The sequence below is a fragment of the Temnothorax americanus genome, unplaced genomic scaffold (genome assembly GCF_048541705.1).
Source record: "Temnothorax americanus isolate GAGA-0224 unplaced genomic scaffold, ASM4854170v1 Scaffold1, whole genome shotgun sequence".
NCBI lineage: Eukaryota > Metazoa > Arthropoda > Insecta > Hymenoptera > Formicidae > Temnothorax > Temnothorax americanus.
The window spans coordinates 1,483,762-1,605,657 of record NW_027509230.1 but is presented as its reverse complement, the minus strand read 5'-3'; the positions used below and the strand labels follow the sequence as shown (position 1 = coordinate 1,605,657).

General features: G+C 38.0%; 11 protein-coding genes across 31 annotated transcripts in view; 7 read left to right on the top strand and 4 right to left on the bottom strand.

The window, feature by feature from the left end:
* The first annotated feature begins 2,199 nt into the window (after positions 1-2,199).
* LOC143898034 (43 kDa receptor-associated protein of the synapse homolog) lies at positions 2,200-20,362 on the top strand. 3 transcript variants are annotated; one of them, XR_013257088.1, is made up of 10 exons: positions 2,200-5,252; positions 10,515-10,734; positions 14,394-14,545; positions 15,223-15,369; positions 15,703-15,862; positions 16,313-16,513; positions 16,857-16,955; positions 18,297-18,503; positions 19,619-19,918; positions 19,996-20,192. XR_013257088.1 is itself a non-coding variant. In XM_077407078.1 (10 exons), exons 1-10 carry the CDS (start codon positions 5,215-5,217, stop codon positions 20,201-20,203), a joined length of 1,617 nt encoding a protein of 538 aa, XP_077263204.1. In that variant the 5' UTR covers positions 2,201-5,214; the 3' UTR covers positions 20,204-20,362. The 3 variants fall into 3 exon arrangements, 2 of the variants coding, with proteins under 2 accessions (XP_077263204.1, XP_077263194.1); XM_077407078.1 differs by having other exon boundaries at positions 2,201-5,252; positions 18,312-18,503; positions 19,619-19,818; positions 19,996-20,362; XM_077407068.1 differs by having other exon boundaries at positions 2,201-5,252; positions 19,619-19,818; positions 19,996-20,362.
* Positions 20,363-21,663: 1,301 nt separating this feature from the next.
* Positions 21,664-28,757, top strand: Patr-1 (Protein associated with topo II related - 1). The gene is made up of 9 exons (XM_077406931.1): positions 21,664-22,630; positions 23,255-23,446; positions 23,974-24,379; positions 24,715-24,812; positions 24,901-25,388; positions 25,714-25,927; positions 26,010-26,210; positions 26,299-26,565; positions 26,670-28,757. Exons 1-9 carry the CDS (start codon positions 22,592-22,594, stop codon positions 26,925-26,927), a joined length of 2,163 nt encoding a protein of 720 aa, XP_077263057.1. The 5' UTR covers positions 21,664-22,591; the 3' UTR covers positions 26,928-28,757.
* A 2,229-nt stretch (positions 28,758-30,986) lies between these two features.
* On the bottom strand, positions 30,987-34,367 carry LOC143897959 (nucleolar complex protein 2-like). Its single transcript, XM_077406969.1, has 12 exons — positions 34,217-34,367; positions 33,843-34,056; positions 33,530-33,759; positions 33,351-33,457; positions 33,171-33,277; positions 32,939-33,093; positions 32,622-32,849; positions 32,365-32,553; positions 32,180-32,293; positions 31,969-32,100; positions 31,679-31,891; positions 30,987-31,564 (listed from the first exon to the last, which is right to left on the bottom strand). The coding sequence occupies exons 2-12, from the start codon at positions 34,012-34,014 to the stop codon at positions 31,130-31,132; spliced, it is 2,082 nt and encodes a 693-aa protein (XP_077263095.1). The 5' UTR covers positions 34,015-34,056; positions 34,217-34,367; the 3' UTR covers positions 30,987-31,129.
* A 106-nt stretch (positions 34,368-34,473) lies between these two features.
* On the top strand, positions 34,474-81,129 carry LOC143898268 (RING-box protein 2-like). Of its 4 annotated transcripts, XM_077407625.1 has the most exons (4): positions 34,549-34,567; positions 34,707-34,822; positions 35,545-35,716; positions 80,653-81,129. In XM_077407625.1, exons 3-4 carry the CDS (start codon positions 35,563-35,565, stop codon positions 80,832-80,834), a joined length of 336 nt encoding a protein of 111 aa, XP_077263751.1. In that variant the 5' UTR covers positions 34,549-34,567; positions 34,707-34,822; positions 35,545-35,562; the 3' UTR covers positions 80,835-81,129. The 4 variants fall into 4 exon arrangements, with proteins under 4 accessions (XP_077263755.1, XP_077263751.1, XP_077263741.1 ...); XM_077407629.1 differs by lacking the exon at positions 34,707-34,822 and having other exon boundaries at positions 34,474-34,567; XM_077407615.1 differs by lacking the exon at positions 34,549-34,567 and having other exon boundaries at positions 34,596-34,822.
* On the bottom strand, positions 37,705-64,827 carry Tret1 (trehalose transporter 1). 3 transcript variants are annotated; one of them, XM_077407040.1, is made up of 7 exons: positions 63,354-64,827; positions 49,705-50,148; positions 44,766-44,891; positions 42,297-42,420; positions 41,876-42,049; positions 41,119-41,507; positions 37,705-40,949 (listed from the first exon to the last, which is right to left on the bottom strand). In XM_077407040.1, the coding sequence occupies exons 1-7, from the start codon at positions 63,423-63,425 to the stop codon at positions 40,368-40,370; spliced, it is 1,911 nt and encodes a 636-aa protein (XP_077263166.1). In that variant the 5' UTR covers positions 63,426-64,827; the 3' UTR covers positions 37,705-40,367. The 3 variants fall into 3 exon arrangements, with proteins under 3 accessions (XP_077263166.1, XP_077263174.1, XP_077263180.1); XM_077407048.1 differs by lacking the exon at positions 63,354-64,827 and adding an exon at positions 57,537-57,582; XM_077407054.1 differs by lacking the exons at positions 49,705-50,148; positions 63,354-64,827 and adding an exon at positions 46,007-46,655.
* An 11,736-nt stretch (positions 81,130-92,865) lies between the features above and the next one.
* Mrps17 (mitochondrial ribosomal protein S17) lies at positions 92,866-93,799 on the top strand. Its single transcript, XM_077407595.1, has 4 exons — positions 92,866-93,024; positions 93,123-93,239; positions 93,386-93,462; positions 93,565-93,799. The coding sequence occupies exons 1-4, from the start codon at positions 92,899-92,901 to the stop codon at positions 93,740-93,742; spliced, it is 498 nt and encodes a 165-aa protein (XP_077263721.1). The 5' UTR covers positions 92,866-92,898; the 3' UTR covers positions 93,743-93,799.
* A 14-nt stretch (positions 93,800-93,813) lies between these two features.
* Positions 93,814-98,490, bottom strand: Fcp1 (RNA polymerase II subunit A C-terminal domain phosphatase Fcp1). 4 transcript variants are annotated; one of them, XM_077406967.1, is made up of 7 exons: positions 97,999-98,436; positions 97,247-97,550; positions 96,896-97,140; positions 95,964-96,807; positions 95,725-95,892; positions 95,357-95,609; positions 93,814-94,751 (listed from the first exon to the last, which is right to left on the bottom strand). In XM_077406967.1, exons 1-7 carry the CDS (start codon positions 98,253-98,255, stop codon positions 94,432-94,434), a joined length of 2,391 nt encoding a protein of 796 aa, XP_077263093.1. In that variant the 5' UTR covers positions 98,256-98,436; the 3' UTR covers positions 93,814-94,431. The 4 variants fall into 4 exon arrangements, with proteins under 4 accessions (XP_077263093.1, XP_077263081.1, XP_077263089.1 ...); XM_077406955.1 differs by having other exon boundaries at positions 97,247-97,558; positions 97,999-98,146; XM_077406963.1 differs by having other exon boundaries at positions 97,247-97,566; positions 97,999-98,143.
* A 390-nt stretch (positions 98,491-98,880) lies between these two features.
* Positions 98,881-100,594, top strand: LOC143898242 (transmembrane emp24 domain-containing protein). Its single transcript, XM_077407563.1, has 3 exons — positions 98,881-99,148; positions 99,662-100,008; positions 100,108-100,594. Exons 1-3 carry the CDS (start codon positions 99,022-99,024, stop codon positions 100,255-100,257), a joined length of 624 nt encoding a protein of 207 aa, XP_077263689.1. The 5' UTR covers positions 98,881-99,021; the 3' UTR covers positions 100,258-100,594.
* Positions 100,595-102,592: 1,998 nt separating this feature from the next.
* On the top strand, positions 102,593-119,014 carry LOC143898133 (protein Wnt-5b). Of its 6 annotated transcripts, none has more exons than XM_077407376.1 (9): positions 102,593-105,038; positions 106,310-106,426; positions 111,672-111,772; positions 115,200-115,465; positions 115,583-115,763; positions 116,572-116,683; positions 116,846-116,948; positions 117,178-117,345; positions 117,485-119,014. In XM_077407376.1, exons 3-9 carry the CDS (start codon positions 111,687-111,689, stop codon positions 117,670-117,672), a joined length of 1,104 nt encoding a protein of 367 aa, XP_077263502.1. In that variant the 5' UTR covers positions 102,593-105,038; positions 106,310-106,426; positions 111,672-111,686; the 3' UTR covers positions 117,673-119,014. The 6 variants fall into 6 exon arrangements, with proteins under 6 accessions (XP_077263502.1, XP_077263512.1, XP_077263538.1 ...); XM_077407386.1 differs by having other exon boundaries at positions 106,310-109,782; XM_077407394.1 differs by lacking the exon at positions 106,310-106,426 and having other exon boundaries at positions 102,595-104,288; positions 104,597-105,038.
* Positions 117,469-120,206, bottom strand: Mrpl18 (mitochondrial ribosomal protein L18). 5 transcript variants are annotated; one of them, XR_013257156.1, is made up of 4 exons: positions 119,687-120,045; positions 119,454-119,567; positions 119,016-119,367; positions 117,469-117,635 (listed from the first exon to the last, which is right to left on the bottom strand). XR_013257156.1 is itself a non-coding variant. In XM_077407569.1 (4 exons), the coding sequence occupies exons 2-4, from the start codon at positions 119,878-119,880 to the stop codon at positions 119,136-119,138; spliced, it is 540 nt and encodes a 179-aa protein (XP_077263695.1). In that variant the 5' UTR covers positions 119,881-119,953; positions 120,073-120,206; the 3' UTR covers positions 118,885-119,135. The 5 variants fall into 5 exon arrangements, 2 of the variants coding, with proteins under 2 accessions (XP_077263695.1, XP_077263691.1); XR_013257155.1 differs by lacking the exon at positions 117,469-117,635 and adding an exon at positions 118,352-118,547; XR_013257154.1 differs by lacking the exon at positions 117,469-117,635 and adding an exon at positions 118,885-118,944.
* A 7-nt stretch (positions 120,207-120,213) lies between these two features.
* Positions 120,214-121,896, top strand: part of LOC143897987 (uncharacterized) — a 2,995-nt gene continuing 1,312 nt past the window's right edge. Inside the window, exons 1-4 of one of the 2 annotated variants that reach the window (XM_077407001.1) lie at positions 120,214-120,438; positions 120,591-120,790; positions 120,902-121,149; positions 121,351-121,896. The exon at positions 121,351-121,896 is cut by the window's right edge and continues 476 nt beyond it. In XM_077407001.1, coding sequence (XP_077263127.1) covers positions 120,391-120,438; positions 120,591-120,790; positions 120,902-121,149; positions 121,351-121,896 — 1,042 coding nt within the window. In that variant the 5' untranslated portion in view covers positions 120,214-120,390. Of the gene's footprint in view, positions 120,439-120,590; positions 120,791-120,901; positions 121,180-121,350 lie in introns of both variants that reach the window. The other variant, XM_077407000.1, reaches the window with a different exon arrangement.

The following is a 121,896-nucleotide window of genomic DNA, read 5'->3' as shown; positions in this document are numbered from 1 at the left end:
GTTATATTTGTTATTTATTTATGATCGATTTAGATATAACGTGCGGATACAACCTGCAAGATATTCAACGTACATTTCCTTATTTGTATACATTTCATCGCAGTTTCCTCGCTTCTGGTGTCACTCGCTCACTCATAGATGATGTAGGTATATCGGAAATCCTTACATATACAGATCATGCAGAGCAACTTTATAATTTATGAGTAACGAGAAAATTGCTTTCTCGGAAAAGCTATCCGAATCGTGGCAAACTACGACGATCCGTCTTGTTAGTCTCGTTTGCGTAAGGCGGCTGCATCATTTTCCGGCAGTCGGAAAGAGCTTTTATTGTCGCCTGTACTTAAATGCCGACATCGATATAGCGGTATTGCCGAACGTGTCCGCGTTCCATTAGGCTTTACAACTTTCGAGCCGTAAAACCGAGAGAAACGTTCCCGTCGGCTGAGAAAAGGGCGACAGCTGATCGGCGGAGTGCCGGGTGGGTGTACCCTCACCGTTCGGTCCCCTGAAATGCATCGCACGTCTTGGGCAGAACGCACGTTTAATCCTACTGGGGATATCCCAGGATATTGTCTCTGAGGGTCAGAGAAAAAATCTCTCTCTCACCCGTACGTGCCTCAGCGCCTGTACAATATTTCGTAAAACGGAAGACGTCCCATCCGGCGAGGAAAAGTTTGCATAAGGGCGGGCAACGAGAAGTCTAATAACAGATTAGAGATTTTTCTGGCTTGACACGCCGATCTTACGTAGGATTTTTATTTGTATCGCCACGAGGTCGCGCCTCCCTTCCAAGGGAGGAACTTAAGACTCAGATATCATCCCCTTCTATTAACATATATATTTATAGAACTCGTAGAGGGAGCAAAAATACAGCAGCAAAGACATTTTTCCAGCACAAAAATCAAGCGAATAAAACTTAAAATTAATCATAAATTAAATCATATTATAGATTTGTTTGACTTGATTTGTTTTAATCTGAAACATCGATCTCGAAAAACTTTCGTTTATATGACTATGAATAGCACTTTTTTGAAAGAATAAAAGCTAAATATCCTTTATTCTTAATTATAAAACTAATATGTGTAGGATATGAGAAAAGCGTGTTAAATAACAAACTGAAATAATAAAATCAGTTTTACTAACTATAAGTTCTATCATTACAATGCAAGAGAACAAAGCTAATAAATTGTATTATAATTAACCGAAGATTATGCACGATTGATATTATGCGGGTCTACATCTACTTTACTCTTCTATTAAAATAAAACACAATATTTTAAAATGCACGCGTACTTCTTTAAACTATAGATACCAAAAGATAAACACGTAACTAAATCACAGTGTAAAATTTTAATTAAAAGCTTACAATAAATTAAGCATCCTAAGATTGTTCTCTTTAACTAATTTCAAGAATCTTTCCTTGAGGAAATTTTAATCTAAAAAATTAATTGGCAAATATTTTAAGGTCAACTAATTTACTCGAACCCCACAGAAATTTATACTTAAAATGTAATGAGCTAAAATTATAGCATTCTCTACTTTAAAATACATATTTATTTTTATTATTATAATCGAAAGTGTTTGCAGACAACCGGACGCGTGTCGACACGTCGATACGTTTAAAGAGTTTGCTGTGACCGCTGTAAGTTTCGTTAACGAGATGAAACTTGGCTATCCACAACGTCTGACGTAAGGTTGAAGGCGCACAGGGATAACGATGGAAAGACAGACAGAGATCAAGAGTCGAGCGAAGCTGATGGGCGAAACAGGGTAAGAGCGGGAGCGAAAGGAAAAGGAAGAAGAGGGGGGAGAAACTTTCGTCGGAGGACGGTTTGCTCGCGATAAAGACCAGAGGAGCCTGCGATAGAGGACAAGAGGACGCGGCGGCGGATGAGAAAACGAGGGAGGAATAGGGTTGGAAACGCGGGAGAGAAGAATGGAGGCGAAGGTTGCGGGACGCGCAGCAGCGCGGCGCCGAGAGAGGAACGGATAATATAGAAGAAGAGAGAGAGATAGAAAAAGAAAGAGGTAGCGAGCGCGAGGGAGAGGAAAGAGTGAGACGGAGTGAAGGGTGGAGAACGGCGGCTGAACAGGGGTGGTACACGGGTGAGGAGAGAGAAAGCCCGAGGCGGGGGTTCGTGGGGGGTAGGATCGGTTGGGTCGTATGTTGCGGGCTGCTGCGGCTCGGGCGCGACAGTTCTGCTCCGGCCACCGGCGGTAGATTTTCGCGGGTGCCGCGCGGCGTACTTCCGCGAGAGGACCAACCCCATACGCGTGCCAGCGAGGGAGAGAGAAAAAGAGAGAGAGAGAGAGAGAGAGAGAGAGAGAGAGACCGAGGGGTGGAAGAAAGGAGGGTGCGCGAGCGCGCAGCGGGGCTCCTCTCTCGATCCGCATCGCGCGCCCGTAACCTTCCGCGGCCTCGGCTGTCCTCGTTGCCGATAACGAGCGGCCGCGGGGCGGTTTTCCGCGCGCGCGGCGGAGCGGCGGCCGAAGACGGAGCGCAGCGGTGGTGCCGGGGACGGCGAACGAGGGGAACGGGGACGACGGTGGCACAGGACGGAAGGGGGACAAGGCCGGAACGCGGCGGCCTGAAACCGAGACGGACGGGGAATCAATCGGCGACGGCATGAGGAGACGCCTCGGGGCGCCCACCACGGCTACTGTCTCATCGTCAACGAGCGAGAACGGCCGCGTTGCCATTGTCACTACGCGCCGCTGCTTGGCACACGAACGTACGCGAGCGCTCGGCGCGCGATGGGCGCCGGATACGAACGTTGACTGCCTGTCGGACGTGTCGCCGCGGCCACCTCGGAGGGGACTCCTGTCGTCCCCGATCTAAAAATCGCGATCTAAATCGCCCTCTCGCACGCGAAAAACTCCGGCTGTATCCCCGTGCGACGGATACGCGCGTATCTTCGAGAACAACGCGGGGAGGGAGAGACGCGCGACAGGATTCCAAGGGCTAAACGACACGCGCACCCTGCTGCTGCTGCTGCTGCTGCTGCTGCGCGAATACTCCGTTGTAAACGATATATAGAAAGATACGTAGCGACGAAGAGATCTTCGCACACACATGGCGTTAAATCTCTCGAGATAATCGCCGAAACGAAAGGGAAGAAACGGCGATATAGTTAATGGAATTAGAAGAACGCTCGATGGATCCGCCCGGAATTTCGCGAACGGGTATCCGCGTATCCCAGCACTTGCGCGAGCTCTCGCGAAGTTAGAGCGCTCCACGGTAGAGGGGTGGCTTCGGAGGGGGAGAAAAAGCGCGCCGGGGGTCATCGACGGTAACTGGGACACCGCGGGCCGACGCGATCCTAGTTTCGGGGACAGCGCGTCCCTTAAACTTCTCGGTGCTGAACACGCGTCAAAACTGAGATAGTCGGAAAGTTTTGTAAAGTAGGAGGAGAAGATTTGAAAGAAGGAAAAACGATCGTTCCGGGACTTCTCCCCGTCGACTAATCGTCACTACTACGCCCCGGATTTACGTAGACGTATTACTATAAAATGTGAGTGATATATCGCAATCGTGTGGAGTCTTTCCATCCCTGTCGTTAATCTCGAAGCAGCGAGAAGAGCGCATTTAAGCGCATTTAAGGCTAAACGCACGTTCAGCACCGTCCGACACGCCGGAATAATTTTGGGGCGACCGATTACTGTATACTTAGTACAGTGAAACATTAATGCGTTCGATAAAAAAAACAAGTGCGTATTATACACGCATGTATATACGGGTACTCACAGACACGCACACAAACGCGGAACACCGCACGAATCTATATTAGATACATGTATACACATACATGTTAAAAATTTATTTAAATACATCGTAGATAAATATATAAATATTATACGTGTGTTAAACCTTTTCATAGAGATCTAAATATAACGACGTTGACAAATTACATAGTATATCACGTTACGCGATTCTCGATAATCAAATATCGATAATTCGACCGCACGGAAAAAAAATAATACTCGCGAGAGAGGGAATAACTCCTAGAGAAAATTAAAAATCGTACAACCGAAAAGAGAAGCGCGAGCGGGGAAAAAACGAAGAAAAGTTACTCGCTCCTACGAGGCAGTTACGCGTTCTACGAGGACACGGAAGAAGAGCGAGAGGAAAGAGATATACTTAAATACTTGTACCGTGAGACTCGAGCGGTCGTATGCGTTACATGTGGTAACGAAAGTCGAATACCTGAAACAATCCTTATCGATCAGCCGATCGAAGAAACTGCCACGAAACATTTGCCAATTACGTTAACGGAAAGAAAAAAAGGAGAGAGAGAGAAACTTATACGGGACTCTCTATTCTTCGTCAATGCGCGCAAGTACTCGCGCGAGTCCACGGTGCTCAATTAGGCATATAAGTACAAAGACACGCAGGCGTGCAAATTATTTTTCTCGATCGAGATGTGCATCCCTATATATACGTTTAGCAAGTAAGCGCATCGAGTCTGTCCAAAAGAAATCCCCTGAGTGAGGAAACCAACTCAGACGATCCTCGATCTACCTCAACGACTGTCGGCTCAGCCTCGCTTCCTTCGAGCGTGTCCCTCGACAAGAAATCATTGAGGGAGTACCACTATTGCGAATCTCGTCCAACTGAAAGTCCTAGAACTTAAAATCTTCTATCGACCCTCGATTGTTGTCACTTCGCATTCTCGGAGCAAGATACCCTTACACGATCCACCGCATAAGTTATTGAAGTCAAGTTCTCGAACGAACTCGAGAGATTTTTCGACGGGCGCTTAATTCCGTTGCTCGCTACCGATACGAATATTTCGGCGCTATTTAAACATGAGAAACGCCGAATAAATTTGTAAAATGATCGATGTAAGCGGACGCGCAGCCCTCGTGTGTTTCGAGTCGCGCGAAATCTCGATCGTTGTTCGCTCAATCCTCGAGCTCGTCGGGCGATAGATAAGACTCGATAGTAATTGTTACATACAGCGAGCATCTGTCTTCGGGGTCGATTGAATGCTGACGATTAGGGTCTCAAGTCGACGCACGTTACATCGTGCGTGATCACGCGTTGTGCATTTCGCAAATCAAGAAAGTGATATGCTCCATCTCACGCGGATGAGCGGACATGATAATGCTGGCGGCGAGAGGTGAGATTAGAGCGCCGAGAAGAAGAGAAAGAGAGAAGAAACAGCTGCACCGCGGGACAAAGAGAAGGAGCCGCACTAAGAAAGACATACAGCCATGTCATGGGAGTCTATCTCGTCCAGGGATTACCTCGGGCAAGTATTGTTGCTTACAGCACGAAATAAATTAGCAAATTCCAATTACAAATTTCAAAATACGAAAATAGCTACATATAATCTAATACAATTTGATTATTAAAAATTGATTATTCGTTAGAAAATAATATTATTGCAAAAATGTACGTAATAATAAGAAATTTATATATAATTTTCACTTTCATATCGTTGTATTAATGTTAACGGACAATTGTTCGAGCATTTACTTTAAGACAGAATGAACAATTGTAATAATAATAATAATAAGCTGAGATTACTTATGTTGAAATACATAAATATATTTTGATTATCTCGTTATTTATTAGTTTCGAGTCAATAAATGGTAATACACTTTTACTCAGAATTGAACGTACTTTCTAATTGCGACATAAAAAATATAATATTCTATATAAAAAACAAAATTAACTTTTTTAAATCTCTGCAATCCTTTTACTTATAAAAAGAGGTATATACTATGTAATAACCCTCTTAAAATTATGCAACTTTTGTATGTAACAAGTTTTCAAAGCATAATTTGTAAATTATTGAAAGCAAATTAGATGCTTCATTCAATATATATGTATATTACATTATCGTTTTATGGCATTCTATTCAACATCTGGATTTGTCATTCATATGTAATTATTTATTAATAATTAATTATTATAAAAAACATTAAAAACATATTCTATCTAAATATTTTATTATAATTTCTATTTTTACTACAAGAATTATTTACTACATATAGCATATCAAAGTAATCATCAATTCTTTTATTGAAAGAAAAAAAAGTAAAATATATATTGGAATGCGTTTGTACACATATATACGTTTAAAAATCATACAGCAAATATACATGCTTGCTTGAAATATGAAATAAACGGTTACTACATCTTTCTGAAAGAAAAAAGAATATAAAAAAATACGCGTTTCTCGCGTTTATAAATCTAAAAGAAAAATTAGAAAAATAGGAAAATGTTAAGACCTGTCAGGATTACATATGATTATAATTCCTTGAATTTTTCACCCTTTTTTCCAGATTGTAACAGCCAATCTATGAGTTATCAAGATAATTTTGAACATTAACTTATTCTCTCTGCTCGACTTTACATTCATCGTTATTTATATACTAACATTACAATATCTTGATCCGAGTGATCTTATTAGCTACCCAGATTTTTTAAATCTTTTAAATCATTTTCGTTTGCTTTAACAAAGAAATTATTATCCAAAGTATAAAAAATAATAAATAATAAATGATTGGCGTCACTTAATTTACACGTTTGTTCTGCTCGTTTCCACCTGTGAACACATCTATTTATTGTATCGGTCATTTAGTATGACTTCGTCTGTCACGCGGTACGGATGTGTTCGCAGCTATGGCTTGCGACGTTTCTTCGTTCTGCGCTACCGTTCTCACTTTCCGTTTTGACGCACAGAATATGTAAGCCTTACATTTTACTTTGTACATTATTTATAACTTAACTATTTATAACTTAACTATTTTTAACTCAACAATTCAATTGTATTCTTACTTTTTATTTTATGACTTCTAAACGTTTTTATCTTTTTGACTATCGTGAGTTTATTTCACTTTTTTAGCTTTACGTGTGCATGATGTGGTTAGGGCACGATGTCAGCGACGTAATCGATATTTTGTACGCGGTTTTTGAAGATGCATAGCTGAATCACTTGAGAAGGACCGAAAATGCGGTTGAAACGTTGTGAATTTTGAATATATTTATTATTTGGCCAGTCGGGTCGAACAAACACGACTTTTTGTTTTGTATTTATTTACTGGCGAAGGAAGCTTCTTATTTTGATAAAAAATAATCTTTTATATAATACTAAAATTATGACATGTAATTACATTTTTTAAACATATATTAGATAAGCAAATGTAACGAAAAGCAGCATATATTTATTGTAACTAAAGTGTGTTTCAATATATAGCCTTTTAAAACGTCCTTAACTTAATATAAAATACTGTGCTTTGTAACATTATAAATCGATGCAAAAATGTATAAAAACAAGTTTCAATAAGGCAGAAATGATCTATCAAGGTCCAACGAAATAGGTCGCTCTTCATTTTGCTAATTAATATAATAAAAGAGTAATTATGCGTGTGTGTGTGTGTGTGTGTGTGTGTGTGAAAATTGCTTTCTTGTATAATAATAAAAAATCATATTTGATATTTAGAGAAATCACTAAAAGAGCAAATGGGAAATTACGTAAAAAAAATCGTTGCTAATAGCTATTATATTGAAAAAGTAATAATAACACACACAAAAGTAATATCGTAAAAAAAAAATCTTAATTTACCCTATTTTTTAAATACTTTTTCGGATTTTTTATTTGGATAACCTTTGTGACAAGCAGAACGCGTTGCAAGAATAAATTTTATTATACAGAAATAGAACTATTGTGAATCAGAAATCCTATGATTATAATCGGATACGTTAATTATGCAAACATTTTTCACGCTATTTAAAAAAGTGTCGTTGACTTCAAACGAGTTTCGCACAAAGTCATTGCGAGATCAAGTACGGACAGGATGCTTAAGGGAAGTGGAAGGCGATGGGGGACGACAGGGGCAGAGGCAGGTGCCTTGTATTTCGTTGATCGACCTCGACGCGTGGAAGAACCGGGGGATGGTTCGATTTTCCACTTAGAATCGCAACGCAACGCCGTACCGTATCTCGTAGCTCGCGAGTATAAATGGGTCAGCAAAAGAGGTCGCAGGTGCCTCGCCCACCTAAGCGAACGTAGTGGGAAAGCGATAGAGTGTCGTATACTCTTCGCTTTACACGATACGGGCTTGTATATACACACATACACACCGAGGGCACAAACGAGCGGGTATGCGCGCGCGCACAGGCACGCGACTGTTTTGGGAAGAACTTTAGCAGGAGTGGAAAGTAATTTGCGACGGGAGACGTGATTTTCACGGGGTTGTGCTATCGAGCGTTAGACACAAGATAGTTCTCTTTTGTTTTAATTAGTTTTCACGTCACATGATCACTAATTAATACTCCTTAGCAATATTTTCCGATAATATATACTATTATACAGTCGTTATTTAGCGATTTCCTTAATGCACTAAATGTAGCATAATATTTGTTTTAATTTAAAAAGTTTTGGGGAAAGTGTTGACAATTATAAAAATTAATGATACTTTAAAAATAATATGAAAAAAAAACACGAGATCTACTTTCATACACTTAATAAATAAATTATTAATACGAAATAAGATTAGAAATAGTTACTTATAAAAACCCTTTGAATATATGGGACTGTGAATGAGATATCCGGGAGGAAACAATAGTGCGTTGATTAATATTTCCATTAACGTTCAAATATACGTAAATATATACAACGTGAAACTAAAAAACGTAAAAAATATCATTTGTTATCCTAATACATAAAAGAAACGAAAGAAGAAAATGTAGTTGATAACTGTAATTTTGGGCGAGTATATATTCAGTATATTCTAGTGAAAAGTTTCGCTGTGCATCGGCACAGAATTGAAAGAAAAAGGATACAAATAAATTTCAGTTTTGTTTTGTGGGATATAGAGCAAATGTGCAATGGTCGCATTGCGGTAGAATAAGTAAGAACCGTGATTTTACACAGGGTGTCCCAGACATATCTCGCTATTACCTTTCACCTAGAGACGGTTCGATCAATATGGAGTCGTTTTTCTTTTTTTCACGAAAAGATAAAAAGATGGTAGTCTCTGATGGAGTTGTACAAAGCAATTAAACGTGATTGGCCTTTTGAAAAACTCAATTGCGCAGAGATGGTAATTATACCGTACCTTTTATTTAATTTTATGCGAATTATAACGTGCTTCGATTCAACATTTTAGATATATTAAGACAATTAATGCCCGAAATATAATAGAGCTCGCTTTAAAAACTGAGTTGCAGAATAAAATGAAATTTTCAGAGAGAGAGAGAAATTCGTTTGTGCGACTGAGAATTGATCCAGAAATTCATAAATGAAAAGCAATGCAGTAGCTACATATGGGATACCCTGTGTACCTTGTAACTTCCCTAACGCGCAGTTTGCAAACTCAACCTCTGGGACGACAGCCAAAAGCGGTTTATCTCTACGTGCTCCTTCCGTTCGTCCTAGAAATAAATTAAGAGTCTGCGCATGTAACCTATAGGAGGTCAGTTGCCCACATTCATCATCTAACGCAGACATTTGACACGCACTCGCACGTTATTGACTAAAGTGGAAAGAAGCTTTACATAAAAAAAATGATAGTTCAATTATATATTTTCAAACATTTTACGAATCGCTAATTGTAACGTATAAATAGAAAATTAATAGAAAATTTTTATGGTAATGTTCGTACATATATTATCGTACAAAACGTACGATGTAAATCGTATTATTTCTTAATTGAGCGTCAACATTTAAATTTTTTATTGCAAGTGAACCATAATAATTAATAATGTAATGACACGTCTATATAATAAGGTTATGTATGGGTATATAGGTACGTATACAATGTACATACGAGTAGAGAGAATATTTTTGCAAGAAATTTCTAACGAAATACATGATCCTAAAAAGAAATAATTGTAGGCGTATCAAATTAAAATACATGTATAGTTTCTTCCTATCGCGATAATATGTATTTAAATGTTCTTGTAATTTATTCTTATGAAATATTTTTATACATACTAATTTACTGTGTATAAATTTTATGTGTCGTCGATTTACGCAATTGTCGAGAAGAGAACACAGTTCTACTTTATTATATCGCAAGTAAAAATCACCCAAGCGCGAGAAAACAATTTCAGAATTCCTAACAGAACTTAAACGATCGATGTTGTGAAAATATCACAGAGCGCTCGGTTACGTCTTCTTTAAATTCCTTTCATCGGATTTTACGGAGAGTATGGAATTCCACGGCTGCTCTCTTTTGAGCCGACCTTTGCTATCTTTAAACAGTCAGCGATAGTGATCGTGGCCTAAGCAGATTTTCCGATAATATAACGTGATATTTGATAATAATACTTTTTAATAATTTCACGATACATTTGTCAAACAAATGATACTTTTGAGAATTTTATAGCAAAAAATATTTGGATGGTTTGAAAAACAACGGAATATTAAATTCATAACGGACATTAAGTGGTTAAAGTATAAAGTAATCGATAATTGTATCATTTATCTAAAGAGTTAATATTTGCGATATGCAATATCCATTCCATGGTACGTATCATTGAACGTTTGGAAAATTTACAGCGGATCGGCGAGTCATCAACTCTCTGCGACCGCGCTGCTGGGTAGCCCTGATGGATCGAGACACCCACTCGACGTCTGCGAGTTCACCGAAGAGGATTACCGGCATCAAAATGGCAACGGTAATAATGGTCATTACCAAAATGGCAGGTCGAGCGCTGGTATTTGGGAATGTCTTATAAGCTGCAGAAAACGACTCGATCAACAATTAGCACGAAGGAGGGTAAGTATCTCACATAATGCGTATCCATTCTTCTTAATTCTCATGGGACAAGTGGAAATAAACGTTAGATTTAGCAGACAAATGATCTTGAAAAAAAATTAGGTTAAATACATTAAATTAGTAATATATTAACACGTTTCATGCCACGTGGATCACCGATGATCCTCACTGGACATTCCGTTCAGACCATTTGATTTTGGCTTTTTTATTATTCATAAGTACTTTCGTATTAAATATATTAATATTAAATAAATGTCTAATAAAAATATTTTTGTTTTGCATTGCATTTTGTACATTAAATTTTTTTATGACAATTTTTTTAGTTTGGTAATTATTATGAAACACAATTTTTTTAACTATAAAATAAACGCATACTGAGTCATCGATGATCCATGCACGCGATGTAAAGGACAAATTACGTAAAATTAGTCGGGCTCGAAACGCGTTAACCAATCATTTCATAAATATATAAAAAGTTATAAAGATAAATATATACAAATTTAATAAACATAAACTTCCTATTAACCAAAGTAATATTTATCGGATTTTATTACACATAAATATCACATCTGGATATAATGTCGCCATTATTTGTCACGTTTTAATGCACGTTTCATTTCAAGTATCAATTTATTAATAAAGCTCTTACTTCGAAATGTGTGCCAAGTGTTTTATTTTGAAACGCGAGGGGCGATTATAATTTTAGACAAACGCGCTTAGAAGCGGAATTGGCTACACGCCACGATAACACTTACCGAATTATTAATGATCTTACAAATTAATTCAATTATAATTGATTCTTTAAACTATTACTTGACCATTAACCACTGAACTCGTCTAATGTGTCAAAGCGATTGGGGAGTATAATATGTCAAATGGGTATCCGTAACAGTATCCGAGGACCCTCTCAAGCAAACGACGGGGCATGACGGCTACATAACGAAGCGCATATTTCGCGGACGAGTATGCTTTATCGGTCACTGTCAAGTTCACGATGTGCATGCCGTAGCTGCGGTCACACGCTATCCTTTCGTAACCACTAAAACCGAAGTACCGGTCGTACTGTGTTTACCGTTCTTGATGCGTTTCACCCAGAGAAACTTATGATTTCGTGTCCCGCGTCTGACAGCTTATTCACGATGCCTGCTTCATGTAGTAACAGGCGTAATTTGCGTTTACGTTTTCATCAAAGCTATCCGATAACTCAATCGAATTGTAAGATTATGGAAAAGTATAAATATCATATATTGTTAAGTCACATTTATCGTTAAAAAATTATCATCAAAAAATTCATGGTTTCCCTTTTTTTATTTTCTATGCAAAGTAACTGCAAAAATTTAACGTTTTGTTACACATGCTACAATTTTAATAAACTTGATCGCTACAACTTTAATGAATTATTAATATTTTAACGTAGAGAAAGAAAGAGAGAGAAACAGAAAAAAAATTGTCTCAAAGATAATTGTTTAAAGATAAATTCTATTTCTTTGTTGTATTATGTTGATAATTATAAGCATTAAGATTTATTCATGCAACCTTGCATGCAATCTATTTGATTTTTCTGAATACTGGCCACTAATACCGCTGCTTACATACAATTAGTACTATTACTACTTTGTTCCTCAGATCACATTTCTCAAAGTTTGGCAAAATTGTCGAAATTATAACAAATAAACAGGTTCGCGTATCACTAAATCTTTGCTCCGTTATATACAATATATGTATAATTTTAATGAACATCAGGAATTACATCCCTCGGTCATGCACACGCACGAGATACATTTTTATGTGCCTTACGAGAAGCTATTTATATTTTATCGTAGGGTTTAATCTGCCAGGGACAAAGTTCATGGTTAAATCGATACGGCCTTCTACCTTTGCTCGTATTATCTACGCGAGAGCTATTGCTGCGTGATAAAGACCATAACACCTATCGTGACTTCTTCTTCCTGGATAGAGAAGCTCTATTACCTGAACCCCGTTTTACAAAACGTATAATTGAACGGTGTTACCAAAACATGAGTTTATTCACTAGATGGCACGTTGAGTAAACTTAATTTAAAATGCAATGCTATATTACTCTCTGTGTCCTAGTTACATATATGTACAATATATTTTCGCTTTTAACGTTAACGGATTAATTTATTTTTACATAATACTGTAATAGTAATTAAGCAATAAAATTAAATAGTAATTAAAAAAACAATTTTTCCAAAAAAATTTTCAAAAAATTAAGAAAAACATATAGGGGAAGTTCACGAAGTACCATCTCATTTATTATATAAGTCATTTTTCAAAAGTAAAAGTTGGTCAGTCATTAAAAAATCAAATTAAATAAAAAGATTTTATTGATAAAAAGTATCTACACATCTACTGTTTTTTTCTAAACGCTTTTTATATTAGCGCAGCTTTTTTATGCCTTTTGTATAGAATCCACCGTCTGGGAGTTCAACAAGTTCAACATCGCTGCTTTTTCCTCGCTCTCCTCGAATCGTTGAGAACCAAACCTCACTTCTTGAAATGAAAGAAAACGACATCAGGAATTGTTCTCTTCCACGACAGTATACGTGAACGCACCGTAACTCGCGTTGTGCAAAATATTTGGCAATTTAAATGAGGAATTTTCGAGCATCTTCCGTATATACCGCACCAAGTGATTTTCACATTTTCTTCCAGCTGAAAAAGTAGCTCAAGTTTCAACGGTTCGCGAGGAGAGATAGAAGTAGTTGAAAGTATAACGACGCCGAACTCCCAGGCGGCGAATTTCTATGCAGAGGGCATAAAAAAGTTTATGCCTCAATATAAAAAGTGCTTAGAAAAAAAACGGTAACAACCAAGTAAAAAAATAAGGTATGTAAATATTTTTTTATCAATAATAAATCTTTTTAGCTCAATTATTTCTTTTTACTAATTAAGCTACGCTTATTTTTACATGCGCTGTACAACGCTTCTTTTGTAAAGAGAAAATGTAAATCTTTTTATATTTCGTCCGGAGAGAGAGAGAGAGAGAGAGAGAGAGAGAGAGAGAGAGAGAGAGAGAGAGAGAGAGAAATATTATGTACGAATTATATAATATATAGAGAGAATTATATACAACTACGCGTCGTGCTTCATAAAATTACATTGTAAGTTGTAAGCCATAAAACAACGAGCTTTATAATCATTGTTTTATAATTATTATCTATTAATATTGCCTGTATTAATAGTGTGTGCAATTTCCTCTTTGACTTGCTTATATACGCTCTTGAACATTGCATCTCCGCTTAAGAGGGCCGTTATTAACTCAATGTCAATTTCATGAGCATCGATCTCAAGGTCTCATTGGGCGTGCGGGTCTGACTATAGTTGATATGAGGAAACTGGAGAGAGAAATGTGCTGGGATATTCGATAAATAGTCCAGGTGTACAAGGACGTGTGCGATCGGCAGAAATTCAAGGATTTATCGAGATAAGGTGTTAAATCGCGCGATGTGAATTTCATAGATGAGTGATTTAAAAAGGCGATAAATGATTAATAAAATTTTATTTTCTCTCCCGCGCGATGTCCGAGCTCGTTCTTTATAACGTCCTTTGCGAGGGATTTCGCGATAAATAAATCAGCACGTGCAGCAAATAGAGGACTACGTGAGGTGCTGAAATTCCATTATATTGTGACTCAGGTGGAGCAAGGATTGAAATTGTACCGGGCTCATAAACAACAAGCCGCGGTTAGAAAATGGAGGGGCGCCTTGAAGAGCATCAGACACCGCGAAGATAAGTTTGCTCTTCTCGGTTACTTGTATCAGGCGTACATGGATTGGGGCAAATACAGGTAGATCATAGTATTAGTATTCCAGTTCTATTTGTCACCTTTGCTTGCGCTATTTTCACATACACAAAGTGAAAAATCCGCATAGACGTATATAATAAACTAAGCATTCCCATTGGAGATCTTCCGGCAAGATCTGAAGGACAGACGATATGCTTGCAGCACTGATCTAGCTATATATAAGAGCACAAAAATTCCTTTGAACACACCATCCAATGTTATATAATAGAGATCAGTGGCTTGCACAGAGACGATTTCCTTTTCTAACATTTAGGTTAGGATCTATTGGAAAAGGAAATCGTCTCTGCAAGCTTCCTGCAAGCGTATCTTCTGTTCTTCAATTCTTGTAGGAAGCTCTCCAATGGGAATGCTCAGTTTATTATATACGTGAATACGCGTCTATGGTTATCCATATTATTAAAAATAATCTGGAGAAAGGGAGTAAACAAATCAAACCGGATATTAATTTTCATATGAAAAATATTATATATAAATATATTACGATATATCTTATTATTAAAAATTAATATATTAAAAATGTCCAACATTCCATTTAAAGATTAAAGTTGAGTTTTTCAGTTTTATGACTGTTTTACTCTTCTTTCCTCCTTACGAAAGTGTTGCCCTTTCCAATATTTTAATACTACGATTCTTCCATCGTGCAATTTTTCTCCTTTTAGAGACAGCATTGAATTTGGTAATAAGCAATTATGCATTTCGGAGGAGTTGGATTCGCCAAACATGCGGGCAGAAGCGTATTTGAACTTGGCCAGGGCTCACGAGAGATTGGGCGCCCTGGATAGAGCGTTAGATTACGCTCGGCACAGGTTTGAGCCTCTTTCATTCGTTATACGACCTATGTAAATAATGTAATGTCAACTTTCGAGAAATCTAAATTAGATGCGTAACGTACGCGGTATATCTGTATTTCTCTATTGTAATACACGGTTAATAGTTGTTGATAGAGCGTCGAAGTAGGTCGAAATGTATCTAATGTACCTCTGATTATGATCTTAGTGGTGATAATTTTTTGAGGAGAGAGATAATCGAGACCGTTCGTAATCAATAGGCGAATATGACGTCAATTGTCCAAGCAATGATTTTTACTGACTATCTACATGTGTATGTATGCTAATATCTATAATTTTGCATTCTCGCAGCTTGTATAACGAGTGCGATCAGTGCGCGACTGCTGGATTAGTTCACTTAACCGTAGGCAGAGTCCACTTAGAGCTAGCAGGATTCTGTAAAGCCTTGGAAGCGTTTCAAAGAGCCCACAAAATCGCCCACTCCATTCAAGATCCCTCCTTAGAACTGCAGGTAATTAGATCCCTTTGTTTGCTAGTTACCTCTTTCGCACGAGTATGTAAGCGCGCATTGTTGTTACGATGTTTGTTAATTAATGGACGGCGCAGGAACGATTAGAAAAGCAGCAGTTGTGACTTGCGAGATAAGCTGAATTTATTTTTCGTATCGCCTAATCTTTATTTCATTTCTCGATCAGTCGATTAGCTTCATCTTTATTTTCGATCAAGTATTTTTATTCCTTGTTTCGGAAATTTTATTTTTATAACATCAACATCTAATCTAATGAAGGAAGAAGATTAGGTCGCAATCAAAAGATGTTTTGGTAATATTTTCTTTTCTTTCTTTCATACAAGACATGTACTCGAGCTAAGGCTCATGTAGAAATTTTCCTTCGTTGATAATCTCTTAGTACGTTCGCCCATGATATTGACCTACTCTGATTACGTGGGATTCCTTTTCCAGGTGTACGTCGGTTTGTCGGAACTCTTCTGCAGATTACAAGACGCGGACAAGAGCGCGAGATACGCGGCAAGAGCTTACGATCTTTCCAGAAGTTTACAGCTGGGAGATCTGAATTCGCGTCATCACAGAGCGGCGTTATTACAAATGGCCGCGGCGCTTAGGAAAAAGGGCGAGCTAGGCGACGCTCATGATTACTGCTCGGTAAAGTTTCAACTTGAAATTTCTCAGAAAAGAGAAAAAGAGAGAAAAGAAATTTACGTCAAAGATAGAAATCAGCGTAAAATTGTATAACCGTTAAACGGTTTAAAATCAAAACGATAACGCGAATTTTTCCACCAACTTTAATTTTCAATCTCACAATTCTTTTTCCTCCATCACGCGATATATTCATGTTTTGTCAAAAACATAAATATTTCGAAGAAGCGTCGCGTAATTTATCGAGAATGTTTTATATAGGGAAGATTGTATATTGTATATTGATTAATCGAGACCATAATAATATTATTTAACGATGATATCAATTTCGTTTATGCATTATGCACAGGAGGCAACGCGACTGTCACTAGTTTCTGGCGACCAAGCCAGTTACGCTCGAAGCATCCGTATTATGGGAGACATTTATAGAAAAAAGTCAGATATAAATGTGAGTAATTCACACTAAGTTATCGGTGTGCCCTTTCTCTTAGCTTTTCACATTGAATCTTCTAACAATAATATCGCGGGTAATTTTCCTACCTCATTCTCTTTTACTCATATTAATTACAAATAGATGTTTTACGCGAGTCTCATGCATAAAGTTTACTCGAAAAGCGCAATAATAAATGACATTTGAGGATAAAGATCTTTCCTTTTTTCAAACATTCATATGTAAAGGCTGTTATCACACAATAGGAAATAACGTCAATATATTTATTTGCATATTGCATCAAAAACGTTTCTACAGATAGATTTTTTTTATCAGCATTCACGTCAAGTGCTACGATGCTATCAGAATCATTCACAGCCTCATTGTTCGTTCCAACATTGTTGCGGTACTGTCATCGGTGATAAAAAAAAAAACGCCATAACCGAAGCGTTCCTTTGCATGTCACGCATGTTACAAAAGCGATTGTATCACGCTTGCAACGCATACCGCTTTCGTTTTGCTTTTGTTGCTATAAAACCCTTTGAGTGTTGTTGAAGAGTAAATGACAAAAATTTGATGAAACATCCATGTTAAAGGAAGATAGAATATCGAAAGCGTGATATTTGTATGATTATTAAATTGCGCAGATTCTAAAAAAAAATATAAATAATATAAATAATATAAAGTTATCATATTTTTGATATTTTACGCGTTCGTTATTTATATTTACATGTGTATTTCTATTTAGACAAATAGGTATAAATTAACTAGGTAAATTTAATTTATAACTTACATTTACCAGATTCAACGTAAACTGGGGGTTTATGTTATATAACGATTAATATTATTATATAACAATAGTACCTAACAACAGAAATACATGAAAATTATAAGCCAGAGAAACAATCTGTAATTCTGAGATTATATGCATTCAATGCAATATGTGTTTGATTATAAACTTTAGCTAAAATTACAAACAGATCCCGAAAAACTGGACAATATCTGATCACTTTAGTAATTTATCAAATGTCATGTAATTTATTAAATTACTACGTTATCATGACGTATTAAATCATATATGTGTTAAACCTCTCTCTATATTCGAACAAATAAAGTCATATAATATTTACCTATATAGTAAAATAATATATATCATTATACGAATACTGATAGCGATTTTTGTTTCATTTGCTGCTTGCTCGAATGTCGGATATGATTGCGCTTTTGAGCGATAGAAGCTGCCTGTTGAATTTAATCTGTCTTTTAGTTGGCGATCGCGATGCATATACAATTAGCCTTTAGTTCACGCATCGCGTACGCCGGCCAGCTTGTCAGAACGATAACATCGGTGAGATAAAGATGGACGTTTTGCAGAAAGCGTTCCGACAGTATGAGAGCGCGATGGGCTCGGCGGCCGCGACTGGCGATCGACTATGCCAGATGGAAGCGATGGACGGCGCGGCGAGATGCCTGGAAGCTCTCAGGCTCCAGCACAAGATATGCAATTGCAGACCCCTCGAGTTCAATACTAGGCTTCTGGAAGTGGCGGGGTCGGTTGGCGCCAAGGTAAACTGCCAATACAGATCACGGATTGCGATGCATGTCGTTCATTCCATTTTCACAGAAACAGAGAGGGAGAGAGAGAGAGAGAGAGCCAGAGAGCATTGGCGATATACTGTGAAATCAATTTCCTTCCTTCTGCCAGACGTGAGAACTTCGGAATTTTTCTCCTTTTCTTTAGTCTTTGAGGATCAATGCAGCTCAAAACAAATGCAGTGAAGTTTTGCTGCTTTGCAACGAATCGAATATATGAAGGGAAAGTTAATTCTATTGATTTCAGAAATTAGTTTAGATATAACGTGAGACATACCTAGTTAACTCTTGCCTCGAGATTTTACTCAAATAAACAACATTTCATATCCCGTATCTTACAAATTTTGTGACATTACGATCGAAGGTGATTCTAACATCAAAATAAATTTATAGATTATATTATTTAGAGATAAGATTGTAGATATTTACCGCTGAGATTGTATAGATTATTTACAATGGAATTTATAATTGATAAATTTTAAATACAAAAGCATCACAGAGTAATAGAAAAAGTTTCGTCCGAGGCTAAAGATGCGTTGCATGCATTGTTTATCCACACACATCTAAAGACTATCGTGAGTTCCAATGAAATGCCGAGAGAGCTATCGACACTACAACGCCGCTGGTACGTCGCACAAGTATTCCCATGCATATATTACCACACTCACACACCACGCGCACCGAATCCTCCCGCTATTCGTGTCTACGAATCAATGGAGCCGCTTCTCCATTTTGACGCTGTATATACGCGCACACGCAACCAATAACGTAAAATGTGCAGCTTCGTCGGTGCTGCCCAACAGAGCTCAATAAAGATTATTGTTAGTCCGCGAATTAAAACGGTAGGATATTTATAACTTTATTACCGTATCGTATCTTTTCTGCATACAACGAACCAAGGGTTATTAACCGAAGAATATTAATGAAACTTAAAATTCTTGCTGAGAAAAAGAGAAAAGAAAAGAGACAGAGGTATCTCTAATAACATTCTAATGTCACTGTAATATCACTCGATATAATTTACAAACCCACATGATTCTCTGCGAGAAAAGTTCAAACTAAAATTATGAGAATCCGATTGCTTACAGCTTCTGGTGCGAACAGTAAGGTCCAGATTATCGAAAATTTACGGGTCTCTGGGAGACGAGGAGCAAAAGGGACATTATGAGAGATTGGCGATTGCGATGGAGGAAGATTTGGAGTTACGATGCGGAAGCTGCAATGAACCTTTCGGTCTGGAAGCTGATTCCCTGGAAGCATTACCTTGCTCTCACATATTACACGCTCGGTAAGACACGCGGAAAAACTTCAAGACTACTTTTCTGTTAAGAAACAGATGAGCTAAAGCAAGAATCAAGTATAACGTTGGAATCAAGTACAATAATAATGTTGAGTAAAATTCTAATTGCCAAGTCTTTCAAAAGAATATTTCTCCTTATTTTCTCGTGCAACATACATTTGGCAGATGCGCATACGACATCTTGAAAAGACGCGACAAGAAGAAGAAACGTTTATGCCCCGATTGCCACAAGTCTGTCAGTTCACGGCTGTACCTGCATTGCGAAGATCCTCATGGCATGAATACTCTAAATCATAGTTCCTTGAGCCTGGCGTCATTGAGGGCCAGCAGCCTAGCAACACTTGAGGATTGTCATGCGACGAGTAGCGTTTAAAAACAAAAAACACGCGACGAATTACGTTTATTTTAACGCGTCGGTATCCGCATGCGATTAGATAATTTTAAGGAATCATAATGTGGAAGATAAGAAAACCAAAGGAAAGTAGTACGATACAAAAAGATTTAATGGCAATAAAAAGTGCACGCCCCTCGATCCAGACTGTTGAATATTACTTCCCCTCTTTCCCAACAAATCTATACGATTTTATCAAAGCAACTAAACATTTCCTCGGTCTATTTTATATTTATATAATAAAGCCATTTTTTCTCATACTTATAGAAACGTAAAACAGCATAAAATCGCTCTTTCCAGCTATTGACTTGTACCGCAGATATAAGAATTTGTTTTAATCACGGCTCACGTTTTAAAAACCTTTGACCTGCAAATGGCCATCTTTCGCAATTTTTTAAGTAATCTTTTAAAGTCTGTGAACATATAGCTTCGTATGCATTCTTATATGCACAATAAATCGAATCGGATAATACATATACATATTCTAATTCTAAGTATCCTTAATCTTCATATTAAATAATGACGGCAATCTGTCTTTTTAAGCTGAGATACACACATACAATGGATTTATAATAAAGATATTACAAATTTCTTATATACGACAAAACAATTATAGGAATAAACGATGCAATCAAATATCGAAAATTTTACAAGCATAGCCAATACACAACTGCTGATATCATTGCAAATTTAAATTTTTACATACTAATAATCGTCAAGAAAAAACTTTTTAGTTCTCTATGATTTTAAAATAATATATCATATATTATATGTTTTATATTTGTGTGTTAATATCGTATACACACATACATATAAAATATATTAATATTGTACAATTTTTAATACAATTGTTATAAATCCATTATTTCAAAATTAAAATAAGAAATAATTAAACACTCACCACACTATGATGCGCAGCAGCGGAATTACACAGTATGGATCTGTAAGATATAAATATATCCAAATATTAAATCAATGTCAAATTAATTGCTGCACAAACTTTAATTTTCTAATTAATCTTGCAATTAAATATTTAATAAAAAAAATGATATAACGCAAAATGAAATTTTTATATAAATAATCCCAATAATTCCCATAGCTTCTGACTATATAATATTTAATATTTTGTACGTATATATATTGTATATATATATTATATATATATATTTTTTTTTAATTTTATTTCTCCGTTTGTATACGTTTTTTTTCCTCTGAGGCAAGTACGTAGGTCTATCACATTTGACATTACAACACAAGTAATAAATTATAGTAAGCAAATAATTGTAAATTATTCACCCCATGGTCATTCCGCCGTTGCTTGACGCTATGCCTGACTTGTTGCTCCTTTCTTGTCCTGACGTAGCTGCTTTTCACGGTACTCGTACACTCGCGACCACTCGCGAAACACGATTAATTCTACTCACGCAACTAAAACTGAACGTCAATCGTATGTGACGCGTGGTTGATTACGTTATTATTACTTACAAAAGCTCCGATCCGTTCGACACGATCCATGACGTCTCACGAATTAACGCGATGGCCGATGATTCTCGCACATCGCACAGCGGAGAGCGCGGAACGGAGTAAATTCGAAAGTCGCGCGGCAAACTTCGCGCGGTTGGAGCGCGCGCGTTTATCGTCGCGGCGGCCCCCGGCACTACACTTGTTGCTCCTAGCTGTGCGTCGTGCACCACCTTTTAATTCTCATTTAGTTCAAATCAAGCAAATTGCAAATAATTGCATGTTTAAATAAAGTTATATAATATTTATATAATATTGGATTAATGTTTAGTACGTAAATATAAAAATAATATACGTTTGCAATTATTATTATTAAGTCGACAAACGATGAGCTTCCGGTCGCGCATCACTAAATTATATGATTTTTCGTACATTAAAAACTCGTATCTCGTATGCGATCTAATAAATTGCTAAAAATGCATTACCATATATAGCATATGCAGCATTTGTAATAATTTACCACACGTCACATGTGAGCTAGCACGAAAAATCGCAACGTACCCTTGATTTGAAGCTTTTGCGACGCTTTATCTCAGAAACAACCATGAGCAGCATGAGCTAATCAACTTGCAACTTTTCTTCGAGCCCCATATGCCGCCGCGAGTGCCGAGCTGAGCAAGATTGTTATATGTTTCATAGGCGAATCGGATGGTCTAAAGAGTTCGCACAGGGGACGACGACCAGGAACTGCGCACTTCGTTCTTCGTTCGTTGCGCATCCGCCTTTCCCGTCTGACGTTAGCCGCGAGCCGCGCGAGTTACGGCATGGCCGCCATGGCAGCTGATGCCCCGCGTTGCAGCACTTGACGTTTAATCGGAACATGTCATTTTGCAGATTTCATTTTCACAAATGGCAGACACTTTTTTCGGTTTCGATACCACGCTCGAAGTAAGTACGGATAAACACATCGCTCGATTGCGCGCGGCATCGCGGACCGATTCGTCCGAGTTCCAACGGGGCACGCAACCGTGTGAATCTTCCGCCGATAAACAGCCGCGTTGCGGCACGTCTCCTGCCCTGGAGAAACAAAACTTTTCCATCCTCCGCCGTTACTCGGCGGGCCTGATCTGAAACGGCGACTCTCTCGCCGAACTTATCCTCAATTGCATCTCGTCGATACCGCTCTCCCCCCCCCCCTCTTCCCCGGAAAATGATAAAATCCGTTCGCCGAAGCGGTCGCAGGATTACATTACGTCGTCTAACCTCATTCTTGTTTTCCTCGCCCTAAAGGTCATTAACATCGAGCGTCGCAAAATCCCGGTTGAGTTTGTCGAGAAATTTGCGCGTGTCGTCTTAATTAGTAAAGTTCCATCAATTTGAATCTGATATTGCGTCGGAAGTATCATCGCTACAAAACATGGCTATGACCTTTGTAATTTTGTACAGCAGTTCTTTACTTTTTTTTTATCAAACATCCATGACATGGTTTCTTTTTTTTTTATCTGGTTTACGTTGTTATATTGAAATATTTTCACGTTTCCGGTAATAATTATTGTTTATTTGGTATATTAGGATAACAATCTCGAAGATGGACTGGATGGTCCATTGGAGGAAGATGAGCTTGAGGAGGAAGAGTACGATGCGCTGAATGATGAGACGTTTGGTCCCGATGCTGCTATCGGTGATTGGGAAGAAGATCATGAGAAACTTGCCGAAATTACTGAATCAAATCGCCTTCATAATCAGAGTGCAACAAATAAGAAGGTATATTGTTATCGATCAAGATTTTCTTTAATTATCTTAATAAATGGTCTTTCAAATGTGTGCTCTCTATTTCAAACTTGTTATATGTTGAGACTATATTGTGCAATTTGGATTTTTTAATATTAAAAATAGGTAAAGTTAGGACTTGCAATGACTCACGAAACTGTGTGATTAAATGTACCACACAACAATTATCTATGATTAACAAATTCAAAGAAGGCAATCAACAAAAACGTCTTTCAATATTAACAATATATGAACTTAATATATAAACAAATATGACTTTGCTACAGATATTTGTATTCACAAACTTTCAAGAATTTAAGAAAAATTCGTGACAATGCTACGATTTGATCAGTTTTGTGAGTCACTGAATAAATGTAATACTTGAAAAATAATCTTGTAAATGTAACACATTTAATTAAAATTATACTTTTCCTTATTTCCTATTCTACTGTCATTATACATTATCTGAATTTTTTAACAAATAGTTACACATATTACATCATGCTTTATATTTCTTACAGACTATTTCTAACATAAATATTGAGGATAATTTATCACATTTGGTATTGGATAAGGAAGGAATAGTTCCCCGACCTGGTGTGTGGGGTAGTCCTTTAAATTTATCTCCTCCGAAACCACGGTTATCTTTACCAAATGTATGTACAGTGGAAGAGTTGGAAAGAGGGCTTATTGCAAATAGGCCGCCACCGGGTCTCGGTAAACCACAAACGCAACAACAGAAAAAGTCTGAGGGTTCACTTCTCTTTGAGGCCCTCTCTTTGAAAGAGAAACTTCAAGTCAATGGCCTACCTCCACCACGTTTTCCGCCAGGATTGGGTCTACCTGGAGCACATCCTATAGTTTTGCCCAATATAAGAGCACCACATCCTCAGTTGATGCAACATCCTAGATTATTAGGCTTAATTAGTAAGTATGTTTATTATTATTAATTAAATATCCCATTAATATATGTACAGATTTGTATACATTCTCGGCAAATGTTGATCTCAGAATGTTTTGTTACTTAGATATTTTTCAATAAGGTCATGTTCTAAAGTCTCCAATCACAAGAATTATGTATTATTTCTGTATTTATATTTCTACTTATATATCTAATCTTATTTGTTGTAATATTAATACAAAATATAATTATCATTTATTTATTGTCATAATTAATTTGGAATTAAAAATGACTAAATTTTAAAATTAACTTTGCTGAAATATTTCTTCATATTGATATTGATTATCCTTTCATTTATCAGATCAACCTGGTAATATGTTACGTTATCCTCCTCCGCATTTAATGTTGCCACAACCAGTTCCAAGGCAAGCTCTTCATGGCTCTTATGGTTTTCCTCCTGTAAGTCTTTTTTACAGGTCATATATTATGATTGCTATATAATATAAAGTATTTTTACATTGTTAACACTTTTTTTATTACATTTCAGCAACTACACCCTAATCTAGGAGGCCCGCAGTTCCTTCGGCCAGATCACATGATGCCTGCATTTCCTAATAATCAAACCAATCACCAACAACACCAACCTTATTCACATTTAGGAAATCAGAGAAATCAGAACAGATCTTACTATCATAGCGAACAACAAACTGGACATCAACCATTTTTTAAAAATAATCAATATCCTCACCGCAATCATGACAGAAATAATCAAAGACCTTATCATCATCAACATTACTCGCACAGTGTTAACGGTAATGCTTCGGGAGAATACGAACACTCAGGAAAACTTGCTATAAAACCTCATGAGAAGCAATGGTTAATTAATATTCAATTATTACAACTTAATACAATTCAACCGTACGTTGATGACCATTATTATGTCGTATTCTGTGATAAACGGAATAAGCAACATGCAAATCAAGAACAAAAAGATAAGAAACACCATAATAACAATGGATATCATAGGGATCATAGGTATGTTTTTTTTTTTTATATTTAAAGCCTGTATTTCCTATAATAACTTAATTAATTTTTTACATTTCTACATATTTTGACACAAGCAAATCCTGTATTTTTTGTGATAACGTAGCATTACAAAATATACTTTGCACGAAATATGCGATAATCACTTGTTTTATTACAATTGTGGGGTTTAAGAAATTAATAACCAATGTTGATTAAAACTATTGTTTATTTATTCTGTATTGTAGACATAGATTGATCGTTACTTATTTCTTCAAGATTATTTATTTACATATTATTTATTACTATCCTTAATTTTTTTTTACTATTCCTTTAGAGATTGGGAACCATCACCTCAAGCCCCTTCGAGATCAGCATACACGCCAGCTCAATTTGAGAATTCATTAGGCAAACTTCATTGCAGCAGTGTGACAGCACCACGTAAACTTATCGATATGGATGTCGTATCAAATAGCGATTCTCAGTCTACTTCTCAGTCCCAACAGAAAGACACTAAAAAAACACGGCAATTACTCCTTGAAATTGAGAGAGTACTATCAATATTCTAATACAATTAATAAAATAACTAATTCGGTAATGTATTCTTTATTAATAAAATGTTATTCTCTTTAGCTGTATACACTGCAATTCAAACTCGAAGATCTGAGTAATTCTCTCGCTTCAATTCCGGAACCGCAACAACAACAGGAAAGGGAATCTGAAGTAAATACGACTAAAACTGAACCGGAGTTAATAAGCATGATTTTAATATGTATGCAACAATTAATACAAGATGATAAATTAGCTAGTATGCTAAGTATTCGAAAAGGAAAGGTAATTTGTGTGTGTGATGAATAAGAGATTTAAAGCTTATAATCATATTCTCAATGTCTTGTATTTATATATTTTTGTATATTTATAGACATTACTACTGCGTTTTTTACCTCACCTGAACGTGACAGAACATAGCAAGCAGTTGAGAGAATTGTGGACTGCGATATTTAAAGGATTAGCCGTAATAGGCCGTAGAGATTGTCATATATTGACAGACTTTTATTCCGAATTTCGAAGATGGCTTGATGCAGTGAAAGATTTTGATACTATATTGCGATTAGCGAGAGCATTATCCGACTCTGCTATTGTTCATCCTGTTAAAAATAATAGCTTAACTTTTGCCCTTCTGAATAAGGTTAGTTAAATGTATAATACTTACGAATCTTTCAATAAATTCATATATAGGAAGTATATTTGCAAAACACGATAATCTCTGTTATTTATCACTTGGTCTTTCAGTTTGGTGTGTCTGCAATAGCAGCGATGTTCGAGCATGCTGAACAATTGTGCGTCACAGATGATTCCCTGCCTTCTGAATGGTCAACTTTTGTAGTGACAATAGTTGAGCTAATTGGTGACTCGACACCCTGTGTTGCACCTTGTCAACCAATTACTGCAAACACGCTCAATAAACATCTGAACCGGATTTCCAGTTTAAAACTAGAAAGGTATACAGCGCTAGCGTGCTTGTTGACTGATGCCAATCCGTTACGATAGTCTAACGTTACACAAGTTAAATTTGAGTTTTTTTAAAGTTCGTCTTTTTTTAACGTGCGAAAACTAAATTATGCTAAAAAGGAATGATACATACAGACAAATATTTTAATATAATTACTAATGTTATTGAAACATCCATTGTGTATGATAATATTTCTAAATAGATGCCATGATTTTACAAAGTAGATTAAGTATCTGATACGGAAGATTAAAGAAAAAGAATTTATATATGTATATATATAGGTAGAAATATTGTGAACATCCTGATGCACAATGAGGTTTCTTACTCGTATACATATATAATATCATCTTTTATTGTATATTTTGTAAACATTAATCAGTTTAAGCTCATAATTGATAGCATGACGCAGCCACTACAATATCAGAAAAAATAAACATCAGATAAAGTAATAGAGTTACATGTCAATAATCCTTCATGGCTTTTTTTTTTACGGTATATTTTGATTTCTACTCTGTGTAAGATTGGTATCTAATGTTCAACGTAAGACGTTTGAAGTTATCACACATAGCACATTTCATTTCCATTTAAAAATATTGTGATTTATGTCTTTCTTTATAAAATATATCATGTAAAATGAAACAAGTGAAACAGATAATTTCAAATGCCTTACTTCGAATTAAACTGCACATCCTATCTTCCTATTTGCTATATATTTCATACTTCTTTTAATTAATGTATTTATATTTTTAATGTAATTTTTTAAAATTATAAGTTCTACTATTGGTATTTATATACTGTTGTATGGATGGATACTTAAATTATTTTGGCTATATATTATGTATCCATTTTTTATGGAGATTTCCTGTATAGAAATATAGTGATAATTTTATATGCATTAGGAAACTTTTCCTTTATTCCTTCACGAACTCAATTTTTTTTCAATAACATATTTTATTGTAAGTATAGAACGCATTAGCGTTTTTTACATTAGCAGTTTTTTTTTTAATTTATGCTGCTAACTGTATCTTTTAAAGTTTAGTTTTGCATATATTTTGCAATGTTACATGTATATGAATATAAATACATATGTATATGATGATATTCTTCATGAAAGGTAAGATAGGATGTGTATGTTCTTTTTTGTTCTTTTGTTTATATGAAAAGCAGATATCTACGTTATTATACATAAACATTATGCATTGTTGTAAATGAAATCAATAACGCTAGAAAAAGAAAAAACTCGCTATCAGTGTACAGATGACTTATATTTTGGAAATAACGACAGATAATCATTTACACCGCACTGTTAAGAGATAATTATGGAGATGAGAGTATACAACAATTGCATAAGTTAGTTATCAGCAGCAAAACTATAGTAGACTTTTTATAACGTTTGTATTATATATTAAGTACCAAAATTGAATTTCTATCAGTTCGAATATCAGAAGCATGTAACAACATGATCTTTAATCTAGTTATAAAAGATTACAGATTCATCAATTTAGGAAGGTGTGGTATCTCTTTCTTTTCTTATTTTTTAATATAAAATGGTTGTAGGTCAGACACAATCTTGTGATCGCGTAATAAAAGGAAGAGAGAAAAGAAGGAGATTCTATAATTGCAATGTGTGTTTGCAGTACCGTAAGAATTTTAAAGATAATCTAAAGTGTATGAGATGACATGGCCTTTAGAGTACTAAATAAGACGATTACTTTTTATCGCAGTTTAACTACAACCTTGTTTATGTACTTTTAGCTTGTATATAGAACGATATTGCGTGAATGATGGATGCATTTTGTAATCAAATGCAGAAATATTTCGGTTTCTGCCATGTCGCATGACGTAATAATACAATTTTGCAAAAACGATTTTCGAAGTTACGAGTTTCTTGTTGCTAGTTTGTAGTCTTAACACGTGTAATAATGATTATCGACTCGAGCGGTATTTTTTAGTTGCACCGGACATTTTGTAAAGGAGAAGTTTTTAAAAACCATGAAAGCATCGCACACGCAATTTTAATTTTGTAAATCCACAATCCGAATTTAGTTACAAATATTTTGTCGCGCTAGTTTTTTTATTTGTAAATCGCTTCACTATATCATTAGTTAAAGATATTGCAGCATTTCAGTTGATTATATTTATATAACTTAAGTTACGTTGTCACATATAAACATACGTTATTTCAGTGCGATTAGCTTATATGATTTAAATAATGCATATTACACAGTGTTATATGATTTTTCAATTTCTGCTATTAGATAACATTATAAATACAGCTTTGATGATTATTAATTTGATGAATTAAATGAATTACACAAAAGGCGAACCAAATGAGTACTCATCTATTAACGCTTGCGAATGATTTATTAATGTTCAGCTCAAAAGTTTTGCTAATTAGTGTTCTCATTATTATGTAACAAGCTGACAAAGAGAAATAAAATCTATGTTTTTACATAAGCAATGCTGAAAATCTAAGGGATACATAATCTATCCCTTATCTGTAGACAAGAATGCATGTCTGAGAAGCCCAAAAGTTACATTACATTCTTCTTATTACGTAACTGTGGGCTCGCACTTTTGTAGGGTAAACTTAATTATAGGCGCAGCGTATTTATGAATTGTTTCAAGTATATACTAAGAAGTATAGAATTTTTAATGATTTTATGTTTAAGGGAAAAAACATTTTAGAGCACTCTTCATTTTAAATGCTTAAACTCTGCCCTATCGATTTATATGTTGAGGGGCAGATTAGGCGACTATTAATGAGTATACTATTTTCTTTTAAGGGCTACTAAAAATATGTATGTATATATTTCACAAATATATACATATATTGATAAAGCAATATGCTCTTCTTGCTCGTTCATATTATGTAACAATAGAACTTAATTCACTCCCCCTTTTTTCCTTTTTTTACCACCGTCATTCACATTAGTCGCAATAGCTCATGTATGGTATTTGCAGTTTTTTCATTTATGTCCTAAATTAACTGTTGCGAAAGCAACGTTGTTTCGATGCTATATTGCTGTTGCTAATGCACTAGTTGTACCAAAAAATTCATCGTAGCACAGCAGAACGATATAAATTAAAATCTATTCAATTTGTACAGCGAATAAAGGGATTTTATTGTCGACGAGTATATCTGTATACTTTAAACTAACTAAGTATATATCTGTTCTAATACAGATATAAATTACACACAATATTGTATAATGAGTGATGTTTCATATTCTGTTTGTGTCATCGTCATGCAGATTAAAGCTTTTGCTAATGAAAAAAAGAGCATGCAACATGTCTTCTTGTAAAGTAGGTAAAGCGATTAGAGCAAAAATTGTGCGTTTGCTTTTTGTGATTAAAGATATATTTTTATAAAAACGCTACGTTCATTATGTTTAGAAACGAAACAGATGTAATGAAGTGCTACAAAAAAAAGAAACGAGATCGTTGAATTAACTTACGAATCTTTCATAGTTTATCGTCATTACGTCTATTATGTACTTGTCGGTGATATGCCTGTATATTAAAAGAAAATTGATTGTAAATTTATAACTCTGAGAATATAATTGTAGCTATGTTGTGTATGTACAGAATTGATCTAATTTGAAATCAAAGTCTTAAATAAATGTTTTGCATCCCACGTATCTTTTGTATTTCATTATAAAAAATTATCTACTGTATCGCACTATTATATATATCGCAAATTTTCATTACTTGAAAAACTTCTGATTTTATTTTCCATAAAACTAAAGTTGTGATCGCATTTAAAAAAAAAAATATGCACGCCTCGTAACAAAGCGTTTCCACAACAGGCGCTTAGTAACAAAATGTTTGACAGAAATAAAATACAGATTGTTTTTTTTAATGTATTTCTAATGTATAAACATTATTCAAATATTTCAAACGTATAATTTTTATTTTTTTCTAGAATTAATAAGTGAGATAAATAAGTTTTGAATTATATATTTTTTAATGCGTGTTTCTGTATTTTAATACTATTTCCAATATTAAGAGATTTATATATAATCCATAAATTATTGTGTGTAAGGGATTTTATAATTATCACATTACTAAATGTAAAAATAATGATAAAATTCATATTCAGATATAAAACAATATGTATTTGTCTATACATATAATTGTTAATTCCAGAGTAATCTTGCCCTTATTTTTAACTTCAATCATCAGTATTTACATCTTGAATAATCCATGTTTTTTCTCAACAAATTCTCATCATTGTTGACTATTTTTTCTTCTTGTTTTTATTCATCTTTTTCTTATTCAGTCGTCTTTCCGCTATTATTTCAGATTCCGTTTGTTTCATCTGAAATTCAAACTCGCTCTCTTCTTCGCTATCTTCTGCACTCTGCTCATCTAATTTATGTTTCATTGATTTTCTCTCAACTGGTACGTTGAACTCTTTTTCGTTCTTCGTAAGAAATTTAAGATTTTGGGATTCACGATGTTTAATGCAAGAGGCATAGAATTTAGCTATTGCTGTGCCGTCCGTTTTTATTCTATTTTCCCAATTTATAATCTTTGCCATATTTTGTAAATCTATTGCAGCTTTAGCACGCTCGGTCTCGATGTATTTTCTATTTTCTTCAATTACAGATAGAAGCTGTTTCATCTTCTTGCAATAAATTGTCACATGACATTTCTTCAGAAATTCTTTTAACTACGAAAGTATATCGATTTAATATATTTTGGACATAAAATAAAAATAAAATAATAAAACATCTAATAATATAAATTCTAAAAATTGTTTTAATTTAGTTTCTTTTGAAGATACCTGTATTATACAAGGTATGTAGAGCTCCGGGAAATATATTCTGTAACTTTCACTTGCTGCATGTTCCAATATAAGTTGATAAATAGTTTCAATAATACTATCTTTGAAGCCATTTTCTACCAATTGTGATTTCGATATCCTTAAAAGGCAATCAAGGGATATAGGTTGCATCATAGCTTTATGCCTTTTGTTAAAATCATAGGAATCCAGTATCTAAAAAAAAAAGTTTGACACAAGATAATTGTATATCCTACGATTACAAATTATTAAGATTTGAAAATAATTGATACCTCGAGAAAGAACGGCATAATAGGTATAAAAGTTCCGGTTTCCTTAGAAATGGTTATTAACATTTCCAAACAATGGAATCGCAATGGATAATATTGTACGGTTGGATTTATTTTTATTGTTCCAATAATAATCTGTTAAATAATTTAATGTTTTTTTTAACATAAATTGATACATTATTTTTATCGCTTGTTTGTTTAAAGTATCTAATACCTGGACTAACGGATATAACAGCGATTCCAACTTGTCTCTTGCTTTAGTTATCAATTCTGTCCAAAAGCCTAAGAAATTTATATACCGCCAATTATATACGGCCTGCAAGTTTTCCTGGAAACAAAAAAACTTGGATGTTAGTAATAAATTTTATGAAAAGTACATAATTGCTATTTAATGATTACCTTGTTCTTTAAGGTTACGGCGTTTTTTAAATCAATCGCTAATTGTCTGATATGCAAAAAGGCATGACTGTACGAAATATTGTGGTCAAGCAGATAAATTTCGACCAAAGAGTGCCTCATGAAATTTATTCTTGGTAATGTTTTGGGTGAAACAAATTTCGTATTCTGACCGTATTTCTCATACATAGTCTAAAAAAAAAGTTTTAATGATGCCATTGTCCGCAAATATTCTTTTCATCGTAACACGTGGATCTCACCTCTAATAGTTTCTCAAGTACAAAACCTTTGCTGGTTGCAATATGTAAGATATTCATAAAGGCTATAACACAAACAGTTTCTTCCGCAGTTGACCATAGCTTTAATAAGATTCTTAACAATGGTTTACTTAAGGACGAGAACGATCGGGTATAAGGCAACACTTGACGAAGATGCTTTAGAAGCACTATGAGAACAGCATTATTGGACGATGCTACAGTATGCAATAACTGTGAAACAGATGTACTTATTGATAGAATACATTATTCGAACTGCATTATATATGAAAGATAAATGAAGAATTTACATATATACATACTTTAATTAAATCTGACACGTATAACTTCAAAATTTCTTGTATTTTGTTAAATCTCTTAGATTTCTGTGCCTCCTGCGATTCTGGATCCAGTTTTAAAAACCGTCTAAGTGCATCAGGCAAGTGTGTTATACATAATTGCATCACGCCATTAAACGCTAAACACAATTTGGTAAAATTAAAATAGAATTATTTAAAAAATAATTAGTGACTTTTAATAGCAATTAAAACTAACTTGCACTTCCTTCTACTTTATATCGCGTGGTTATATCTCGTGATACTGCGATACTATTCAAAGCTGCATGGAAGGCCTCTACAGCACGTTTAACGGTAACGCTTGATCTAAAAATTCAGAATAACGCATAGTTACTACTTTGCTATTCATTCAATAAAAAGTAAACGAAAGAAAACTTACTTGTCTGTTTGAATTTCTTGTTGCCAAGTTTTCAGTAATTGCATAGTGATCTTTTCACAATTATCGTCAGCTTCTTCCAATTGAGAATCACTATTATCGCTAGCAACCTGAATATTTAATAATATTGTTGAAAAGGTATTTAAAACAAAGAGTTAAAATTACATTTATGAAAAAAATACCTTTAAATTTTTATTAGAAATGTGCCTATCATCCGAGTCCACTGAATAATTATCATCATCTCCGTCATCCGATACTTCCAAGTCTAAGAGATCTTGGTCATTTTCCTTCAGGTATTCATAAAAATCAGGATCAGTATCTTGTAATTGTATCAACGATCTTTCGTATTCTGCAGAATTTAAGTTGCTCTCGCTATCGCTGTCGCTATTAGGTTGTTCGCTGTTTTCATCATCTGCATAAAGGAATATAACAAAAGTTGGAATATGCGATCTAAAATAAAAAAAGAAATCCAATCAAATATTTGATATATCATACCTGTATTTTTATCTTTTTCATCACTATCGTATATATCACTTTCGAAATCTTGTTCAAGGAACTCTTTAGTAGTTACTTTGCTCAGATCTCTTATTTTCTTTTTCCCAGTAATTGCTAATTTCTGTACTTCTGGCGACTTGAGAGGCCTCTGGCTCATCTTCTTCACTTTCATTTTTAAGATAAGTTATATACTTTTGTAACCAATTCAAATAATCTAGAAGAAATTATATAGATTTGAATACATAATGTAACTAAACAAACGTGCAAATATGAGAAAGACAAGATTAGCACGCGTATAACCTTCTCATGCCTGAACTTTTTATTTTCAAATAGTAATTAATAATCATATATAATAGAAGTTTTGCTTCTCTTACCTGCAACCTTTACCGAATTAATCATATATATGTTACAAACGTACATAATACGTTCATAAATTTATTTTGCAATTTCCACGTGCATTTTAGGAATCTGTTTTCCACCGCAGAGAAGCCATAAGCCATTCGTGCCGACCGTGCACCGTGCCACGTGCCGCGTGCCGCGCTGGCGCAAACGGCTGAAACGGCGAGAGCGGCCGAACTGGGCCGAACGTGATTCGGCCGAATTCGGTCGGATTCGGGAGCAATCGGGGGCTCGACTCGCCGCACAGCGCGCAGCGCGCGCGCAAGCAATAAGTTTATACGTTGCGGTCGGTACGAATCGCGGGGCAGCGAGACGTTGTCGCTCGTGTAAGTATAATTTCTTTCTCGTGAACGAAAAGAAATCTTCTGGTTACAGAGTGTGTGTGTGTGTGTGTGTGTGTGTCGCAAGCTGAATGTAACGCCGAATATTCTGTATTCTGTTTCTTCTCGTGTCGACTGTAACGAGTGGGATGGCCGAAATGAACGTATCACCCTCCCGCTCCCGCTCCTCCCACCACCCAGACCCAGCTGTGATTTGACGGGTCTCCTGTCTCCCGCAACGTGCCGTGAATGCCGTGATCGGTAAGTAAATTGTGCATATGAGAGAGAAATGATTCGAAGCGCGATACATCCGAATCTTTAATAGAATTGTTGACCCACGTGTCGCGGTGAGACGATAACCTCGGAATTCGTGTCGCGTCTCTCGCCTCCGTTTCGACTTCTACTTCGAATGAAGTGAATCGCGTGGAAAGACGCTTCGGTGAATAGCTCGAACCTCTCATTGAGAGCACGGGAATTAATTATCTATTGAGTTATTAAAGAGAATGATCGCGCGTTTGGCGTTCTCAATTTGCTTGTCGCGATCGCGAACGAGCTGGAGCGAGCTTGCTCCAAAATGCGTACGAATGTCGAGAGTGCGAATTTAACAAGCTCAAACGTGATCAACGTGATCCGAGACCGAGGTAGATGCCGATGAATAACCAGGAGCCAGGAGAAACGTCGCCGGGTCGCCCCGAAGTGCGAGAAAAATACATTTGTCGAAATATAACAGTTAATTGTTTGTGACGCGAATGAAATAAATCGTGAAAGATGCAGACGCGAGACAGGCTTGGGTCTGTTTTTTTTTTTTTTTTTTTTTTTTTTTTTTTTTATCAAGTTGATCCGGAGATACGTGCAGAATATTGACACATCATCGAGTTATTAATATCTGCTGAACGCATAAGATGCTAATATATGTATATTTGAAAATATAAGAGCCGTTTTCCTATTGGTCTTTCTTACATTTTTGCTTCGTGTTCCGCTAGCGTTTCTAACCTCGAAACATGGGCGATTCCGAGCAAGACCCGGGTGACCGGATCGACGGCGATAACCAGAAAAACGATAAAATGTTTACTCTGAAGAAGTGGAACGCCGTGGCCATGTGGAGCTGGGACGTGGAGTGTGACACCTGTGCAATTTGCCGAGTCCAGGTTATGGGTGAGTCTTGGTTATGTTTTCATCAGCTTTCCGTGTCAGGATTCGCGAAAATTATTATTACAAAAAAAAAGAGAGAATTTTATTTATCACTTTACCTACAATAACACTTCAACTTGTGCTACAATCTACTTCAACTTATGATACCGGTGATTGACTGTGTTGTACGAATAGTGCGCTGATTGTGAGAGAACTTGAAGAACTGTTGTCGCAGTTCGAGAGATTTCCCCTTTATAAAACCAAAAATGACCAAAAATATCGTTTTTCTGGTCTATCCGGGTAACTGGATATATAATCTTATCCTAGTTATTATCTTAAGAACATATATTTCTAAAGTAAATATGTGGGCAATGATCACCTTCGCTACCGTATCCATCGTCACATAAATTTTTCATTATGTTGATCATAATCGTCACGCTGACGTTCGCGCAATAAAAATTATTTTATACCTATTTACTCCAAAATGCAACGTATCCGACGTTTTGTGTCCCAATAAGCAATCGGTACGCTAGCAACTGCCAGCAAATTCGAGCAGGATATCGCAGCAGATTGGCTGTGTTAGCGCATTAAGCTCTGTCTACTAGAGTCTGCCGACTCCCGACATGATCCGATAGTAAATTGTCAGTATAAACTAGCAGAATATGACATTTTATGGCCATTTAAATGGAATAAACGATTAGGATAAGATACTGCTGGATTTTTGTAGGCGACGTGCCATCATATTTCGTTAATAGATTGCGTTACATTTCTACTGGCATTCTATCGATGGAATTTACAGCAGACACTTTGCAAGATTTGTTTTTGGCAGATTAGACTCTACGGGACGTTGACTCCCAATCTCTATTTATTTACTCGTAATGCACAGTGTCTAGGCAATTTAAATTGTATTGTTTCTCATAAATTTAAATGTACGTGTCGTCAATATAAGGTACAAAAAGTCTCGTTATACTCACCGTTACTTATTTATTGCAACAATAAATTGAAACAGTAGATTGTTCACTTTTTGATTGAGAATCTTATCAGAGATTATGATTATTAAATGTCTTGCAGATTTTGTTAATTCGTGACTTTTAAAATGGGAATTGCCGAATATAAAAATGTCTTAATATCTAAAAAGATATTTCGCGTTGCAGAATGTTACAAAATTTGGATTAAGACACTGCTGTAGAAACTTTCATGAAAAATTATGTTAAAAAAGCCGTTGTGATTTTTTTTACTTCAAAAGATACTTTTCGAAATATATACTTACTACAGCATTGGCTAATTACGGGCTACGGTTAAACGATCATCTGGTCATGAATTGCTGCAGGTAGTGTTAATGATCATATATTGTCGTCAATATATGTACACAAATTCATAATCAATATTTTTACATATTTTTTCTATATATATTTCATAATGAATATTTTATATTTATTTATTTTTAATAGGTTGTATACATCGCTATATGAGGGGGTATGTTTTTATTACGCAATAATAGACAATGTATAATATGAACGCAATATCTTGTGCTTCGATAATTAACACGATCTGAAGATAGATCATAAGACATGGACTGTTTAATCGTTGCTTGTAATAGGCCGATCTTCATATTCTAAAAACTACTGCTTGAAACGAAAATTAACTTTTATTTAGATTTCGTTTTTCGAGAACTTCTCTATCGCATTTGGATTCGTGAATTTCATATATTCTATATATTATGTAGCATTTTTTATAATTTTCAAATCTTGTTCTTACTTAATTAGTGTTCGTAATTACGCGTAATTGTATAAAAATTGAATAGCGTTGTTAACGTTATTATGTAAAAATATCGCAAGGAGAGGGTAAAAAATTAAAGCAACAATTTTACATAAACTTATAATTTTATGTATATAGATAGTCTTAAAGTTGTACCACATAATAACTTACAGATTACTCGTAAACTTAACATGAGTATTAAATTATCAAAAATATTCCGCCATCTTCATTGTGCTTTGGCAAATAGCTTATGAATAAGCGGCAGGTGTTACTTATAATAGCAACAAATATATAAACAGTAAATATGAGAAACGAAGAAATGCCGTGATTGGTCGTTGTACTACGAAGGAGAGTAATAATGTACTCAATTCTCATATAAAACGAGGTATTGTGCACTTATTGCTTTATATATAATATTAGAGTCGTACATTTTGAACCTTGCGCAATCGCAAAGGAATGATTTTTTGTTCGAGCGGTATTTTATTCATAATGTCAAAATGAGATTCCGCGCGCTGTAAACAATGCCTACCGTGACACTGTTTAACACACGAGCGAGAAAAGAAACTACGCGAGAAACGTTCCGCATGACGTTATATATCGTTTTTACACTTCTATCTACACAAACAAAATTCGCTACTAACGGAATTCTTCGACTCGGACGAACGCAACTACACAAACACACTCTGACTTATAACAACGGATACTCACGTGTTTTAACGTGTTTTCTAACGCGTTCGTCAGTTATCGTTAAATTATGATATGCATTTAGTTTGTACTGTGCCAAACACACTGTGAGTGCACCCGGTCGCGCGTAGTAAATCCGAATAAATAACAAAAATATATAATTTACATATTAACATTGGATAAACATCACATTTCATACAGGCAATGCAAACGTTTAAAAGACATCAAAGTACTATGTCCTTTAAACGTCTAAAATCTCGTCTCAAATGTCGTCTAAAAATAAATTTCGTAAAATGAATTTTTATTTATTTCATTTTTTTAACTCTTTTGTTATAAAAACTGTCTAGAATTTTAATGTACATATAATTCTATTTATAATCTCATATGATAAATTGTTCATAAAAATATACAATAAATATGTATCAATAATTTTTTTTTAAGTAAAACGTACAAATAATTCCTTTGTATATAATAAATCTCTCATATATAACGATATGCCAACGAATTGTTCTTTCATTAAATCACTCGACAACTCGACCGAGAACACTCATCAGGTGCCCGACGCAGTTTTACCCTAACTTTCGAACATAGGCGATTCGACTATTTTCTACATTTGTCTGAGGCTTTCCTCCAGCGCTACTCTTACGTAACTTCCTAAGAACTTCATCTCAACTTCACGACTACGCTCCCACTTTTCTTAATCCCTCGCTTTAGACTCTTTAGAGAATAAAAATATATATATATCTGCCATATATCATAACGCTTAAATTATCTCTCTCTCTCGTTTGACTTGTACGTACATTTAAAATCACATCTCACATTGATACAGCCGTCCGATACCGAGCATCATTTGTTTAATACGAAGATTACGATAATACGCGATCATGGACTGCTGGAATCATATCGTCCCACTTACGCTCAATTTCTTCAACGCTTATTAACAACAATCGTAGTTCAATTGTCCCCCTCTGTCCCTTTCTAAATTTTGTCTGAAAAGAAGAAAGAGGCAATAGAAAAATAATTATATTCACGATTGAAATTAACAACGACGATCTTCGGACGTGGATACATAATATCACTGTAGCGCAAATCTTCGACTATTTACAATTTATAGTACAAACTAGACGAGAACGCGGTTAATCTTAAAATTTATTGTCGCGTGGGAAATTCGCCCCTGTTCGAAAGACCGGCTTCTTGGTCGGTGTATAATATATATAAGTACATAACATATTACGCGTGCTTCTTAAATTCAAAGTGCACGTGGCGGATTAATTGTATCGCACACAACTATATGCGATACCACAGCCCCACGCAAATTGCGTCGTTTCACATGCGTTATAAAAAAGAAGGAACGCGCGCTCGCGCGCGCGACTAGCGTTGACCTACGCGTATGCCGTATACGTATCTCTAACGATAGTATTATCCGCTATATTCTAATAGAGCAATGTCAACTTGAGGTAGGCCCTGAAGGACTGTCGGAAGTAATAAAAACAATTACAACTACACACCTAGTCAACAGCTGATAGTCACATATCGCGTCATTTCCACGGTGGGAAAGCGTAACACGTTTACATCCCACGAAGCTAATTAATTGCCTCGCAGATACTCGACAAGGTTAGCACTAACTCGCTAACTCTGATCCTCGCATCGGACATGAGTCAAGTCAAATCGAAATTTTACGAAGCTAATTGAAGAAGCGAATGAACGAGGATGATGTATTTTTTCATATCATAAACTTATCAGTGCTTTGGAAGTACAGTTGAGTTGGAATTATCTTGATCAACTTTTTTACAATTAATTTTTTCGAGCTTTTAAGAGATAGCTATTACGCTGAAATTTTCGATTCTTCCAATTGCCTCTTCAACTCGTTTTAAAGAGATGTGGATCTTGAGAGAAGGGCTTTTGTCCATGTATCTATTTCTACTATTCAGATCTACGATCTTCCATTCTTTATCGGTTATCTGCGAATCTCTCTCGCTCAAACTTCGTTATAACAAGCAGACTTTGCGAAATCGAGCCGAAGCTCGGAAATAAGAACAAGGAAAAGTCAAGAAGGAAGAACAGATGCGCTTCTCTTTACATAGAGAGAAGTATAACCTTCGAACTTGACTTCCCTTTAAGGGAAAGGATACCTATAAGGGAACCTATACCTTAGAGGAACACCGTAAGGAGTGCTATTCCTTACTCGAACGAGCTTCTTTGTCGACACGAATCGCGATCGAAAGTTCAGCAGCTAGCACGACATCGGCGTCGGTTTCATATTGGCGACCGCGCTCATTCGTCTAGTCGGACCTCTAAATCCCTTCTCGATTTCTTCGAGCGACCTGCCGCGGGTCTCCGGCACGCTGACGATCACGAAAACGAGACCTACCACGACGATAATGCCGAACAGCCAGAAGGTGCCATGCGCACCGATCACCGCTATGACGTCCTCGAAGGTTTTCGTCACGATGAAGGTGCACATCCAGTTGAAGCTAGTTGCGATACTTGCGGCGGAGCCGCGGATCTGGGCGGGTAGGATCTCGCCCATCATCAGCCAAGGAATGGGCCCGAAGCCCAGCGAGAAGCCTATTACGTACACGATCAGACTGACCAGCGGCAGCCAGCCGAAGGCCGTCACGTCTACGTCCAACGATTTCACGTAAAAGAATCCGCCGAGAGAGAAGAGAGTCAGGGCCATCATCACGGCGCTTATGTACAGCAGCATCTTTCTGCCCAGCTTGTCGATCACAGCCGCGGCGACGAAAGTGGATATAAAGTTCACTATGCCGATGATTATGGTCGAGAGATTCTTGTCGATTGTGCTACCAGCGTCCTGAAAAGAGAACGTTGTTCGTTGATTATTACACGCTGATCAATATCTCTCAAGATTTAGAGATTTATTTGATCGTCATTTCATTTTCATGATTTGATTGAAAGTTATATGTTTAAAAATTATTGAATTTTGAACTCGCGAATCAATAAAGAAAGTTGACGATACGTACCTGGAAGATCTGCACCGTATAGAATATCACCGCGTTGATACCGGACATTTGTTGGAACAACATCAACCCCAAAGAAATGAGGAGAGGATTGAGGTGCTTACTCTTCAACAACTCCGAGATCGTGCTTTGAGAACCGCTTTTCTCGCTATCGAGGTATTCCTGATGCATTTTCTCGATCAGAGACAATTCGTCCGTTATATCTGCATCTTTACCGCGCAGCCATTGAAGAGACTTGCGGGACATCTTTGTTTTCCCCTTAGAGATATACCATCTTGGCGTCTCCGGAATTACGAACATCAAAATCAAGAATGGTAGCGGTAAAATCGCTCCTACTAGCGCCAGATTTCTCCAATCCAGATACATGCCTGCTATGAAGCACAGTAATATTCCTGCGCATCGAATATAAAACTTTTATGAGTTTGTGAGACATAATTTATATAAAGAATAAAATATAAAATACATAAGAATAAGTATATAGAATATATGTTCTTGTTCTTATATTTAAATATAATGTTCAACAAGTTTTGAATATTAATTTCTTTATCAGACAAATTAGAAACAAATAGCATATTTACCTATATTGATATTTATTTTTAACATTAAAAAAAACGCGTATAAATAAATTGTGAAGCTTTCAATTCTATGAGAAAATAGATATCAAATTCAGGCATTATGAAGAAGTTTTAGGAACGTACATTTATAAATCGACGATAGAATTTTAAACTATAACTATATATAAAACTTGCGTTTTACTTACCGGTGTTACCAAAAGCGGTCGGCATTAAACCAAGAGTACCACGCACTTCTGCCTGTATCGTTTCGCCCAAATACACAGGCAACGCTAAAGATGCAATACCTACAGCGAAGCCGCTTATCGCGCGCCCAGCCAATACCATCGGGACATTCTCAGCCATCCCAATTAAGAGCCACGCTGTAATAAATATCACGTCATCGTATAACATGGTCTAACTACTTATGTATTACAATGCAAGAATTCGGAATATATAAGGGAAACTATAACCAATTTAAATAATTTGATGGAAGATGTGACAGAGCTTATACAATAACGTTACTTGTTACGATAGTTCGTTCATTATATCTTGCATATATATCTCAAAATACATTATATCTTATTACGTACAATGTTTCTTGCGCTGCGCATGCTTTGATGAACTTACCTCCAATAAATGGGAGCGCTGTGGCAAGTATCGTCTTTTTCCTTCCTATATATTCGATGAGCGGCCCTCCAGCAATGCCACCGACAAGCGCACTCAGTGGCATAAGTGACCCAATCCACATGCTCTGCAACATAACATTTAGATATTTAGAATATAATCATATATAATCTAAAAGCTCTAAACGAATTTTTAGAAAGAATTTGATAGGTGCTTACTGCAAGTCTCTAATTGTCAATTAATTAATTAATTAATCAACCGAATATCAAATTAAATATCTATTAAAGATTAGTTTATTTGAAATTAACTGCACAACATTCTACACATATGTTTATGTATGTAAGCGATGCAGAAGTTTAATAAATATATCAGCCCGAATATATTATATATATAACGCCTTAAACTTTTAATATAAATAAAATTTTGGGGGGATTTAAAATATTCTGTATACTCTGTAACTAGTAAAATTGCTACGGTTATGTACAGAAGCGACTCGGGATAGTAGGATTGAAAAAAATGTAGGTCGATTGTATATTATGCAGCGCGTTCGATTGTTTTAAATTCATCGTTCGAATAGCAAGTCCTATACTGAAGCAATACTGACGTAGTTTTACTCATCACAGGTCCTTCGAATACAAATAAGGTCGGGAAGCCGCAAAAATGTCAAGGAAAACAATTGCGAAGGGCGACCATCGATCATTTTCGTTGCTCATTCGTGGTCGTGCGTTTTAATTAAGTTACCGCAGCGCAAAAACGGGTTACGAAATGTTTGTCACGATTGATCGAGTCACTAAGCGCAAAATAATTACTGCAATAATTGCTGTTAGAAAATAATCGGTGCGTAATAGATAGCTGGCAGTGTTCTTAGTACGATGGCTTTTAACGAAACATTATTTTCTCAAACCTAATTAATTATTAGAATATCTTATATAGGTACTTGCATTATTTATTTATAGTTTAATAAAAAACAAAACATTTAGAAAAATATTTTAGGAGCGTTACGAAAATATATTTGCATAATCAGCAGCTATCCTATCCTGTCTCCATCGGCAGAGACAAAAGTACATTCTGTATTATTGAGGATTAAACTCAGATCTTATATAATATCTTTTGGAGTATATCGTAAAATATTATCGCATAGAGAATGCATTAATAAAAGCATTTTGCTCAGGATAATTTGAATGCAAAAGCATATAGTTTTTTATGATGAAAAAATGATCATTTTCAAATATAATAATATACATTATATAAACGATTTTATTTTATTATATTTTAGCATATTAAAAAACAAAAGGATATTGAACACGTAATAATTTTGTTCCCTTTTGCTCCGAAATATATTAACGCTAAGTTTCCTGAGATACGCATATGTCCTACATCGCGGCTCGTCGGAGGCTCGAACGCTCGTTTTTGCGGAAGCGTCTTATTCACACTCGCTTGCATATCTGGAATCAATTTCCGACATTGTCGTGATGTTGAGGCCTTACGACAGAGCCGACGTGTCCGGCAAAATGGCCAATCGTGTTCGCGGCCACTGGGGCACGACGGCTCCTTCGCCAATACGATCGCAATCAGGTCATCGTGCCCCTGACCAGTCACCAATGACGCACTTGAGGTTAAACCTTTTAATTATCCATTGACCCTTCGAATAACGAAGGTCGTACCTTTTCATACGCACGCGTAGCATCGCGATAATTTACAAAGTGACGCGCGTTACGTCGTTCGTCATCCGCGCTTAGCTTCGGACTTCCACTTTACATTGATCCACAACGTATCGCTCGTTAAACAATTCCGTCGGATTTTTCCTTGACATCGTGAATTTAATTTAATTTAATTTAATGTCTTTAAACGGGCGTATATATAGAAACGCGCGCTATCGTAATATCTGTTTGCGATCTAGACATAAACGAAAATGACGTCACGAATACTTGTTTGGCATTCTCTAGTAGCTTCAAACAATAAGATATAAGATGGTAAAATTATTTTTTTTATAAAACGTTCACGTAGATAGAGAGCATAGCTACTGATCAGAATACAAATAAATATCAAGTAATTTCGAGAAGAGACCTCTCTAGTTTGCAGAAAATACGAGTTATACGAATATGTAGGTATTACGCTAAACGAATAATGTGTATAATTGACGGTAGATGTTCAAGAAGCCGTGTCCGATTCCCACAATTGTCCACTTCCGACAAAATCGGATCCTTCGTATTCACTTCACGGTCGAGCGTTCGGAGCCTATAGAGATTGCGATTTTATTCTGAGCACTTTTAAACGTTTGTCGGAGATTGTTTTCTTACGTAGCTTTCGCAAACTTGGCGAATTTTACATACAATTCTAGATACATGAAACACAAAGTATGTGCCCGATAAGATGCGTGATTTGTCTTTCTGTACGATAAATTCTCAACACATTCGGACAGGAGTTAAGGACGGTTCGGATTATTAAAAAAATATCAATTGCTGTACTTACCATCTGTTTGGTGACTTCGAAGCCCGCCGTGGTGTTATCGCGCATGGATACCAGCGCTGGCGATGTGTAGGAAGACGCATAGCCGACCTGCATCGAGCCCAACGATACCGATAATGCAGCCAATATCTGTAAATAAATTATAAACAGCATGAAAAATGTATGAAAGCCTGAACGTGAGCTTTGACTCTTTAGGCGTACTTAGTATAAGATGAGAAACCTTTTTAAATTACTGGGGAATTACTAAATATAATCGGAATAAATTCAATCGGTAAGGCAGATTGTCAACAGATGACAGAATAAATACTATAGTCATGAATCATTCATGTGAAGAAAAAACAATCACATAATCGCTAATCAAAATTGTGAAGATTCACGTGCGTTTTTTTAATATATGGATTATATATATATCAAGTATATATTTTCTTTGTACATGCAATTTGTACATGTTTATGTAGAATCTATTGAGATACCAAAGAGAGATCAATGCAATAATTTAATTGATATTTGATCAATTGTCACGATTTGCGTCATAGAAATTATGTCGAAAACGATTGCGACATTCGCATGAAAAATATCCTGTTATTTTCGTAATTTTTATATGTATATTAACGTATATGGATCTTTATTTATGATTATTTGTAGTATATGGAATCTTAAGGATGACCAGTAAAAATTGCAGTGCAACCGCAGCAAATAAATAATTATAATTCTTCTTGGGAAAAAAAAAAAAAAATATTAATTAAATTTATTTGACTGTACAGTAGCACAGTTCTCGAGAAAAGTAATTTTCAATATAAAAGAAACGTGCGTTTTTATTATAATATTGTAGTTTTTAAATATAACAATTGCAGAGTAAAAATATTATCGCTACAAGTTCTAGAAGCATGACAATGGATTCAAGATTATTGTTATAATTTAGTTTCAAAAAATTTTTTTAACTAAAACGCTATTAATAAGGAATCTCACAATAGGTTCGTAAAGTTACATAAACAAATTTTAACATTACATATAACATTTGTCAATTTTAATCCGAGAATTCAATATTATTCTTGAAAATTATGCAGAATATTATTATGTGAATTGTACTTATTTTTACACGAGAAATCACTGTCTATTCCAGTTATCTACAGGACATTTTGTGCGAAATATCTCTTCTTGCTCTCCAAAGAAATTTAAAAGAAATATCCAGAGAAGTAAAAATTAAGACAAACGAAAAATTTCGGTCTAAATTAGCTTTTTACCTGAGTGATCGTGCATTTTGCTACCGGCGAATTTACCGGCAGCTCGATGTCTACATAAGTGTCCGCTCGCAGAAGAATCTTCATGATCACGGATAGATCGAATCTATTGTGATACTATCTCGTAATCTCGATTATGGACGCGATTTTTCGACAAAGGTGATTTCGGGACCAATTTAACGAATCGCTGTTCGAGAGAGATAACCAGCAATGTTCTCCAATTACAACGCGACGATCATCGTCGCGTTTCACGATGGAAACCGGAATCGGAGCGAAAAATCGGATTATTCCGAACACCCGCGATAGGATTAACTGACAATAAGCGGATTTATTCGGATCAGAAATCTATCCGATAGCAGGTCGATTTCGAAAGTCTTGGAAACTCCGCGTTCTCGTATCAGAGTTGTTAAGTAGTCTCGATAAACGCGTTGCAGAAAGAAAAAATCGGATAAACCGAACTTTGACCCTTCGAGGATCCCGACTCGAGATCGGGATGGAAGATGAGAAAACTCACTCTTGCGCGCGGGGACTATCTGTTATAGAGATCGATATTTCCGATCGGATTCCGATATTGATCTGGCTTAATCGACGATCAACGAACTGAGTATCGATCGCGCACTGACGCGAATGGAAGTTTTCGATGTCACAGTATAATACTGCTATTGACACTTGTGGAACGCGCCGGGTGAACTTATATAGAGAGCGATGCTGGGGGCCGGCCATCCCTTCCTCTCGTAAGTCACGTAGTTGAGAACCTCGTAGATCACTATACTCCCCGGAGCCGGAGTATGTCAGATGATCACAGTCAATTTGAAAAGGCGTCTTCGTTTTGCACTTTCGAAGCGACTCATCATGATTCTAATTCCGAGCGGGGGGGGGGAGGATGAACGTATTATGCCTTTACGTAACAGTATTTTCTAAAGCACTTTTGAAACTCGATAGGGGTATAACTCGTATGTTCGACGTGAAAACCATAACGTTTCCTAAAACAGTTCTCTTGTTTTGTAACAGTATAAAATTAGCCGCCAACGTTAAAAAATTAACTTTCTATAGCTCATTCGATTGTTCATCGTTTGCACGTTATTTGGTTTTGCGGCTGGTATTGCGAGTCATATATATAAATATTGGTGGATTACCAAGAATACCAAGATATTTATTGTCCTATTATTTAATGATTTAGAATATTTGACGAAAAGCAGTATAAAATAACTATTTAGAAAATCAATAGAATCTTTTATGCACATAACGAACTATATTCTCTATATTATATATATATGCGTATATTCTTTATTGATACATTATGTTTACTGTATTGATAAAGCAGCATGCGCATGTATACTGTATCATTAAAGAGTTAAGTATTTTATTATTCATTGTTTAACGCAATAACAAGAGCGTTATTTTAATGCTACTTATTCTATCGGCATGCTGTCAACTCATTAATCAATATTATATATATCAACTGAGTTACTCGTTGTTTTTCTATTTTCGTTATTTCTGTTATGATTCTTACTGTCTTATCAACTTCACAGTGAATTTGCTAGCAAAGAAAAAGTGATTAGACATTGCGTCAGTATTTCATTTAATTGTTGAAACGTCTTTCTTGAATCTATAATCGATATATGCAAGAAGTTCTTCATTAAGCGCATGATTTTTATCCAAATTCTTCAGCTATAACTTTTTGCACTAATAATGCGCTGTATGTAACAATTATTTCGTTCAATGCGTAAATTTTAGCGCGTGTTCGCGCAAACTCTATTAAAAATTGAAATTTAGGAATAGAATGTTTAACGAAATTGTCTATTGTCTGATTTTACCTAAATATCATTTTCGTTTGTCTATATACAAGAAATTATTTTTATTCTTGTAACTTGTCACATAACTCGTTTGACGTATCATAGTTCATTAAATTAACAAAAGAGCTTGACAAATACAGCTGCCACATCTGCTTTTAACATCTATATCGTGAATACGATTGTTCGTGTAATGAAGGTTTATTTTTTGCTTGATAAATGTTCATTGCTTCCATGCTTCATGGCGTAGAATACTGTTTCATCAAGCTAAATTTAATCTTTTTCACATAGTTTTTTGTTTGTGAGTATTGAATAAGTTATACCAGATACATAAATATAATATAAATATGTAAATAAATAAATTCTAAAAAACACATGCAAAAATATAAATAAAATTTTTAGCACGAATGATTTAAGGACATAAAAAGTTGCAAAGCTTGTATACTTTAAGTCTATTTTTCGCGGAAAATTACCGACGATAAGCTGAATAATTGAAATTGATTTAACAAGAGCTTTAATTATTAAAAAAATTACTATCTCTTTAATAGATGCCTCGAGATCCGATTATAGCTAAAGAATCATTATTATTACAACGTTTAATTTCGCATCTTTCTTTTACATATGAAGTTTGTTTCATCTATTTTTAATAACGTGTATAGTTCACGTAAATGGAGATAAATTTGTGTTTCGCATAATACGAAAATAACAACCGAGAAATTCTGGTGACGCCCATGATGCCATCGTCCATGAATGTCAATGACTATCGCAAGGAAAGTGTAATGTTAGCGTTATTCAAGGCTGCAATATATGTTTCAGGGTTGCGTCTGCTCTCCGTTCGTCTTCTCTTGTTCTCGTACAATTGTTGTCGATCATTTCGATCACGTAACAGACAGCGCGAATTAATTAACTTGTACGCATATATTACGATAGAGCAAAATGTTTAATGCGAAAACGTTCTAATTCGCGTATCAATATTTTAATAGTTTTACTACAACAGGAATTATTTCGGCTTTATACAAACATTTTTGAAAAAATGCTTTCGTTTACGAATATAAAAATTTAATATAAACCAAAACAGATATATAAAAAGAGAAAGTATATATATAGGTAATAAAATAATTTTCATACAGAGAAGCAACTTTCATAGAGATGTGAGTTTATCATTTTTAATTTATTAAAATTATGCTTTTCATATATACGAAGAATGCTATATATTTCTATAGACGCCATCCTATAACATTACAAATTTTGCGTGAATGAAGGGTACCTAACGCATCGATGCGACTTCTGACGGACCGCACGTGTGGTCATACTACTGTAGGCCTTAAATCTAGCAGTTTATTCTCGAGAGCGCGACTTTCAACAATAAAAAAGGGAAAAAATTTATCAGTCAGTAGACGTAATCCACACGATAATTGGATGTATTATATTCTATCCGCAACAACCGCATTCTAACCACACTAGACGACTTGTGAAATAAGTATTTGTAAAAAATATGCTCGTCTGCATATAGGCAACGTTGATATTATGCGCAAGAAACACGTGCGAAGTTTCTTCATAAATATTTGCAAATATTACTTGTGAGATGACTATTGATAATAATCGTTTAAAAAATGAAATGATTCACAATTTTTTATCAATGAAGTTATTCAATTGACAATATTGATGATAATGTTCTGCGTTGCCGATTAAAATTCATATTTCAAAACGGAACTTATAGCATTTTCAGAATAAGTAGTGCCATATCATCTGATTTAGCCGCTATTCCTTAACTTTATTTTTATTAATTTAGTAATAAAGGGAAATATCTCTCTTTGCACATTTTTAAATATAAATGATTTCAAATTGCTCGAAAAATTTAAAGATAAATCCCATATATATCCGTGAAAGAAATTTACGGAAACTCACCTGAGCGGCAAACCGCAGCCAGGACGGCTTAGGTTCCTTCTGAAATTGCGAGGACGGCAGTCGGGTGGGTTCTTGCAGGTCCTTCGGCAATTTTACGTCTTGGGGATCCATGAGGATGCTTAGACTTTCCTCGCTCGGTAGTAGTGGATCTAGCTGCTTGTAATCGACGTCTTGGTCTTTGTTGAGCGGATCGTAGATCCGCGACTTGGTTAGGGCCTTCTGATGATTGTTCCTCAAGTTCTCGGCATAGTAACGGTTGGATTTTTTGCCGGTGTCGCCGGAGAAGTACTTCTTCTCGGTGATGAGGGCGGTCTGGCTGTTGAAGGGACTGGTGTTCGTCACGAGGGTGGCGTTCGACGAACAGTCTAGGTTCGACCCAGAACTGGTCGGCGAAGAGCCGATGACCGGGGATACCCTCGGGTATTTTGCCAAAACGCTGCGCTCCTGAAATGCACAATTTTGAATCGTTATAACGATATATATCGGATGAATTCTACATTTTTAAAATCGCGACGAGATGGATGGATACTATATCAAAGTGATCGTTCAAACGAAAGAAAATATTAATATATGAACAGAATTTTTCTCAAACGAAAGTGCAGCAATAGAACTTTAGAGACAGGATATAAAATTTACCACCGTTTTTGTTGTATTGCGAAAAAACAATTTTAGCGACAGAGTCGTTATTGATCGCAAAATGCAAGAATTTTCTATTTATTTTCTAAATCTTAACACATCAAATATTTTAGAAATCTTCTATAAGAATGGATAAAAGTGTATATACAAGTTGAAACCGGAGATAACCGCGCAAAAGAGGAACTGGACATTACCAGACCTCTGCTGCTCCTCTTCGCGATAAAGTTCTACTCGTGGTAAACAGATTACATTAATAAATTCAGAACCGCATAAATTCAGAACATTGGTGCATAATTTTAAAAATAATAAAAAAGATTAGAATAATCGCCCGTTTCAGCTCGATGAAAAAGAGTTCTTTTCGCGCTTCTGAGAAGTTTCGTTTTTCACGACACATTTACTTATTTAACACAGAAATCACTTTTGAAAATTTTTAAAATCATGGATTACTTTCACGAGAAGATGTTAACAGACGTGAAATCCGCGTGAACGATAGAACGTATCCACGGATGAACTGTACATTAAGAAGAGATCACCGAAAGTATAATGATAAAAAGATAATTGAAAATTGTCAGAAAGATGCGAAGAGCAAGTAAAACGAACAAAATCGCGTTACCAATCGCCGAAGAACGACCGTTCGTTTATTCGCTTAGCAGTTCACTCAAAGGGATGAAACGTCAAAGCTGGACTATTTATACTGTTTTGAAGAATCGCTTTATCAAGAATCGCGGTGAAAATACGCTAGTAGAGAGGGAATTGATCATACAAGGGGAGAAAAAAAGCAGAATAACGTTTGCACAGGCAACCAGAGCGAGCGAGAACGAGAATGAAAAGAAGAAAAAAGTGTGATTATTGAACGAACCAATGATGAAAAGCCAGCGGTAGAGAACCGAGCAATGATGTTGCCCGGTCGGAGATTAGATGACATTTTTACCCCTGACTGATAACCCATGAACTCCACTACTAACAACGAGTGCGTAGCTTTCGCGAATGTTTCTTTATTTCGTGTTGACGCAAAGCGTTACATATGATAAGAAGATTGTCCAATTCGATTCTATAGCCAAAATCTCGTAATCACCACATTTCCGGAATAACTAGAACTTTGCTGCTGTAACAAACAGTCGGGCATCCTGTCGAGAACTGTCGACCGCAAAAATGAGTATAAATGAATTAATTCAATATTTTTGACATGTTCTCTATCTTATTTTTAACTTTCGTTTTTATATTCTTGTCTCTTTTCAATGATATGTTTATACGAAAATCACCTTCAATCCAGACAAAAGTAAACAATGGCGAAGTAACTACATGAATTTTTAATATCCAACATTGCAGTAGCCAAGTCATATTTGTGAAGGCAATTTGAATCTAGCATTTAAGCAATTCTGAGAAGACAGGCGTTAAGGTTTTTTTTTTAGATCCGAGGTACAGTAACTCCGATTCTGGATGATAATATTATTTGAGCAGTCATTTTAAATTTCAGATTTTATGATTTCTCAATTAAATATAAATCGAATTTTTTATTACTTTCGTAAATTGTCAATAAAATTTAATTATCTATTTTTCATCCGATACGGCAATATAATATGATACTGCAGTATTTGATGGATCCTTAATTCATGAAAATACTTACGTCAATTAAAATCATTTATGAAATAAGTTTAATATATTTTTAAAGAAATCACACGCAAAATTACATTGCAGGTATTCTCTGCACGGACTATATGCATCTTAAAAATATAAATATTTGATTATAATATAAAAATCAATTTTTTCCATGTTTTTTTCTTGCAATCTCTTTTCTGTTATTTCTACATTTATAATTGTATTCGTGTTGAGAGTAAAGGAGTACGTTCACTCACAAGTCGATCATATAGACTGCGGTCCACTTGACGCTACAAATGCTTTGGATCGTTCTTCTTCTCCTTCTTTCTTCATTGAAAGAAAAGAGAAAAGGAATGCTTCGAAGCATTTGTAGCGTCAAGTGGACCGCAGCTATATAATCACAGGTCTTTCTTGTCTTTCATCGGAATTTCAATATGTAATTTCTAATAAGATATCGCTTTAGGATGTTCTATCGGCGATGTGACACACACTGAGAATAGATCGCATTGGTGCGATATTGTTAAGTAGACACCTGATTTATGCCCGTCGATTGAAAAGAAGGCGTTATTAAATTTTACGGCGTTCTTCTTGAAGGCTGAACGTTAAAGTGGAACATTGCGTCGTACGAAATATAAAAGTAGTCCCACAGGCTAGCCCATCCAACGAAACCAGGATCGCCCTTTGTGTGGACGTGTGATATGATGTTTCACATTACATTGGCATAACTATTGTGTCGAAAAATCATCTGTTTATCCCGCGGTCATCACGTGCCTCTTACATGCGAGGTAAAGTTCACACATATATACGATATGAACTATGACGTCTCGGAAGAAAACCGGGCGTTTGACGTAAACTTATGTCAACTTATTCTTTGGAGTTCGATTCTGGTGTGCGCTTGTACACAAAGAAATTCTACGTTTCTCTTATCGATTTGCGGAAAATTGTGTGCGGGTCACATGTCGCCTGTCGATAATTTGCGATACCACATTCTTCAGAATATTTTTTAAAGAATTCATACAATCTCTCGCGACGAATACATGCATGGCGTCCCCGATACAAAACTATCGCAGTCCCAAATTGTTATTTTTTTAGTGAGAAATGTTTCTAGCGTAAAAATTTTAATCATCTAAAATATGATTTAAATTAAAACATTACTCTTCCAGTGGTCCATACGATGATGTTTTTTTCGTTAAGAAAAGATAATTATCTTAAATAGAATTCCAAAACCACATATACCATAAATCTGGAATCTAGGTTGCGTAATCAGTTATTACGTTAGAACACTATATCAAGTTTAATGAAGTGTTCCTGACCTTCGGCGCGGAATTAGGGTTCTCTAATTCAATTGACTATTAGATCGTTCATGTTATAGGACTTTTGTTATTATAAAGAATGGAAATAAATATATTAAAACGTCTATACTCTTATTCGAAGGTTATTAGTATCATAACAGCAATAATGAATTATATGAACAATTTAGTTTACTTATTAAATCTATTAAATTCTACGATAAATCTTAGATGGCAATCAAACACACACACACAATCATTACTTTGTTATCTAATAAATATATCCATATCCACTATATTCACAGTTAACATAGACATTTCTAAATAATAAACTTAAGAACAAATATAATGAATTATATACTAATGAAGAATATATAACGAGAGAAAATAAACAATTTGATGCATTTTATACTGTGAAATAAGATGCTAACGCATTGAAGAATTATATCTACATAAGTTATAAAATTGCATACGAAAAAATTTGCTGGCCATATTTGAGAAACAAAATTTCAAATTAATAAGACTTGATGCCGAAGTAAATTCTGTGAAATTAAATCTCCCTACATTAATTTTTTAAGAGGAACTATTTGAAATTTATATTATAGCGATACTTGATGTACCCATATTTCCGATTAATAAAAAACAATGAAATGTTTGGTTCAATAATAGAGAGTGCCTCCTTAAAAAAAAATTATTTTATTAACTTTGGATTCTAATCGTTACATTTATAAGTTGCGGAAAAATTGCGAGGAATCTCGTTAATCAAAAAGAAATGGAAAAACGATATTGGACTTTATACATGATTAACAACATTCGATCTGTCTTTCAAAGACGAAAGTAGTTTACTAAGGACAGTAATAATATGTATCACTCATTTGCTGTAACAATGACATAACATAAAAATTGTAATTTTCCAGCAGACACGATTTAAAGTTTTGAATTGTTATAACTTTCTATGAGAATTTTAAAATATCGTATTGACACGTCACTCTTTTTGCAAGTTTTACGGTGTTCTCACTACAACGACAAAATGACAACTATGCTGAGATAAGACTGAGATAAGACAGTATTGCAACCTACATAATTTATTAAATGACAATAGCACACTGTTCCCTCGGGTGAGTTCGTGAAGATTAAGCATTGTCGATTTAACTGTAAATAGTACATGTATAATAACCTTTTTCCCTTTATGAATAACTCAAAAAGGGCGATTTTTGAGTTATGTCATTGTTGCAGCAAATGAGCGATATGTAATCAATGTCCCATGCATTCGCGCGCAATTTCCGATATGGTCGATCGATTAAATTTACTACGGCACGGTCACTCGACTTTGACGACTGTTGACCAAGGGATAATTCCATCGTAAACCGCTTCCGTGTCAAATATTAACTAAGATTTCTTCGCGTAATTGTGATTTCGCCAAACGTAATACAGGCTTTTGAACTGATTGATATTTCTTTAAGAATGTTATGTCTTTTATAAATTTGCGTTTTGCTTAAAGAGAATTAAATAAACGAATTTTTCCTTTATTTGTATTAAAATCAAAGCATCATTATGAAATTATTTAACGTTATTAATTAAATATTGATCAATTAAACATCCGCATATGCCAAAATGTTTATAAATGCCTATACATTTTATTTATTTATATTTCCAGATTTAATATAAATTTTGCGAAAGACTTTGTGTAATGCTATCGTGATTTCATTTTTTCTAAAGATGATTCCAAAGAATCTCCGTTTTTTTTTTCTGGAAAAACAAACAAGGACTATGATTTGTTGATATTTACATATCACTCGAGGAGAGAGTCATTTTATTTGAATTTGCTATCGTACTCTTGGGAAATAAAAACTTAGGGGAAGATTACAAGACGCGAATTTATAATATTGAATGTAGGTTAATTAAATGTAATCATTTTACATCGATTATCTTATCTCAGTTGTCTTCTCCAATAGTTTTTTTTAAATAAAATGAAAAGCACACAAAGGATATGAAAATAAAAGATTTAAGATAAAAGAAATTTATGTCAAACGATATGTCAACATTTTTACGGACGAAAAAGTTAGATAATACTTGCACTTTGTATAGCGCGTACCCTCGCATTTGATTCTTAACAAATCCCCTCTTCTGCCGACCAATCATAAAAAATATGTTTCGTTCCGACTATATAACTATATCGTGTAATCTTCGTCACGCGATCAAAAGCTAATCAGCTTTACAAACTAGAGGGAACGTTTCGCAAAGTGAAGTATATGTTGTTACGTCATAGCCCTCATACGCAGTTCGTATATACTATAATTCAGCATCAAGTGATTACAGAAATCAATATTTGCTATATTATTCTATTCGGATTTGAAACATCGGGAACAGCAACAACATGCATAACTCAATTTCGCTATATTTGATCGATTATATACCGAGTGTTCGATAATACATGTTGCAAATTTCGTCTATGACGTCTTTGGTTAATTGATTTCTGTTTTGCAAAAAATTAATTATCCGCCGAAGTGCATTAGTCATGTAGACTATGAATTTTTTTTCTCCCTTTTTACTATAAGATGCTTTACGAGCGTCTCGTAAATTCTCGCTTCTTCTTTTAAAACGCCTTGTACATATGAACATGCATTTATCGCATTCAGTTTTCATTCAACTTCCATATATATGTTGCCACTTCCGTGATTGCTAATTAAAGGTTTTAAATTAAATTAATGCAGTATAACAAAAAATGGCTCCATCGAAATAATTAAAATTAAAAGGAGATTTGCCTTATCGATATTATATACATTAACGTGCCATTTGATGCGGTTGATGGAAAATTATTTGGACAACACAAATGTAAGAATAATGTTATTAAAGAATCTAAAGGGCAATCCCATCTTTGAAACTTTCTCTGTAGATGCCCTTTGAAGGTTGCGTTATTCGAATATTCGTCTTGGATGGTCTCCCTCAAGTCAACGATTTCCGGACGATAACGCGCGGCAACAAATTTTCCGGGTAACCTTGAATGCGAGTTTTCAATCACGTTACGCAAGTCTTTGGCCGATAGCTCGCGGAATGAGATCGTTGATTTCTTCTAAATCAGTCGCACAGCCCACGCGAAATATTTTTAGTGCTTCCCAACATGAAGTCTTTCGTATAAGCGATATGCTATTTCTGTATCTTATGAACGTCTGCCAAAGTGATACGTTTTGGTCCGAGTGGATGCTTCGTCATTTTGTTCGCGGTGTAAGCCTAGAGAATGTGCATTTCTCTTTGCGCTACCAATGTTGGTGTGACGCTTTTGCAACGCTATTTCATATCGGATCCAACAATATTAGAGTCGATCAGAATATATAATTATGGTAATAACATGTTAATTATGATAACAATATCTGTATGGTAGAACAATACTTTTCGAAGTGCAACATATAATAATAATTATAAAGTTATTTTATCACGTTTTCTCATCTTAAAATTATTAAAAGTTAGATAATAATTTACTACGTGGTTATATTTTATCATTTCTGGATCGAGAATCCAAGATTGATCAGAAATTAATATCGAACAATTTTTTGAAATTGAAATTTCTGTATGAAACAATTTGCAAAAATACATAAAGTTAATCAAAACATATATATTTAAATTTTCTTATTGTGGCAGTATCGATTCTCGATTTCGCGCGAAGCTCGTAAATTCATCTTCATCGTTTTTATGCTTCTCTCGTTGGCGCGACTTATAGTTAAGTATAACACTGGCAAATAAAAGATGATGTTTCGATCCGGCAATGTTCTCTTAAAATAGTTCGTTGAAGAAAGTACACAGAAGGAAAACGAATGCAGCGAGCAATAAGAATCAGGAGACATTCAACGCGCCGCGCGGACGAGATCTTTTATTTTCGTTTGTCGTGAATTCCTTCGTCGTCATCTGCATTTATATCGAAATGCATTTCAATTGACATTAATACTGGACTGAAACAGCATTTAACTAATTGACTTGGATGTTAAACAAGTCTTAAGATACTTATTCTATCAAATAGTATCGATTGTCTATCTTTAGCTGCATTCCGATATTCACTGTCAGTACTGAAACTCTATATTTTTCTATATTTTACGTCACGTATACTATACAGATTTTCAGTAGTGTGCAGTCGCTCACAGTAAACATCGGAATCCGTAGTTTATTTCTGTCATATACAAATTAGAAATCTCCTCGTTCGCGCGACGCGTGGCTACGAGTGGCTTCCCTCGATGCCCTTTCGCAGTGAGCTCGTCACTCTCTATGGGTTTGAAAAGGGTGTTTTTGGATATTTTAGAGCAATAGTGGACGTACCGGCTGCGTGGACACTTGCGTGGGTTGTTGCTGATGCATTTTAGCGCTGCGTCCGTGAGACAATTAACGTGAAGATAAGTCGACTGCATTTCTCACGTCGTGTCTCGATCGAAATATATTATTTTACACAAGGCGGGTGTATGACGGAGTGAGAAGAATTAGTAGCATGATAGTGACGATAGTGCATCGCGGTATCTCGCGGTAGTCGCTCGTGATTTATGGCATGTTGTCGGGAGACGTGCAAATTCTATTATTATTTCCTGTTTGCGAATAGATAGAAGTGCACGTAGAGTTGTGGCGCACGTGAAATCGTAGTGCGATTCATCTGTGCCGAGAGTGTCCCGCATGTAAGGCAACGTAAACGAGTGTATTTTCAAACATCGGGGAGTAGAAGACGTGAAAGAAAATGTCGCGTGGAAAAATCTGTATAATGAGAACGGATCATGTCGCGTGTCTTAAATGCCAAAACATCTGCAGGCGTAAGACGCTTTTTTTACGTGCAATATTCTCTACATCGCGGAATTAAAGTGCATATAGAATGCAGGTCGATGGATTTGACAATATGAGGTATCGTTCCAGGGATTGTTTCTCTCTCTCTCTCTCTCTCTCTCTCTCTCTCTCTCTCTCTCTCTCTCTCTTCCATTTGATTTTCAAATATAATTAGCTTGTGACTGCCGTGTTATTACAGACTTTTCTGATACATTTGTATATTTAGCCTTGCAGATAAACGAAGTTTGCTTACCTCCCGAATACTCCGGAACATTCAGAGAAGAAAAGGCAATGAATTGTTCGTTTGAAAATTTCAAGCTCGACATCTAAATCTTTCTGATTGTTAAATGGATCCTCATTATCATCATATACTACGTTTACGCGAGCGTTACTCCTGTAGTAACTTACGATAATTTACTCCGCGTAAACGGGTGAATTATCATAAGTTACTACAGAAGTAACGCCGCTCGCGTAAACGTAGTAATTGTTCCTCAGTGATATTATTACTATTTCTATCATTGCAGAAAATTACAGTGTCGCAATAAGTTATGTTAATTTTTCAATACCCCAATCTGTCCTCACGTAAGTTATAATTTTAATTTATGCGTATGTATATCGAATGGCGATCTTGTCCTGGAGAAGTACTAATTTACGTTCCGATTTTATCGAGCAGTATTTCATTATTCGTGTTATTTCCTTACTATAGTATTGATATATCAGCGTTAGCTCCTTTTGTGCGCGGAGCAGCAACCCGCCTGACATTCGAGTACAACGTTTAACACGCTCGATTCGTACTGATAAATCGACAGGAAAAAGTAGACACGATATATCGAACATGCTTGTTGTAACGCCAAGTCGGTAATGCATCCATCGAATTTTATCGACTGGCTATCGATTGTTGTTTTGAAGCGATGCCTAATTAAGTCGAATATCTAATTACGTATCGAGTCTTGTTTGCGCGATGCTTTCAGTACCCAGCAGCAACGAATTCATGAAGATTTATTATGCAGCAAATCTATAGCATATTAAATAATTATCGCATTTTTGTTTACCCATATTTAATTCCACTTATTCAAATAAAAAAGAACGCACGTTAATTCGAAATAAAGTTAATTTGTGAAAGGAAGAGGATTACACCAATTTCAGGTGTAATTATTTAAATATCTACGGCTGAATGTAAAATAAATATAATTGCGACAAATTGTGATCTGCTACCTGAAATCTCCATTGAAAAGAATTCGTCGATCTTTTATCATTCGTTTCCATTTTGAGCAAATTGAGCAGATAGTTTTAGATAATTAAAATCTCGAAGACATCTCAATAGGTTTATTCTCCAAAATAATGTATGAACATCATACACTTTTCCTGCATTCACTCGATCCTTCAATCCTGAATTGGCCTGTAAAGAGTGCATCGGACTTTCGATGACACTCGACTCGAATAATTCTTTTTTCTGTTTTTCAAGTGGACGAATATATCTGTATGCGACACCATATATATCTATCTATATACATTTTATTATTTACGACGGAATATCTGCAGGTTTTCCGGTCGTCCTTGATATTTCAGACGTATCGACGCGTAGTTATACGGTAGATCGCGAAGCAATCGCGAATTTAAATTTGCCTGTGCTTTAACGCTATCTTAATTCTTGCCTACCTTGAGAGCCGGAGTATCGGTCGATAGCATAATATATGCGGGAATTAGATACAACATGTTTGAAAGACGATAACGCTCTATATACTTGGCTCTGTCTGTCGATTCGCACATCGCGCAACGTGAAAACGCGCGGGAGCGGGATCCGAGCAGTTTCGAGAGTTAATGATAAAAGTCGGATTTTCATCAAATGATTTTATTGATGCTTTCTATCAACATTACAAATGTGTATGAGATGAAAGAAATGAAAGAGACTCGGAAAGAGTATCGATACTTTTATTAGACAATATATTTTCTATTCGGGAAAACAATACTTTCAATACATTGCTATCAAGTACTGTTACATTGATTTTTAAATTCAATTAATTGAAATCCATAAGATGTGAATATATAATGAGTAACACCATTTTTAATATTTTCTAATTTTTTTAACTCATCTTTACGTTCATAAAAAAAATTTGTGAATAAATAAATAAAATTTCTTGATGCTAATTCAGGAATATTATTGTATTCCAATCGTTGTCAGTCAAATAAAACGTAAGAAATTTAATTACACAAAATGTATTACATTTTTACTTGTTATCGTTAGATAGATACAAATGTCAAAAGCATTACGTAAGAAATGGAAAACTTCAAGAATGTGGCTTTTGAAAATATTTCTTGATTTGTTCTCGTTTTCTTATACGTTTATTTTATCGATACTTCTTTTCCGACACAAGCGCACTATGTGAACACGTTCTTCCGATAAGACAGGTATCGATATTTTTCGTTCGATATCCTGATCCTGAGGTAGATAAGCACTGAGCCATCCAGGTGATCTATGAACAACAACGATAGATTATTCAATCCCAACAGAGAGTTCGAGATCTTTCTGATGAATGATGATTGTTCTGCGGAATATCAACGTTGGTGCCGCTACAACAAGAACAGATCTGGGCAATTATTATTTACAGCACGAAATAAAAAACAATGTTTCGAACTTTACCATTTTAATTATGAAAGTAATGTAAAAGTAAATCATACATACACAATTAAAAAAGTAAATTACATATATATACATACATACATATATATAGATGTACATTTATGCATATATATAAAACAATTACTTTGATTTTACATACTATCGATGAATTTCTTCAAAAGCAATTACAATTATTATTATTATACTATTTTCACTATATTAATAATAAATTTTTATTTAAGTTTCTAATTACTTGACTTACTGATAATTTTTCCTTTAACCAGGAAATTATTTAAGAAATTATTTGGCAATAGATCGATTGAAATGCAAAAAGGGATTATTTGATCCAAAATCAAACGTATAATCGAATGTATATCAATTTCAATACACGCAATCACACTCATCAAATAAGATTAAATTTATTTATCTAAATGGTCAATAGAGGATGATTTTATTTACGTAAAGCCCATTGATCAGTTCGATCAATAGATTTGATTAGATTCGATCTAACTTAATTATTTCATTAGAACATTCCTCGAAAATAAATCGCAATTTAATTCAGCAAGGCCCGCGTTTATCTTTCTTGGTGAAATGCGACGATTCACGTTGACGCAAAAGATTTTATCGCATCTATTTTTAAACCGCCCGTACAGGATGTCCGAATTTAAATGTGGTTGACATGAGATAACGACATGAAATACTCGATTTGATTTCCGAAAAAAATAGATCGCTAATAAAAAAAAACACATTTATTGTGATTCCGTCCTATTTCTAGAAGAGAAGCGAGTAGAAGCGGCGCGTTTTCGCACTTTTTTCTAATCTTCGATAAAATCAAGTACTCGCACGTCGACCCGATTGCTTTCGGAAAATTCCTCGTCCGTAACTCCGTTACGTAACTCCCCGCGCAGTGCGCCAGCACACCCCACACCCCTGTACAAATATCCTGCACAGCGATAATCGGTCGGCGGCGTGCGCAGCGATCTTCTCTAGATTTCATCGTTCCGAACGACGCGACGCAGTATCGATGGCGCGCGCCAGCCAGCCGCGCGCGTTAACGATTAATTTATTTTAATTTTATGGATCGACTCGCTTTTGTTTGCACGGTCGTTCACGCATAATAAATTCGTCGCGACGTCTCGGCCGAAATACGGCGCGGCTCACGCCAGTTTCTCTTGGCTGAGCAATTCATTATGCGGTTACGTCCGCGACCTTACGCGCCGGATGCGCGCGCACAGCGATCGATATTTTCACCGGGGCGTACAGAGCCGCATACGAACGCCGATTATCCGGCGACCAGTGAAAATCGTCGCGGGCCACGAAATAACCGGAACTCGGGAACTCGGAATGGCTGTGGGTCTCGGCCGAAACCAACGGCGAGGTTTCGCGCGAGCGTGACTTCGGCTGTCTCGTGCGAGGCCTTTCCCTCCGGGGACCGAAACCGGTATGGTCTCCGGGTGAGCCAAAGATCTCCACGAAGCGCCACGAGGATGAATTCGCTCGAGCGAAGCAAGTTGCGCGCTCCTTCAACAGTTGTAGCTTCAAAAAATCGGATACGACGAAACTAGATCCCATACTTCCAATCTCCACACCTGTCCGCGCATTTCTCCGACGTTTTGCAACGAGACGGAACGGCAATAAGGATAATGTGCATTTTTTGCAGACGAGCCCGTGCTGTTTTGAGATCGTTTCAAACGATACCTAAAATCTCGCCGTTTCTTTCATCGCGAAAGCACGTAATGTAACGTAACGCGATTTCGCGATCGAGAGGGGGATCGTTATAGGCCGTGACTTTCCGAGCCAACACGCGATTTCCTCGCGTTAAATATAGATCCTTCGAAGCCGCGGTTAGGAATTGCAGACACGAGGACGATAAGAACGACGCAAGAGACAAGAGAGATCAGCAGGCTCGAGAATGTGCGAGAATTGTTGGAATAAAAGTTCGATACCGCGATCGAAATATGAGACGGCAGAATTTTAGACCTTTCTCTTGGCGGAAAGCGAAGAAGGCGCACAAAATTACTGTCGTACAGAAGTACGACGAAGAGATTCGCGCGGTATCTAGTTCCGAATAGTACGATTGACTGACGCGTGAAGCTCATCGCAATCAATTTTTCACCCTTTTTTATAAATCATTCTTACATTCCACGAGCCGAGAAAAAATGTCACTGTTGCGGCCCAACGGTTCGTCATCCGCGATTTAGGCGGTACAAAGACAGTACGAAAACCTAATTGAGAAGTCATCAGACAATGACACGACCTGAGAAGAGAAAGGGGGGCAAGAGAAAGAGATAGAGATAGAGAGAGAGAGAGTGATACAGAGGGAAAGAAGGAAAGACAGGTCGGGAAAAGAGAGTCGAGGCCGGAAAAAAGCCGAGAAAAAAAGCCGTCGTACAGGCGGCAGACGCCTGCCGCCGGTGCGATGGAAATTTCCACTGGCTTAAGGGTGGGGAAGAGGTAGGCGCGGAAGGAGATATGGCGAACGAGTGAGCGATCGAGCGAGTGCGCGAGGCGAACGAGGGTGACCGTCGAGTGCGCCGGAGAGAAGGACGGCGGGGCGCAGGCCGTGGGCCGCGGAAACCGGCGGCCTGCCCCCGGTTCCTGCCGTGGAAACCGGACGCGGCTTGGCCGCGGAGAGAAACCTAGATGAAACGGACCGGGTGCCGCGGCCTCCGTCACCCGGTGGGTTTACCGCGCGCGCGGGGTCTTACCTTCGTTTTCGCGAAGGGCGGCAGGCATAGGGGCCATGGCTGCATCATCTGCCTCCTTTGGAAGCCGGGCATCCTGTCGTCGCGTAGGTACTGTCGTCGGTAGGGGGGAAGGGGAGAGATTGCCGAGCGCGGCTGTGCGGCTTTTCACACTCTCTCGCGGGCGAGTGCCGGCGACCCGCGCGGCTCGTGTGTCTCGCACGGTCAGCTGCTGAGTGTCGTCGTCGTCGTCGTCGTCGTCGTTGTCGTCGCCGCTGCTGCTGCAATTTGGCTTGATATTGGCGAGAGCCTCGGTTGGTCGTAGTCGTGTGGGTTTATCGGTCGCTTATCTCGCCAAGTAGAATTATTCCTGGTTGCTCCGACTGGACTGCCCCTCGCGGCCGGCGCCGATGAGACGTCGGTGGCCGTCAGCTAGGTCGCGCGACTTCTCTCTCGTCGATGCGCGACCGGCGCGTGCGGTGCGCGCGGCAGTGCGGCTCGATCGGTCGGCGGACGCGTGCGTGTGTGCGTATTCTTCGTTTGCGCGCGCGTACGTCGCAGCTGATCACACGTGGCTCTGTTGTGATCACCGCGAACAGAGGACCCTCCGGCGCCAAGTGACGGAACGTCGTCGTCGTCGTTCGTCGACAGCAGCTGTGCGACGTGCGACCGAAACGCGTTTTCTCCCCGCGCGCCTTCGATCGATTGCGCGATTCGATACCGTGTCACGTCTATACGGTCAGCCCTCCGTTTGCGTGTGTGGGTGGTTCCGTCTGGTTGACGGATGGGTGGATGCGTGCGTGCGTGCGTGCGTACGTGCGTACGTGCGAGCGATGCGCTGGTGCGTCGCGTCGCGGTCGGTCGGAAACGTTGCGCCGGTTGCGCGCTGTGTTACGCACCCTCGAGTAACGACGTGACGACGCAGGGAACGATTGGAGCCTAAATGAGACCGTTCTCTGGCGGGCCGCTACCCGTAGTACCCGTGTCTCTCGGTGATTCACTACCTCTACCGCACCACTACGCCGGCTCCGGTGTCGCGATACAGTGTACAGTTATCGGCCTAGCTCCGGTTGCTCCCGTCAAATTTCTTGGAGAAGCTACACTGGGAAAAGGGGTCCCTGCCACGTGAGGAAATTCCTTTTCGCAAGAAATCGAATTTCCTTCTCTCCCTCTCTCACGATCACAGTTGTCCTTTTTACACCGTCGTTCACCGGCTGCCCCTTGCCTCGTGATGAGCGTGCGTCTCTCGCCGCCGCGTTTAGACGGCGGGGATATGTCCCTGGTGATGTGTCCCTCAAGATCAGGTTCAAGGATCTCGATTTATCTCTTCTCTGTTTTGTTTTTCTTATCGCCTTTTTCTATCCGATGTCTCGATCTCGATATCTCCAGAAAGTGCCGCTTTGTTGTCGTTTTCGCGCCTCGTATTCGATTTCCTCGATCGTCCGATCGCTAACGCTACGACTCGGTTGGCATGGAAAAGTCTGGTGTGTTACGTGTGTTTTGGGGAACTTTGCTAATCGGTTCGGGGAGGTTTGTCTCTTTATACACACCGCTGCGGTATAAACCACGCCTCTTCGGCGCGTCCGTAGGAGGGGAATGCGTTTTCACGCGGCGCGGCGCGGTGCGACGCGACGGGAGGCTACGTCACGCTGCGCGCGAGTTTATCAGACCTCCTTGGCGAGGCCCGAGGCCCGAGGCCTCGGTATTCGTACTTGCCGCGAGCACGATACGAGAAATACGATGCTCCTCGTCCTGAGCGGTTAGGCGCCGCGCGCCAAGTTGCGTCAGATTTGATCGTCTAACGACTAACCGGCTAGATATTAAATCAGCGCGGCGCCCGAAAGTTCCTTTCTGTTTTCTCTCTTTTGTTTTAACCGCGCAGTGTGCTCGATGATCAAAACGTCTGTTGCGTTTCCATAATGAGAATAATGGGTAATTTCTCTGGAGAATAATATATATGAATTTTAAAAGTGCATCGAAAGAGATGAATAAATCTTAACGAATTCTTATGGACCGGTTTGTTTCGGACCTTCGGCACTCCATTTTTCGTAATCTTTATTTTAGATGGCTTTATTTTCTTTTTTTTTTCTTTACACATTTTTATCTTTAATAAACCTATTTAATGACTTTCTTGGAATCTGTTCAATAAACTTGGCGATCTCACCAGTCCCTCTATACATTGGTTTTAAACAGATATCTGTTATATACCATAATGATTTAACCCTTATTCGATTTTACGTTTTTGTAAAAATGCGAAGAGGGTTTCGAAACGAGTTCTTTTTTTTCTTGTCAACATCTCGAGTTGTAACGTAGTTTTTGTTTTCGTAATTAATTATAAAATATAAAAAATGTTTGAAAATGGAATATTAATCAATTTCCTCTAAGGAATATATAACGGCAATCATAGGTATATAAAAATTATGTATAATTGTTTTGATATTTTAATTATTATCGCGAAACTGAAAATATATAGTTTCGTTAATATTATGAAACATCCGCTAATAAATTTTCTATATTCCGAGTCCCTGATTTATCGCTATTGATACGTTTGGCTCCAATAAGCATAAATGGGACAGATTTTTTTAAATGAATATTCTTTAGCACCTTGTGAAAAAAACATCTGTGTTTGTATTAATCGCCTCGTGAAATATGTTTCAAAGATGAAATAAATTACGTTTGTGTGTTACAGAACGTTACATTCTCGCACATTTCTCGTAGTTTCGAAGTACTGTAAAACATTTTCATGCGTGATGTAGAAAGAAATTTAAAGATTAAAGATTAAGAAGATATTTTGATCTAACTCCGAATATTAATGTAATAAAGATCAAGAAAGTTGCTTTACGAAACTATGCTCGACATTCGATTAACTATTTAAAATGTTACCAAAAGCAGCATTGTTTTTCAACACAGGACATATTTTCTTGTCGAAGTTTCGGAACTTAGAAAAATAGGAAAGAAACGTAAAGATAAAACAATTTGTTTTTCAAAACTTATCGTTGTATATAGTTTTATTAACAAGAAATATGAGAGATATATGTCTTGTGTTATGATAAAAGTGTCATGTATATTAAACAAGCATTTGTAACATGATATAATATACTTGCTTTCCAACTATCAATAAGATCTTTTTGCAACGTATCGCTACATCGGTATGCGAGTCACTGATCTCTCACATTTATTCCATTTCTACCTAATGTATTATACGTTACTTACATTACTAGATACTAATCTCTTTGAAAGCCGCGCCATTCACGACGCTATCCATTGTGCATAATACATGTATTTCACAGCGTTTGAAACGTTTGACTTAAAAATAAATTCGAAATAAATATATTCCTCCATCTAAATCCGAATCCTGGTATCTTTATTTGGGGTCTCCTTATTTGTATTTAATCTCCAATACTAGAAGAACAATTACTATAGTAAGCAAGATGCGTTCCGTTTCACGCATAATGCATCATTTATCCTTGTTGTTCACCGAATATTAAACGGAGATATGTGATGCATTATTTGCGCATCAAAATGTACTCATAGTCTGAAACATTTTTGAATATATGAAGACTTGACAGAGGACAAAAAAATAATGCTTGGGTATTGACAACTAAAAAATGAGGTATCTCATTTTCTATCAAATAATAATAATTGCAGAAAAAGTTGGATTTTTCTTGTAAGGCACGTAATTAATCGTAATGTGCGTCAGCCTAAAATAGATCTAAGAGGATATAACTAGTTTACACATGTGTAATAATTATACGCAAGTTCTTGAATTAAAGGATTGGATCGTTAGACATGGACTGAGCGACATGTATCGCATCGCGATTACATTTGTCGAGGTAGGTTCAAACGGCGCAGTCTCGGTCGTTCATGGAAGGTTCGAGACGTCCGACCTCGTTCTACCATATATGCCAGTAGCCAGTCCTGTCTCCGTACACGCCTGTTGGCACGTACGCTTCACATCCCTGTCGTGGAAGTTTCGTACCGTCTTTTCCTTCTGCCTCTCTGGCCGCAGATCCCTTTACACGCTCGCGTACGCAGCATTCGGCGGGATACAGATTCCTTTAATAATGTTCCTTTAATGTTCGTTCGGCATTTCTTCTGTTCACCGCTTGTTGGATACATATGAACTTCCTGTGTCTCTTATCACTCGTATATACATCTATATATCTATCATGCGTGCTAATATTTATATACACTCTTCTGTTTAGACTCATTAATGATAATTTGGTTTGTCAAAAGATACTAATAAGAAAAGCTCGAAAGTTGTTATTCCTTATAATAAGCAGCTTTCCTACCTAAATGCCTGTTAGCGAATGCTCAGAATAGTTAATGTAACTGCGGCCGCACAGGCCTTCAGCTTGCTATGTCACTTGATTCTCGGCAATCCGATCGGAGCTCTATATTATCCTCGGCGCTTAGCCATTAGCAAATACCTAAATGAGAGAACAGGTAATAAAAAAGATAATTTCCGAGCCTTGCTGATAAACAGTTTTCCTTTTGTTGTAGTAAACATTTATATAATGAATGTATGTAATGAATATCTGCGAACGTAATATACCTATTGAATGTAATACAAATATATCGTATCTCTTTTATTTTATGTATGTATACATATTTTCTTCATATATGTTTTATATATACACATATATATGTATATATATATATATATATATATATATATATATATATATATCTTTCATATATTCATATTTATTCTTATTTATTAGACTTAGAGGCTTAGAGGATTAATGCTTTTTTTAATACCACGGCACACATCAATCACTTATCTTATGCTTGTCTTCATCGAACATTGGACTTTGCACGATCAATTATCGCGCTAATCGATACTTCGGATATCCTCTTTTTCTTACAAAAATTTGGTGTGCCAAAATTTACCTGATGACTAGCGATAAGAACTTTTGCAACCGCGAATTTTATTGGTAAAGGAGAATATATCAATATATAATTACAATTTTTATTATGCTATATAAAATTGAAGAATGTGTATATTATTTATAACAATTTTTTTATTGCATTTTTTTATTAAAAAATAATAAGTTTTTAAATAAAAAAAGTTCTTGATGTTTCAATGTTTTTGTTACCTGATGTTAATAAAGTATAATTTTTATAAAATATAAGTTCTACTTTTTAGTGTGAAATAAAGAATATAATTTTGTGCTATTTAATTGGGCTTTTGAACTATAAATGAGTGATTAATTGCAAAATGCCATAAGTCCGCATAATCTTTAACTTCTTATTCAAGCAAAAAATAAGTATAGTGATCGATCGCTTTAATATTAAGACTTAGGTTCTAAAATTTTATAATAACGATTTTTTTTAGTTTAGTCTTTAATTATTTATGTCAATTAATATAATATTATATATTACTAAGTCGTTGCTTCGATTTTGAGGAAACTTAAAATGATTAAAAAATGCACAGATATACTTATGAAGCTCTTATTTCGATTCAACGTTTCTGGATGCACCGTTTTCGTATTTCATTGATCGCAATTTCAACGATTTTTCTTCCGCTTTGCAATCGCTGATGACGATCGCGATTTATCAGCATAGAAATAATCGATTAATCTATTTTTATCGTCAATATTGCACGTTATCTCCTGTCTGTCGAGAATGTAATGATCATTATCCACTTCTGTGCAGCATTTAAGACAGGTTTATGGTCCATGTGAACTCGGATCGGTTGTACTTGAGAAAAGAAAGTGATTGGCCGATTCACTTATATGCTATATACAAATTAGCTGCTGGATACTCACAGTTTTGCAATTTGTAATTTGTATATTATTAAATAAACAAATAGTTATTTCTGTTGATGAAATTATTTCTATTGATTATAATTACTAGAAAAAGACATATTAAGGAATTTGCAATCTGGATTGTCATCTACCTTTGCCGAGATATAACATCGAATATTAAATAATAATAAATGAACTTGGACCGCTATGTGAATAACACAAGTAATAGAAATATGGCTAATACGTTTGGACTGGGTCTTTGTGCTTAATAAAATTCGAATATTAAAATTAAATAAAGTAATTGAAATTTTTGTACAGAATAATTGATTTTTGTTTATAAAAAATATAATTTTTTTGTTGTGCTATTTACATAGCATTTCATATATTTATATGTATTGCATTTGTTCCATTATTTAAAACATCATCTTATTGCTGTTTGAATCAAATATGCCGATGCGTCACTGCAGACAATGATGTGCATTCTTTCTAGTGATGTTTTATATTAACAAAGATGAGAGCTCTCAAGTGTAAGAGCGCCAGTCAAAGGTCTTCAAATGACACCCACCCCATTTTTGGAACGATTCGTATCATACCGCATTGCAATACATCATGTTTTGAATGCTATATGAGTTTTTCGAACACGCGTTTAGGTGAAACGATTATTTAATCTTATCATATACATTTATTTTATATTTCCTACGATCTCCATCACATTAATGTTGATATTAATGTGAAATTTGTGTAAAACGATTGGAAAATACATCGAGAAAATTTAGATCGATCTTTAATAGCTTTTTAATAGCTCGGGACATTAAAATAATTGTAAAATTAATTGCACAGAAATATAGACAATAAGAACTATGATAAGTATTAGAGAAACAGAAAAAATATGTTAAAGATTTATAAAAAATTTTGTTATATATGATAATTATGTATGAGTATTATTAATAGACCATATATTACGATAGAATTTATTCAACATAAAAAGTTCTAGTTCAAAGCATTTTTAGCAAAGAATGATGTTCAGGTTCGATAATTCCAACTCGTAATAATGACACACACAGAACAGAAACACATTGAGACATTGTCTGTATAAGCGACTCGGTTTACTGCAAGATAATAAAAAACTTGCGCTAAAAAAGTGTCATTGACAACGCTTAGTTTCGAATTTTTATTATAAAAAAAACAGTTGTGTAGGATTGAAGAATATATATATAATAAAATAGATATTTCTGATTCACACACAAGAAACGATAGTACACCTGCTAATGTTTTCGCAAGAAAAATTACTTATATGAAAATATATTAACAAAAATGATTGCATATGAATGAAAACGGTAATGATGCAAGGTAATGAATTTTGCGTAATCGTTATTTTTGGATTTTTGGAAGATTTATCGCTATTTCCAAAAAAATTATTTATTCTAAAAAATTACGGTTGAAAATTTAGATAAGTTGTTATGAATTTGACTATTGATTTGAATGATAAATATCGAAAATATTTGTCAAAATATTTAATTTAAAAAAATCTTACCATTTTCTCGAAATAACGTCTAAGTAGAGTTAAACTTGTGCCTGATTTGATATGTTGCCACGTGTAGAATTGGAAATTTCGAGATATCGCGAAAACTTTTCTCGTATTGTCGTGCATATATCAGCGAGGAACGAACAAGCGCAGTCTATCTCGCTGCTGTTACTATACTGCGTACTATGCAAAGCACACTATGCAAAGCACACTTCTAAAGTAACTACAACGCATCCCGATAAGGTATTCATATTTATTCGTTTTCCATTTCCCACTTTTAAACGTGTTTACGTAAGCGCGGGATCTGCGCAATGTTGATCCCAAATTTATAATACTTTGACAAGTTCGCGTGCACTTGGATGCATCGAGAGTTATTTGTTTTCTTGCAAGCTCTTACGCATAAACTCTTCGACTTGCAAACAATTGCAACGTGATTTTTCGTTTCTGCTAACATGCAGATTTAAAAATCCAAAATTATTATCATACACCAGCTTTAAATGCACGCTAAAAAATTTTACGATTAAAAGAAAATTATCTTTGATAGTGTATATTATATTTTGTTAAATACCATTTCGGTAAACTTTATATATTCAAAACTTTGTTATCTGTTAACCAATTTTTTAGTATACGTTTTCTATCATGGTTTTTTTAAATATTTATGATGCTATTGTTTGAATCAATATCTATAGATGTATTTTTTAAATTAAAATTTCTATATTTTACGCATCGATACATTACATATGTTATAGTAATAGATATTTATTACAATAATATTCAATTTTTGAAAAAAAAATGTTTTTGATGACTTTTACCAATAAATCTCTTTACAAGAGGCGAATTTCCTATCGCGTATGATTCTCTGCTTCTTTAAACACAATGGAATATTCTCCTCTTTATCTATTTGAAGTTGATGCGAAAATGCGTTAGTAATCTTTTCTAACAACTTCAAACGACGAGTTCTGCCAGTAAGTTTCCTATGTTGTTCCCGCGAGGACGAAGGTCAGGAAAGTGCGTAGAGCATTTTTAGTTGACATTGGCAGAATGTCAGCATTTCCTTTTGTTAATGCGATTATCTGCCAATCACTCATAAAGCCTAAATAAATTGATTGACGTAAATAGTACTACGCTGTTTACAGTGACTTACGAAAGGTATCCTACCGTTCAGTAATGTATTCCCACTGTTTAATTTATATTTACAAATGAAATTTGCATGCGTGAACTCAAGAGGATCTCATATTCTCATTATATTATACATATTTAAACATTAAGTGGGACCAGTCTCGAGTCGTTTAATATGAATCTACAGCTGGGGAGACGAGAATATATTGAGAGTCAAGATTGCGAGGAAATATTGTCATGATAAAATGAAAAATCGCGCACAAAGAATTATATGCTGCAGAATCGCAATAAATGTACAAATAGAGCGGTAATTTTCTTTTTTATGATACTATGAATTGTGGCTTACAATTAGTATGGGAAAACTCTTAGCCGTTGTAACACGAATTATTTTGATATCAGTCGATATAAAATTAAATATATACTGAACACAATATAAAACGTAATTAAATGTAACAGAATTCACATAATAACTAAAACGTGTGATTTCTCGTGTAAGAATAATTCAAAACGTAGAATAAAGCGTTTTGTTTTTGAATATTTCAAATTTCTAGTCTTGGAGCAAGATAAACATAAAATGAAAAAAATGCTCTTTACAAACGTACATCACATGTGGATATTTGCGTGTTTGTCATCGTATATAAGTCGCGCAAGGTGTTTTAGTATCTCGTCTACATATATGTTGACTAGAGTTATTGAAAAATGCAAAACACTTTATTATGAATATGCGTGCCCTATACTCTATCCTTAGTTAGTTGAATATCAATTCGCTGCATCGCAAATTATTATTTTTTTTATTTCGTTTGTTCCTTTGCGCAGTAGCAAACCTGTCTAACGATAACGATTGCCATATGAGCTTTAATTAATTACTCAAGATGTCACGCATAAAGCGAGACGCAGTTGAAGAAGAATCATTTTCTTATGCAAGATTCCTTTTCTTATTGTGAGACGAAGTCTTGGAGTTCACGATTATGTCACCCAAATTGTCATGTGAAAGAATCTTTTTGTGCACTTTTTAATAAGTATATAAAATAATACATTATGGTAACCGCATGGAATATTATCATCGCTAAATATGGCTGGTTTTTACGGGTCGCGCGCATTTTCTTTCGGCTGTCTGTTCTTGAGCTAATCCAGTATCTTGCCCAGTGAATTATCGATGGAATTGTCTATATTTTAGAAAATTCTCAATTTTTTAATAATAAATATCTTGATAATATAATTTTAATTTTGCGAATAAATGAAGCTGTGAAATTGGAATTCTTTCGCGTGAAGCTTGCTTTTAATATTGGATCTGCAGAGTGCACCAGGACAGACAGCTAATTCCAGGACGGTATAACCGTTGATATAAATTTGCATTTGCATAGCATTGCGCGTCTGCACGCGTCTGCATGCCTTGCAGTTCGCACATTATCTAATGTTTACTTATTTGCAGGCGCAACGCTGTCTTTTGAAGGCTCGCGTCTGTCTTTTCTCTCATCTTTATCTACGAAGTTCGAGCAATGTCGATGTCACGTCGTTATCAAGGCGGCGGTAGTCGTGAACTTGACCCGTGCCGTTTCGTTCGCGTCTCCCCGGCATGACGCGGGGATCTGGCCGCGAGCTTACGAATGCTCGCACGTGCATTGATTGCGCTCGCACGCGGCGCTCGCGAGCCCGCTCGTGCAATCGCGGCGGGCACCGCGCCGTTCCACGGTCGTCCGTACGTACTTACGAGCTCTTTTTCCCTCGATGATCCCCTCGTCGTTATATGTATATCACGGCCGAATCACACGATTGATCGGGGTTAACTGACGAGACGGTTGACATTGTTAACGACCGAGGAAAAGTACCTGCCAAAGCTTTCGCCAGGATTGCATTATTAATGGCGTGAAAATGTTGCGGAAAAAATGCACTTGTGCAAGAAGGTCTTTTTAAAGAAGATTTTGAAGAGGAAAATTTTGATATCCTCCCCTCTTCTTCTCGAGAAACGTAATAGTGAGAAATGTGATCTCACCAGCAATTCCTGATCTTAAGGAAATATTGAGGTAACTGGGTTTAATGATGAGATCTGTCGAAATTTTTTGAAATGACTGCATAGCGATTCGTCTTGTATCATTGTGCAATAGCAATTACTCATCACGACGTCGCGGTCTATGCAGATCTTTGTGATTCAAGTTATAACGTTTTTTGCTTAATTTGGAATTGAGAATCATCGGTACTCTTCCAGAAGTGTTCTTATACGCAATAATTTACGCAATTGATTTCGTAGTTTTCACTTGGGCGTGAATGACGGAGAAGACTTTTTCGCGAAAATTAGGGCAATTTGCCCGTTCGCACTTGGTCGATACTGCGACGAATCGGGAAAACAAAGACGATAAGTTTTGCCTCTAGGAAGAGCCACACATATATGACGCAAGACGGGCTAACTATTAACACAACCAACGGGCTAAGTTGTTAACACGACCAAAATGTGGAGCGTCCTTCGGTCAAAGAATCCAAGTTTCCGGAGTGTTTAAGAGCAACGGTTAATTATAAAATTATATTGCCTAATTTTATTAAATAATAATTATTAAATACGCTATATTTACAGGTGCCTTTTTGCTTTATTAAAATTCTACGTGATATCTTCTCAAAATGGTAAAATCAAATTTACCGTTCTTGACGATATAGCGACTTGAGCACGTAACGTCTTCCGCGGCGTTCATTTGTTTTCTTGTGGCGAACACTTCGATAAAGCCGTATATAACGAGGCGTCTAAAAATAAAGTTTTCTACGCTTCTCGTTAATCGATTGTTCCACAATTAGACCAAGTGCGATCCCATCACCTCAGGCCAATCCGGCTCGATGAGCCCAATAATAGCACACGGCAATTAATCTGAGCAAGGAGCCTCGGCTTGGCGTTTTTCTCGAATACTCGATTGATTAATACACGTCATTAATGCATATACAATTGCTACATCGATAAGTATCGGCCGTTTCGTGATGCATATTCCCGTACGTATTTGCGAACAGCAACGAGCACGGCTCATCATCCACATCGTACGATAACTTATCCCGGGGAGGCGGCTCTCGATTTATTTCAACCTCGCGATTCTATTTGCGGCTACGCGGAATTCATACAATGTCCGTCTACGACGGAACACCCGTCATCATCGTGAAAACGCTATCAGCTTTTTTTACACGTTGAACGAGAGCGCAAGGATGAGTCCGCCAATACGATTGTTGAAATTCGCATCAGGGTGTGAGAGCGCGTTTCTTGACGAACTTGAGGATATGTTCCTATGTGATAACGCGACTACCGCTCTTCCCGCAACAGGAAAAGGAGTTTGATAATTAATTGACACATTACAAACAACGTAAATAGCGTATCTATCCCGTGATATGGACGGTCGCGTTAAATCTTCCGCGCGACGCATTCGCAGTTTAATTCGACATATTGCGACCGTTTGACCGTCAACTCATCGATAATGATATATCGTGCGGATTAAAGAAACCATGCGATGCTTACAACGAGCGCTTGATGAACGGAATCGTATAAGGATATGTTATATCGCGAGCTGCCTTTTATGTGATTAATGCGCAGATATAGATGAATTACACTGAATCTTATTGTGTGATCCGGAATTGCCGAATCTCCAAGAATTTCTTTTATTATATAGAACTTCTTTTAAAGATTTATTAGATATTTTTTTTTAAGTTAGATCATTTGTTATTGTTGGCACTTGGCACTCTACAACATTAATATAGTAATTAGAATTTAGAATTGTATGTTTGAGAGGCTGGTTATTTTAATAATTCATGATTTTTTATCTTTTATTACAAAAAATAGATTAATTGCATTTATCGATGTTTGATTATTTTGTTGATGATATCTAATAGATAATATATCAATAACAATATTTAATAATCAATATTGGTGCAAATCGATATCATCCGGCGTTAGTCGCACCGTTCTTGGATGATATAATTCTAGAATATTTTACGTAACTTGATAACATAATTATATTAATTAAATGTCTGAATGTTTTGAATTAAAAATGTTTTAAATTAAATGTTAATCTATTCTTGCAGAAAGCATTTTGTTTAATTATAAAAGATATAAGTAAAGAGAAATATCTCGAGATGTTTAGTATAGGAAAAATTTCATTTTTAACTACAATATATATTGCATTGAATTTAGCATTTCCAATTGTTTATCATGATGAATTGACTACAATTGTTTAATGCTAACGTAACGTCCGTGAATATATTTTAATGGAATATGAGTGCGCACGAAATGATTTTCGTTTCCTTCGCGACCTGTAATTTCGACTCTAGCACCGTCGTATATAGCACAACGAGATTATTACAAAGTAAAAATATTTATAAACAAGAACTGCAGAAGAGAACGTGTTACGGAGGATTCACACTGCGTCCGATGTTCGACGTACGACGATCCGACATCCAATAGGAAATTTTTGTCTCTAATAATAAATTCTGTTATTGGATGTCGGATCGTCGTACGTCGAACATCGGACGTGATCGGACGCAGTGTGAATCTTCCATTAATATGTAAATATATCATACGATGGCTTTTTTGAGATTTATTATACATATGTATATTAATATATTTATATAAGTTCGAAAGTGTCGCGCACAAAAGTTAAAGGGCCAAAGTGATCGTTGAAATGAAACGTTCTGCGTATGCAACCTGATTTAATCAAAATATATTGCCGGTCGTTACGTCAGTCATAATATGATTGATCATGACGCAACGCGTTACTTACACGTTGGCAACAATGTTATAAGATTCAATAATGCTGATAAGCTCGGAAAATTCCAAGAGATCCATTATCCGACGCAATAGGATAAAGAATACAGGATGTATAGCCATTAACTACAAATGTAATCGTTTAAGTAGTGCATCATTGTGCGATATTCCAGGAACGTATACTTACAGATTTCGACTTGTACTTCGTAAAAGTCTATTCAGAGATATATAAAAAGGGATTGCACCACTCCATGTTTTCAGGATCTCAATATCAAGCTTCAGGAGCTACTTCTTTGGGCAAACTCATAAAATAATGGCGATATAAAAAAAAGTAAACTTGATATTTACTGTGGATCAGAATTATATGTAAATATACTAATTGTAAGGCAAACTCACAACATATCAGATGTTTAAAATGGACCTTCGCAAAGAAGATTGTCCTTTATACAGTGCAAGAAGTTAATTAATGCATTGCCTGTCCGGCGAGTTGTGTATGTCTTATCGTGTGCACGGTAGAATTTTTATTATCGTAAACATGTAATAAAATATTATACGATATAATTAAATAAAACTGCATTCTTATGAGTATACTTATGAGTATTGAATAACGTATTTTTTTCTACTTTACATTGTTACTTAGCTATTTGTGTCATTTGAAAATTTATATTAGATGAAATTTTATATTAGATTATTTTTTATAAAAAATTTGGATGATTCCGGCCATCAATAAACACCTTCAGCAGTCAGCATATTAATGAATAATGGCTGCTCCCGAAATTTTTTGTAAGCGAGAAAAACCTCTCACCCTCCAATATATATATTTGATATTTCAGAGTTTTTATCTGAAAATCTAATTTGAAAATCTCGACAATCTTCACACCTTTAATGTGCGAGCGGCCCTGAGATCGAACAATTACATATGTGTGTGCTTATCGCGTCAATCGTTCTCGTCGCCGGCGCCTTCGTCGCCACGAGTACTTAATTGGCCCAATGGTTTGCTTGAGTCTGACGGGGGCGCGTCCAGCATGTTGCACCGATCCCCCGGAGGGGGTCAATAAGAAATTTGCACTCATTGCGACTCTCTCTCTCTCTCTTTCTCTCTCTCTCTCTCTCTCTCTCTCGCAACCTTTCTAGAATGATCGTCGTGAATTAATCGACGAAGCGTCAGCAGACGCCGAGATAACGACGGAAATTTCTTTCTCGTCAATCGAGTCAACCTTGATTGAGTTGTATCGTTGTAAACAAATCGGCGAACGCACTAACTCGGGAGGATAAATCTATGTGAAGTTAAGGGCAGGTCGTGGTTTTCTTTCTGTTTTTTTTTCTTAAGAAACTCGTGCATTGAAAAAGTTTTTTTTATTTTTTATGCAGATGTTTATCATAAAAACTTGGAAAGGGTTGGAAGAGGATAATATTCGCTCTGATGTAAAGAACGAATTGGAGCAACTTTGTGATATCATTACATTTTTTCGAAAAGGTAGATTTGAGCAATAATATTGTAGTATCTTTCACGTTAATATTTTTTGTTTAAAATTTAAATTATTTTATACTTTCAAATATTTTTTTAAATGTATTTTTAGCAAAACACTTTTACAATATTTTATACACACGCAAGTCCAAAGCTGAACAATTTGTTCATCTTGGACTCAGCATGAATTTAATGCTCCTATTTAATGATTTAACAATTATTTATGCAAACATATGCGAAGATAATTAAAAGCTTTTCTTTAAACAATATCTCATGGATTTACCATATATATTCACTACTTGAATTTATGAAAGAGAGAGAGCTAGAGAGAGAGAGAGAGAGATTGCAGAGACTGCAGAGACTTATAGGAAGCTATATAAAGGAAGCTATGATATGAATTCAGGTTACCTATCTATATAAATCTGAAAATTCTGTAAACTGTCAACATAACATAATTCGAATAATGTTAGGCAAATAGTCGTTTATATGATTATATAATAATTATATGACTTTTTACAGCGATTGTTATAAGCCCAAAGATATATTTATTTATGTGATATATTTATTTGCTTCTCGATTGACATTGCTTATTAATTGACACGTTGGAATTTAATTTTGTTAATCGTAAAATTATCGAACGTTTATGTGTATTTTTCCATTCATATTATATGTGGAATGCAAAAAACGCAGCATTTGTTACGTGCGTCGTACGAATTATCGACGTTTCACACACTCTGCGTTTTATCGACTGTTTGTTTATACATTATCGTACATTATATTTATCGTCGGAAAGTAGATAGAAGTAGAAATAAATTCGTGATTCGCTTTTTCTATTATTAGACATTAATGTTCGAGTCTACGTGCTTTTATCGTGTTTATAACAATTTGCTTTGAAGCAGCCACGTTTTATGGGTATTGAGTTACGTTTAGCCACGTAGTAAGACAGGATCGTGCGAAGACCGCAGATCACCTTGCATGTTTATCTCCTCAGCGCCATCGTGATGCGCCATCGTGATACGCCGTCTTTTTAATTCTAAAGATTTCGATAGGAAACAGGGGAAAAAAAGTGTCTCGTGTATATTCTTCAGTATTCTTCCGTTCATCATGGAATGTCTGGCTTGCGCGCGATTATGGTGCGTTTCTGCTGAACGAGCACGTTTACGTTTCACGGAAACGATTTTGATAAGGGATCAACGTGACACCACGCGAAAACCGCACGTAGACGTAATACATAGCGGCAAATCATGAAGATCAGCACGTAATTATCCGTCGAATACAAAAATTACTATTCGTATTTGTACGGTTTTATTCCTTTATTATGCTTTAACGGAATGTTTAAGAAATGGAAAAAAACGAATCCAAAGAAAATATCGAAAATGAGTATATATGTAATAAGAATAATTTTTTTTTTTTTTGAAATTTCAAAGGTTTTCTGTGTGATGTGCTAGATATATTGTATATTTAATACAATATGATTTATTCTCTTTTATAAACAAAGAAAATTACTGGAACGTTTTGAACTACAAAAAGTCTTTATCAGCCATAAAACAAAATAATTAATAATAATAACAGAGAAAAAAGTTAGGATAGGTGAAGTAAATAAACAATGAATACATAGATGAATTAATATATTATAACTGAATAAAAAATAGAAATTAAGTGAACTGCACGAATTGTAAGTATAATTCGATCATATTTTATTGATGGTTACAATAATATTCTTATCGCTCGTTTATTGGCCCTTTCGACATAAAGTAAAACTTTTCTACGATTGCATCAACTACGCAGAATTTGAATGTGACGCAAATGATAACCACAGTTAAATAACCTTGTCATCGGAGTTTGAATGGCGGACAAAGCGCGTTTATTGTGTTTGACAATTAAGCCTTTAATCGCGTTAACAGCAGCGTCTGTCCTTTTGCGCGAATTATTTTTTATTTTTATATATGACGTATACAACATTATATACATATACAAAGGACTCGCGGAAAAGTTTTCTAAAGTAATGCAATTTTTCTGTAATCGTCTGTTTCACTCTATGAATCTAAAATCTTATAAATTGTCATCTTTCAATTGTTGCCTCCGGCACGCGAGATCGCGACATATCATTTACACGTGCGACTGATTTTAACGAAGACTTTTTATCACCTCTTAATATCTCGTTAATATTTAACCACGTTCGAACTTCGAACGTCGCGTGCGTCATTGTAACCATCATTTTTGAAATATTTTATGCCACTCTCTCTTAAGCATAAATTGAGGTACAAAGATCAAATTAGTTTGTTGTTTAGCATAATTCGCTAATCACAATACGTCGAACAGAAAATTAATCCTTAATTTTTCTATTAGATAAAATTAATGTAGGTACAAAGTAAGAATTTTTTTTTATAATTAAAAATATAGAAGAGCTTTTTATTTATTTTTAATTTATTTCTTTAACAATCACTCTTTTCAAACATATATTACTTGTGATTATAATAACCGAATTGTAGTAGCATTAGTAGTCCGGATTTCGAATTTCGATATCTCAATATATTTCAACTGTCTCTCACGTTAATCACCAAGATATCGAATATAAAGATTTAAAATTATAAAAAATTACGATCTGCATTGATATTTTTATCGAGAAAAAATTGACTTCAAATTTTCCGGCTACGATGTACACGAACTTCCCGTCCTGTGACATCCACACAAATAATGATATTTATCGACGCTTATTTTATAATTTCCAGATGCCTGCTTACGATGCCAAGCAGAAAGTAAGAAGGAGGTTTACGGCCGGCAAGACTGCGTGGTCGTTTGGGGCGAGTGCAACCACTCGTTTCATTACTGCTGCATGTCACTTTGGGTCAAACAGAACAATCGTTGCCCATTGTGCCAGCAGGAGTGGTCTATCCAACGAATGGGAAAGTAATCCTTACGTACGCCAGCCACTAATTTGACCGCAGCCTCTAATTTTTTTTCTCGCGCCTATGCAACCGTAATCGCAATCGTATATGCAATCGTAATTAATTACGATGGATTCGCGCTATCGAGAAGTTGCACATTGTAACGCAGCCTAGCTGCGTTAACTAGTGTTGAATTTATTTTTTTTTTCTGGAAATGTTCGCAAGTGATATTATAATCAAAGTCATCTGATACCTTAGGCAAGGATTATTTTATTGTGTGTAACATATAATAATGTTTAATAAATACTTGTATATAAAGTATGTGATTGCCATTCGAAACTTGCAAATTATAAAATTATTGCCTCTTTTTCTTGTATAAAAGTTATTTTCTTTTTATCACTATAATGCGTATATATTTGAATATGACTGTTATTGTCGAATAATAACTGCCTTTTTATTGCACAGAATTTATTATTTCATTTATGTATTAGTGAATCGATAAACCCAAATCTTTTCTCTTTATAAAATATGAAATTTTGATTTTAATAGTCATCTAACGTAATTTTAAATTCCAAACGATATAAATCCCAAGAGTTAACTTAATTTTTAGATACCTGAGTTAAGTTTAAATTAATGAAAGTAGTATTTCACAGAATCCTTTTTTAGATTTTTATCTCGGACTTTATAGAGAACTTATCTATTTTTTTTCTTTTTATGTTATTAATCACGATATATATCGTGATATATAACACTTTGAAATATATAGATATTAAAAATATGTATAAGCAGTATAAGCATTGAAAAATAAGAAAATGATACATTATTAACAAAAACTAAATTACTATAGTGTTATATATGTTTATATGTATATGTTTATGTGAAATAACTGGCAGAACAATTAATCAACCTAATGATTTTATCTTATTTTGATTTAATGAATTCATATACACATTATAATTTAATTTTGTGAACATTTCATAACAATTAAATTCTATAAAAAGAATAATTGTCATATTACGCACAATTGTTTTCATATGTCTGATCGTGTGAGACATTATATGATGCTTATCTCACTCAGGAAATATTTGAAAGTAAAATTATAATGACGAAACATATCAAAGATCGTCTCAAAGATAATATCTCTTTGTATCGAAGTACAAAGTATCTCCGTCGCGTGGACTTGGTTTCAAGTGAACTCACTCTGAAATTATTGTTGTCAAACATTACATGAGAGATTATTTTATCTTGCGTAGACGCTGCAGAAAAGATAAATAGTGAACTGTTAAGATCGGTGCTGATCACGGCACAAATTTATTATAAATACGCGATTAGATTTAAATTTCTATATGAGAATCAAGATCTCACTAAGAAGTTAGTTAATTTGTGTGAGTTTATAATAATTTAACCAATTCTTCGTTTTTTATTACAGAACGAGAATTATAAAGAGCGAAAATAGTAATTGAATTTTGACTAAAAATCTATCATTTTGGATAAAGTAATCGCGAGTAATAAAAAACACACAAGGAAGAAAAACGCCATTTTTGCGTTGCCCGCGCACACAATGGCTTTGAAATATTTAGGTTAATCGATATCGTGTGCGCTGCATCGCGCGATTTAAGCAATTGCGATGACATTGCCTAAATTCTGCACAATCATGATATCCTATTTTGCATGTTTTGATATAAAGGCGACATATTTCCCGATACGTCAAATGTAAAAATCTCGTTCCGAAAGATCCCGAATAGTGATCAAATTTTGAAAAGTGGTATATTTCGCAGGCATGATAGGATTTATCACTGCTTTTTTTTCTTTTTAGCTTTTCTTCGAAGGTTTTAATCTTTTTTACACATTGAAGGAAAGCCAAGCGGTAATCAGCATATCAAAAACCTTGAAGGAACGATAAAAAGAAAAATCTTCACTGCATTGCATTCGTGTAAAAAGATAGTAACTAAAAAATATGAAGCGAGTATCTAGATAGTGACTAGCGCAATATATATTTTACGCAAGCTTTTTTAGCGATAACAATACATCTTGAAAGGTAACTAAGAAATAAGTTCAGAAGTTAGAAGATATCTGACTGATGCCGTTCCTAAATTACTCAAGACAGCCCACAGCATCACGCGAAATCGCTGCGAGTCGTAAAGATATACATTTACGCGTATCGCGTTAATTAAATTAATGATGTCAAACGCTACGTGCGATCGTAAAGTTGCGGTTTTATTGGTAGGGCGCGGGATGAAATATTAAACGTTTATTAACGCGCGTAAGACATTATAGATATCTCTTTAACGACACAATCTATCGGCGATTTTGTTTGGTAATAAAAATTTATGGTTCAGGCGACGAAGCGACTGTGCGTTGATGTCTCTTGATAGAAAGCGACGGGGTCAACGAGCTAGAAGTAACATTCCGACCTTTCTTTCCATTCCAATTCCGAATGTAGAATCGATTCTTCGACTCGCAATTGACGCTTGTACAGATTCTTACGACGCGACGCGTAAATTTGTATAGCTGCGCGAATCGTGAGATATCGTCGTAGAAGCTTTACGCTTGCCTCGATATAATTAATAACATTTATACAATTACACAGTTATATAATTGAGAACATTTATATTCGGTAATTTATCCTAAAATTATGGGATGGATGAGATACATTAAATGCCAGTTTAAATACCAGGATTCTCACAAATCAGTCGTTTAAATACTAAAATCATATTTTGAAAAGAAGAACAAAAGAAGAAATTAATTTGTTCGAATAACAATTAATACGTAACTTGAATAATAATATGTCATAAATAATTAATGTTATTTTTCATAACAGTTTTCATTTTCGCAATACGCAAGATGTAAAATCAGACGACTTGATTTGTGACGACCCTCCTTTCTAAAACGTCCTCGAACGTGTTCGCGGTTTTTTAAATTTATTCCAGTCTTCTTTTTTTACCCCAGATAAAAATTTATTTTACCATTTATCTCGGTGCTTATCTTCGTTTCATTCATAATTCTAATTTTATTCTTTTGAAAGCAAACGAATAAAAAGAGAAACGTCCTCCTCCACTAATTGTATAAGTATATATACGGAAGAATATGATTTTCCATAGAAAATCGTATCCTGAAGATTTTCTTAGGTGCGAGAGGTATGTGCTTTGCACAATTTCAAAATCAAACGCAACTTTTCGTATGCAATACGATCTGAATTTGCAAGATCACGAGATAACTTCGTCTCAGATTTCGCGACAGCTGAGGCGTGGAGAAACATATATTTCGTGCGATACAACACGACGCGAACATCCATATGTATGTACGACGGCGATGACGTGTTCGTTCTGTCACGTTCTGTCCGAAATTCCACAAGAAATGCCGAGACCGGGAGTCAGGCACGCGAGACTTCGCCTTCCGAGAATTTCTCGGCCTAACTCTAACCGGTCATATTACAGCTTCGAAGAAACGATAATAATAAGTATAATGACGACGTAGCTGTTCGTACTGGCGCCGTCCGTTTCGCCTTTCTACGGCACGATTGGTCGAGCCTCCGGACGAGCCTCCACGTGACGCGAGCGCAACGGAGAACGAGCAGCGAATACAGAGCGAATATGATGATGCGATGACCTTCGGACGATACCTCGCAAATAGCGTAACGTGCAGCGATAACTCGCGCACGAGCGCGCTGATTAGCGTTACACGATACATCGATAATTTTTGTGCTATAATGAGTCAAATTTATGCTTACTTATATTCAGAAGTACGTGCAAGTACAATCGGAACGGGAAATTGTCTATATAAATGGCGATTTTCAAAAATGACTAACTTCGAACTGGCTAGTGTTCTCGATTTTCTACTAAATTATTTTTTGAGTAAACAATAAAATTTTTATTACTTTATTTCTTTCAAGAAAGGCGGCATATGTACCCTTTTATAAGAAGAGATTGTCAATTGAATTAATTTCAACCCTCGATAAATGTTCAGAAATTAAGTTTAAGACTTCAAGCTTATAGTCAAAAAATTATATATATAACTCAATATCGAGTTTTATATATAGCTTGTTTTCTTAAAACGCAAAAATTTGTTTTATATCAGAATTGCAAACTATTTCAGAATATCTTGTCGATTTTACATTCAAAAGTTATACGAGTGGAATATTTTTATAAACAATAAATAAAAGTATCTTCGCTCGTCTGAAGCAAGAGCTAATCGTATGTTTCGGCCTGTATTACGAGCGGTATTCGGGTGTTAATGTAAAATTCTTTATTAACATCTGAATACCGCTCGTAATACATACGATTATTTTTATAAATATGTATTAATTTTTTATGTTCTCGGGATACATACATATGCCACCTGCTTTGAAAACTCATAATATTTGGCTCAAGAATAAATAAATAATATATTGAAATGATATACGTTGCATTTTAAAGTTCAAGTCTTGAACTATAGACAAAAAATTGGGAATTTTTTTTAGCACCATATAAATCTATCTTATTAATCATTAATATTTTAATATATTGTATTAATTATAATAAATAACCTTTAAATATAGTCTAAAATTGAAGACATAAATTCAAATCATTAAAATACTATGATATTATTTTGGGAATGTATTTAAAAGAAAAAGATATAAATATAGAATTAATTTGTATGAGAATTCGAATTTATATCGAGAAGACATATCTGCGACTAATCTAGAATAATTCAGAATTTGTATTTGAGACTGTTCTGAAGACTTAGAGAAACACTTGTTTATTTTGTCAAAATAAATATATAATCGAGTTAAGACTCTACATTAGCTGAACATAAACCTACACTTACTTTTTAATGAGAGAAATAACGAATATACATTATATAATTAAATAATATACATGAAACATCGTGTGCAAGTTACCCGTGAGCAGTAGCAAAGAACCAGCGGCGCGATTCCGTTCCAATGTGAGCGACTAGTTTGCGATTTCCGCGATACAGTGGCGCGTGACTGCAAAAGTCGAATGCGCGATTACGCTACTTATATATTTTTTTTCGAAAATCGCCGTTCTTTTTGTCCGCCACGGCTAAGAGATTAGTCCGGACGGGAGAGGTATCGATTCACTCTTATACATAAAATCTCTCATATGTTATTCCCCGCGTTCGTCATTAATGTATTATTCTCCCAGATTCAAGGCCGCGCTTATGCAAGCGGCGAATCGATCGATCAATTCTCAACTTGATATTGTCACTAATATGTGCGCGATAGATTTTATCCGTAATACCTCAATTACGGTCATCTCTACGGTCTATTATAGCTACGCGACCAGGAGTCAAGTATACGATACTATCGATACATCTTTATATGTATATTCGGACCTTGATCTCTTGCCCGAGTTTATTAGCCTTTCCAGTTCTTTAGTCTTTGCGTACCAATCGAGTATCCTTCAATACCCGCGTAAATATTAGTACTGTTGCCGTATATTGCTCATATCCTAATGCAGAATTCTTACATTGCCGTAACTTTATTCGATTCTATGCATATAAGCTTACAATTAGTCACCAAATTGCAACTGCATCAGAGTCAAAAGTGTGGCGATAAAACTAGGTACCTCTCTACAAGCAATTGAGAGAGAATGTATTTATCATATATCGACATATCAGTCCGTACTGGTATTGTAATTATACAAGGCAATAATAAGGCAAATTATATTTCATAAAGTTTTATGATTATACAAGATTACAATTTACGGTTCTTATATCAGTGTCCGTGCTCGCTTTTCTTATATCCTTGATGTGGCAGGTAGCAAACCTTTAAACAATCGTTTACTTCATAAAGCGATCAGCTTCACGCATCAAGCTGCATGTTGATGTTTCTTCTGCATCATGAAAATATCACGGTATAGACTTGAATTGCTAGGCTGCGCCGCTTAGGACCGGTTTTATCAATGTCGGTTAACTGCAACCACGCGATTCAGCAAAATCTTTCTGCGCCCATGATACGGCCGCAGAGAGAGAAGCAGTCACAAGTCACAAGTTAAACTTGTACGGTTAATCAATATCGTTGAAACCGGTCGTGTATAATATACGAGATAACTTTCGCGAATACGAATAGAAGGAATGTTCAAAAGGTAAGAACTTTGCTGGATTGCACCACAATATTGCAAATAAGTAACGCTCTTAGTCTTCGATAATATCAATTTTATATACGAATGGATTTTACTTTAAGAGATTGTTTTGTAACTTTACTTTTATACATAATTTTGTACGTAATATATACGTATATAGGTTGATTCTAGTAACTGGGCTCTAGATAACTCTTGTAATACTTTTCTAAGTTAAGGTAGAAAAAAGTAATAGAGGAAATCTTTCACCGTTTAATACGATCTATAAAAATACATTCTGTGATTATATTTTTTCAAGTAATGCACTTGCAAAATGCAACTACGTTTTTTTATGGAATCATATACTTTTTTAGTTTAAATCGATTTTTCTTTTTATTCTATGTATAAAATTGAGAATAAAAAAAAAGTAATGGGAAAGATTTTTTTTATGAAATATTATGAAAAATATCTAACATGTATTCGCAGAAATTCATTTCATAAAATAACTTGAAAGAAAGAATTACAACAGCATGATATAATGTATAACTAACTTCAATAATGTTATGATAAACATTTAAAAAACGAGATAACGAGATGATAAATAATGACTGTTATCTATACCTATTATTACTTACTATAATTCTATTTATCGTTACATAAACATCTTGTTAAGTTGTTAATTAAAGAGCTGCTAGTTATTTAATTTAATCTCAGGTGTCAATATAAGATTACAAAATATTAATGCTTATATCTATTAATTATATCGGTTGCTCGTACGAGGTGATACGACGCTATCTCTCTCGTTTATATTTCTTCCGAGAAATATGGCATGGCGACGAACAGTGGGCGATGAGGCGTCGATGCAAGTCGTTAAACGGGCTGACGCAAATCTCTCGAAACTTTCCGTACGTAGGAGAAAGGTCCTTTGTCTGCACTTATCCGTATCCAATGCTTCAACATTGAGGGCGTAGAAAAGGCGGAGCGGAAATTTGTAGAATACAATTCGAGCCTGCCTATTGACATTTTCTGATATTGTCGTGAGAACATTTAAAACATGTTTGTATCTTTCTTTTTTGTTTTGCTGAATGCGTCGTGGGATAAAGAAATGCGATATTTATGAATATAGCTCGAGTCTTCTTAAGGTGTGATTCGAAGTCCGTCAAACTATTTTATTATATTTCGCTTAAATTTTGTATGGATGAATAAAATAACGCGAAGTTCAAAAGAAGCGATATACCGTCTATTTTAACCAATGTTAAGTGTCTATATATAATTTGGATACTGTGTTGGATAACCACTCCGTTTTAAGGTGCGCTGGCTACCTTCCAAGATCTTTATTTCTTTATATAGATCAAATTTTATACTTTTTTATAGACTCTACGACTTTGAACAACGTTAAGACCTTTAAAAATTGCAGTCATTTTTTGCAGATATGTCTAGACAAGAAAAGATCTTTTAAAGTGTTGCGTAAAAACTTTTGATCTCTGCTCTATAAATATATTGTACTTTAAAAGGTTTCGGTCCTTTATATAACATTCTCTTCTCAACCGCTGTTTTGTATAAAATTGCTTTTGTGACCGGTACACGACTGACAAGTTCCATCTGGGGTAACTAACATAATCTTCGTTCGACTGTATCTAAAAATCTAATGTTAAATACTAGAAAAATATATTTATGTCACATATTCATAATTTATCATATGTATAAAATCGACAACTTGAAAAATGATCAGTACTTTAGTGTTATTTGTCTACCTGGGTTATACATGATAAACGAAATGTATGTAACACTCCGCAGAGTGTAAGTAATCATCGTAATTTATCTTATTTCACGTTTGCTTACAAGCGGAAACAACTTTAATTAGGTAAATATAAAGAATATTACTCCATCAACTAACGGACTAATTCTATACTAAGTAATTAATATTGAATATGTACCTATTACGTGTTAATACAGATTAATACACATTATCAATATAGATACATATTTATTTGAAACTTGAAATAAGTGGAAACATTTAGATCTTAATAGAAGAAAAGGGACGTTTCAGGGAAAATCAAACGGTGCAATGGTGCCACTAGCAATATATATGTATATATTAGAGATATACACAGAAAAATAGAAGTGTTAAATTAAAACTTATATACTCAAATTAACTATTCATTGTTTCATATATATATGCAATAATTTATAATCTTCTTATAAGAATTTTAACTTTATATTTTAACTTTTTTTCTTGGTGACTTTATTCAAGCAAGTTTTCTTCGTTTAACGCAATATAATCTCATTTCAAGATTTCTACGTTGGACCTAAAGATATTTTCAAATCAAGAATATTCTTATTTTTTCTGTGTATGTACATCTCGTTACGTCGTTAATAAAAAAAAAAGTAAAATATATGATTCGATCGGGTAAACTTGCTTCGTGACGAATTTATGATAAGAGGCGGTTGTAATTTCGTCATCTGCGATATAACGTAACATTTGATGAGGCGAGATAAACGGCTAATCTTATCAACTAACGGCCACACCGCGCAACTTTCCTTTCCCATTGGTTCTCCTTGAAGACGGCTGGTCAGGCGTTTCCCAAGATATTACGCACGTGACGAAGCCGAGCCGGTCGAGCCTCCACGGAAGCGAGGTTCTTATTGGTCGTCCCGCTCCGCTTCTGTGTCCTCTGTTAATAACCCGTCATTGTTGCGTCACAGACCACATACCGTCATTATGAATGTTTTTTATATCACCGCGTAAGAAGGACACGCCACAGATAATGTTCACACAGGTAAAAATAATCGTGACGGGCTATCTGCTGAACATATGAGTCCGTTCAAGATCTACCTTGAAGAAAAAAAAGAAAGAAAAAAAGAATTAACAGATACATAGACGAAAACATCGGAAAGTTCGAATTGCGCGAATCTCCTCTATTATCAAAAAGGATTTGAGGTACTTGTAGAGGAAGATACAGACGCAATTACGTTCCGAATTTGGCATGCAGAGATTATATCAGGCGTGATTTAGTCACTACGTAAAAATATCTGGACAATGATTCATTTCGCGAGAAGCACTTCCAACGAAAGGGCGGCGCGTACACGCATGATGAAATTTCCCGAGCAACGTGCATCGATTCGCGTCATCATTTTCGTCTACGTGATACCGATCACGGTAGGCCCGCTCTACACCTTGACAAAGACCTTTACGCTCCTCGCAAAAAAAATGTCGGATAATCCCACGGATCTCCCGTAACGGCCCCACCATTGCCTTCCACGGTGTATCTTCGATTGTAATGTATGTACATACATCACTTCTCATTACGTCGCTGATAAATCGACCACCGTCCTGTTACCAACGAACTACATTGGCGCGGCTAAGCTGAGAATCCAATGCGGAGTAATTTTATGTAATAATTTAAAGCCGGATTATAATAACGATACTTTCGCATCAGGCAAGGTTGAAAATTGCACGCATGACGATAGGACGATGAGAGATTATTCGAGCGCGATATTTCTTTTTCGCTTTCGATTTATTAGTTTTTGCAATTTGTTATAATTTTATAATCGCTATGTTTAACGTAGAGCGTATAAAGTAGAATTTTGTAGTATTTTTATTTACTGGTGGATATTTTATCCAATACTGTAATTATCTACTGCGAACGATATTGCTATATAAAGTTTCTTAGTGAATCGCTCATTATGTTTAACTGCTGATAAAAAAAATGAGATAAGAATAGAAATAAATAAACATAATTTGTCCTTGCTACTAAAGTAGTAGAGAAACAATTTTAAGCTTGAACTTACAATACATTGCATGTTTTTTTCGCAAGTATCCTAACATAGTAATTTCTTTCTTCCAATTTTTTTCTTTTTATTATGTATATTTATGTAATTATACGATTATTATATACTATTTTTATTTTTTAAATTTTTTATTGTTACTTTATATTTTATTATATATTTATAAGGAGACACAGAATTTTTGTTAAATAAAGCAATATCGTTACGTGAAAAAAATTCCGTCTCGCTTAAGTATTTAGCTTCACTAAGCGATGACCTTGAATATTACGCAAGTGATGTTTAATATTTATCTTTTATGCATTATTTAACAATATACTAACAGAAACGAACATTTCGAACGAACGAACACTTTGGATATATTTTGTCAGTTACGACGAAAATTTATTATGTGCGCGTCTAGTACCAGGTTGATTTTATCATCAGCTTTCGTCATAGCCAGGACATTCTCCGTGTCTATTTTTATTTATACTACGCATTAAATTCAGAAGCGAAGAAGATGTACACGCGTGATCACATATGGTTACGAAAAAAAAAATCACTTCTGATTGGCGCTTAGAGTCGCGATTAAATAAAGCTGCTTGCGCGCAAATTAATTTGCGTGAGGCTCGCAAATGGCGCCAATGGGACCAGTCAGAACGCGAAGGTCATTCCGGTCAAGCAGGGGCTCGTCGCGCGTTCGACCAATCCGCAATAACCACCGTGGAACGCCTTTCGGTCAAGAATGTGCTCACTCGCATGGTAACAGTGGACCTCACGCGATCACGCGAGTGGAGAGTCAAGTAACATCGTGAATTCTTTTGACGTCAAAGACGCGTGAAATTTCGGCCAAGAAGACACGTGACAGAATGCGCCGAATTGTGATATTAAAGCAAAGAAAAGAAAAAATAATAAAAATTAGCGAATTATATGTAGTACCAAAACTTATTCTTTAAATATTGTATTATACGCAGAATTATAACTTTGATATCATTATCGTGATTGAAATTTGAAAATTTTTAAACTTTTTATTCCAAAAAATGTTTAATTATCTTATTTATATCTATAAATAGAAAATTTATATATAATCAAAAAACAACTATTTAATCAAAACCATTTCCTAATCAATATTTTTTTGAAAGATATAAAGTACGTTAAAGTAAATTCCTTTCTATTCCGCATTCGGTACTCAGTTTTATCTGGTTATATCTTTGATCTATAAACAATTAGAAATTATGGTTGGACTACTTCCAACAGTAACTAATATTATCAAGAAATAAAAAAATTTTAAATAATGATCCATTAATTCCCAAGTTTTCGTAAAATACAATTATATTTTATAGGAGAAAGAGAGAGAGAGAAAGAAGACATTTTTAACTTTTTTAAAATTTCGTAAAATTTATTTATAAATAATCAATTGAAATCGCCGTTAATACAGTTTTACTAGTTTACTAATTATATAGACAGAATGTACTTTAATGTATCAATGAAAATTAATTTTATAAATTTTGTGATTAGTAAATTTAATATGCAGATCAAATATAACGGAGAATTTCGCACTAATGTTTGTAATGCGCAAATTTCTCAAAATCATGAAATTTAAATGAAAGTGCAAAAAAATGCAAATAAAAGAATAGATCCACATTAAGTCTTTTAATAATTCATAACATATTAGGGTGATAGATATGAGAGATCAGGAGAATATATAAATCATGTATAATAAATTGATATTTCTTTGATTGATTGTGAGTTTAAAAAAATATAAAAACCGTCTTCTTAAATATCTATTATGTTATTAATTAATATGTGTCTATTCTTTAATTCGTGATTTATATCCATATATCAGCGTTGCACAAATATAAACACAAAATGTCTAAAGCATGTTTCAACAACAATTTTGTGTGTGTAAAAATTATATATATTATTATATTATTATAGGTGTATTTTATATTTAAAGATTATTTCTACAAATCCTATAATAATTTATTCTACATTTATTCTACATAAAATATATATTTAAAATAGAATGTACAGACTCTAGAATTATCAAATATATTCAATTTTTATTCAAATACTAAATAATCAAATCCAAATAATTTTCGTCTGTACTCACTGTACCGTACAGTTACGCTCTTGATTATAATAATTATTATAATAAAAAGTGATGTTTACATTTTTTTTATTTGTGTTTCAAATATTGAACCGATAACACATAAAGCAGTTAACATTTAACATTTAACATCAGTTTAGTAGTTTCCGTTTGAAGATGGCCGCGAAGAAAGCGAGTAAGACCGCGTTGCGGTACTTTCTGGGCACATGTGTGCCTTCGTCGAAGCAGAATGCTGCCAAAGTGAGAGTACCGCGATTGGAATTCGATGATTACATTCACATGGTTAATATACACACATATATCTGTCGTATATATCGTGCAATAATATTTATTTGAATAAATTCCTAATTGAGGTTATATTTCCTCCTCTTGCTCAACAGTATTTCAAAGAGAACAATTTCGTTTATGCTCACGATCCGGAGAAGCTGTGCAAAACCGGCGATGTGATTTTGATAAAGACGCTACCGGAGAAATTAACGCGCCTGATCACGCACGAGGTACGTGTTGTTTTACGCAGTAATATTTGATTACTGCCATAGCGATGCCACGTTGCGAGAGAAAGATTAAATTCGAGCGAATGAACTTTGTTAATATACTTGATAAATAACCTTTGTATTTTTATTAAATCTAAAAACTTGCGTAGGTTGTCGAGGTGGTATATCCTCTAGGCGATATAGTAGATCCAGTCACGGGAAAAGAAGTTGTCGCAAGTAGATACAGGTATGTATATATGGTTAAAAATTTCACACGACTACCCTAGGAACATTTATGACCCGTCTAAGTACATTTAAATCTTCATTTTATATCTCTTTGTAAAATTAGGGAGGATATAGAGGAAGAGACCGAGTTATATGGCAAAGAAGATTCGACCTTTGATTACTCGAAAGCACCACGAAGAGGAAGACTGGAAGGCATACGAGACTTCACTCATAAGAAGAGTTATCTAAAGTATTACGAAAATCCTGATGACCCACAACCAGACACCGTTCCGTCGGTATAGAACAGTACTTGTACGCAGAAACTTGATAATTAATAAATTGTAAATATTCAATGGAAACTGTACGTTGCGAGTTATATGTACTACAAAGTTTTATTCTCAAATTTTCTGATACATTCTGGGATTTCAATACAAAAGCTTACTTGTGATCATCAACGTTAATGCGACAGCTCTAAAAATATTAGAAAATAAAAATTTCTCATTCTCTATAGTATTATACATAAAGATAAAATCGATTTTCGACAGATTCGCTCGCGTGAGAAATATCTCGCAAATATGTTCAATGGCACATGCGTTATTCACAGTGCTACGATACTATCCACAAATTACTCTTAGAGAAGAATAATTACTTATATTTATCTTTCACGTAAGGCTAACGACTGATCATGCGCTTATATGTATATATGTGCAAAATTTGAAAATTCAATATGGAACCATTGTTCGATGTAGAATCTTTTTTCATCTTTATATGTTCTCTCGTTTCATAATTTAATTATTTCAATCTACTCTTTTCAAATCTTTAATATTTTTATAATATCTTACTCTGATTTTTTTTACCAGAGTACACAAATATGTAACGTTTATTATTATCAATAACCCTGCTTCGGTTATCGAACTTGAAATTTATGAATAAAGCAAAACATCCTGAGAGTGAATTATCCAATAGCCAAATACTAATATTCAAATACACGTCACTCAGAAAGGAACTCTCTTTCAAGTGCAGCACCCAACGCATTCCATTCTCTATCATCTTCGTTATCTTCCTCAAGATCGTCCACAGAATCTTGTGAGTTATCGCCTAAATCTAAATCATCGGGTAAATCTCCTCCTCTCCTAAAACGCGCAACAAGATCATCGTCATCGCTGTCGTTATTATCATCATCATCGCTGTCGTTATTATCATCGTCATCACTGTCGCGATTGTCATCTTTATCCTTCGAAGAACCTTTATCAGAGCTGCCATTGTAAACCTTTCTCTTCTTTCTTTTTGAAACACCCAATTCACCTATATCTGTAACATAAGAAAAGCTGTGTGTATTTAATCTTATAAGTATAAAATTATACTCGAAAAGTCTATTTTTTAAGTAACCTATAATTTATTTAAAGAATCATGGATAGAGAGAGAGATATTGGGTAGCTCAATGTTGGAATAACCGCCTGTAAAACAAAAATCTGGGTTTGATTCCTGGTCTTGACACTCTGCACTGCGTACACGATATGAAAAAATATTCCATTCTGCCTGAAGCAGTCTACGAAATATAAAATTTAATCTTATGATATCATAAACAAATTGCGACAGTGTCGTCCCTTGGAGGATAGAAATTTTCAAACGATAGATAAATTTTAAAAATAAATTTGATCCTCTAGAATGGGCAAGAAGCTTACAACTTCTTCCCGTAAAAATGGTAACTGTAATGAAAGCAATTTGGAAACTATGGTCCATCTAGGACACTTTGATGTAATAAAATAAGATACAATTTTAGATGTTCCAGTATGGGTGTACGCGCGTATCCTGATTTTTTAGATGTTCCCTATATTACACAGTACACGAAATTAAAGAAAGAATTGTATCTGAATCTTGTCGCATATTACTAAGTCGCCTAAAATGGGCTTTACCATTCACGGAATCTTCAGAATCGGGACTCCGACGACGTATCCTCGTACCACATTCTTCCGCATCTTCCTCGTCTTCGAAAATCATATCTTCCATGTCCTCGTCTACTTCCTTATCCATAAATTCGATCTCCTCTTGAGTGAATGACATTAATGGATTAATAGAGTTGGCAAAAGAGTTCGTACTGTCGCTTTCTACATCCTCAACGCGTTCCGGACTACTACAGTGCGGTGGTGGTACTCTTGATCCGCGTGCCTATGATACTTCATGTTTATTATTAATGCCGAGACAACGTACGTTTCAAACAACTATCGTAAAAATAACTGCTCAAATAACGTAACTTAATGTCGCAAAATTGTGGCATTTATACCTGCGACGTGAGAGGAAACAAGCGTTCATCCACATGCTCCCAGCGTTCCGCGCACGTCCACAACCAATCCGAATTTACGATTTTAATGTTTGCAACTTTTCTAGCCGCGTTTGCTTTCGCTGTACCTTTTCTAATAGCAACTAGATGCGTAGTTTTCTCTGTTAAATCCTGACAAAATTCTGTTGTTATTTATAGAATTATAAAATATAAATAAAAATATCAAATATCAAATTCGTTACTTGAGTCACTTCCGCTCCGAATGCTCTCGCGACTTTATACGCGCGGCTTTGGCGAAGCTTTTGATGAGTGGGTATCAAGCCGCTAAAAGTCAAGCATAATCCTTTCAGAACTTGAGAGCGCACCCGTGGGATTATGTCCCGCAAAGATTTTCGAGCGTTCTCTTGATCGTGCGTAGCGTAAAACTCTGTATGAATTCTCCGAAGAATATCTTCCAGATATAGTAGATAATCATCATCATCTTCATCTATTATGTTATTTTCCTTTGGTGTCGCTCGCTTACTGTCTTTATCTGTTTTCACGGATGGTGCAACTTCCGTCACTTCCTTATCAGTTTTATCATCTTCTTTCGCAGTATTAGATTCAACACTGGATTCAGCATCTTCTTCAGCATTCGCTTTGGTATTTTCATCTTTCCCATTCTTCGTTTCTTTCACCTCGTTCTCAGTCTTTTCGTCTTTCTTATCTTCATAATTTGTTTCTTTCGCGGAGGGATCCACAGAGGAATCCACAGAGGGATCCACAGAGGGATTCACAGAGGGGTCCACAGAGGGATCCACAGAGTGGTCCAACGACTGTTTGGCTTCATTTAACGGTGTTTCAGGTTCTGGTGCATCATTCTTATTATCTTTACTTTGCGAATCATTTGTACAGGATTCATTTGCATTCGCCGGCTCCGGCAAACGTAGTGCATCAGCCTTTTCCAAACCTGGTGGTGCATTAATGTTTCCAGTGTGACGGAAAAAATGATAGGGTTTAACCTGAACCAGATTTCCACACCCTTGCCACACGTCTTCCCTATCGTCTATAATACATACTAAGTCATCGCCACATGGAAATAGAGCTCTGCAATAAATAATATAATACAAAATTAATCTTTAGATATTTATCCCTATAATAACATTACGTAAAATTTAAGATAATTTATAAATACTTGAGATTTGCAGTTTTAGATGCTGGATCGAAACATTCGTCTCTAGAAAGTATCCTGTGCGAGAACAGGACTCCATCCTTATCTAACAATGACGCAACAGTGTGCGCATAAATTCTTGCTCCGAAAGTGCAAATATGTAATTCATACAGCCGGCTCATTTCCGAGAGAAAATGCCGGGTGTTTGGTCTTAATCTGGTGTGATACCACGGAGAGTTCGGCCCGTATAATTGAAAATGGAAAACGTCCTTTAAAAAAAAAACACATGGCCACATTTGATCGTTTTGCAACAACGCTCACAATTTCGATAGTTTTTATGGAGAATTATATCGGCGTAATAAAATGTCAACGTACCTTCAAATTAGGTGGAATATTATCGTTTGTGGTATGAACGATCGTTTGATCGAGATCCACAAGTAGCACTAACTTTCGATCCATTAAAAGACGTTGCTTATCCTCTTTCCCAATTTTCTCTGCTAATTCCGGACATACTTTTAGCTCGGGTATGCTGTGCACCATGGGCACGCTGGCCTGAGATACTCCAGCTGTGTTTCCATCCTTGCTGGTTTCTTGCACCCTCAAGTCGGCCCCGCATTCTGCGCACAAGTCTATCATCACGGTGGGATGTGTACATCCTTCCAGTAGAGCTATCACTTGCCTGGAACACTAACCGACTATGCAGATATCACAAAATTCAAGTATATTTTGAACGAGTGACACAATACAAAACTGCTTTATTTGAAAAAGTATTTTCAAACGCGATATAATTGTTATACAAAATCCTTATATCGCGATATTGAAAATCAAATATTTGTTTTTAAAGATATACAATTTGTTTCTACTTTTGGAAATGGAGCAGGAAAAGACGCTCTTTATCATTTGACTCAAAAATTGAAGATCTGTCAGTTTACGTTATGGATACAAGTTTAAGATCTTTGAATCTTCGCAGAATCCTCGTCTAACGCAAGGTAAACAAAAAAATATATACATATTCTTGGTCTGAAGGACGCTTAGAGCTGGTTATTTTGCAGATTTTTGAGCACGACGACGCTACGACGTGTCCGCGTAACTGTCATCCAAACAAAAACTGCGGGATGGATGCATACCCAGGCTGAATGACATCACCCTCCTTGACCAGGAGCTGCTTGACGCGGCCGAAACTCGTTGCCCGCAGCTTCTTCTCGGGCTCCTTGGCCTCCTCGTCGTCGTCGGCGGCGGCGGCGGCGGCGTCGGCGGCCAGCGACGCGTTCCGGTACAACAGCAATATTCTGCCCGCTGCGACCATCGTGTCCGAGCGTACCCTCCATTTCAGGATTTTCCCGGGCGACCCGTCCGACGGGAACGTGACCTCTATCGTTGCCATAGTCGCGCGCTCGCGCACATCCGGAGCGCAAAGGGCGACGATAACGAGCGAGTCGGCGATCGGCCTCGGAGCTCGAAGGCCCGGGGATGTTGTCGTTCCTTCCTTAACCTTCCTCGAGAGAAAGAGAGAGAATCGTTTCTGCGTTTTTGCGCGGGAGCGGGAGACAAAAACAACGCGGGACATATAAACACGACCCACGTCAACGTCGATCGAAAGACGCGAGCGTGCTCGGGTTGTGCATGCGCATGGAAGGGGAAGGAGTAAAGGAGACGCGTGACCCCGAATGTGATTGGCGAGGTTCTGTCTTGGCGATCGCGTGGACAGTGGACATGTGATAGATGGATCGGCTGCGGGCAGCAGGCTAATCGGGCGGAATAGGAAAACGCGGTCGGCGAAATGATTTACAACGTTAATTGTTATTTAGTATTTTAATTGATAATTTTACTTACCAACGTAATTATATAACCAACAGATCATATATGGCATCATAGGTGTCCAAATTTGACATTCGTAACTCCAGCCAATCAGAGTCCACCGCTAACAGTCGCGTGAGACAAGTCGGCGACCCTCTTTTAAAGGGCCTCTCGTCTCTCCGAGTTTGATACGTGGCGACGTGAATACGTGGCGCTGCGGTAGCAACGTGCCGCTGTGATGTGCGAACACTGCGAACTGGCGAGCGATCGGCAGCGATCGGTGCGTACGGGCCACGGGGAGAGAGAAGCATATGTCATTTTTATGATTGTACGGTAAAATTCGAACGAAGAAAATGAGGTGGCTCAGCTCGTGCGTATTCCTCGTCGTATCCATCGTCAGCGTGCGTTGCTACTTCATCACCGTAGACGCCCACGCCGAGGAATGCTTCTTCGATAAGGTTGAATTCGGCACCAAGATGGGTTAGTTTTCCTACTGCGTTTCGTCACTACCGTGGGCGATTTAAGCGAGCGATTTTTTTAACGACGCCGTAATCAATTAGCGCATCCAGTTTAGATTAATCCCGTCATTTGTTTTATCAATTGTTACTCTTTGTCGATTTCTTTACTTTTTTTAAACAATCGATACTTTACCGATTTTCTCACTTTTTTCACTTACGGAATTTCTATACAAATTTTTGTACAAAAACACAAGTTCTATTTCGTGGAAATTTATCTATACAAATTATATAAATTTTGCGTAATATATGTTTGAGATTATTTTACTTTATTTTTTATCCTAGATGTTTTACTCCGCCGATTGTACGCCAAAATAAAGTTGAATGATCATTTAATTCTGACGTATCGTGTTTGCTTAAGATTTTCTACTTTTTGCTATTATTGAGGAAATTACTATTTTCCAGAAAAAGTACTAAATTTTAAATTAATGTAAATTTATCAACGTACGTTTCTATCGGGATATAATTTTGTTTGCAGGCCTCACATTTGAAATAGCGGAGGGTGGGTTCTTAGATATAGATGTCAAGATAGTTGGTCCTGACGGTAGAATAATCTACCAAGGTGAGCAGGAGAGCAGCGGGAAATATACGTTCGCCGCACATACTTCGGGTGTTTACACCTATTGCTTCAGCAATCGGAAGAGCACGATGACGCCGAAAGTGGTGATGTTCAACATGGACATTGACGAAAATCGGAAGCAAACCGAGGATAACGCTGGTGCCGAGGTTCAGGATGGCGATGCCAATCATGGGAAGTTAGACGACATGATTAAAGACCTGAGCACCAGCTTGTGGGGTGTGAAGAACGAGCAGGAGTACATGCAGGTACTAACGGAGAAGCAAGACGCGTATGCTTCCTCCATCGATGTTCCAATTTGCCGATCCGATCTGAACGTTCACGAGCGTCTCTTGCTTGATTTTCAGGTCCGCGATCGCAATCACAGAGCGATCAACGAGAGTACCAATTTCCGCGTAGTGATATGGGCGTTCTTCGAAGCCCTGGTACTGGTCTGCGTGACGGCGGGGCAGATCTTTTACTTGAAGCGATTCTTCGAGGTTCGGAGAATCGTGTAACTTAGGATTAACTAATGATACGCTCCGTGAATCAATTGTACATTTTTTCTATGTAATTAAATTATACATCTCATTCTCGCGATAAGTCATCGCTGCGGTAAATGCGCTCCACCACTTTGTCGAGGTCAGACCCAAACTGTACATCGCTAGCATTAAGGTAATTCCTACGTCCGTAAGATTTCTAACGAACGAGGAATTTGTAATAGGGGGCGTGATCGAGGCCCCTTTGCAATCGCGAACGTTTCCACAATAGTGAAAAGAACGACGGAAAACATGAAAAAAAAGTGAAACATATGTCTGTAATAACGGGAAAAAATACACGTGCATCTTTCTGTAATTATCCGTTGTTCTATTCGACTGGCGATACGTATATCCATAGTTCCATTTTACATTTACTTATAAAACACGTCTTTAATTAGCGACGCAGCTGAAAGTTATAATCTATGTCAATCGTCCTTCCCGTCGCGCGTGTTTAATTGCCGACATTTGGCTGATAAGAGTCGCCTGGCACGATAATGGGGAGACGATTTCCCGCGGGGAAGAAAAACGCGCGAGGGACGCGATAACGATCGGAGGCCGAGTCTCTAACATTTTTCTCGGTGGCAACGTTTCGTGGCGTAAAGGCCTTCAATTGATGTTACCCCGTTGAGCGGTGGTCGAGAAAAGGGAACAGAATCTGCCGCAATTAAGGTGATCGATCGCGCGTGTCACTTCGATTGGGGGGAGAGGAAAGCGGTGAGAGGGCACAGATTAATCGATGGTGATTACCGTATTGGCGCGCGCGGGGATATACTTAACGAGTATATCTCGACGGGTTTGTGTCGCGACGCGGCGATACGTTTCTCCCGTACAAAGATAGGAGTTAGGACGAGGCGGGGGGTGGGGGGGGAGACATGGGAGAGAGACGGCCGTTATCGTCGACCAGTCGACATCGTCGAAGCGACGCGTTACACGATGACGTAACGGATTATCGATTTACGCTCGCGACACGTGTGAGAGCACGTTGATCGGGAACGTGACGCCGCCGATCCGCGGGGAGTTTTCGCCCGAGCGAGATTCGTCGGCGGATATAGCGGGGGCCCGCGGTGAAATCGGCCCGCGGCGGGAGCGATCGGCATTGCTCTCCGGAATGGAAGAAGCCAATTAAGAAGGGTGGATGGGAGGGGGAAGGGGGCGATCGCGCGTAACGGTATAATTAAAGGGAAGAGAGGCGATCGAGAAAGAAAAAGCGCCGATGAATAAACCGTATCTCCTCATCGCGCGCGGCCGCGCGGGGGCTCTAACGAGCGGCGGACTTTTGTTTCTCTTTCATAAATGGCGGCTGGTTTATCGTCGCGCGCGGTAAAGCCCCGATTACGGACGACGCGCGACGGCCCCGCAATCACGCCGCGCATTTAGCGCTAAACGCCCTCCCCCCCCTGCTTTCCTGTCCGTCGATCTCCGTCGCGTGCATCGAACGCGATCATCGCGATGGAACTATAGCGCAGCTGCGCTCGGGCGCCGGATGGTCCATCGGAGAAAGGAGGGCGGATAGAGGGTGACTTCGGCTCCGATTAACTTAATCTCTGATTAACTTATCACAAGTAACGCCTTGTTATTTATAATTTATGACATGGATATAATTATTAGTGTGTTCTCACACACATTTAACATATGAAAGAAATAAATTAGATCAGGGACAACGAATCGTACAGTTAAAAATTTTGCTGTAAGCAGTTCTTGAGTTAATCGCTGATTAGATTAATCGGAATTTAGCCGGGGTTGTCCATAAACTTGTCACGTCACATTCTCGTAAATATGGTTAAGAAAATGGTACATAATGACCACCCTCGTTTATGGCCAATTGGAGAGATCTGTAATCTTCTAAATATTAAAATTAAAGAATTGTGAAATTTTTATAACAATTATTACAAATTTTATTTTACGACTGTATAACATTGGATTTTAGACGAGTATAATATCTTTGTTCCGAGGGGGTCGGACATCCGTACAAAAAGGTGAATGGAATTGGAAAACCGTATTTTCACGGTTAAATGCAATGCCAAATGGAGAGAATAATGAGGATCTCTAAGGAATCTAAAATAAGCTCTTTCTTTGAAAATGAAATGAGATTCTGAGACGGAAAAATGAAATTCTGATTGTATATCCTCTGTTGAAAAGAATAATTTTTTTACGGTCTTTTTCGCCGACTATTTAACGAGAAGAAAGAAAATGTTTTACTTATATGTATACATATATTATTCTTAAAGCGATTTATAAACACATTTCAAACACTTACATCAATATAGTACTCAATTTATTATATTAAATATTTATCTTGAATCTCTCGTGTTTCGTATGCTGCAAATTTAATTAAGTTATATGTTAAACATTTTAGATATTATATATTTGTGTGACACACACCAATCCCCATCGAGCCTTGAAAGAAAGTCTTGAAGGATTTTCGGATATCCCTGCTCGAGTGGCGGCCTTGTTACACGAGCGGAGCGGCTCGAAGGATGCGGAGGATCAATTGGCGGTTCCGATCGCGCGCGCCGCTACCCCTTGCCCTGCTTCCTCGACCGACCTCCTCTCCCTTCCCTCGCGCGCGCAGCGCAGCGATCCCTTCGAAGGGGTTGCACGCCACGTCGGATCTCCAGCAGCCAGAGTGGCGAGAGAAAAAAAAAGAAGCGCGCGCAGAGGAGGAACGAAAGAAAGGAGCTGCTAATTGACACGGGCGATTGCACGTAACGGTATAATTAGAGAAAAGAATACGGAGAGCCCGGGCCGGTGCACCGATGAAACCAATGAACCAGCCACCGCGCGGCAAAGGGAGAGAGGGAAAGAAAACGATGAGAAAGGCAAAGAGAGAAAGAGAGAGTGAGAAGATACGGCGAGCGGAGCAACGGAAGAGAGATGAACGGAAAGGCAGAAAAGCAGCAGGGGAGAGAAGCAGCCGGCGGGTTTCGTGCGACCATCGAGGGGTTCCCTCTCCGAGAGAAAGAGCCGCGGGCCTACGGTAAGAGAGAGAGAGAGAGAGAGAGAGAGAGAGGGAGCGAGAGAACGAGATCGAGTGCGAGGGCAAGGGAGAGAGAGAAAGAAGCGCTGGTCGACGAGACAGAGAAGGGGTACGCGACTACCACAGAGAGCAGGAGAGAGACAGAACGAGGGGCGAGGGGAGGAGCGGGAGGGAGAGCGAAAAGAGAGGGACCATAGGCTCGTGCTCGTGGACCCTGCCGCGATCATTCTGTACCAACACGCCGCGCCGCGCCGGTCGGTTTCGCAGCGTTCCCAGGGCCCTCCGATAACACCGCGAGGAGGAGCAACCGTTCTCCAACGAGGTCATTTCCGCGTCCCCCGTTGAGGGAAAGAGCTCCGTTGTGGAAGAGCGCCCCCGAGTCTCCGGCGACACGTCTCCTCCGACGTTCTTCTTCTTGCCGCGAGATACGAGGACGCCGCGGGACGAGACTCCGGGAAGTGCCCCCACCGGTGAAAGGTGCCGCGAGAGTCTGTTTGTTTGTTTGTTTTTTTTCTTTCATCCTCCGGGAGCTCGATTCCGCCGGGACCAGGCTTCTTCACCCGGACACGACTTTGACGAAGTCGTTCTGCGCGCGAAGTAAACCGCTCGCTCTTTGATCAAGAAGCGCCGTTGCGTTGGTTCCCCGAAGAGCTCGTCCAGAAAAGAAAAGGCGCGAGTCTTGGAGCCTGGCGAGTGGCGGATAGAGATCTAGCGGTTTTTTCAAGCTTCAGCAGAGTCCTTCGGTCTTGTATGCCGAGATCGTCGTCGTCAGCAATACCGATCTTGCCGCTCGTTGGAAAAGATTTAAGATTTAAGAAAATCGGATTATATATATATGACAAATCGACCGTACGAATGCTGAAGAATCTGAGGATCTTTATACGACGTACAAAAACGGGCGCTCGAGGGATCATCGAATAATGCACCTCGGTAGCTCGCTTTTAACTCGGACGTTGGATCGGATGACAGGTTCTCCAGTAGAACAAGAACGCCGACCGTCTGCAGGCTCATCCGAGCGGAACACAGTTGAGCTGTAAGTTCGACGTCGTGAGATTCGTTGAAGCGGCAATTAACGCTACGCATCAAGGATCGAGGGCGCGCGATCTTGGACGATCGTACGTCTCGAACGTATCCTTAGAGAGCTCGGAGGCTCGAGAGCGGGATCCTCGCGTTCAGTCGCGCCGAACGGTCGCGACTCGTTTAAAACTCGGGCACGCGGCGGCGAAAGAGTTCGCCGGAAATTATTCCGTCAAGATCGCAATCGCGCGCTGGCGTGACCGAGCGCGAGCAGCTCGCCCAGGCGATCAGGTTTCGCTCCGAGAAGAAATCTCGCTCTTCCAGCACGCGTTCTCCGCCGTGCCGCTCGCTGTGCCGCGCTGTGCCGGGGAAGGATCGCGCGAGTAGTACTCGATCCACGGCCGGAGTACTCGTTCGGATCCTCTGGCCCGATCCTCTCCGTGCGATCCCGAGAGAGACTCGCGGGCGAACCAATTATGCGAGCCGGTAGGTGTTATGAGCCGCGAAATGAGACGTGAAGCGGCGCGGAGTCGTGTCGCGCGAGGAAGGAGAGGAACGTTTCCGTCCGGAGGACTATTCACGATTCAAAGGACGAGGTCCCGTCGCGGGTGATTTTCCCCCCGATAAGGAGAAGGCGAGATCGATTCGCACTCGTGATCGCGCTATTATCGCGGAAGGACGAGCGAACGATACAAGATTATCCCGGCGAGTCGAGCCGGGGCGCAATTATCTCTGATACTTAACGACTGCGGCTTGCTCCGTTCCGGTGAGTAATTATTCAATTAAACGGCAACTCGCCGTGGCTCACCCCGACGAGTTTAGTATAATGGACAATTCGTCGCGATGAACGCCGCACGATTATTAGTTTCGAGATAATAAATATTTCCGAGTCTGAACATAAGAGCGTATAATAATTACAAAATTTTATTATTTATCAAACTGTAAAGCATAAAAGTTTATACAGTTATTTTGTATAATCAATTGGAGAGAAAAAAAACATCATTCACTGTCCAGCATGGATCTTGGTAGCCTGATAATAATATTGTATGAATTTTATATACTTTTTCCAAACAGTTATAGTTGGAAAGATAAATCTATGGAGTCGGCAGGACGCGAACCGGTCAGACAATTAAAATCGATGGTTTTTGTTTAGATGTTTAATTAATGATAGAAACGCGATTGATTACAGGAAAAGTACTTGGACAAAAATCTAGCGAACGCGCGCCACGTCTATCTATAACTCTTCACTTTCGTTTCGGATTGTTTTACTCACTGTACGCGTCTAAATAGCGACACTCCTCGAACCTTGTGTCGATGATCCATCAAAAGTATCAAAACAATTACACAGATACGTCTCGAAAGTATAATATGGTTAACAAAACACGCGTTCTTACAAATTCACGTACTTAAATCGATAAGCGATTTAAATTTTGATGCATACTTATTAAATCATTGTAAAGAATTTATAATTGCCCAGGGTTGATACTTTTGTATACGTCGTAGATGTAACTCTTCTTCATACGCACGAGTATTGTATAAACAGGCAAAGATCTTTTGTCGGTTTAAAACTGAACGTATACCTCACACGATAAAAGAATAAGTGTCCGTAAAAATTTCTTTTAAATGTCGACTAAGAACAGGAATGGGAATAATTGGAATACAATTATGCGATTCCGAAAGCGCGTTTGCGAATTCGGTCTCCCCGCGGTGATAAAAGCTATAACAAGATTCTTTCGGCGAAGAATACACGCGCGTAACGCGCGAACGACACCAGCCTCGCGGATCGAAACACGCGTTCAGACAACTGTCAGCCATCGTAACAGGATCTCGTTAGCGGGCGGTCGTTATAGTATACGCGATGACGGTCCGATACTCAAAAGAGAGAGACCGTCGAGATATAAGCTTTCATCGGCGCGATCGCTCGCCCGCGTCGCGTCGCGAGAGGGTCGCGACTCTGAGGACGCTCAACCCTTTCACTTTTCAGCCATTTGTTCGCGGGCGTGATTCTAGATTTTACATAAAGTAATATCTCCGCAGGCGCGCAGATGCCTGTCTGTCGAACGCTTCGAAATTCGGCCCGTTCCGAGCCCGTACCCCAAAAGGACGAACGTCGCGCGCGTGCAGCGGGGAGGATCAACTCTTAAATATTCCACAGTATGTATTCTCGTAACGTTCGTGCCGGTGCAATGCATTATAAATCGTAACTTTCTAAGAAACATATCCGAACGTGCGCTTGCCGGAACTTTCTCGCTTAAAATCGAATTTCCCGTCCGCGATCCCGGCGGTGCCCCTTCGTTTGATTTCATCCGGAACATAATTGACGTGAAAAATTGGCATGCTCTCTCGCGGACAAAGATTACCGGATTCCCGAAGAGATATCGCCGCGGAGAGAGAGAGAGAGAGAGAGAGAGAGAGAGATTATCGCTAAACGAGCGTAGAGAATCGGCTCGAGATAAGTACGAGCCGAGCCGAGTCGCGAGAATTTCCGCTTGATAGTCGCTGGACCGGCAATGATTTACCGATGTCTCGGTGGATTAATAGGCGAGCCTCCCTCCCCACCCTTTTTAACGGCTCGTCCGGAGTTCATCTCGCGAATGACCGTTCCGTTATGCCTCGTACTTTGCTCCACTTTGCGACCGTCACGAACAATATATATGGCATGCTCCGGCAAGCGTCATTGATCTCGTTTCCGTAGACCTGAAACCATTCCCTCATGGGACGTTATTTTCCTAAGGGACGATCAACGAGGATCGAAGAATCCACAAAGAGAACTAATGTATTAAAATTATCCCTATATTATTATATCCCTAATATTTCTTAGTTTTGACATCCCTGACAATTTTTCCAGACGAAAGCTGGACGCGACCCGATTTTCATTCTATGTCCTCGGGAAAATATTTTCGAACTGAATTTTTCTTCTCGACGTAAAGATGGTCCTTATATCCTCGGACAATCGGAAAAATACGGTACGATCGCGCGACGCGGTAAGAGGAGGAGAGGAGCTTAATCTATCGCCGAGTACCGAGAGATTGTTGTGTTTAATGACGGCGGTCGTTATCGGGTGAATAACATCGCGTCGCTCGCCGCCGTTCCGCGCCGTTCTCGCGACGACGCGACGCCTTTTAAACGAGGTGAAAAGCGCGTTTTAAAACTGTCGCGTTTTACGACCGCCGCCGCCGCGCCGCCATTAGCCGCGCCCCGCGTCGTCGCGCGGAAATATTCGCCGGGTACACAAGATATTTCGCACGACGAGACGCATCATCGACGATTATACGCTCAGCTCATGCGTGTGGGAGCCCCGACGGGGCCGTACGACGAACCTGGCATTGAACTGGCCCCGGAGAGGTGTAATCACCGGGGAGGATCATTTCGCGGAACGTTTAGAGACGCGCGACGGTACATAACGACGCGCTCGCGATCCGGACTTCGTAATACGACGATGATCGACAACGAGAGGCCCGTGTGTACTTCCATTATCTTAGATCGAGTCGCGCGATTATCCTGGATTACCCTCGATCGAGGAGGAGAGAGAAAGGTCTCGACGTCGACGATCCCTCGCGGAGACAATTTCCGACTTTTCGTGCGTCGTTTCCGAAAGCGGGGATCTCGTCGTATTCAATTTGTTGTCAAATTAAATTGGATTCTTAATACGTGTATTAATATCAACGTGTACCATCGGGTACCGTACACATAAACTCGATCCGTCAGAAAATCCACGCCGAGTTTCCGTATATCGTTTATAGTCACGTGCGTTATACGATTCGAAACGAGAAGGTATAATACGACGTCGTTACTCCGATAGCTCCCAATTAAAAGTCAGTTCTCCCGAGGATAAATTAGTGCGGCTGAATGTTAATAAGGTACCTTCACGAAAGCGTCGTAAAAGTTATGAGTTACGATTGGATGGAGTGCCGGATACCTACGCACGTACAGCGAGCGTAATCAACGATTACAATGTCCGACGAGGGCCTTTTGTGTTCCTTTCGCGTGTCTGTAAAAAGGGACCGTCTCCCTCCTCGATGTACGTAATTACTCTTCAGCGTCGTTGCAATCTTTCCGAGTACTCTCCACTCGCGCCTCGGTCCTCGGTCGCTTTCGCTCGTTCGATCGGGTTTTACCAAACAGTGCCTGATGTGTCCTCGAATGACTCTTTATCGAACACCTCGCCCCGCCGCCTTGGAAAAAGATATCGAGAAATTAACGAGGCTTTAATCGAGCGTGGTCCATTTTAGAGCATTTAAAGTCTATTTTAAAACATTCCGTATTTCCAGGATTTATTTTCGCGATTGGTTTCTACAAAACAACGGTGGGTTCTCGAGTACGCGTTGTATTACAGGTCCTTGGATTATGCGAAGCACCGTGCGCAGACTCCTAAGAGACAGAACGATCCTTCCCATCGAGCGGAGTTTGTGTTTCCGCGGTTGACTGGTTTTTCTCCTATCTGAATTGTTCCAGCAAGTCGTATATCCCCGCGCAGGCTGTATTGACAATCGTCGACCGGTCTCACTGTACTCGCGTACCCTCGTGCTTCTCCGCGCGTCCAGGTTCCCGATCTCTCCACCGCCTTTCCTCCGACCTTCCTCTTTCTCTCATCTCCCGCTTCCCCCTCTCCTTCCTCTGCCGCTCTCGCGGGGCCCCTTCTGCATCCCCTGTGCCCCTCCTTACCCCCCGTCGTCCCTCTCGCCCACTCTCGCCGCGGTCTCTCGGGGCCCCGGTAGGCTCTCGTTTTCCTCCGCGTACGCGCACCTCAAGTGTGCGTACACTCCGTCCTTAGCTTCCAGCTTCGTTAAGAGGGCTCGAGTCGTCGTCTTGGCGCGCTCCGTGAAAATCTAGAGCCTATTGCCTCGGACCCTCGAACGCGCGCTGTCTTATCCGGTGAATACAATTAACGGCCTACGCTGGATATCGACGACTCTGATCCGCCTGCGTGTCCCCGAGATCCTTAAACGTGAATTTTGATCACTCTTTTTACTCCCGCGATTACATTCCGGGACCGCGATCGGCATTTTATCCGCGCTGTATCACGTCGTTGAATAAATTCGTTGCTGAAGAACTTGAGATAACGCTAAATTATATACGACAGGCCGAGAGCACGCAATAAAGCGAACATAAGCAATTCATTGAGCTCGCTTTAAACGCGACTCCGTGTTTAAAGCGATATCGTCATTTATAATCCAGAAATTCGAGATGGATTTCGCAACCCGCGTATCCCACGTTAAACTGACAAGTTTTTCTTTTTAGTACACAAAATTCACACAGGAACATTATTTATTAAATTATCCATTCTATTTACGAATAAATTTTATTAATAATATCTTGAATTGTTTTAGCGTATCGTTGGCCCATTATTCCTTTATATTGCTCTGCAAAACGAGTCTTATTTCAATAATAAGAATTATCATTATTAGGCTATCAAGATCCAGCCTGATCGAAGATGACATCTTCTGTATTTAATCGCAAGTTTTTCTCCCTCACCAATTCCGAAGGATCCGCGATATCGCGTTAACGACGTGAGTAAATCGTCGCTTCGCGCGCCGCGAAACCGAACCGTTTTAATCGTGCCTCGCGTTACGATCGCATTTTACGATTCGGCAGCCAGCGCGTTGCCGGCCTCTGTCACGGGGATTATGCAAGCGCGACTACTCGAGTAGCCGAGCAAAGTGCGTCGTTATGCACGTGCACCTAATATTAGATTTGAGATTCTCTCTCTCTCTCTCTCGCCTTCTGCCTCTCTTCCTTTTGTTGCTCATTATAACTATACGCCGGTACGACGCAGCCATACGGAATCGGCAATTGGCTCATTCCGTAGCAGACGCAACGGCGCTTATTGCATCCTATATCGCCTCGGTCATGTCTTGTTCAGCCGCGAGCCTCCAGCGCGCGAGATACTTAACCGGTGATAATCCGCGCGCGGCGCGGCTCGGCTAGGCGCGGGGACGCGGACGCGGACGCCGAAGCGCGCGCCGTTTGCATTCCCGCCGTGATCGCAAATGCGTTTTATGCGCCGGCTAATATCGCCGGGCCGATCGCGTGGGCTAGATATACGTAGACGGCGATGTGCCGCGTCTATACGAGCGCAAGGAGCGCGCGTGTACGTACACCTGCGTTGCACGTGTAGGGATGTATAGCCACCGCACCGGTGAGAGCTAGCGGTCCGCGAAAAAGCGGCCAGGGAGCTACCGCGTCTCTCCTTTCCCCCGTCGCGTGGAGAATTCCAGAATTCTGCGCAGAAACGATCGGGGATCGCGGGGATCGGCGAGAGGAACGTTTTGGGGACGCTTGTTGAACTAGTAATTAGATCGGGATGACGAAATCTTCGGTTACCTCGCGACGCGACGCGCACCGTTATCTTAAAGGGTTCACTCGACGTTATTTACACAATGCGATGGCACTTGACGTTATAACGAAAGCGGACGTGAGACGTGAGAGCTTCGCGCGCGCGGGCCCGCGCGCGTTTCGGCTACGTCACTGTCCCCCGTCGACTACCGGCTGACCTCGGGACGAAGAGACAACCAGGCCCACGGGACGATTATAATATATACCGCAGCTGTGACATTATACACCTTGCACAAATTGTTGATATCAACGGGCGTCACCCTGTCGCGCCTTTGACCGAATACGCCTATCTAGACGCCAAGAAGGATTGCATTAATCGCCCGAAATGCGAGATCTGTTTCTGTTCTCGTCGCGATATCTTCGTGTGTACATTACTGACAATGAGTCCTGGCCAGGATCAAAGCGAGTTATTCTCATCTGCGCGGCGTCTGAATAATCAAATGTATCGTCAATGGATGAATTGTAATTAATCCGGCCGCAGAGTTTATATGATCTCCTATATGCTTCGAGTCTTCGAAAGCTACACCGGAAAAGAAGAATATTCTGATCGAAATCTTGAAATGAGATTATATATTGCGTTAAACGAAGAAAACTTGCTCGAATGAAGTCATTTATATAGTTCAATCGAGAAAAAAATTCAAGTTTTTATAACATTTTATTATAATTTACCAAATTCCTAATTAAGACACTGATTAGATTGAGATATGTATATATATATGGTTAATCTTAACTTCTCGATAGCTTCTAAAGCGCGGCACGAATCGCCATTCCTCCAGTCTCCCCGGTTTCTAGGCTTCGCGCGAGCGTCAAGATTCCGCTTCGGCCGACCGCGGCGTTTAATTGAGACCCGATTTTTCCGCCGGCGACCGGGTGATGCATCGATCCGACCTTGATTTCACCGTTCCGCGGTCACCGCTCCTTTTTCGCACGGCTATATAGGCACGATTTACGGCCGGCTGCGCCGGCGGTCTTCCCGATGAAGCGATTAATACGCGGTGCCTCCGCGCGATCGCTCCGCGGATGCTCGTAATACAAAATTGCCGATTTCCTCCGATGCTTGCAGGGGTGAAGAAGAAGGATGACGATGCGCAATGGTCCACTCCTGATCCTGCGATCGCTGATGGTCGCCGCCGCCGCCGCCACGACGGTCCCGGGGACCTGGATGTAAGTATTTCTCTCGGTATCGTTCGTCCGTGACGCGACGATTTGTCCTCTCTTCTTTTTTCCCCGCGGCGTCGGACGTGGATCGAAGGTGTCGAGCGGTTTTCACGCGCGTATTTATAGTTAGATGGGACGCGATTACATTTTTTCATTAGGCTCGCGCGACTCTTAAAATAAGCCGACGTCGAAGGACAAAGGGTGCCCTAGATATCGCCGATCGAAGGATGAACTGACGCGACGGCCCCGCGCCCCGCTGCTGGGGTGCCGCTCTAACGTTTCATTGAATTTGCGATGATCGACGTCGACTCGGTTAATTGAAATTCCGTATACCACGCGCGGGGACGCCAAGTACCGTGAGAGAGGCGAGCGAATAAATGAATTTATCGAGCAAATTAATTCATTGAATTGCTAAACGAGCAGTTTATCTCGAATAATCTCTGCTTCTTTTTATACCTCTCATTAAAGAGGAGGTCGCCGAGTGTCGATCGAATTCGTTCCCGCCAGGAATCGTAAGCGCCCTTTTTATTCGCGCGGTAGTGACACCACCGTCTCGAATCGTCGAATTATATTTCCATCGGGAGATATAATCGACTCGCGATATCTCCGTCGACAAAAACTGTATTTAATTTTCGTATTTAAACGTTAATTACGCGGCGCGACGATCGTTCCCGGCGCGATTATTAGGTCGACACGTCGCCGCGCCGGCCAGGAGACGAATATCGACGCGATTCTTCACGCGGATTCCAGATTTATGGGCCTTTGTGCCCACGAGCATCGTGGGAATCCGAGCGAGCGTATCTTTCGCGTGGCCTTCTCGAAAACCCCTCTCTCTCTCTCTCTCTCGCCGCGAACGAAAGCTCGTAGCTCGTTCCCCACGTCGCTCGTTCGCCCTGCCTCGTTCGCCGGGAGTGTGTCTAATCTCTGAATTGCCATTCCGGCCCCTGTGTTCTACCCGGCGTGAGCATGACCAATCGCCGAATGGTCCCGGACGCCCGCGCGCCTTTGTGTGCCGGTCGGATCGCCCCAGACCTGCTTCGCGCCCCGAATTCACCTCTCGTATACCCTATCTCTCGCAAGGAAATCCTCGTCCTCGCCTAACCGACCGCTTTTTTTCATCGGAATGCGCTTACAAGCCTCCCCCGAAGTTGCTCCTTTCGACGGTTCCGGACAATCCGGACACACGCTCCTTGTTGTACGGTTAATCTGTAACTGAAGGAGCGAGAGTCATGAAGTCAGAAATCACATCGCATTTCCGACGTATATACGCATTAGCTCCCCTTTATCGTATCTCGTCGTGCAATTTCTACGTCGTCCCCGATTGCTTAATTACTCGGCGCGATCCTTTACACTTGACGGTATCCCATTTCGTCGCGCGGCGCGCGGCCTCGCGATCGCCTCGGGACACCCCGTATATGCGAATATATACGCCGTCGCTGCGGATGTAGCCGCAATCTCTTCGGTGACACGGGGCATTATTTTGCGGGCCCCGCGGCCCACGTCGCGACGACGACGGTGCCCCCAGCCCCGGCGGCCGGCCCCGCGCGAGCGTTGCGTGGGCCGTACCCCGTCGAAATATTATCGCTCTTTCTGCCGCGCGTGCCCCCTTCCCCCGGTCCGCGCGGTTTGTCCGCGCCATTGTTTTAGGGGAGTGTAAAGCCGATGATATATCGTCGCCGGAGCGTGTTCCAGAATATTAATGTCGTCTATTACACTCCCTAGACGGTCGCGTGCATGGACTTTTACGACTTCGCTTTCTCTCTGTTCCGATCGTAGCGGATATATACTTCGGATGGACCGCGACGCGCGAGGGAGGGGAGAATATTGTTACGGGATTCTGTTTTTCCCGATACCGGACAAGAAAACAGCCCGGAGACGAGCATTCCTTTTCCCACTTCAAAGTGACTGTTTGTTCCCGCGAATAAATCTTACTTATTGTATACATATACACTGCCTCGGGCATTGAAAGTTACTCAACTTTTAACGTAGAATCAATGCACCAACGGTAATCGATGTACCAACGGCTTGATGAAATTACGATGGTCTTCCAATAATTGCGCTGTAGAAATTCCTAAGTAACGCACGCCGTTGATACATCTCAAGTGGTCGAGTCACATCGCCGACAATCCCGACGAGTATATTCACCTGAGTCACGCTCGCGCAGGTCGTCGGTCGTCCAGGTTGCATTGCACCGAGTCGCCGTGCAGGTTGTCGCGACTCGCTGCGCACGTCGACGAAGGCGATTGCGAGACGGAAATCCAGACCTGAGATTACGAGATATAATTGAAAAGTTGCTCTTTTCACCTTTAAATGCGCAATTTTTCGTAGCATTCTGAGTATTTTTTAAATAAATAATGACTGCTTAATTCTAAAAAGTTATTTTAAAAATTCTTTGACTAATTTGACTTTCCAAAGAAGGGGGGGGCCAGGGAAGGCCCTTTACAAATGTGCATGTTTTCAGTTCGAACTTCATAAGAAAGAATACACGAGTACATCGAAAATTCGCTTTGCATATATGCAAAGCTGCGCACTAAAGGGTTAAATCGCAAGCGTAAAATTTGTCTGAAACAGAAGAATAGTACCTTGTGCGTGCAAATATCAAGTATCAACATGTCTAATCTTACACAGGGTGTCCTCTTTGTCGTGACCATTCTAAATATCTACATTTTTTCTGGTGATATATGAAAATGTAGGATTTAAATCTTGTCGCCATAAACTACAAATGTGCGGTTTACACAAATCGCGCGTGCAGCGCAACGGCAGATCGATCGGTCGTCGTTGGGTAAACAGGTAGTTTGTCGGAGTCACTGGCGCAGAAATTGCGAGCGTTCAAATCCCCTGGATCTACCCTGGATCGGCGATTTCGCCAACCAAGTATTTCCCGGGGATTTTTCTCGACGGACGATTCTCGACGGGAATAAACAGGGGGGGGAGAGAGACGCGATTCAAGCTCGCTGGAGCTGTTGGAACCTTCGTCCGCGACGACGATCGTCCGTTTCGAATTTCAGATTGGCGGGGCCCTTTCCCGGCCACATGCCCGACCCCCGGCTTCTGTCTTTGACGGTGCCGTTCCATCATCTCGCACGGTTGACTCACAAATGCGCCATTAAGGAGGAAATCCAAGGGCCGCTCCGCGCCCACGGACGCGCGGACGGACTCTCGCCGCCCCGCACCGAATTTATATAATCGGCGTAACAAATCTCCAGGAGTTATAAGGGGACTGCGGCCGACGCTTCGTCGATGCCGTGGAGTTCTCGAAACGGCCGTTGAACTTACAAGTCGATTCCCAAATGAGAATTCTCCGGACTTCTTATAACAGAAAATTGCAATCGATCCAATGTTAAAAAAAAAAAAAGAAAGTCTAGATCCCCATCTTTGAAACCTGATGTTGCAAGTGTTTTTTAACTAATGTTATTATTTTGTACCCCTATAGAAATCTGGGTCTGCGACACCTGCCGCAATTGGAACCGGCGCAGTCGATGGAACCGTTTGACGCGAGTGCCTCCACGATCTGCGTTGGTCTGAAGGGCCTGTCCCAGGGCCAGGGAAAGCTCTGCCAGCTGTCCGTGGACCACATGTTCAGCGTGGCCAAGGGCGCCAAGTACGGTGTCATGGAGTGCCAGCATCAGTTCAGGGACAGAAGGTGGAACTGCTCCACCGTCCACGACGAGACGGTGTTCGGTCCGATACTCAGAATAGGTATAATCGGCGCTAATGCCAACGTTCAGGAACCGTAGCGTGTGCGAACGACAGCGATATGAGCGATATCTTTTCATCTATTTTTTTCTCTAATTGAAACGACGCTGTCCGTTGCAGCGAGCAGGGAGACCGCGTTCGTTCACGCGATCACCGCCGCCGGAGTGGTCTACTCCGTCAGCCGTTCCTGCCGGGACGGCCAGCTGTCGTCGTGCGGATGTTCCAGGAGTAGCAGGCCCAAGGATCTGAAGCGCGATTGGATCTGGGGCGGATGTGGGGATAATCTCGAGTACGGCTACAAGTAAGTGCGAGCGCGTCGCGCGAATCGCGTAAGCCGCCGGTCCTATAAAAGCCACTCTTTAGTGGCTTTTATAAGATTCGAAGGAGTACGGGCGCGAACACTCTTCCTTTTCTCTTTCCCTTCTTTCTTTTCCCTCGTGTTTTTTTTTCTCTCCTCGCGAACGTCACGGAGAAGCCGGGGAAACTGGTTTGAGGCATGTTTTCGTCGGTAATAAGATGTTGTGCCAGCGCGAAAAGATACGCGCGACGATGTTTCTGCGCGCGATTATTTTTCCTAACTCTCTATATCTGATTAACACAGCGTAACCGGTCTTCGGTATTTGATTAATGATGGTCCATCGATGGATCGTAAGAGTCATGCGCATACCTATAGATAACGATTGCCGTCGTCATATATTTCAATAATAATAACAGTCGAGATACATTATCGTGGTATTTTTCCGAAAACAATTTCTTTTAGCCACTACTTGTTAATGTAATTTTATTTCTATTTGATAAAACGGTATTGTTGTATTTTTCGTTAGACTTGTGATCTAATAATGCACTAAACTTTAATTATTACAAAGTGTCAAGGAGAAGAAATCAGGGAGGAGTAGAATATATCAAGGTTGCATGGTATATTTTCTGCAAGAATCTAAAGAGTAACTATGCAAAATTTGGTCTAGATTGGTCAAAAAGGGTTCAGAAGTTAATAGCGTACGCGGACAGATATTCTAGTTTTTATGTATATACATATATAGAGATATAATTTATATATCACGATGCAGTACTTAATTATCGAAGTTAATGTGAACGAACGTCCGTTTCAGATTCACGCAGGCGTTCGTTGATGTGCGGGAGCGGGAGCGCAGCTTTAAGAGGGGCAGCCGGGAGCAGGGCAGGAGCCTGATGAATCTGCACAACAATGAGGCCGGTCGCAGGGTAAAGTTCGTTCTTTTCTTAGCTCGCGCGCGAGAAATGTCTCTTTAAATGTCGCGTCGCGTTAAATGTACGCGCGTATCGATTTCGCGCGATTTAATGCGAATTCGCTGAACCAAAAGGGCGGCAAACGAAACTAATGCGCCGACCATACATCCCCCGCAGGCCGTCATCAAAAGGTCCAAGGTGACGTGCAAATGTCACGGCGTTTCCGGAAGCTGCAGCCTGATCACCTGCTGGCAGCAGCTCACATCGTTTCGCGACATCGGTAGGTCTGACGATTAACGTCCCTCATCGCCGAACAATGCAAAGTCCAAGTGACAATTTAAAAGACATCTTAAATGCGAAGATATCTAAAAAAAATCCATCCTAAATAGTAAATATCATTAAATAACGTTATTTAAGATACCTTTTGGATACTTTTACGATGTCATAGACACTTACGTCGTCCAGGGAATATGCTGTGCAGACGGTAACGCAATTTTGTGCATTTTCAGGCGATTTTCTGTTGGACAAGTACGACGGTGCGACCGAAGTCAAGGTGAATCGGCGCGGCCGCTTATCGATGCGCGATCCCAGGTTCTCCGTACCCACTGCGAACGATCTGGTCTATCTGGACGACTCGCCGAATTACTGCCTCTCGAACGACACCCTGGGATCACTAGGTAACTCTATCTCTCTCGAAGAGATGTTGGATTTTTTATCGAGTATTTTTATTTAGGAAAAATCGGGAAGAGATTCAAGATTTAGTTTTTCGAACGTTTATAAGATATTCGAATTATTTGGAATTATTTTTTGCAACAGGCACGCAGGGTAGATTATGCAATAGAACCTCGTCTGGCATGGACGGCTGCAATCTCCTTTGCTGCGGCAGGGGATACAACACGCAGAAGTCGACCATCAAGGAGAGATGCGAGTGCAAGTTTCACTGGTGTTGCTTCGTCGAGTGCAAGACCTGCGTGAAGAATATCGATATACACACTTGCAAATAGCGCGCTATTATTTATTTCTTTTTCTTTTCATAATTCTTTTTCGGACTTGTCCTCGCATCGTCGAAGATATATATACGAAGTGTACAACTGACAGTACAGTCGTATCTCGGTAACGGCAGCATTATTGTTTCACAGTCAATGAATTTTGAGCGGTACATTTTTAACTTTAAAATCTACTCCTCAAATAAATTTTATTAAAGCTTCTCTCTTCCGCGAATATATATGCGTGTATGTGTGATACATGTATGTATGTTACGCAATATTATTACTTATTACCGCGATAGGTAATCTAAAAGATAAATTTTATCAGAATATTAAGTAATCTATTTTATCAGGGAAATGAGTTAGTCTTGTCGTAAATTATTCGTGGCCTACAAAAAAAAAGTTTAAGCAAATCAAGAAACTTTTAATTGTGTGTTCGTAGGAATTAAGCGCATCGCAATTTAAGATCATCCAATTGACGCGATTCTTTTAATGGAGACGAGTAAAATATAAACTTAAATTGCATTTAGTCTCCTATGAAAAATCCATATTAAAACTCGTTAAATTAATTTGTCAATCGTCTAATTATTCCACGTGACGCGCACACAGACACCTTTTTACACTACTCTTTATATATAACTACAATAGTTACTTAATATATAAAAAATAGTTGTAAAGAAAATTATTATTTAAAGTGTTCATTGCATTTGTATTTATTTGCTCAGTGCAAGCGATTTAATTTAGCAACCGCAAAATAGTGCGGCATAAACGAGCAACATTGCGGATTACTTAGGAATACTTAAGAATATTGCGAGTTTAGGCACCAACTGTTCGAATATAGAATATATTGTAAACGTCGACGGTGAGAGAGAAAAAAAGATGATTCCAGGAAGCTGAAAGAAAAATCCAAAATTATTTTTTTAATTTACATGTACAGAATGACACAGGAATATCTCTGATAATTGTACAGGCTTGCAAGTTGAGTTTGTACATCATAAACCGGTACACTTACCAATATTTACACCCAATCACTGGGCAAATTCATCGATTTTCATAATCATTTCTGTGTCAATCTGTATATGTACGTATATCTAGCTTAACTTAAATTTTCTATTACAGTCATTATGATAAGAATCACGTAACGTTACATTCCATTCGCATCGCACACCATGTCTGAAGGAATGTACTTGCCTTAGGTAATGACATGCTTTTAAGTCACATCCTTACATCTCTAGTAGACCAGACGTTTATTTAACAGCGATACAATTTATTTATTTTTACTCCTAGATACTGTAATGTACAAAACTCGGCATTTCACAGTGAATAGATGCTAAGATAATAAAATATCTCATATCACTCACCAAGTTTCACCTTATTCGGTTTCCACCGAGAAGCACACGTCGTTTGTATGACATACACTTTGTTTCTCACTCTGCACTTAAAAATCTGTTCATATTACTATATAGAGGAGACGAAGCAGACTATTCGTGGATCTCCCATGGCTTTTCCGGTCGGTATCTGTCCCAAGAATTTGGATACTTGTACACTGGCGGCTCAGTCAGAATGATATTACTCTTCTCCAATTCTTTAATCAACAATTCACATTTGTTTCCAGTTAACGCGGCATCAATCTCTATTTCGCAGATCCCAGCCTCCAGGCAACGTTGAGCCAACACTCGTCCCACATTAATATAAGCTGAACCATCAGTGGTCCTGAAACATTTGCGTTACGTCAACAGGATGAAGAAAATTAGAGGAGAAAATATATAATAATAGATAATCTGACTGAATCTTTGTACCGATATAACTGTTTCTTCAATGCCCATTCCCCACTGGAAGCTGTAACAACCGGTCCATTCTCAAAGTGGCGCACTTCCGCGGTAATGTAGCGCGGTTTCTTAACAAGGAACAATCTGTAAATTGACGCAGTGACAGTGTGATTAAACTGATTGTAATGAAAACGAGAATGTAGGTCTTGTTTATTCGTGGCAATTGGAACTTGAAAAAAAAAAAAAACAAACCAATCTCTTACTTGTGCCAGTACGAATGCCCGGGCTTATTGAGATGATAACCGCTGGGTTTCCTCGCTATCCTCAGCCGCTCCAAGTTCCGCGGATTTCGATTCACGATCTCCGTGCACCTCTCGACCAGCTCCACGTTGCCGTGCAGCCCTCGGTGCGCGAAAAACGCGCGAGCAATACCGGCGCGTGCATTCGCCGAATACATGGTCGCTCGTTTACCTTGTCACTTGTCACTCTTGTCGAAGTCTCGGCTTCCACGATTGTTGCGTTTCTTGTTTCTTTCACAAAAATTTAGGTTAGGTTCTCCTTCGATCGGGCATAAATCGACGTATTTAGCAGATTTATCGTACAAAAGACATCTTTGCATGCATGAATGAGAAAATTGTAAAATACACACCGACTATTCTTGCAAACGAATTGGACAGTTTGCGAATATGTTTATCTCTCGAATTTCGATGAGTTTCGGGACGCGTCAATGGCTGCGTCCAGTGGCGTCCACTGCGTCCAGCGTCCAGCCAGCAAAACAGCTCGCCACTCGGTGAGCGTCACATTAGTGCGCGAGAGACCACGAGAGGACGAGAGACGGTGAAGAGACGGTGAGGAATGGTGGCGGAGAGTGGACGGAGTGGACACCGATCGACTGGAGGCAGAGACCCGCAAAGAACACGAGGGGACAATTTTGATTATTTTCAACGTTCGTCGCTGCGTTTCCCAAATGAGTACCGTCGAGTATGGTTTTCCGATGATAGGCGGATTGATGCCGGTAAGCGGAATAAGCGGATCTATATCATTAACACCCCGAATTTCAGTGTGTGAAAAATCGTCCTGGGTTTTTACTCAACGGTCTGATTAATTCGTCCTTACGCGAAAGACATCGCCTCTTACTCGAATTATCTTTTTTTTTTTCTTTATCAGCAAATACAGGCTCTCATAGCGCCACCGATATCCGACGACTCCAAGACGGCGAAAGCGAAGAAGGAGAAGGAGGAGAAGAAGCATCCGTACTTCAAGAGGCGAGGTCGCGGCCACAATCGCGACTTTTGCGACGCTTGTAAAGATGGTGGAGAGCTTATATGCTGCGACAAATGTCCGGCCTCCTATCACTTACAGTGCCAGTAAGTGTGATTGGAACAATCGCTACCTGCTTTGGAAATCCTTGCTACGAGACATTGAATGTTTCGCCGTCCACAAAAGAGAAGCATAGTTCTAAAGTTTTTACTTTATAGCTATCCTGCGGTGGATCCGACAGACATTCCTAATGGAGAATGGTTGTGCTACGCCTGCCGTTGCGCCTCCAAAAGGGAGGTACTCTTGGATGAGAAGGGAAACGAAAAGAAACAGAGATCCGCTCTGGAAGTGTTAACATTGGCGGCTTCTCTGGTAAATCCAAGGGAGTTTGAATTGCCCAAGGAGTTACAGTTGCCTATAATGTTTCCTGGAAGCAATAAATTGGATTACGTGTCTGGCAGAAGAGGTAAACCACTGAGCTCGTCGTATAACAATGGTAGGCAAGATGAGATTGTGCGTGTGTGTGTTACTCTGTCTTTTCTTTTTTCTTTGTCCTTTTTCTTGTAGGACGAAAATTAAATTTTGTAAATATCGGTCACACTGCGCTGTAACTGCTTCGAATCGATTAAGATTTTTGTATTAAACGTAATATTGTTTTCTTTTCCAGTTGGGAGAAGTCACTGCTTGGATAGCAACTTAATGGTCCCATTGCCGGCTCGGTTATGCTACGAATGTGGACGTAGTTGCAGAAAGGCGCCGTTAATCGCGTGTGACTATTGTCCGTTATATTTTCATCAGGACTGCTTGGACCCACCGCTGACTGCTTTTCCAATCGGCCGATGGATGTGTCCCAATCATCCGAATCACTTCATAGATCAGAATCTGTTGACCTCTTGCAGGGTGACAGAACGCATAAAGCTCTGGGACAAGTACGCGAATCAACGAATAGATCAGCACGCGGTCAAACTGGACTTCTTACGTAAAGCGCGCGCTGCCAATCCACTATTTCGGACGAAGGTGAGATTGGAGGGTCGTCCGAGAATAAAAGTTCCCTGCAGCGTCAAGTTCCATTATGAGAACCCGCCGCACATAGATCCGGTACATTCTTATCAAGATGGTCTTATATGGCCTATAAGAGATACTACGGATGAAGAAGCGCAACAGACAGACGTTGAGAAAGCGGATAGCAAAGATAATTGTGTAGAAAATAAGA

Excerpts from the sequence above, each read along its gene's own strand:
- LOC143898034 (XM_077407068.1), top strand. The coding sequence starts at position 5,215 with ATGTCATGGGAGTCTATCTCGTCCAGGGATTACCTCGG. Across the intron at positions 10,735-14,393 it reads AACAATTAGCACGAAGGAGG|GTGGAGCAAGGATTGAAATT; the intron begins GTAAGTATCTCA and ends ATTGTGACTCAG. Across the intron at positions 16,514-16,856 it reads ACGCTCATGATTACTGCTCG|GAGGCAACGCGACTGTCACT; the intron begins GTAAAGTTTCAA and ends CATTATGCACAG.
- Patr-1 (XM_077406931.1), top strand. The coding sequence starts at position 22,592 with ATGGCAGACACTTTTTTCGGTTTCGATACCACGCTCGAA. Across the intron at positions 22,631-23,254 it reads GTTTCGATACCACGCTCGAA|GATAACAATCTCGAAGATGG; the intron begins GTAAGTACGGAT and ends TTGGTATATTAG. Across the intron at positions 24,380-24,714 it reads TAGATTATTAGGCTTAATTA|ATCAACCTGGTAATATGTTA; the intron begins GTAAGTATGTTT and ends TTCATTTATCAG.
- LOC143897959 (XM_077406969.1), bottom strand. The coding sequence starts at position 34,014 with ATGAAAGTGAAGAAGATGAGCCAGAGGCCTCTCAAGTCGCCAGAAGTA. Across the intron at positions 32,554-32,621 it reads TACTTGAGAAACTATTAGAG|ACTATGTATGAGAAATACGG; the intron begins GTGAGATCCACG and ends CTTTTTTTTTAG. Across the intron at positions 32,101-32,179 it reads TGTTATATCCGTTAGTCCAG|ATTATTATTGGAACAATAAA; the intron begins GTATTAGATACT and ends ATTATTTAACAG.
- LOC143898268 (XM_077407629.1), top strand. The coding sequence starts at position 35,563 with ATGGGCGATTCCGAGCAAGACCCGGGTGACCGGATCGACGGCGATAAC. Across the intron at positions 35,717-80,652 it reads TTGCCGAGTCCAGGTTATGG|ATGCCTGCTTACGATGCCAA; the intron begins GTGAGTCTTGGT and ends TATAATTTCCAG.
- Tret1 (XM_077407040.1), bottom strand. The coding sequence starts at position 63,425 with ATGCCCGGCTTCCAAAGGAGGCAGATGATGCAGCCATGGCCCCTATGC. Across the intron at positions 44,892-49,704 it reads GGCTGCGGTTTGCCGCTCAG|ATATTGGCTGCATTATCGGT; the intron begins GTGAGTTTCCGT and ends ATTTATTTACAG. Across the intron at positions 42,421-44,765 it reads TCGAAGTCACCAAACAGATG|AGCATGTGGATTGGGTCACT; the intron begins GTAAGTACAGCA and ends GTTATGTTGCAG.
- Mrps17 (XM_077407595.1), top strand. The coding sequence starts at position 92,899 with ATGGCCGCGAAGAAAGCGAGTAAGACCGCGTTGCGGTACTTTCTGGGC. Across the intron at positions 93,025-93,122 it reads TCGATGATTACATTCACATG|TATTTCAAAGAGAACAATTT; the intron begins GTTAATATACAC and ends CTTGCTCAACAG. Across the intron at positions 93,463-93,564 it reads GTTGTCGCAAGTAGATACAG|GGAGGATATAGAGGAAGAGA; the intron begins GTATGTATATAT and ends TTGTAAAATTAG.
- Fcp1 (XM_077406967.1), bottom strand. The coding sequence starts at position 98,255 with ATGGCAACGATAGAGGTCACGTTCCCGTCGGACGGGTCGCCCGGGAAA. Across the intron at positions 97,141-97,246 it reads ATATTCCACCTAATTTGAAG|GACGTTTTCCATTTTCAATT; the intron begins GTACGTTGACAT and ends TTTTTTTTAAAG. Across the intron at positions 95,610-95,724 it reads TGTTTCCTCTCACGTCGCAG|GCACGCGGATCAAGAGTACC; the intron begins GTATAAATGCCA and ends GAAGTATCATAG.
- LOC143898242 (XM_077407563.1), top strand. The coding sequence starts at position 99,022 with ATGAGGTGGCTCAGCTCGTGCGTATTCCTCGTCGTATCCATCGTCAGC. Across the intron at positions 99,149-99,661 it reads TGAATTCGGCACCAAGATGG|GCCTCACATTTGAAATAGCG; the intron begins GTTAGTTTTCCT and ends TTTTGTTTGCAG. Across the intron at positions 100,009-100,107 it reads ACGAGCAGGAGTACATGCAG|GTCCGCGATCGCAATCACAG; the intron begins GTACTAACGGAG and ends CTTGATTTTCAG.
- LOC143898133 (XM_077407412.1), top strand. The coding sequence starts at position 111,687 with ATGACGATGCGCAATGGTCCACTCCTGATCCTGCGATCGCTGATGGTC. Across the intron at positions 115,764-116,571 it reads AATCTCGAGTACGGCTACAA|ATTCACGCAGGCGTTCGTTG; the intron begins GTAAGTGCGAGC and ends CGTCCGTTTCAG. Across the intron at positions 116,684-116,845 it reads ACAATGAGGCCGGTCGCAGG|GCCGTCATCAAAAGGTCCAA; the intron begins GTAAAGTTCGTT and ends CATCCCCCGCAG.
- Mrpl18 (XM_077407569.1), bottom strand. The coding sequence starts at position 119,880 with ATGTATTCGGCGAATGCACGCGCCGGTATTGCTCGCGCGTTTTTCGCG. Across the intron at positions 119,568-119,686 it reads GGGCATTCGTACTGGCACAA|ATTGTTCCTTGTTAAGAAAC; the intron begins GTAAGAGATTGG and ends GTCAATTTACAG. Across the intron at positions 119,368-119,453 it reads TTGAAGAAACAGTTATATCG|GACCACTGATGGTTCAGCTT; the intron begins GTACAAAGATTC and ends CAAATGTTTCAG.